This window comes from Lepisma saccharinum, chromosome 9 (assembly GCF_977018435.1).
Source record: "Lepisma saccharinum chromosome 9, izLepSacc3.1, whole genome shotgun sequence".
Taxonomy (NCBI): domain Eukaryota; kingdom Metazoa; phylum Arthropoda; class Insecta; order Zygentoma; family Lepismatidae; genus Lepisma; species Lepisma saccharinum.
Genome location: NC_139237.1, coordinates 73,512,382 through 73,641,416, shown reverse-complemented (window position 1 = coordinate 73,641,416; position 129,035 = coordinate 73,512,382). Strand labels below are relative to the sequence as shown.

The 129,035-nt window shown below is 37.0% G+C and overlaps 2 protein-coding genes across 3 annotated transcripts in view; one reads left to right on the top strand and one right to left on the bottom strand.

Annotated features, from left to right (window-relative positions):
- The first annotated feature begins 7,438 nt into the window (after positions 1–7,438).
- On the top strand, positions 7,439–92,261 carry LOC145992472 (polycystin-1-like protein 2). Its single transcript, XM_083128855.1, has 24 exons — positions 7,439–7,492; positions 9,117–9,231; positions 12,197–12,324; positions 14,916–15,106; positions 17,242–17,377; positions 21,368–21,493; positions 22,527–22,628; positions 25,020–25,325; positions 28,190–28,384; positions 35,729–35,812; positions 38,562–38,789; positions 56,564–56,704; positions 59,461–59,600; positions 62,395–62,610; positions 64,950–65,059; positions 68,002–68,113; positions 70,313–70,615; positions 72,857–73,040; positions 75,276–75,422; positions 78,567–78,778; positions 80,325–80,476; positions 83,488–83,682; positions 89,705–89,931; positions 91,224–92,261. Exons 1-24 carry the CDS (start codon positions 7,439–7,441, stop codon positions 92,259–92,261), a joined length of 4,842 nt encoding a protein of 1,613 aa, XP_082984981.1.
- Positions 92,262–111,443: 19,182 nt separating this feature from the next.
- Positions 111,444–129,035, bottom strand: part of LOC145992142 (multicopper oxidase 3-like) — a 53,009-nt gene continuing 35,417 nt past the window's right edge. For both annotated transcript variants that reach the window (XM_083128409.1, XM_083128411.1), the window contains exons 3-11: positions 126,479–126,599; positions 122,682–122,892; positions 121,747–121,967; positions 120,090–120,294; positions 117,813–118,000; positions 117,252–117,474; positions 115,256–115,477; positions 113,926–114,144; positions 111,444–112,601 (exon numbers count right to left, since the gene is read on the bottom strand). In XM_083128409.1, the coding sequence (XP_082984535.1) occupies positions 112,450–112,601; positions 113,926–114,144; positions 115,256–115,477; positions 117,252–117,474; positions 117,813–118,000; positions 120,090–120,294; positions 121,747–121,967; positions 122,682–122,892; positions 126,479–126,599 (1,762 nt within the window). In that variant the 3' untranslated portion in view covers positions 111,444–112,449. The remainder of the gene's footprint in view (positions 112,602–113,925; positions 114,145–115,255; positions 115,478–117,251; positions 117,475–117,812; positions 118,001–120,089; positions 120,295–121,746; positions 121,968–122,681; positions 122,893–126,478; positions 126,600–129,035) is intronic.

Here is a 129,035-nt window from a genome sequence, read left to right as displayed (position 1 = left end):
ATGCATTTGGTTCAGTGACTTTAGGATGTAAATTACATAGTTTCTTACATATTTGCTGTTTTTTATAGAAAGCATATTTTACGCTAATTCTAAAAATTAAAGAAAATATTTGGATCTTTCTAATTCAATTTGTGTTGGAATTATTCCTGGGTGAAATTGTATATTTCCTCTACTCCCTAATGGGTTGTTGCACCATGGATGATTATATGCTACTACACATAATTACATGTGCAGTCCCCCGTGGCAGAGTGGTTAGCACATTGCGCTACGATGTCAGGGGTCCTGGGTTCGAATCCCGGCCTGGGCTTAGATATTTGCGAGTGTCCATTCATCAATTTCATCATGTCGTCACTCATCCCCATCTTTGTAAATTAGTCAAAAACTGGCACAAAAAGCAAAGTAAAATCAAGCAAATCAATCAATCAACTTAATTACGTGTGTATCTGTTGAACTGTTTTGGTTCTATATAACATTGTGAATGCGCTCTTCAGTGTGGCAACCCTGTATTTCTATAACTTCATGCTCCCTTTATTTCATTTTAGGATGTACTTGAATTCAAGTTAGCACTTTCTCTTTTAGGCCTTATTGGACTACTATGAAAGAGAGTAGATATACACATGTCTTGTGTAGGCAATTCATGGTTGTTTACATTGCATACAAGGGGAGGCTGATAAGTATTGAGCCTAACCCAGAAAAAATTGAGCTAGATGGCTAAAATCTGCAGGATGTATTGGTCAGTTCTTCTATATGTAATGTTGAAAAATCGATGGTGATTGATTTTAACTTCCCTTTGTTTTCAGGTCCAAAGTGAAAATGGCACCACCTCCAGAAAAGTTGCATGACAATGCCTCGCCACACACTGCACTTGCCCCATCCACCATATTCACCTGACCTGGCTCCATCTACATCTGTTTCCCCTCTGAAAAAACACCTGAAGGACAACGATTTTTGGTAGTGTTCAGGAGGCAACTAATGCTGCAAATGAGTGGTTACACCAGCAGTCTGAAGAATTTTAATTGCAGGGACTTGAGAAGCTGCAGGACAGATGTCCTGATGTGACTTCCTGGGGGAATATGTAGAATAGTGTGGCAGTTACAGCTTCCTAGCTCAATTTTTTCTGGTTAAGGCTCAATACTTATCAGCCTCCCCTCGTATATGATAGATGCAACAAATCGAAAGCTAAACTGGAATGTTATAATTATAATCGCACTTGTTTTCAGGTGTATTTCCAACTGTGGGTCGATAGTGAGTTCGAATCTGGTACTTCACTTACAATCAGTTTGTGATAACTGTCTTACGGATGGGATTACTGTCGAATACGAATGGGAAGTATCACCAAAGATACCAAGCAGTGATACAGAATTTGGATTTTACCAAAGTGATCTCCTGATTAAAGCCAAGTCATTGGAAGCAGGGCGGTTCTACATATTTATAGTAAAAGGTGTGTGTGTATTTTCATTCTCTATATTATTTGATGGATTAATAAGCAGGAAGCAGTGGCATGTTCAAAGAAAAAGGGAACTATCAAATTTGAGGTCTGCCCCCCAAATATAATTTTGAAAAACATAGGAATTGTTATTCATAATTGGATGGCAATTTCGTGTGAACACAGATCCGTCTTGTATTTGTACTTTTTGTCATTTAGTGTTGTTTTTCTGCTACTTTTGGCTAATTGATATGATGAGGGTGGTATGATGATTAGATATTCAAGGGACACTTGCAAAGAACAATCATTATAGGTCGTTGGGCCACAATAAAGAGAACCTACATGGAATTACATGTCCTGTGCATTGTGCTGGTGCATGGAGGAAGGGGGTAGAGTGAAGCAGGCTTCCCTGCTGCTGAGCTGAATCAATGAAGGGGAAGATGCAGGAAGGCTTCTGGCCGAAGGTTCTTTTGTTTGTGGTCTCACTATAGCATGCACAAAGCACTTTGGTGGTGAGGTGAGATTGTAACTCGACCACTTAATTTACTTGGCCAATGAATCAGCACAAATCATTCATTGGGGGGTATAACCCCTAAGAAGAAATTGTTTTTCAAACCAACACTTGTTTGACCTTGAACTTCACCTTACTGAAAAAACTTACATCTGTGTTTGGTAGGGCCATGACAATAGTGTAGTGGTTGCCTATGAATCAAGGGGTTTAGGGTTGATCCCTGGTAGAGGCACATGGCACAGAGGTTCAAATCCCACTTTGGACTGTAGGTTCAGTTCCGATTAGCCTATCAGTGCATAAAGTGGACTGAATCTTGTTTGGTGACCCCTGTACTTGTATAGTGCTGCACAGTTCACTATAGAAAGGGTGAGTTTAATAATTATAAGTTCATGAGGATCTGTAGTAGAGTTGGAAGAGGTCGAAAATACCCGGCTTTTTTGGAAAAAAACCTGAGTTTTTTCCGCGACTTTTTTGGTTGGGCTTTTTTCGGCTTTTTTCACAAAAATGTCTCAAATCAATGAAAATACAGGAGTTGTCAGTATATTTCCTGTTCCATGGTTTTAGTTTATCTCCCTACTGTAAAATAGACATTCATTTCTAAATATAAAATACAATTTACAATATGAAATTCGTAGCTAGACATAAACAGTGTTTTCAAGAAAGCTGGCTTTTTTGAATGGGCGGTTCTTTCCGAGTGTAATCTTCATATTTCAGTAGGCTTATGTAGTATAAACAGATTCACGTAACTAGAGTAGTTTTGTATGTGTTTTTAATAGAACCTAATAGTATGATATGATTTTCAATGTTTGAATTTTGTTATACGAACATGTACATGAAGCAAAAAAGAAAATACTGCTCTACCTTTTGAAAATCTAGTATCAAATCTCTTTATATTAAATTTTGTGTTCAGCAAAATATATATTTGTATTCTGGCTTTCCAGTACATCATGTATAATTTGGTTAAATGGCTGCTAAACCTGGTCACGGAGTAACCAGTGATGTATTTTGGCTGCTTGTTGCAGTGGTTCTCGACCTTTGTGGCACCACAGCCCAGTAAATTTATTTCTTACATGTCGATGCCCTGATCCCAACAATTTCACTCATAAATACATTTCTGATCTTTAAAGCTTATATGGAAATTAATATGCAACCTTAATTAATATTAATATATCAAGTATGGGATTATCATAGTTCAATTATGCTGCTGTCAAATATAAAATTAGATTTAAGAAAATAGTCGTCAACCCCTGGGTGCAACGGATCGCTTGCGACGCGGCGGTTGAAAATCACTGGCACTAAAACTGAAGTAAATAAGATGGCGCAAATGGCGAAAAATAATCTATTAAAGATATGTGGACTGGACTCGCAGTTTGAAATGAGATCCGAAGCACTCTGCCTCCACTGAGGATTGAACCTCCGACCTCTTCTTATTACAAGGCAACAGCATTACTTTATTCCAGTCCAGGGGGTTATTCATGATTACAGAAGGAACCTTTTATCAAAAAGCCAGCCTTTTTCCATCAACAGTACTTGCAATTTGTTCTCTTGTGATTTTCAGGCTAAATTAGATCTTAATCTCTGATGAAGTAGCTAACAATCTTGTTAAGTATAGCGAACATTCAGAACGAAGCAACACATGACAGTGGAGGGTGTCACATTGAAGTGACAAGGGCCTCTTCAGTCTAAGCAAACAAGACCGAGGCTACATGATCCATTCCAATGAAGGAGCTTTCAGACTGAAGTTACAGATAACAAGCGACACAGTCTCCTTCAGTATAAAGAAAAACATTCACTGTGCATGCAAGAATAACAGACCAAAGTGGCACAATACACACCATTGAGAAAACAGTATAGTCCGAGCAACATGCAAGTGACATGTTTAGCTTGTTGTCGTGCTTCAGTTGAAAAGCTTGAATGGATCACTGAGGGTCTGCTTCCAAGTGACACATGTCACTTGTTGCTTCGGTCTGAAAATTCCCTGAAAAAACGGTACAGGCCAAGTGACAAGCGACACTTGTGCAGCTTATGTTGCTTCGGTTCGAAAGGTTGCACTTACTTCTAAGGTTACTTTCCAAGAGCCACATGTTGCTTCCGTCTCAAAGCTCTGTTAAACAGGATATATACACAAATTTACGTAATATGTATGCTTCTGCATATGTGTTGTGAACAGTAAAGATTTTTAATTGTACCGAAACATCGAATATTTTGATATTAATATTTGTTTCATATTTTATGACAAACATTTATATTGAGACACATACATGTAAAAGCTTGTTTTAAGTCCATTTCATGGTCAGATATGCTCATCAGGACTACATGTTTAGTTTTAACCCTAGCTTGCCCATGCCATACGAGAAACTTACATACCAGGGGGCAGCTCATAGGTCCACACTTTTTTTTATCACTAAAATTCAAGAAAACATTTTATTATTGAATCACTGCTTCCTTTCCTGTTTATTTATTTGCAGTTATTTATTAATTATAATACAAAAATTACTATCATTAATAAAAAATAATAACAAATTATTGCATGAGTGTCTCACATATATTTTATCATTCACTAAAACTCACAAGATCCATAATATTTTTTATTAATGCTTTCTAGTTTGCAGAAGTGTGGTTGTTTATTAAATATATTAATTACAATAATTACCATCATTACCAACCAAGTGTATACTGTCACTGGCATGAGTGTCTCGAATGAGACACATTCAAAGATGGCACCTGATATGCGCACCAAGTGCATTTTGCCTCCTAATTACATTACATTCATTTTTAGGAACAAAAATAATAAAGAAATATTGGGAACACCCTTGGAAACAATGTAGTTTTATTTTTAAACAGTTGAAAAATCTAGAAAATTGAGGTGGTGGGCCTGAAACCCCCCCCCCCCTCCCTTGCCCTCGGTAAACTACCTGAACCATTATGCAATATGTCTCTCCTGGGATTAGCCAATATCTCTCTCTTAGGTGCTACATCATATCATTTTTTTTTAGCTAGTTGTAAAATATGTCACAACAAACCTGTAAACTCATAACAGTAACTTCAAGTGAAATAGGTTAGCTGTAATTGGTAAAAAGCCAAAAAATCCATTTTTTTCTGAAAAAACAAAACAAAAAAAACTGTCCATTCAAAAGCCGGCTTTTTTGCAACTTTAATCTGTAGGAACAATTGATGTGGAATGTTGGTCTCGATTGTGGACATGCAGACATCAAATAAACATAATTTTACAGAGACCTTCCAAAAAGAAAGATTTTCACAAGCTTGTGTTGATAAAGTAAATCTCAAATTATATACCAGAATAATAAGTGTTATCTTACTAGCAGGAAATTTACTGTCCTTATTAAAATATTTCAAGTACTGACAAACATGATCAGTTCGAATGTTACTAATTAAAGAAATTACATATATATATGCCAGAAGTGTTATAAACATAGTTGTACACAAAAATTGTTTTCTGTACTGGCTGTTCTTTGACACTATTAAGATTTTTTCCCCTACAGATAAGAAACAGATTTTTGGAAAAGTAATGTGCAAAGTTGCTCCAAACCTTGCAAAAGGAGACTGCATCATAAGCCAAAAAAATAGCAGTACAACATTGGATGACATTAAGAGCTTGACATATGTTACCATAAAATGCCAGTACATTTTCACTAAATTTGATGAAATCTACGAGCCAATGAATTATGAGTTTTATCAGAAGACAGATGGTAAAGGTAACATTCTTTTGTGTCTATATCTTGGTGTGTGTGTGTGTTCTTTAGAGTAGGGAGGGAGGAGAGACATGTGAGGTGTGGCTAGAAAAAAACTGGACTGTTGCTACAAAATCTTTCATTGGTTATTTTGTACAATATGAACATTATCCCCTTCAAAGTAACTCCCCCCCCCATCCCCTTGCACTACGGATACACTGCTCCATACGAATCTTCCATTGCTGGAGACAGTGCTGGAAATCATTTTCCGAAACCATGTTCATGACCTCCGTCGCTTTTGTATTCACAGATTTTACGGTCTTAAATCTGGTTCCTTTCAGTGCTCATTTGATCTTTGGGAATAAAAAAAAAAAGTCGCACAGAGTGAGGTCCGGTGAATAGGATGGATGTTCTAACACTGGGATCCCATACTTGACTGACAATGCCGTGTGGGCAGAAACATTGTCCTGATGAAGAATCCATGACTTGCTTTTCCACAAATCAGGTCTTCGTCGTCTTACTCGCCCACGAAGTATCTTCAGCATCGTAATGAAATATTGTTGGTTGACAGTTTGACCTTCAGGTACACAATTCGAATCAATTCACCGACATTTGCAATGTTTGATTCCGTTTTTGACATGCAAGACCGTCCAGGATGCTTGTTGACCGCAATCACTTCTCGTCCCTCTCTAAACCTTTGAAACCACTCAAACACATGAGTGTGTGATAAACACACATCTCCGTACACTTCCTTTAACAAACCATAAGTTTCTGTGGTGGATTTTCCGAGTTTGATAAGAAACTTCAGATTGATACGCGGTTCCACTTTCACACTTAATTTTTTCCCGACTGAGCACAGGTGTACGATTCACTTCGTCCACAAGCTACAGAAGAACTGAGTGCCACGCACCGTAGGCAATCACACAGCCCATAGGCAAGATATCACATTATACACCCATGCACCGCTTATCCTTGACGTGCTTGCCGTTTGTCGATAGCAACATCAATCCGTTTTTTTTTTCCAGCCACACCTTGTACATACACACACAAGAAGTTATGTTACAGAATAACATTGATGTACAAATGGAATAATTCACCCCTACTGAGTTAATTTTCTACTTCAGTTTTATCTCAAAGTATCCATGGCCGTGCAGGCTAAGGTGCAACATTTGGGCTCTGGCTAGAAGACATGTACAGGTTTGAGTCTCCTGGGAATCTAGGTACTGGCCCCTCACAAGCTGTTTTACCATTGGTTATTATTAGAGGGTGGATTTTAAAATGAAGTCCTTTTTTTATTTTTCAACACTGGTCATGGAATAAATAACAACGGCGTTGATAATTATCTTCCACTAAGATTACATGGTTTTGACTTCCCTTTCCCCCCCCCCCCTTTTCAGCCCACATTCCCCTTTTTTCCTTTTTTTAAACTTTTTCCATTCTGATCCCTTTATTGACTAGTTTTTCAGCCTACATTCTTCCCCCAATCTCTTTTTTAAGAAACATCTTCGTTGGTCCCTTTATTGACAAGATATCAAATATTTTGTATGACTGTTTTTTGCCTGAACAAAACATTCAACAATTGTCTATTTAGTGCAGCTTAGAGGACAGAAAGAACAAGCACCTTACCTTACTTCCCTCCATGAGTGTTGGGAGTATTTTGCAGCGATTGTTGAAACATGCAATCTGGGCTTACGCAGCTACAAACGCATTGTAAGCCGCACACCTGTTGAGTTGAACATGTACTTATCTTCTAATTTAGTCTTTTATTGTGAAATTTTTTGGAATAGTTTTTGTCACTGTGTGACAGGGATGACAGTATTGAGTGTCAGTGAAATGGTAAAGCCAGGTACAAGTGGCAGCAAGGTATGGAATGTGGTAAGCTGTGCAAGGAAGATTTAATTGAAACTAATGGTAACATTATACATTGTACTTTATCTTCAAAATAGTTTATTTTTTGCACTCCACTAAAAATATTATTTTAAATGAAAACACAATATATACCATTTATATATAAAAACGGATACATTAATAAGAAACGTTAATAAGAAATTTAATGTATCCCTTTTTATATATGCTTTCATTTAAAATAGTATTTTTAGTGGAGTGCAAACAAACTATTGTCCTTTTTAGAGGAAAATTTTTCCCTTTAAAATCTGGTCTCTAGTTATTATGCAGTAGATTTGCACCTAATTTGGTTTGTGTCTAATTTGGTCTGCCATGTCTTTTTAAAATCATAACGTACCACAATGCACATCACCTGACGAGCTAAGTTAATAATAAATTTCAACCTTGATCAGGAAAATATATTTTCATAGATAAGGAATCTATATATTCTCATATATTATTTTTCTTGATATTAGATATCTATTTGGGTGCCAATGAATTTGCAGAATTGAAGGATGCTGTCTTGTCAGAAGGGAAGGAGTCAACCTATGACACCTCAGTATGTGTTGTTGCTTCAGACAGTATGGGCAGAACAAGTGAAACATGCATTAACTGCAAGGTACAATGTAGTTCATGTTGATTAGGAATGGGGCAATTAATTGATGATATATTGGTAGGAATTTCTGTATAAAGACTCCGGGATCAAAAGTGGTTTATAAAATTACATTTTGGTGTTAAAATAAGGCTTAGCCAGTATTTGCCAAAATCTGTTCTAGCTTCCCGGTGGAGACGCATAGTGGTTCGGATCCCACTTTAATCTGTAGGTCCAGTCCCGATTAGCCTTACTGTGCATAAAGTGGACTTAAAACTCCAACTCAATCAATCAAATCAACCAACCTGTTCTAGCTTCAGTTCGAAAATATGCATATATAATTTTAAAAAATTAATAGTTTTATGTTGCGAGAGTGTTCCAGATTCTGCTGGTGTTTTCAAATCTCTTTTTAAACAATGATTCACAAACTAAAATAAAGTAATGAAACTCTATATATTTAGAACATGGCCATGAAGATTTTAAAATATAGTGGGAAGTTTGGATGCACGTTTGACAGATACCTACATAGATTCATTTAACTAGATATTCGAGCATTATTAAATTTATTCCTGAGTAAAGATATCAATTTTTCCTTCCTAAATTTTGCAGCAGAATTAATCACGGTTCCAGGATTTTACATATCCCGCAAGATAATACAGATTGTGGAGAGTGTTGTCAGTACATCAGTGCATTATGTTTTAGGTTGTTTGAATTTCATGTCATTTCGTAACAGTGTACTTTACACCTTTCAAAACATGAAAAATGTTTTCAGTATGCAATTTAGTTTCTCTGTCAAAAACAAAATATGCATGCTCAATTGGTAGCCAAAATACACATATCAAAGAATCCCAATATTTCCACAAATAACCTGTAATTAAGTGCATAATTCTGCCATTTTGTTATTGTTTTTTACAAATATAAAGGTATAATTTGTGTTACCAGTAAAAATGTCTTATAACATTTTTGAAACAATTGATGAAATATTTGTTTTTCCTTCTTTCCTTTTCGTAGGTTTTGCCACCAAGTGAATCTAAATCAATTGGTGATCTTCTTGAAGTGCTAGATCATATGGCTCGTGATGAAGATTCAGAATTAAACGTTGGCTTAAAAATAGGAAATCAGGAAGGTTGGTTGACAAATAAAGAAGTATATTTCACATACGTTCCAAGTTCTAAATTACTGTTAAATACTGTGCATGCAGTGTGACATGATTTTACATTTTCTTTACTTTTCTGATCCCAGTGAAGCAAAATGTTATACATTTTTTCCAGATTGCACATTTGCCTGCATTTTATGTTCTGTAGTCAGTCCCATGTAAAATACATAGTTGAGGTTCCTCTGTATTTAATTAAGGGATGGGGTAGGATAGATTAATTGGTACTTTATCGATATCAGCTGATATTGGTTAATTGGTAAAATTACCGATTATTTTACCGATCCTATATATCTATTTATATCTTATAATTTAGTGCAAAATTCTACCATTTTGTTATTATTTTTATCGATAATCTCATGCCCTACTTTTTAAAAAAATAATGTCTAAATATGCAACTACTTTTGCACTACAGTCATCTTGAAACACACATTTATTAAGGAGCTCAATGATCCATTCAGGTTCTTCAAGGATGATTTGGAATTTATATCGGTTATCAGTATCGGTAAACTTTATATCGATACTTTATCGGTATTGGCCAAAATTTCATATCGACTCATCCCTAATTTTCTTATTTATGTATTAAAGATAAAATAGGCAATTTTTCTTGTTCATACGTATTGCTTTCATTGTAGAATTATTATTCTTGTAGTTTACAGTTGTTACAAGCATTTAAACACACTTTTTTATGTAAAATTTCAGAACACGCGCTTCCTTCATGAGACATTTATTACATCAGACATTACACTTTCGAATCTTGTTTAGATGATGATGATAGTGTTTTTTGATGACTGTTTCTTTTATGTTGAAATTTCTGTTCCATCTAAAATTCTATCAATCCCCCCCCCCTCTTTTTTCTCCACTAAAATACATTCAGCATTTGAAGTCTTTTTGTTATTTCATATAACAAAAAGAGTGATTCATAGAGGCACATATTTTTTGTAAATAAAAAAGCAAAATTTCGGTACAAAAACTGAGTCAATTTCAGGTTCAAAAGCGGTAAATAAAATAAAATATTGGTGTTATAGTGGTGAAAAATTGGATGAAAAGTGGTACATAAAATGACATTTTGGTTTTAAAATTGTGAATATAATCCTAAATTTGATTTAAAAACTACACTTATTCCAGTGAATTAACATTTCACTTCTAATAGCACATTTATGTAGTTATCAGAGTATTAAGTTTATTTCTGTGTAACGGAGTCCATTTTTGCTTCTCGAATATTAACAGCAGAATTAATCAATTTTCCAGGAATTGCATAACTCTCAGGATAATTCAGACTTCAGAAGGCCTCGGTGAATAAACCCTGAATTTCGTGTTTAAGAGTTAATTTCGCTTTTTGCAGTTCACCTTGCATTATTTCGTGTCAAAACTTGGTCACAAAATGCATCTCACACCTTTCAAAAACATGAAAAATTAACACTACAATGTGTTTTTTCACATTGCCCCTAGTGATTCATGATGGATGTGGCAAACGCGGTTTAAAAATTACTTATGTGAATTTTGATGCGGAAATACGAAATTTCAAAATTCCACGGAAGAAAAAGAGTGATGTTCTCTCTAAGAAACCAAGAGCTTTCTCTATAACTTTTAAATTTTAGTACTGTTTCCTATGTATGTCTATCAAAGTAAAACAGTCACACCCCTCAACGAAATGGACTGTACCCATGATCTTGAGGCACAGCCACCAAGCCGTCATTTGACTCAGTATAGAGGGATTGTGTGTACTACAAACATGTACTTGGTTGCATAATGTGTGTTTATTGTTCATTAATACTGGCAAACTAGTTCCATTAAACAATGTCAAAGTGCATTTTGGAAGACATACGGTGAAGGAACTGTACCACGAATGCTGTATTCGCAAATTAGAGATAGTGGGAAATGTCGTTGTTACCCATTTTTATATATATTTAATGAATGTTGTAACAGAGTAGGCGACTGTGGCCGTACCGTCGACCTAGGCGAAAATCCAAGATAGCCAAGTGGGGGGCTACCATAGGAAACGTGGGATTATTCTATATAGGGATAATATGTTCCATGTTCCGAATCTCATAATCTTGCCTGTTCGCCCATGACTGCTTCAAACTCTACAATCTGCCTCCCCAAATCACAACGCGCGTTTCGAAATTTCAAGATGGCGGTCCCACGTGGGCGCCGGAGGCGCCTAATCCGGTACGACGATTTCCCATGGTGACCCGCGAACCGCATGGTGACGTCATCACCTCAACCTGCAATCTATATATCAAAACGACCTGAGCGCCTCGCGGTGGACACTGGAGCAACCAAAAAAATTTCTCCATGCAGGGGACATGTTGGCCAACATTTGCCACCGAAATCCGACTTTGCTCTCGAAACGGTAACCTAAAAAAATAAAAAATGGTTGAAATTTCGATGCGCCCCAATTTCCACCTTTTTTAGTTTGGCCTCCATTTTCAAATTTTGTGTGCATTCACACGTTCAGTCAATGGTACAAACAAAAATAACCGCCATTTTACAAAAACCAACCAAAGGGGGCGCTGTTGGCGTTAAAATGTGCGAAAGTTACATAAGAAATAATATACTGTATTTGATGAGAAAGTCGAAGTACATGGATTCAATTTTATAAGTATGAATCTCCCTGCATTAGTTATTTAATATATAATAGAAAGTCACATAGACATGAATTAATAAAAGAGTGTTTGATGCTGGAGCGGGCCACTGGGCACACTTGTTTTGTAACGTACAAAGTAAGTACATGTCAATTTTTGTAGAGAACCGTACAAAAACTTGAGTTATCTGGGTTTCCTACTGAATCAACCTGAAGCTCTTAACTGTATATGTTGCCTGGTTAGTGTGTGAAGCCAGCTTAATGTGGATGAAAAGTATTTGAAACTAGTTTAACAATTTAATATATTGACTAAGCAATTAAATATTGATATTATTCATTCCTTTATTCCAGGTACTCTACAGTTCATTGCTGCAGTCAGCACAGCCTTAGCAGAAGGTATAAAGAACTTAACAGATAATAGCTCCTTGTGGGAGAATGTTGAAGAAATTCAACATGCACTAGTTAATGTGATTAACCAGGTTAGTGTTCTCTTCAGATATTGTTAACATTTATTTAAATGTATAGTTTTATGTAAATTATTATAATTTTCCACCACAACCATGTTGTCTTCACGGTCTCGCGATAAAAATGTTGGAAGATCAATTTATTGCCACTTCTAGGGAACATTTAACAAATATAAATGTTGACACACAGCATGTTGTTAAAGCTACACTCTGTAAAGAAAAAGTAGCTTCACTGTATTCTTATTACGAATGTTAAAATGTTTTGGATTCACTTCTATTATCTTTCCTGTACAGGTTTGCTACACATCTGGAAAACAGGTAAATGTAAGGGAATTTGGCTTGTCAGGGAAAAATTTGGGAAATTTCACGGAATTTTGCAGATCATCTGGAATTTACGTGCATTTTGGAGTCTGCAAGAGAAAAAGTTGCAAAATGAACAAGCAGTTCAGTTCCACTTCTGGATTCGGTTCTTGTGATTCCACTCCCAAAAAAGATTCAGTTTAGAAACTTGTTTGTTTCGTTCTTATGATTCTCAGACTTCTGCAAAATTATTGTTCCTTCGAATTTGTGTAATAAATTTTTACTTTTATATTACTAGATATTAGAAAGAATATCAAAGTAAAACTTGCAGTCCAGATATCTGATTGATAACTAAAGTATATTGACAATATGATCATAATTATCGAGAAAGTTGGGGAAGATGGGGTTGTCGTCTATTATTTTATAGATCTTAGTCTTGTTGGCATTTCCTATGGAATTCCTATATGCAACAAAAGTTTCTTCGGATGCTGTGTAAGCAAAAGAGAAGAATTTTCTACAATACTATAAATCCGCCAGAAAATGAAAAATTGTGTTTGGCTTATAAACTTTTTCTGTTGTTTTTATATTGTGCAGATCTGTTATGGTGAAACAATGTACGTCTGTTACCTTAGCCTGAAGGGTAGATGCACGTGATAGTAGCACCCAATACATTTTATGCCGATTGTAATTTTACATTTTATTCTTCGAATTTTCATGTTCTTGCGTGTGTAGAATGATATTTGCTAAAAAAAAAAGTTGTTAAAGTGAATATTCATTAATAATTAACAGATTATATATTAATTGAAAAAACGCAAGGTTCAAAAGCAAAAATCATGATGATAAACGTGTCTGGACAAAATTCATTTTTGGACTGGAAAACCTGGAAATGTCACGGAATTTCATAATCAAAAAATCATAGCAACCCTGGTGGAGCTCTCCCTTCACCTTAGCCCCCCTTGTATTTTCGTTATTTGGCATTGCTGTTTTCCAACTTTTAGCAAATCGCGACAAGCAGGATAAGTGATAATTAGATGAAGTTGATGAAGGAACATTCACAAAACACCAAAACCTAGGCCGGGACTCGAAACCGGAACACAAAAGACAGAAGGGAAGAGAATAAGAATAAATAGATAATTCCCCTTCTCGCTTGAACGTAGATAAAACAAAGCTAATTTCACAGTGACCTTCATCCCTCTTTTCCAAGAACTCTGCAACTACCTGACTCGGCATTAGTGCGGTGGGTGGTTTAAAAACATCCACCTATCTTATGACCGCGAGCTTCAAGCAAGAATTGGCAATTAATTGTTTATTTTCCACAGCATTAACTAAGCAGTTTCATGCCTTCATGGTCACGTTTGGGTTCAGGTTTCACTTACCCCTGCCTTTGATCTATCTTGCCATCTGCTTCCCAGGAAGGTGGGGTTTTATCCACTGTTTCTAGAAAAATCTGTGGAACTTCCTGTGCTGGTCTCCCAATCTGTCAGAAGGAAGGATAAATTAACTTTTAAAAAGGACAAATGTTGAGGTGAGCTGTTGCCTTTGCCAGCTTTTCTAGCCATTGAAAATCTTTGGTATCATATGGTATCTGTAAAATATAATCAGCTGATACTCACCGATGCTGATAATACCGCAACTTAATAATAAATATATATTGAATATATATGGTATTTTATTTAACAGTTAGAAAAATAAAACATCAGGTTGAATATAATCAATAAAACAACTGAAAATGTAAGAGTGAAATGCCAAAAACTAAAAATAATGAAATAATGCTATTTTTTTCTTTACAAAGTGTAATTGCTTTAACAATTACATTTAAAGACAAAAATAACAATTTAAAGACATTTCCTGGCTTTAATCCCACAAAGAAATGGAAGATAATAAAATATGATTTGAGTTTATAGTAATTTAATGTGGGTAAATTCAACTGTAGCAATGTAATGCAGATAGCATTAGAATCCATGTGTCCAGGGGCGTACCAATAGCAATGAGAAGTTGCATGTATGCCAGGAATGGACACTATGAACTTGTACAAGATCCAAGTACTATATTGTTCATATGCCAGGGGTTGATTTGCTAATTCAGTGATAGTGTATTGGCATTGAAAAGAACTTGGTTCAGCCTCTGATTGAGCTATTTTCACATAATTTTTCAGTACGTTACAAATTAATCATAATTTCAAGAAAATGTTTTAGAAAATTGGAAGATGTACCAGTCAGAACAGGCCGTTAGAATACATTTTGAATATGCACTCGTGCTGATGGATTAATTTGTAATGCTAATAGATACGTAATTTCATATTCTAGGTCCCTCTTTCCGACTTCAACACCGTGAAACAGGCTGCATCTTCACTACATAATGTACTTCGTGTCAAGAAGAAAATGGAGGATGACACAATGATGCTTGTTGCTACTGCAGCAAGGAAACTGGCCGAGAGCTTGAGCAATAATCAAAATAAGAAAGATGCAGGGTACAGGGCAGTTGTTGAAGTGTCCAGGCAAGTGTCGTTTATAAATTGAGTTGTATCATTTGTATTTGTCATCAAAGGTCAATAGAACTATCACATAGGGTGTTTCGGTGACCTTGAATCAAACTGGCAGGTTTGATGGAGACTGACCCGAGTACTAATATGAATTTAAGAACCCCAGTCCGGAAGTGCGTCATTAAAAAGTTATAAGCCAAAACTAGTTGGAGCTGTCTTATGACAGTGAGATAAGACAACTGAAAGATGTGACTTGTAGATTTAAGAGAGACATTACTACAGTGATCTCCTCCTGGCCAGAATCCTTGCTGCCTGTGGTATCATCAGAACGATTTCAGCAATATTAGAGCGGATGCGATAGAGCTTCTTGCGATGCTGTCATGCCTGCATCGACACTGCGGGCTGTCATTTTGAACAGCTGTATCGTTTTTATCATACAGTGCTACGATACACTGTAGTAATGTCCGTATTAAATCTACAAGCCACATCTTTCAGTTGTCTCATTTCACTGTCATAGGCAGCCCCAACTAGTTTTGGCTTGTAACATTTTAGTGACACGTTTCCGAACCAGGGTTCCTTATCTCATATTGGTACTTGCGTCAGTCGCCATACACACTGCCAGTTTGATTCAAGGTCACGGAAACACCCTGTATGAGTGTAAATCACTATATTTATTGAAAAATAATTCATGTTCCTTTGGTGACATGGACAAGGTGCCACTCTTCGTTTACCACATACCTGTGCACAGCACCTGTCTTTAAACTATCAGCTGGAAGTTGTCCAAAGGAGCACACACTGCACTGAAGTGGACCGATACATACAATTTTGAACCGATTCTCAAACCGATGTTGATACTCTTTCTGATTTCCACCAATACTGATGCTTGAAGAATTTAACATTTAAAAGTTGTTCAAAATATTAATTAATATTAGTGGGTGAGCAGTCCACTCCAGTTATAAGCATCAATATACCAGAGTTTTGTTTCAAAATATTCAAGAATTACATCAGAATATTAAAATACCTGTTACGTAATCACAAAATACAGTTTTTCACACAATAGTGATGCAAAATAAATGGGAATTTTGCATAATTTTCAGGATAATTAGACTGTATCAGCCGGTATCGGTACATAAAATTAAAATTGAATGGCTTATTGCAGAAAGGGACCTGAGTCACATTTTTGAGGTATCGGAGTCACAAATTTTTCATCTCCTCTGTCTCTAGCAGCATACTGCAGGAGGGCGCATTGAGGGTTGCAAAATTAACTATTCATTATGCTAAAAATTTGAGCCAACAACAGCACATTTCTTTCTTACACTCTCAATATTATACGATTTTTCTTGTTTTTCTCAGAATTGTGCAAAAGTGACTCAGGTCCCTTTCTGCAATAAGCTATTCAATTATATTATCCAATACTGATGCATTGGTAAAGAACCATTGTCACTAACTTTAAAAGAATATAATATGCAATAAATTTTGCCTTAGAAAAATAAATTGCCTATTTAAAAATATTTACGAAACCAGAGTACATGGAACATGCCTTTATATTAATTGAAACTAAACTTCATTGCACCAGAGCTCTTTGAGACCGAAGACTGTCAATCCATTGTTATCTGGCTTCGCTAGAATAGAGGGAAACCTCAATTTTACGTTTTTCAGGGGACCCAATTTAAAAGAACTTAAAATGTGGGAGAATATAAAATCCATGAAAATTGTTACATTTTGTTCTACTGAAATCATCAGAATTGAATGTATAATGTGAGAAAATGTAAATTCGGAGTTAAACTGGATTACCATTGCTTTCAAATAGCTTACCAATTGCCCACCCAATGCTCGGCTAATTTCAAAATTTTGGAGCACCCATGAGGAATCAAACCCGGGACCACTTGCACCACAGGTGATAGCTTTCACCGAAAACTTGCTCATTAATAGATTTTAAAAATGGCAGAACTTTGCACAAAATTATAGGCTAGTTAATGAAATAATGGATAATTGAAATTTGCTGATAAACCAATGCAGTGATATATCTATGAGTATATCAGCAGAAACTGATAGAGCAGTGAGCAATCAGCCCATTACTATAGTGTGTGTTTGATTTGATGATATGTTGTTAAAAAATAGTATTTTAATGTTTTTCTCTATTAGAATAGGTCTCTCACAGACATAATTTCATCTGTATTCAGCAACATGTCACCCAAGCGTGAGCCATTGTCACCTGAGGAAGCTGAGTACCAGGATGAAATAACGAACTATGTTGATCTTGAGTGGAACAATAGGCAAGACAATGTATGTTTTATGTTCGCTAGTTGGTCAAATATTTAGTTGTAATAAGCACTATTTAGGCTTTTTCAAAGGGATTAGGAGACAGGTGAGTGGAGAAGGTTACATAATTTAGAAGTACATAGTTTGTATTCATGTCCAGATATTATTACAATGATTAAATCAAGAAGACTTAGGTGGGCAGGCAATGTGGCACGAATGGGAGAGGAAAGAAGAGTTTACAGGATTCTTGTTGGGAAACCTGATGGTAAGAGACCAGTAGGAAGACAAAGATGAAGATGGAGGGATAATGTTGAGATGAACCTAAAGGAAATTGGTCTTTATTCTTTATTCTTGGGCGAGGTTCAGCAAATGCTGATATATTCTGGAAAATAGTATATAGATCTTGCTCAGGAGAGGGACAGATGGAAGGCCTGTATTGCTGCAGCCATGAACCTTCGGGTTCAAGAAGGCTAGAGAGTTAATTTAGTTAGTTAATATTTAGACTTTTTAGATGTTACTATTCAGATTTTTGCAGCACTGTTAAATGCTGTTTTATTAGCAACCATGTATTGGGGTGATAATTTCAATAGCTTTTCTATACGTGCTAAAGGAATTTTTGATGCAAACTTGTAGAGTTATATAAAAATGGATATTTCTGCAACTTTTTGTGGTTGATATGATCACAAGTTGAGATGGCACCCATACTAATGATAGATGTCCTGCAAGACATTTGTCAATCATTTTAATATCTTCATCAGGATTCCCACTATCGTGAAACATCCTTTCAAAGTCATCGACCTAGGAGTAAAAAGTCAGGGAACTTCTTAAATATGTCACGAAAAATAGGGGGCTTTTTTTTTCTTTTTAGAATGAGATGCTGCAAATATCCATAAGAAATTTGCCAATGTGAATAACCAATATTTTTACCAGCCTGATATTTTCGAGGTGACTGCAATTTGTTTTGCCTTGGAAGAAGAAGGCATGCATGTAGACATTTACTTTAATCAAGACGTGTGGAATACATATAGGTTTATGTTCATAAATATAATGACAAAATTGCAACAAATTTGCGCTATAATTTTATCCATTAACTGATATGCATATATTGACCATTACTCCCATCCATACTAAAAAAAAATATCTCTTCCAACTGATTTCATGTAAGAATGTTCTTTAATTTTATTTTTATTCATTTATTTTCAACAATGCTGAAAGCATTTATTTCATTTGTGTGTAGCTTACAATGTTCAAAACTTAACACTTGCCTATTGATTAGTATGTTAATGGGTTGTATTACACTGGTCTACATATGAAAAAAAAATTTCTGCTGACTTAGATATTTTAACTGATCCTATATAATTTGAGGTCGCTGATTCCAAATATGTAGTCAGAAAATGTGTATCACGTCACAATTTTTCACAAATCACATTTGAAAATTTTCACAATATTATAATACTGGGCTAAACTCCAGCAATTTTCCATATAGATATCTGTACATAATGAAATTATAGGACTATACATAGGTGTCGGAGCTGATAACAGGTATTAAGTTGCATTGTTTGACAAGTCACATTTCAAAATTTTCAGAAAATTAAATCCGGCTACATTCCAAGAGCACTTGCAAAGAGAATGCGACGTAGTCAGATGTCCATGCAGAGTATCACGTCACGCTGTTTAACAAACATACGTTTCTATTTTCTCAATAGGGAGTTCTTAATGGACAAAAAGTTTAGGCAATTCCGGCAAATTGATAAATTTGTTTGACGAGCACATACAGTCAACACCTGATGCCTGTACTAACGCTAAACTTAACATACACCACAGAATAGCACAACATGCATACCTACTTAGGAAAAAAATTTCATTTCTTTGATTTTCTGGAGTAGGTGGCCTCAGGAACGTCACGCTGCAAGCACCAGCAATAATCGGCCATCATGTTTTCATTCCATCTCCCCTGATATCGGTGCTCCATGATTTTTATGTCTTGGTGGAAGCGTTCGCCCTGTTCTTCACTTACGGCACCAAGATTGGACGGAAATACATCTAAGTGGCTGTGCAGGAAGTGAAGCTTGACACTCATATTCACTCCTAACTTTTGAAACGTCACCAACAAATTTTCAACTAGAACCTCGTAGTTGTGCGCCCTGAAGGTTCCAAGAAAGTTTGTATTGACATCAGAAAAGGCACACCATGCATCTTTCTCTGTGCGGTTCATTGTTTGTAAGAATTCTTCATCTTTCATTAGCATCCTTATCTGAGGACCATCAAAAATACCTGCTTTTACTTTCTCATGCGTCAATGCAGGAATTTTGAGCAAATGTATTTAAAGCAAGCCCCATTCTTATCCAGAGCTTTTACATACTGCTTCATTTAATTCAACTTAAAGTGCAGTGGAGGAAGTAACACTTTCTTAGGATCAACAAGCGGCTTGTTCTGGATGTTTGTCGCTCCGACTTCAAAGCTTTTCCTGGCAGGCCACAGTCTTCGTACCCAATGTTCATTCCTTGCTCGACTGTCCCATAAACACAAAAAGCATGGATATTTCGTGAAACCTGCTTGTTGACCAAGTAACATTGAAATGACCTTGAGATCTCCGCACACAAGCCAACTGTCATTTGCATACTTTTTGTTTCGAAGCAGTTCTTTCATCGTTTCGTAGCTTTCCTTCAAATGTACGGAGTGGCCAACAGGAATGGATGCTAACTTATTGCCATTATGCAGCAACACACGCTTCAAAGTCCTCTTCGAGCTATCAATAAAAAGCCTCCATTCTTCTTCATTATACGTACATCCCATAGCTTCAATTAGTCCCTTCACATCTGTACAATAGACAAGTTCTTCGTCGCTTTGAAAATATCTTAAATAGATGCCTCTCTCTGTCCCGATACATGCTCCAGACGCTAACATATTTCTTTCCTTTAGTCTACACAGGTCCTGCATACTTTATGAGGTGCCCAGGATTTATCTTGGTCACCCAATTTAATTCCGAAATATGCACTATATGCTTTCCTTACAAAGTCAGTAATATTTGTCCTTTGTTTTGGGGTTAACAATGTTCGAAAAACTGATTGAAATAATATTCATTATAATATTCCATGTGCTGCCATCTTGTGACCTCTTTACGGACTACGTTGTTTCATTGCTCTAAATATACATCCCTAATATTAGATAATTTTCTATTTTCCTCCGAAACCTGACGTGATAGAAAAAAACGGATTTCGGTTTTGGATTTACCACCCTCGAATTACTATAGAACAACCATCAGCCTCCAGTCAGCAAAGTGGACGTAGACCAGTGTTATGCACTGTACAGAACTTGAACCATTTTTCTAACGTTAAGAGCACACGGTGTTACAATTCATTTGATAATACATTGATACCCTGATTTTATATTATCTTGCATTATACATTCAATCTTGATGTTCCCACCATAGAAAAATGTTATAAAATTTTCCTCAATTTTACATTTTCCTGCATTTTAAGTTTTTTTCAGCCTGAAAAACATAAAACCAAGGTTCGCCTGTACATTATTATTTATTTTTTTTTTTAACTTGAAAATATATGTAATTTACCTAGTCTGGGTATCTGGCTTCTATGCAAGATTCCTAGGTTGGGTGATCTAAAGGTTAGGAATTTTTCCGACCTTGTCTTTGCTCTGGGGTTCACTCAACCGCTAATAACTGATTATCTGGGTGCAACCGTAGGGGCTTAACATGGCTGGAGCATGGTGCTAATCACATTAACTCCACAAATGGCCAAGATCATGAATATTTGGGACTCTACCTCCACATTGCCTTAATGTGCCTTCATGACACACTACAATAAGTACAGGGGGAGAGGGTTGGAATAATTTTACCTTGCCTGGTAAACCTGAAAAGTGGAATTAGGTTTCTCAAATGAATGGGAACTCTGTGCATGTATATAAGCATTGTTTTTATCTCCATGTTCTAACTGTGATATCGTACTCGTTTCTCTTTTATTGTTTATTTGAAAGGTTGTATCTTTCATATTTCAGCACAAGCTAATGATGACCTTCATCAGTAAAGCTACTGACATAATCAAAGACAGTGTCTCTTCGGTTATCACTTATGGACAGACACAAACTGAATTTACAGCTGATGATATGAAAATATGGGTGAAGGTAAGGGTATTTTTCTCTTACTTACGTACTTCTTCCCTTTCGTGCTGTTAGGCGTTGGGGTCCTTCAGCCATGTGCTAAAACTCTTCCTTTCTTGAGCCATTCTCATAACTTCCAGTAATGTCTTCCCTCTTTTAGTAACCATCACAGATAATGTTCCCATTCTATCCAATGTTTTCCTCTTCTCCCATTCTCACGACATGACCACACCAGCCCATCGTTCTTTCTATTACCTCTTCAGTTGATTGTACTTGAAGCTGTTCCCTAATTTTAGTGTTCCTCATTCTATCTCATCTGGTTTTTCCTACAACTCTTCTGAGGTATTTCATCTCTTTTGCTATTAATCTACTTTTATGCTTATTTTGGAGTGCTAAGCTTTCTATGCCACGGAACATTGTTGGTGTATAGTTTTATAAATCGTTAATTCGGTATTTTCTTGTACCTCCTTTTTTTCCGACTATTGTATTACTTATTTGGTAATATGTTTTATTTGTTATTTTCCTGTAGTTTACAGTTATTACAAGCATAAGAAAACAGTTTTCGTTGTGACGTTTCAGGAGAACACATGCTCCCTTCATTAGACATTTATTTTCATTTTGACTAAAGATACAGTTATAACAATGGTTAGCATAGAACTGTTTTCTTATCCTTGTTATAACCGTAAACTACAGAAAAATAATTCTACAATGCAAGCAATGCGTACATACAAAAAAAAAGTTTTATTTGTTTTTAGAACTCCTGTTATTTATTTATTCTACTTTTCCATCGCCTGTTATTATTGTTCCCAAATATTCATATCTATTCACTTGTTCTAGCTGTTCACCTTGCCATTTTATTTCGAATCTCTCTTCATTTCCTTACTTTCATATATGCATTACTTTTTCCTAACCATTTCAAATTTGTTCCCAAAGTGTCCGCGAGTGTGTTGAATACTTGACTCTCAATGTTCTGGTTGGATGTAATGTATAAATTTACATGTTGTTATATATTAACTTTCACCTAAGTAAATATGCTAAATTTCCTGTTTCTCAATAGAAGGATGTATTGGACAGATTGTCAGAAGAATTTGAAGTCCACAATGCTTGTTCTCTACAAATTTTTCCATCAGGCAATAAATCAGAAGTAGCAAGTATGGAGGTAAGTAGACTGTAATGTCAGTAAAACATCTTTCTTTCCTATTGTATTTGTAATGTGCACACATATTAGTAACATTGACACATGTTCTCTTTAAATAACTACAGTACATCATTTTCAAATCCACAACTGCACTAATGTTGGTCTTACTTCTTTACTATAATTGGGAAAAGTAACATCAGGTTGTTCATTCATAATTGAGAAAAGAGATGCGGTAGTTAATAAATATGGAGAAACTAGTACTTACTTTAACCATGAAACTGTTGTATCTTCTTTGTTCTATTAATTTCAGTGGCCACTGCCACTATCCTCGTTAGAACAAAGGTTGTTCATAATGGAATTATGGCTAGAGGCATGCATATTTAGTTTTTTACGAAAACATGAAATGTGAAATTACACATTGGTAATGTTAATTTTTCATGTTTCTGAAAGGTGTAAGATGCATTTTTCTAACCTGTTTTGTCACAAAATAATGCGAAATGAACTGCAAAATGCAAAATAGACTCTTAAACACGAAATTTAGAGTTTATTTACAGACACAACACTTTCTCATGTCAGAATTATCCTGAGAGTTATGCAATTCACGGAAAATTGATTAATTCTGCTATAAATATTTGAGAAGCAAAAATGGACAGGAATAATCTTAATATTCTGGAAACGACATAAATGTGCTATCAGAAGGGATATGTTTATTTTGTGTAGCAAGAGCAGTTTTTAAATCAAATTTGGGATTATATTCACATTTTTGAAACTAAAATGTATAATTTTATATACCGCTATAACAGCAAATTTTATTTTATTTTCCACTTTTGAACCTGAAATTGAATCAGTTTTTATACCAAAATTTTGCTTTTTTTATTTACCAAAAATATGTGCCTCTAATTATGGCATTTATACCGGGTGACCCTAATTAGAGATTGCGCTGAAACTTGGTATAGGCTATGGAGGCCATGGAGAAGCGAATGTTGATGAAAAAAATAGTTCAAATTTTCACCACCAGATTGAAATATTGTTCTAAAATCTTGTGCATGGTGAACATCATCATGGTTAACACTTCGTGTACCCATTGATCACACTGTGTTAAGCTTCCTGAGGGTCGCCTTGACAGGGTGCATATTGACCACTGGTGTACCAACAAAAACTCAAATTACTGGTGGTTGTTACTTGAGCGCCACTTTTCAACCTGGTGGTGAAAATTTGAACTACTTTTTTTTCATCAACATTCGCTACCTCATGATCTCCATAGCGTCTATACCCAGTTTCAGCACAATGTGTTGCTTCGAAAGGGCTCCAGAGAACTCTTGAGTAGGGGGGAGACATTGAAGGAATTACAAAAATGAAAAGAATGGGTAATTTCTGTTTGGAATAAATGTCAGTTCATATGAGAGATAAGCATATCAGCAGGGACTGTCTGTTTTATCTATGTTGAGTGCTCAACTCATGTCATCACCATTACGTATTGCTTCTTGCCTGAGTTCTGATATTCAAGTTCCTAGAAAACTCCCATAGACTCCTTAAAACAGAGGTGACTTCTCAACATGATTTAAGCTCTCTTTGAGTCATTAAATGATCCTTCAGGCTACAATCTCTCCAAATGTTCACTACATTGCGCATCAAGCAGCTGAAGAGTTCATAATGCTTGTTTTGTAATTGTTGTTATTGTTCCTATATTTGTACATTCATATTTTGCATTTTTTATTTCTTTATTTTTATTTGTTGATATCCTGTAATAAAATGGATTCTTTCTGTATTCAAAAATTATCAAATAGAAAATCCCCAACCATATATTCTTTTAAGCGAGCTAATACCCAAACTGATGCCAATACTCATACCAATTCCCATAGACATCGATACCAATACTTGAAATTTTTATAATTAAATTTTTTTTTAAAATAATGATTTTTTAATGGGAAATCATTATGACGAGTTCTTTTGATTGATGCTGACATTGGTCACCAAAATTTATCGAAGAAATAAACAGGTACGCAGATATGTAAGCACGGTTTATGTACATGTTAACATCCTGCCATGTCTGATGTCCCGCAACATGATTAATGATTAGTTTGTAAGTATTCTATTCCACTTATATGCATCAATTTAACAAGAGTTTTGCTTTAAAACGTACAAGAAATTGCGTCAGAATATTATAATACGTGTTTTTCACACAAAACTGGTACAACATTAATATGAACTTCGAATTTTGCATAATTTCCAGGATAATTAAACCCCCCCCCAAAAAAAATTATTGTGCTTCATTTTTTGGTATCAGTAAATTCTCACCGATACTTTTTGGTACCAATGATACAATTGGCTGATGCATCGGCTTGGTCCTTGTAGTTTTATAATGATGTATGCTGTTCTACCATGCTCCTTTAACTCTGTTTTAACTTTCAGGTATCGTTAGTGAAAAGTAATCCAATGTGGTGGAACGAAGATTACCAATACATAAATGCACCTGTTGTGATGGTAAATTTGATCGGAGAAACCCCATCAAGGAGCGAGGCAAACACAGGCATCAATTCAATTAATCTACGTTTCAAAGTAGATCAAAAAAGTGGAAGTACCATACATGGAACTCTGAGGGTTGAGCCTTTTGAGAACTTAACTGAAAGCTCATTGACCACACACAGAGTTGAAGTACCAGTAGGTTCTCGATTGTTGATTAATTTCAACCAGTTACCAGATGATGTGAAACTTATGGTAAGGGGAAGAAATAGTTGCACTATATTTCACAGGTTTGTTATGTTTCTATAAATCTTAACATGTTTGTAAAGGATAAGAGAAAGCAAGAGGTTCAAATAAAGATATAATAATAGATAAGAAGTGTTTTTGACACCTAACTCTAGAAGTTGCTCATCATTGTTCATCTTCATTGTTAAAAGTGGTCTACAGAAGCAGAAAATACAAACTGTACTGCTGTACCGAGCAAAGAAAAATTCTGGTAATGTAGTAACTTTTCAAATCTACATGTGCGACGGAGAGGGTGTGATACAATCAGCTGCTTGTATTGTAACCCTTCCCATGTGTTGCCAAAATATGCTACATTCTCAAATGCTCATTGCCTTCACCTTTATCCAGTGTTAAGTGTTTGTACCATTGTGAAGTGGAAAACTGAACACAGCAAAACGTAGAGAAGTATAGTGGAACCACAAGCAAAAAAGCCTGCGCAGACCTGCAACTCCTGTGCACCGTACTCCCACGTGGAGGGGAGGGGCAAAGTGGAGCATGCTTCCTTATGGCCTGAGCTGAATGGAAGAAGAGAGAGGTACGAGGTTAACAATCTTAATTTTTTCTGAGAACAAAGCAAAAGACGAAAGTAATAAATATCTTATGGATCAAGCTACAAAGCATGCAGCAGGTGGAGGGCAAAAATCAGAAAGTTTTGTTAGGAAAATCCGAAAGGAGGGTAAGAATGTTAACGAATTTTTAACAACTGGTGAATACAGATATGCTGAAAAACAGTGACTCTCTCTATACAACTTTTGTAGTGTAGGTGCGTAATTAGAATTATTGCTAATTTCTATACAGATGAATGTGAGGTGGCAACATTGAGTCAGATTTAGGCTGCTCACCTCTGTAAATATATGTATAAGCAAATAAAGTACACGTTTGTTACAATTCTGTGCAAAACCTGGGGCAATATCTCATTCCTTACTACATTTGAGTGCAATGAATGTGGCAACACATGAATGAAGGTGAAATGAGAGACGAAAACAAATGACTTCACTTTAGTTCACAAGTTTGTCACGGTGTTTCTCTTCCTCATACAACTGTAAACTCCATGGTGCAACGTTCCTTTGAGGATCAAGGCTTTTTCAGGGTCTTATCATTGGGCAATGTGTCATCGGCACACTAAGTCCTTTTACGGATGTTTTGTGGGAGTTCACTGCTAGTACTGCTTTCAAGCAGCTACCCAATTATCTTGATCATATTGCCTCAAAACTGAAATTTTGAAGTTCCCATTCAAGATCTAATCTTGTACCACTGGCACCAAACACTAGACGCTAAACATTCTGCCATGTGAGAGCTCACAAACATAAACAGCACATTCTAAAACTGACCACAAATATTTTACAAACAAAAATCACCATCAACCATCCTGTATGTATCTCTTCGCAAGACATAGTTTCACTTACTGGCTTCTTCTGGCTTGTTAAGTCCACTTTGTGCACAGATATGCCGATCGGGACTAGCCTACAGTTTTAAAGTGGGAGTCTAACCTTTTTGTGCCTCCACCAGGAATCGAACCTGGGATCTCTTGATTTCAAGGCAACAGCATTACCAGTACACGTCTTACTATGCCAATAATAAATGTTTTGTTATTTGTAATAGAATTTGTTGTTTGTGTTTGTGAATAATAAACACAAATAAAAAAAATGCATTGTTCAACACAAGACATTGTGTATTTAGTATCAAATTATTTATATCATTGCACCAATGCCAAAACCTCGAAAGTTCAAATTTTGACTTTTCATCTAGTACAGTTTCTCACCAGTTTTTGTTGATAGATTTGTATGCTAACTTATATGACCTAATAAGCGAGGCCGAGAGATCTGGAGAAGTGTGGCAGGCAGCGCTAGCAGAGATGCAGACATTTTCGACCAGTAATGTCCCGTTTATTTGTACGGACATTTCTTTAGCATGCAGATATTTATATTAATAATGCAAAACAAGCACTAACCTGTGTTATAAGAGTTGTTCAAAGTGATGTCCACCTACATTCACACATTCCTGGCATCGTTTGATGAACTTTTGATTCACACGCAATCAGTCGTTTTTGCTTAGGGGTTCTAAAATTTAACGATCCAGTTTCTTGTAATGTAAGGGCAAGATGTCTAACCGTCTCTCTACGCCAGGGAATTTCTGTGCAAAGTGCCTACACACATCTCGACACGAGTCTGTTTTCATGTAAGTGTCATAGATAAAAATTCTTTGTTCTAACGTGAACTTTGCGGCTGGCATTTCAATCTCCTCACTTACACACAACACACATACTGCAATTACACAAAAAATTAGCATGGCAAGTTACCAAAATACAAACTCTTTCACACATACAAAATTAACACGCTCTTGATTTAAGGTCTGTTCCTCACTCCATTCACATCTCTGTCCAGGGCACCTGCGAAGGAAAGAACAACTCAAGCTTGGAGCTCTCCGATTGCAAACAATGCTCACGAGAACCATTAACTTTTAACGGTTTAGTCTGCAATATAATCTTGATACAGTGTTGCACATTCGAAACCTCCAAACGATTCCGAGCGAAGCAAAACTTAAGCGGGACGTTACTGGTCGAAAATGTCGACACCTCCGATAGTGCAGCCCACCACACTTCTCCCGATCTCTCAGCCTTGCAAGGAATTGGATGCATGGTATATAGTCATAAGTAGGTACATAATTGACCAATGGCAACATTTATCCAAATATAAAACCTGTTCTTTTCTGGGACCTTGAATATTAAACTGCGTTATCTCAATATTAAGATTAGCACATTTGTGGTTTTGTCACTGGTGCAACAATATGTTAACTGTGAACAATTTCTCTCAGCATTCATCGTGTTCCTGTAGGTTCATGCCAGTGATGCTCGACCTGAAATTAGTGATTTCTGGGTAAACGGAGAAGCAATCACCATACCCCAGAAGAGTAAGACTGAATACCAGAACATGATACTAGCAGATGCAGTCTCTACACCATATTGGAAGTTCTTTTACATAGGAATATTACCTCACAATGAAACTATGAAGGAGTATATGAACAGAGAGGTATGAGATTGTAATTACTGATTTTTTAGTAGATTGATTCATTTGGCATTGTTATCTCTTTGTGCATTTTGGTTTACCAGATGGTAGAAGATGGAAAGACAGGGGAAAGGAAATGGAAGAAGTCCTTCGTTACAGATACCATTCTGTCTTGACCTCATTTTTCTGTTTCTTCCTTTATTTACCTTGTACCCTCAGTGCTCATCTTGGTCAAATCATTTCATTTTATCATGCTCCTCCTATCCACTGTTCTATTTCTGCCTCCTCTGAAGTAAAGAAAAATATTTATTTGATTTTCTGTAATTGACGCAATTATGTTCTTTCTCTTCATGCACAAATACAGTGGAACTAGGAATGAGCTGATACCGATGTTGATATATCGGTATCAGAAAGTATCGATTGATTTTGTGTGCCGATACTATCCAATATTTTCCTGGCATATTAATTCGTATTTTCAATAAATTAAAAATACAAAACTTTGTTACTTACGTGAAATGAGTATCTATTTTGTGCAACGACGTTTCGGGAACAACTGTTCCCTTCTTCAGGTTTATCTCCTCCTCGGCTATCCGAAATATGCCATAGCCTCGTCAAATCATATCATTCGTCAGGAAAAAGGAATTAATTTATTGAAAATACGAATTAATATATATAAAGTGAGTAAGTCGCACATATCGTGAATTATGAATATTTTCCTGGCATGTTGGTCACATGACACTTTTGCAGAGTGTAATTATCCTGTAAATTATGCATAATTCAAAGTTTCTATTTATTTTGCACTAGAGTGCTGCAGTGAAAGGATTTCACTTGAGTGCCAAATAGTTTGCACAGACGATGCTAGATAGCGTACGGCACTGGTTCCCAAAGGACACCATGGCTGGCTTACAGGGATGCTGCGAAATCTTCCAATATTTTCAGTGAAATGATATGATTGTTCCAAATATGTGCTTATCTAGTACTTTTTACACACAAAATGTTTCTAAATTTGAAATATTTGTTTATTTTTTAACTTAAGGCAAGCAACCTAACCACACTAACTGAGCATTGCAAGTGTTAGATAGGCCTACATTCTTACTTGGGCACCACGGACATTTCTTGAAACACTAAGGATGCCGTGAAAGAAAAACGTTTGAGAACCCCTGGGATATGGAATTGACACTTTCTTTGCTCGAGCGAATAACGCTCGAACAGGCAAAAAGAGCAGTATACGCTCGAAGCCCACTAGTACATGTATGACTGTAATTTGTCTGTGATAGTGGGCTCTTAAATATGAACCATGAAGTGAAGACACAGTGAAATTGAAACTTAAGCAAACATAGTCATTATCTCCATGTGAAAATGCAGCTTAGTCTATTTTACCAAATTCAGTGATATATGAAATGAAATGGATGATTGTGGGCTGAAACTGCCAGACCGGATATTTTACATATGTGTTTCTAGGATTATCATCACATTAAAATGATATTCCATTGTAAATGCTCGAACATAGCCATGGCCATCTTTATTGAGGGATGCTGGAATCCTGAAATTTGGCAATGTTGTTTCGCAGGCTTAATAATCAAGCTACAAACCATGGGTGTGAATAGCAAAATTGATGGTGACTTTTAAAGAAACATGGGAATCTGCATAAAATCTTTTTGTTTTGCAAAATCTGAACAGAACATTGATATTATGAGGTAAGTGGATAACATACAGGAACAATAGAGTCATATTGGTTGGCCCATAAGTCCTGGCGTTTTTTTTTAGTGAAAATTTTGCGTGAAAAATAAAATGTGTTGGCAATGCATTTTATGTTATTCGATAGAGAATTATGTGCTCTACAAAATAGTGTGTTTAGTTTTTTTATGCTGATATACCTTTTGTTCTTTTCAGGTCATTAAAATGGAGGGTCAAGTCGACAAAAAGAAAAGCATTTTCGACCCTTCTGCTTTTTGCGTTTAATCAAGGTGCCAAAGCCACAGAAGCTGCTCGAGAGATTTGTGAAGTGTATGGCGAAGAAGCGATGCCTCGCCAGTAACAATTCTGAGAGGAATCGCTGCTTGTGTCCATGAGTTGACCAGTGACGGGCAAGCAAACAGGCGGAGATAGTGGCTCATTGATTTTTGTTGTTGTCGTTCAAAGCATGCGCGGAACCCATGCGCCCAACTTTTGAACCTTTCCCATCGAGTGAAGGTGACGCTCTATGGTATTGTGGGAGCATTCCATTATCTCTGCCAATTCCCTCGTCGTTTGGAATGGATCTTTGTGAATAAGCTGATTCAGTCGCTCCTCATCGAACTGAATGGAGCGTCCGGTGTGATGCATGTCTTTGAGTTCGAAATTGCCATCTTTGAATCGCTTAAACCAATTTTGAGCCATCCTAAGAGGCATCGCTTCTTCGCCATACACTTCACAAATCTCTCGAGCAGCTTCTGTGGCTTTGGCACTTCGATTAAACGCAAACAGCAGAAGGTGTCGAAAATGCTCTTTTTTTGTCGACTTGACACTCCATTTTAATGAACTGAAAAGAACAAAAAGTATATCAGCATAAAAAAACTACACACTATTTTGTAGAGCACATAATTCTCTATCGAATAACATAAAACGCATTGCCAACACATTTTATTTTTCATGCAAAATTTTCACTTAAAAAAAAACGCCAGGACTTATGGGACAACCCAATAAATTTTCCATTAAATAACTGGAAATTAGCAGAAAACGCAAGGCTAACTTTACATACAGCATGGAACTTTCCTATAATGTGTAGTTTGCCCTTGTTTTCTTTGGTAGCATTACGGAATGACGTTCGAATCTAAATATTTAAATGATGAAAGATCTAACACACTGGCTTTAAAGTACTAATAGTAAGGCGTATAAAGTAGTTGTGGATAATGTAAACCACCATGGGCGAGTTATTACAGTCAGTGTAAAATAAATTGTGTGTGCATATTTCTGTATGTCTTCCTTTTAGTAGTCCATGACATAATTTGCCAAGATTTTGGTCAACAGACAATGCATTGAATTACGATGTGCTTATGTACAAATGTTTGGTTTGTGTTCATATATATGTCAACATCATCATTATCATCATCCTTCGCAGATTCCTGCCTCTGGCTGGGTAGGCATAGAAGTCAAGCCTCTCAATTTTTGACTGGTCTTCCACCACTCCTCTCTTTCCATGGTGTTCCAATCTTGTCCTCTTCTCCTAACACTCTGCGCTATCTGCTCTTTCCACCAACATCTTGGCCTCCCCCTTGGCCTTATTCCCACTCCTTAGCCTTATTCCCACTCCTTGTTTTTTTTTCCAAAATTTTGCTCCCAAAAACTGTGGTGCATATTATGCACGGAATAATTCAGACGGCCAACATGAAACCGTACAGGGTCATTCCATGATTTTGGGACACTTGCATTGATTTTTCCTGTTTACGGAACCCTATCATGTTATATATCGTTGTAAAGCTTAAATCCTGCAGTTTCTGAATATGGCATCAGTAGAGGCACATATTTTTGGTAAATAAAAAGCAAAGTTTCGGTACAAAAACAGAGTCGATTTTGGGTTCAAAAGCGGTAAATAAAATAAAATTTCGGTGTTATAGCGGTGAATAATCACATCAAAAGTGCTATATAAAATGACATTTTGGTTTTAAAATTGTGAATATAATCCTAAATTTGATATAAAAACTGCAGTTAATACACAAAATAAACTTACTCCTTTTAATAGCACATTTATGTAGTTACCAGAGTATTAAGTTTATTCCTGTGTAAAGCGGTCGATTTTTGCTTCTCAAATATTTACAGCAGAATTAATAAATTTTCCGTGAATTGCATAACTCACAGGATACTTCAGACTTCAGAAAGTGTCGCGTCGGTATATAAACGGTAAATATCGTGTTTAAGAGTATATTTCGCATTTTGTAGTTCATTTCGCATTATTTCGTGACAAAACAGGGTAGAAAAGTGCGCCTCACACCTTTCAGAATCATAAAAAATGAACATTACAGCATGTTATTTCATATTTTGTGTTTTTGTCAAAAACGAAATTTGCATGCCTCTAGGCATCAGTATTCCATTCAAGGTAATGACACTAATGTGAAATGCGGTTGAAATAAGTTCACAAAACGAAGGAACATAAGGAAAAAAAAGAAAAGATTAAAATGTATTACTGGCCAAACAATATTATATATATGGAGTGTGCAAATTCCTTAATGGAAGAAATCTTGTGCTGCTAACTGCTAGATTGAAGGTCCTGCATGTGCCTCATATAAATGTTACATTAGTCACTGAAGAAGTATATATTTTGAAGTTGTTTTAGAAAAAGTAAAGAAGGAATGAGCAAAACCACGTATAAAAGTTTGAAGGCCATTTCACACTATTTTTCACTTTGTAATGTAATGTTCTGTGACACCAAGAAAAGCAGTGCAACTCTGGCAGAGTTCGAGCATGCACCTTATGTCACATGGGATGCGTATCAGCTGTATTTGTTGGGTGAGAAAATAGAAAATAACTTCCTGAGCACTGCAAATCCATAATGTATTTTTGATCTTGCTTTCTACTATTACAGATTAAATAAGGTGGTTAAAGAGTGAAAGCTTTGGGATGCTAAACACAGTGGAGGGAGAAGGGGGAGGTGGCATGGGTTGGAGACTTATTGTTTACACAAGAGGATATTCTCCTCTTGGTCCACATAGGAACAGGTGACTCATTGCATAGGTATGATGTCACTAGCTTTTGATCGGCATAGCAACAGCTTTACGACCTACAACTAAGGAAACCATTTCTTGAAACTAAATTGTACTGCGCATTATATATGAGATATAATTTTTTGTAACTTTTACCCATCAAAAACTAGTGTGCGGATTATACAAGCACGCGCACTATACAAGCGTAAATACGGTATATATTACCTTCTTGCATTTCATAGGTACATCCCTGATCCATATTAATCTTCGAACACTTTGATAGAGTTCACCACCCATTTGTCCTCTTCTGTTTACCTCATCTATTCTTCCACTTCTCTCAATTATGCTTCCTAGATATTTGAAGCTCTCCACTACCCTCAACTCTTCTGTGTCAATCTTTATTCTTAGTTCATATATATGTACAAGGCTAAAATAACAGTGTGTTGGTGTCTATGCGAGAAAGTGGATAATTTTGCATGGTTAAGAAATTAGAAGATTTTACATTTCCGTTGTTTTTCTCTTGCGGAGATATGTTGCAGTTAAGGTATGACTGATTTTGTATTCTACTGTTTTTGTTAGGTTAGACCTGTTAAGTTTTATGCTCTTAGAGGTTTGTTTGAGTGTGTATTGCTTTTTGTGTGAGTGTTGTAGTTTCACCTTGTATTAAATATGAGTAACTTTGAAGCTTAGGGTGTGGTGTCTCATTCACACAACGTTTTTCAGCGTGGAATTTGCTTTTTGCGTAAACATATTTTAAATTAGTCCGCCTCTACGTCATGGTTATAGCTCTTCAACGTTGCTGATTTATTTTGTATATGATAATTAAAAATCTAAATGACATCAATATTGGATATTTATTATATTTGACGATTCACCACATGTGAAAAGTAGCCTACGTAAAGCTCTGTGAAATGCTGGTATGCAGCTCAGAAAATCCAATCTATATTTTTTAACAACTTAAAACATGCTGCTTTACTGTACTTATGAAATAAAACATTGAGTATACTAGTGAATACAATTTAAGCGAATGAAGTGATTATGGGATGAATAGGTTTCAGAAAATAATTACTTTTCTAAGTATGTATGTTCATTCTTTAATGTTTCTTCTGAGTAACATCGGCCGGCTGATGTAACATTTTGCAGGGTTGCCAAACTAGAGACTCCGGCCTCCCTTGGAATAAAGATGGCCATGGCATAGCACGCTCGAGGGTGGGAGACTTGAACGAGAATAAGCGAGTAAAAATGGACCCATGCAGTACTTTATTTTGCACCATTTGAAAATTTAGTTTTTTTTTTTTAATGTGTACTGTAATATTGATTAATCTGTCCTGTCTTACTAAATATTATTGCTAGAAGTTTTTGTAAATATACTGAACATACAGTGGAATGCCAATTTAATTTTTTTTCTACAAATTGTCCTACTCTCAATACAGCAAAGTATAATAATTATTCTCCAGTTTTTGCATATTCCTTTGTGTTTCTAGTTTTTTAAATATTCACTTACACAAGTTTACTCTGAAACCTGAGTTCTAATTTCTCAAAAATTCAAAGACTTGTGGTATCTTCTGGAGAGAATAAACAGGCAAATCATATTTTGGAAAAATGCATATTAAAATACAAGGGTTATTTTTTAAGTAAGGTCCGTTTTGCAATAAAAATGAAGTAAGTAAATGTTGTTTTAAAAAAAGCATTTATTTTCTGAATTTACATACACTTCTCTATTTTTCTACATAATTTCCTTGCCGGTTTAAACATTTATCATAATGAACTATGAGTTTTTGGATACCCTCCTCATAGAACTCTGCCGCCTGTGATGATAGCCAGTTACTCACGGTCGTTTTCACTTCTTCATCAGTGTCTAAACGCTTGCTGCCCAGGAAGGTCTTCAGATGGCGGAAGAGGTGGTAGTCGCTAGGTGCAAGGTCTGGACTGTATGGTGGATGGTCAACATATCATCGCCGGTCAAAGTGAAAGCAAAACACACTTTAAAAGTGTAAGATCATAGCAACTGTGTTTTGGGACAGGCAGGGTGTTTTGTTAGTGGACTTTTTGCCTCAAGGAACAACAATTACCTCAGCTTCCTACTGAGACCCTAAGAGAACTTCGTCGAGCAATCCAGAACAAACAGCGTGGAATGGAATGCTGTCAGCCGGTGTCGTACTGATTCATGACAATGCAAGGGCACATGCTGCGGCTCAAACTCAAGATCTGATCAAATCTTTTGGCTGGGAGATATTCGATCATACATCATACAATCCAGACCTTGCACCTAGCGACTACCACCTCTTCCACCATCTGAGGACCTTCCTGGGTGGCAAGCGTTTAGACACTGATGAAGAAGTGAAAAGTACCGTGAGTAACTGGCTATCATCACAGACGGCAGAGTTCTATGAGGAGGGTATCCAAAAACTCATAGTTCGTTACGATAAATGTTTAAACCGGCAAGGAAATTATGTAGAAAAATAGAGAAGTGTATGTAAATTCAGAAAAAAAAATGTTTTTTTTAACAATATTTACTTACTTCAACTTTATTGCAAAATGGAACTTATTTAAAAAATAAGCCTCGTATATAAAATGTGAGGATTCTGCTTCTGTATTGACAACCAGTGATATGAAATATGTGTATTTGTTACATAGTCAAACACACACACAATAATCTTACAGAAATTTTATTTCATCTATATTTCAGATAGAGTATTCCTTTGATGTTTACAGTGTAAGATGCTTGACTTGGAATGACACATTTGGACAGTGGGGTAATGAAAACTGCAAGGTAATTATGTGTCTGGATTTTAAATTCTCTTCTCTCACCTTCCCCCTCCTCATCTTACCCAGAGCTTTACTTGTTGTTTACAATTGTTGTCTTCTTGTAATTCAAGGGACCTGGGTTCGTTCCCTGGTGGAGGCACAATTGCACAGTGGTTCAGATCCTACTTGTAACTGTAGGTCCATTCCTCATAGCCTATCAAAAGGAACTGTGCCAATCCTGATGGCATTGGAAGATACCAATGATAGATTTTGACCTTTTTTTTTCTTTATGGAGTGTGTACATCTTGCGGAATCCAAATATCCTGGAAATTTTATAAACTTTACAATTTACATTCTTTGTACACTTTTTTTTTTCTTTTTGGTGAAATTAATGAGTTTGTGATTATATAATAACTATTTTAATTAGAGGTGGGCTGATATGATATTTTGACCAATACCGATAAAGTACCAATAAAAAATTTACCGATAACCGATATTCTACTGATCTGATATAAAATTCCAAATTTCCAACCTGGATGGTTCATTGACCTTTATAAATGTGTTTCTAGGTGACTGCAGTGCAAAAGAAGTTGCATATTCAGACATTTACTTTTTAAAAAAAACGTAGGGCATGGAGATTATCCATACACATTACAACAAAATGGCAGAATTTTGCACTCAATTGTAAGGTATTTATATAGATATATTGGATCGGTAAAATAATCGGTAATTTTACTGATAAACCGATACACCAATAAGCCTATATACTGATAGAGTACAGATTAATATGTCCCATCCCTAATTTCAATAGTCTCTTTATCTCGTGTGTGAACTTATGAATAGTTTAAAGTAAAATAAAATTCTTGAGGATTGGTATGATGTATTGGGTTGATGCATAAGTTTGTTGCATTTTTTTCACTGTGGCAAAATTATTTTTATCTGATACTAATTTGAGATGAACAAAAGACAAATTAATCAGTAATATATTTTCTTTTATTGTCTATGACTGTCTACCAATGCTGGGGCAATTTTTCAATTCAATGCCTGAAGAAATCAGCTGATTCAGGGTTAAAAGCATCGTCAAGCCAAGTTTGAAGAGCATTTTCATCACCAAAGGAGATTGATGGATTGAGAGCTGAAAAGGTAGCAATCTGATGGGCACAAGGATGGGGGGATTAAAGAGGATGTGCAATAACTACCCAACCAAGCTCCTGGACAGCAGCTTTTGTCATGTTAGCAGAGTGTGGGTGTGCATTATCATGTCGCAGCACTTGATGCTGTCTTCCTGGCTGATTTGGTTGTTTTCATTTAAAGCATGCGGTATCCTGAACCTTACCCATGGTATGCAAATGCCGCACAATGGTTCAATGGTCACAGTTCATCATATTTGCTAATTCTCGAGTTGACTGATGTGGATCCTCGTGGATTAAAGCGTTTAAACTGTCTTCATTAAAGCTAGATGGTCTTCCTGAACATGGAGAAATGCTTAGTCAAAAATGCAAAACCATTTTCTTGCCTGTTGACATTCTCCCTGTACAAGGGGCAAATGTTTCTAGACACCTCCGCTGGCTTTGACCCTACGTTAAACTCGGACAGAAGAATATGTTGGAAATGTCCCCCCCCCCCCCCACTGGACACTTATTGTTCTTTAGCCCATAGAACTTATTGTTCTTCAAATCTGTAAAATTCAATATGTATTCACAAGCACAACAATGCCACTCCAATTGATGAACATTAAACGATAAACAAACTCCTAACACCGCAGTGTTGCCATACCAAACACAAATGCTACGAACTTATGCATCAACCCAATAATTCCAATGGGACATTTGCTAACTTTTATTAGGGATGGACTGATATGAGTTTTTTGCTGATATTGAGAAATTATCATTTTTAAATTTGCTGATACTGATATCCAATATTCTACTGATCCTACATAAAATTCCAAATGTCCCTTGAAGAAAATTAATGGTTAATTAACATTATTAATTAATGCATATAACTAGGTGACTGCAATGAATTTTCCCTTTGAAAAAAACAACAACTTGCAATACCATGAGTTATATGTGTTTTTGTAACAACATTTTAGGGCTTTGCCAGTGGTGTAGTGGTAATGTTGTCACCTTGTAATCGAGGGATTCTGGGTTGGATGTTCATTGCAGGCACATGGTTGTTTACTACTTTAAAGTGTAAGTCCAGTCCCAATTAGCCTATCTGTGAATAAAAGTTGATTTAAAACAAACAAACAACAAAATTGCATAGTTTTGCACTAAATTACAGGTTAATTATAAATATAGCAGATTGGTAAAATCATCAGTAATTTTACCAATAAATGTATACACTGATCTGCCTATATAGCCATTACAGATAAACTGATACATTGATGTGCCTGTAACGGTGAGTACTGATGAGTACCATCTAATCGTCTCATTCCTAACATTTATGAATATTCCAAACAATTTATAGTGGAACCCAGATTGTACATTTTTGCACATTATACATTATCTTGATAGTCCCAACATACCCAAGTATCACAAAATTTTCCTCGGATTTTACATTCCCACCATTATAAGTTCGGCCCACCGAGAAACGTGAAACTGTATATTGATAAAATGGTCAAAAATCAGTATTGATGGTAATTTGTGAGATTATATGCATTTGTATTGGTTGAAAATATTATTTGCCCAATGTTCCTCTCTAACAAGTAGCATTTTACATATACTACAGTAGTATTTATATTGCATCATTGATATTTTTTTCTCCCACTTTTTCAGGTATCCGCTACAACTCCTACAGAACTTCATTGCCACTGCAAGCATTTATCCCTCTTCTCTTGTTCAGTGTGTGTGGCTCGAAATAAAGTTGATCCTATGCAAGATATATATCTTTTCCTTCAAGTGCACCACAACCCTTTGATTGTATGCATGGTGTCAGTACTTCTGTTGTTGTATTTTTGTGTCTTTTGGTGGGCTTGGCAAGCTGATAAAGAGGACAAGAAAAGGGTAAGAAATGTATACTATATTCATTTTGTTAAATTAATGAAGAAATATGACAAGAGATGTTTAAAGGTTTGAATACTAAAGAAAAGGCCATCAGTGTATTCTAGAGTATGTACGAGGTGTGGCTAGAAAAAAACCGTATTGATGTTGCTGTCGACAAACGGCAAGCACGTCTAGGATAAGCGGTACATGGGAGTATAACGTGATATCTTGCCTACCAGCTGTGTGATTGCCCAGGGTGCACAGCGCTCAGTTCTTCTGTAGTTTGTGGACGAAGTGAACCGTACATCTGTGCTCCGTCAGAAAAGAAATTAAGAGTGAAAGTGGAACAGCGTATCAATCTGAAGTTTCTTATCAAACTCGGAAAATCCGCCACAGAAACTTATGGTTTGTCGAAGGAAGTGTACGGAGATGTGTGTTTATCATGCACTCAAGTATTTGAGTGGTTTCAAAGGTTTAGAGGGGGATGAGAAGTGATTGCGAACGACAAGCATCCTGGACGGTCTTGCACGTCAAAAACTGAATCTAACATTGCAAATGTCGGTGAATTGATTCGAATTGTGTACCCGAAGGTCAAACTGTCAACCAACAATATTTCATTTCGATACTGAAGATACTTCGTGGGCGAGTAAGACGACAAAGACCTGATTTGTGGAAAAGCAAGTCATGGATTCTTCATCAGGACAATGTTTCTGCCCACACGGCATTGTCAGTCAAGGCTTTATTGGCCAAGTATGGGATCGCAGTGTTAGAACATCCACCCTATTTGCTGGTTCTCGCTCCGTGCGACTTTTTTTTATTCCCAAAGGTCAAATCAGAACTGAAAGGAACCAGATTTAAGACCGTAGAATGTGTGAAAACAAAAGCAACGGAGGTCATGAACATGGTTTCGGAAAATGATTTCCAGTACTGTCTCCAGCAATGGAAGATTCGTATGGAGCGGTGTATTGATAGTGCAGGGGAGTACTTTGAAGGGGATAATGTTCATATTGTACAAAATAACCAATAAAAGATTTTGTAGCAACAGTCCGGTTTTTTTCTAGCCACACCTCGTATTTCTCATGTGGCAGTTGCAAGCAGCTGTTTATATGTTGATTTTTAAGCTAGCTTACTGGCTATTAAAAGCAACAAATATGTTTAAGACTCCTGGACAATGAAAACATTCCCTCTTTAACTGAGCACTTTCACTATTAGTGGGGAGGCAAATGGTAATATATTTGCCTTCCGTGGGATTTTTGTGGTACAATAATGGGAGTTAGTTTTTCTGAAAGGTATTGACACGAGGAAAACGAATATGGATGTTGCCAGTCCCAAAAATTGTGCAGGGGGGTGGGAGGGGGGATTCAAAATGGCCGACAACTTGTTTCACCGAAACAGCAATATCTTCATCATTTATACGACTACAACAGATTTTCAAAGCTTTAAATACTTCTTGATGCAGTTTATACAATTACTAAAATATTGCGAATAATATAAATGAACCTGTTAGCCTCTTACGGATTGCTTAATATAGCTCTTCTGGTTTCCGTTGAAGGGTTACTTTCTGTTACAGAGTATAAAAAATATTTTGGAATGAAACAAAATATTCATTGTGTAACTTTCATTATTTCATTTTATTTAATTACGCCATCATCATAAATTTTAGATACAAGGACAGAAAAACTCCATGGCATCATCATATTGATGTATTTGTTTGTTACCGAAAACGCAATGATATGAATCGAATATTATAATAATCTGTTTCAGAAGATCATTACTACAAAGCGTTTGAAAACAGGAGGTCATCCAAATAAAAATAATGTAAAATAATAATTACACTTATTAATCAGTTTCACTGTCTTCATATGAACTATTATCCCCATTCCGGTTAAAACCGTTATTTACATCATTGTCAGGTCCACACATTCACACATGTCAGTGCATGGAAAGGCATGACGTCTGCATTTACATACAAGTGTTGAACATCTACTCTTTTTGCATGAACATTTCACTAGCTCCAGAATGGCCTGTGGGGCGGGTTGCATCGTGGTCATCTGGGGTAGGTCTTTCCCACCCATAACCAGCATCTGGCTGTGGAATCTTCAGATTTGCAACATCATTTCGCCATACCATGGCTTGATAATGTGCTCTCAATATAGCATAGCGAAGAGCTGACTGTGTTGGTGGCATTTTCTCTGATTCGGCAATTTTCTTTTCAAACAAGGTAAACTGGACAGCTCCAACATCCGATTTTGCAGAGTTTGGCATGTAAAGTTTACAAACAAAACGTTCTAACGCATCAAAAATACCATTAGATGGTGTTGCATCGAATCCCAAGTTTGTAAAAGCTTACAAAATACGACTGACACTATTAATGTCTTCTTCACCAGCAATATCTTCTGTTGCAGCATGTAATATCTTTGCTATGAGCCATGACTTTATTTCCTTAACACGTAGATTGTCTTTCATTGATGAAAAATTAGTATATGTTGGAGATTTTGGGGTTGGTTTTGTTGAAATACTGCATTATTTCAATTATGTCACGCTGTCTGGAATTTCTGTTAGGGCTCTATTGTTTGATGATTTGACCAAGTGTATAGCTGGTGAATTATCATCTGATTCATTCTGTTGATAAATGGCAAGTGCAGTTGCATGTATGGTATTCTTCATATCTAGTATATCCTCCATGAAATCCACGTTGTCCACTGCGAAGAAAATATATCTGTCCTTGATGATATCTGCCGGCACATACACTCCCTGGTTATTTCTGATATCATCTATTATCGTCTCAGCTATTTGTGTTTCACATCGTCGAAGTCGATCGTATCCAATTGACAGACCATAGCCATGTAAAAGCTCAATGACCTTCTTGTTCCTTACAGATTGGTGAACTGATATCCTACAGCTACTTGCTGGGGCATTACACGTGTAGACTGAATATTTGTAGTTGTTGTACATTTCACTTGTCTCTCATTATATGTCATGGATATTGCAGTTTTTGATATGCTCATGACAGCCTTGTTAACACTTGATTGCTTATGTTCTAAAGACATATGTCCAACAGTACGACAAATAAGCCATCTGAAAAAAGAATACACTTCTCGTGGCACATGTTCTTCTGTTGCTTCTAATGATCCTGTGAATTCCCACTTCTTAGTGTTCATTATAGACTTACGAAGATAACTAGCAGCATCATACAAACTCCTCATAGTCAAGTCCAAAGCTTCATCATCATTCTGTGATGTCATAGCAATATCTCGTGCATGCTTCATACTAACATTTCGGGTTGATTTCTTTGTGATGGACGGTGAAATTCAATATCTGTAACATTTTTCTGCAGCAATTTCTTAATTTTTTTTCCTTGTTATAGATGGATAAGCGACATTATTCATAACACGAATGTTTTCATAAGTGGTTTGCACATCAACCTTACTCAAGGAACCAGTCTTTAAACACCTTGAATCATATAGATGAATTCAATCTCTGATGCAGCTTCAGGGGCTGTAGAGATATTGGGTGCACTGATATCAGGACATCGTAGTACATGTGTCACATTATTTGCCCAGCACGGCAAATTGTATCTAATGTCGATAGCGTTACCATCTTCAGGGTTGATTGCTGTATTGAGCTTTATCTGGAGGGCTTCATTTCCACTTTTGGCAATAGCATCACTCAGGCTTGTTTGAGCATGATCAACCGACAGTTACCTGAGGGAATTTGAACGTGTCTGACCACCATTACAGAAGAAGAATTCATCTTTGTTGAATGGAATGCAATGCGAACGTGTTAGTCTTGGTGTGCTGCTTTCCGTCACAGTTGGTGTTTGCTGGTTTTAGCTTTCGTAGCGCTTTTTCATACGCTCCAATTTTCCCTTGTGAGTGACATCTTGATAACAACTTCGGTGCCATGATGCCCTGTTGTCTGCCAGCATGGCAGCAGTCATTCCACATAGACGAATATTAGATGATACATACTTCACGTTTTCGTATTCAGCATTCTCTTGCACACTTTGTAAAACCTTTTCATGTGTGGTGGGGTTTGTGATTAGTCCTTCGGTTAATTTCTGTTGACATATTATACACAGTGCATAGTTGATTTCCATTTTTAGCCTCGTTTCTGGTTCACTGAGATCCATCTGAAAAAGAAAGTTTTTTTTTTTGTATTTAATTATGCATAACATGAGCTTGTTAAAGCTTTTTTAAAATAAATATGTAGCGTTACCGCTAGTTTTTACACAATTCACATTTTTCCTAATAATCGTAGAAACTGCATCAAGTAGTATTTAAAGCTTTGAAAATTTGTTGTAGTCGCATAAATGATGAAGATATTGCTGTGTCGGTGAAACGAGTTGTCGGCCATTTTGAATCCTCCCTCCCACCCCCCTGCACACTTTTTGGGACTGGCAACATCCATATTCGTTTTCCCTGTGCCAATACCTTTCAGAAAAACTCCCATTATTGTACCACAAAAATCCCACGGGAAACTACATGCTCCCCCACTATATTCAAAACCATGTTTTTTATATTTCTGGTCCGATGCTATTTATTTTCAGTTCCTTTCTGTTTACATGCTTTGTGCAGTTCTATTAAGTAACATCTTCCTAGAGTAAATAAGAAAGTAATACTTCTTTAAGTGTCCACATAAAATTCTGACAACACCAGGGCACACAGATGTTCCTGTTGTTTGTCTCTTTGTGGTCCATAAGGAAACTGCACTTCTTGTCCTTAAGGTGAAGTGACAATTTTTCACCAGGTGTACATTTATTTCACTATCGTCGGAATGGGCACTGCTACTTACAAAAACTCTGACTATATAAGAGAGTGTGAATTTCTCCCCGTGTTGCAAGTGAAAGTGTTTTTTTTTTCAGTTGATTATCAAGCAAGACATGATGTTTCAAAAATATGATAAACAAGAATTTACAGAATCCTATGCATTCCTTTGGAGCAAAAAAAAGAAAAACACAACTACTTCAAGTTACAGATAATGAAAAGGTAGTTTCGACTTTCCTATGACAACTGAAATCTTCTACGTGTCCTCTTTCATTCGTGTATTTTTCAATGCCATTGAAAGTTCAGAATTCCTGACAGAACAAGTAAAATAATATTTCACAAGTGCACTGCTAAGTTTTCTTTCTCACCTACAACCATCCAGTGCACAGACCTCTTTTTCCAGCTCATCACAGGGAAAGGTCAGCGAGGGAGGTGCTGCTCTGAACCTTAGTGTGGTTGCACATTGAAACTGTTCTTCATGTCCTTAAGGAAGCATTGAGATTTTTCTTAGGTTTTGTTGATGGTTGGAAGTAACAGGATTTTGAAATGTGAAATGGTTTTCAGACCTAAGTGCTACAATGTCTCTTGAAAACCAACCTTCGGAAATAAATGGAACCGAAACCAGATGAAACGTTGCACTTGTTGTTTGTGCGTCACTCAGACTGGGCTGCTTTCTGAATGGTGTGCATCGTGTTGCTTCAGTCTGTTAACGTATGCATGGTGAATGCTTTCTTATTGACTGATGTGACCACTGTAACTTGTCATTTCAGTGTGAAACACCTGAGTCAATTGTCGCTTTGATGTGAAGTCTCCCTTACAGTGTAAATATTACATTCAGTCTGTAAACAACAGAAAAAGACTGCAGTTTGCTCCAAAATATTAATATTTTTTGGTTAAATTAGTGCAATATTGAACTAAAATTACAATTTTTGAAAGAAGATAAATATTATAACACAATTTGCCATGTACTTTAATCATTGTAAGCTACACATTGTACATTGCAACATACCTTGAAGCCATATGAGGGCACAGTGGATGTATGTCTCCACACATTCTTGGCAATTTGTGAAGGTGATCAGTACCAGGTACATGTTCATTAGAGGCTGAGTGACACCCCCAGCGCTGGTCCATGTAGGGACATTGCATGGTAAACTCCCACCTGAAACAACATACTGTGGGAGTTGAACCCAGATCTCCTTTGTGGCTGTCGGATGACCTACTGATTGGACCACCGCAGCGCTCTGTACATTGTACAGGCATGTTGCATATCTTACAAGTTTGCTGATTTATAAATTTGTGGAAAATCACCAGTCATTAATTTCAGTTTCTCTCTTTTGTCATGAGCTGGCCCCCGTGGCGGAGTGGTTAGCACATTGTGCTACGATGCTAGGGGTCTCGGGTTCGAATCCTGGCTCAGACATGGATGTTTGTGAGTGTCCATTCATCAATTTAATCTCATCACTCATCCCCATCTTCGCAAATTAGCCAGAGTGGCACAAAAACTGAAGTAAAATAAAGCAAATCAATCTTTGTGTCATGGGTTTTTCCAATGTACCTCGCAGTGGAAGGATTAAATATTATATGCTGCATTTTAAATAATAAGTATGCAAACTCCAGAACTGAATTAGATTGTTCAGCCACAACTTAAACGTACATTATAATTAGTATGACTTGTTACCCCTGCAGAATCATCATCATTTATGTGTGTGTGTGAATTTCGTACTCTAAAAAAGATCCTGTGTATAATCGATAGAGGCACATATTTTTGATAAATAAAAAAGCAAAATTTTGGTACAAAAAGAGTCAATTTCAGGTTCAAAAGCAGTAAATAAAATAAAATTTCTGTGAAAAATTGGATCAAAAGTGGTATATAAATGACATTTTGATTTTAAAATTTGTGAATATAATTCTGTGTAAAGACTGAGGAGTTGTAAAGACTGTACAGTAGAGTACGTAACATGACAGCTGCTACAAGAAAATCTGGTGCAGTTCGTGTTCCATAATTTAAATTATTTTTACACAGTTAGTATAAAATAAATCAATATGTAGGCGTACGTCTTGGATAAATCAGCCAAAAGTGCAATATGTTGTATTGGTATTACTACTGAAAATAAATATGTGAAATGTGCGAATCATTGTTGATTTTTAAACCTTTCCGGGTTCGGTACACGAGATATCTTCTTCAAAGTTTTGTAAACATTTTATTTTCCTGTAAATTGATATCGAAAGCTTTAGATCGCATAATCCTATTATATGGTTCTACGGGCTTTAAGATGTATTTCGAAACATTACTTTTGCCTATGTGAAATTTAGGTTTTTCTTTTGCCCAGTTTCATAATCCAGTCAAATTAACTAATCGTGTAACCCCCAGCAACATACTATATGTTCTTTTTTTGTTTTTTGTAATTATTTGAGAGAGCCATTGAAACTATCCACCTATTCTACTCACTGTAGAAATTTCTTGCAATTTTTTAATTTTTTGACAGGTATTAAATCGAACTTCGTAATCTTACAACCAACACACACACATAAATATCACCTAGAAGGTACCATTTGTGAGATCAAATATATTTGCTGATAAATTTTGAGACATGTCACAAACATCTCTATCAGCCAGCAGTAGCTATAAAGAAAGGTGTTTGGGTTAATTCCTTGGTGGAAAACACATGGAACATTTGGTACCACTGACTCTTCTCCTTTGCCCCTAATGGATGATTATTAAACTATAAGTTTTGAGTGGGTTAGGGTCATTGGTGGTCATAGATCTGGTAGGGGTGGGTTTGTCCGTGGACTGGTTGTTTCCCAAGGTGCGATGTGTGGGAGTGCAGTTTTGGTTTTCAGGGGGGTGTTTGTGGTGGTGTGGGAGGGGTCGGGAAATAGTGGGCATGTTGGTGTGGGACTGAAGTTGGGCAGCAGTGGGAGGGGGAGGATGCAGCCAGTCTGAAAAGCTTGACGGCGGAGATTGGAGAGTTTTTGGAGGTGTTTAGTGTTAAGGTCACTGGCAATGGAATGGAATTTGTGTGTGTGTGTGTGGGTGTGTGTGTTTATATTGTGTAGTAGTTGTGGTGTGTGTGTGTTTATATTGTGTTATAGTTGTGATGTGTTTGTGTGTGTCTTGTGTAGTAGTTATGCTGTCGAATGTGTTTGTGTTCGTCTTGTGTAGTAATTGTGCTGTCTAATATGTTTGTGTTTGTCTTGTGTAGTAGTTCCTCCATTCATATTGGGGGTTAGGCGTAGAGCTGACAACTCTGCACTGTAAAAAGACATGTCAAGAAACAGAAATATAAGGCCATGGATGTTCCCAAGGTAAAATATTCCGGAGGTAAAATAGTCCCCCGTTCGGATCTCCGGGTGGGGACTACTTTGGGAGGTCCCTGGACTAAGGATAAGATCTACGTTAGGAATAAGGATATTAAATTAGGCACCTGGAATGTTCTGAGCCTTTACCGGCCTGGGGCATTTCAGTGTACAGTTAATGAGATAGTTAAGTATAAATTAGATGTAGTAGCTGTTCAGGAAGTTAGGTGGCCAGGAGAAGGGAATTGTAAAACTAAAAATTATACTTTTTTCTATGGTGGTACTGAAAATCATAATTTTGGAACAGGCTTTTTCATAAATAATAGAATTATCTCGGCTCTTGAAACAGTAGAATTTATTAATGATAGGATATCATATGCAGTTTTACAGGGTAGGTGGTGTAAAATTATTTTAATAAACATACATGCACCAACGGAAGATAAAGATGATAATACTAAAGATGATTTTTATACAGAGTTAGAACAGGTCTTTGATAAATTTTCTCAGTATGATATGAAAATTCTGCTAGGTGACTGTAATGCACAGATTGGCAAAGAAGAGACATTTAAACCCACAATTGGTAAAGAAAGTCTTCATGAATTAAGTAATGATAATGGTATAAGATTGATTATTTTGCAACCTCAAAGAATTTAATTGTGAAAAGTACCACTTTTAAACATAAAGATATCCATAAATATACCTGGTCTTCTCCAGATGGTAAAACTCATAATCAGATAGATCATATTCTCATTGATAAGAGAAGGCATACTAGTATAATTGACGTTCGTACACATAGAGGTGCTGATTGTGCAAGTGACCATTATTTAGTAATTGCTAAATTAAGAGAAAGACTCTCAGTGATAAATCATAAGCAACAAAATCTAAAAGTTCTAAAATTTGATACAGGAAAGTTTACTGATGAAAGAATTAAGAAAGATTACCAAATTAAACTGTCAAATAGATTTGATGTTTTGCAGGATTTAAATGATGATGAAAATATAAATGAAACAGACGTAAATAAGAATTGGGAGCACATACGTAATGCAATAGAATCAGCAGCTAAAGAAAGTATAGGATACAATAAACCAAGAAAAAGTAAGCCATGGTTTGATAATGAATGTCATAATCTAATAGAAATAAGAAATCAGGCTAGACTTAGGTGGTTAAATAACTCGGATGATACAAATCTAAGCAATTATAATAGAATAAAGCGAGAAGTTAACCGCACGTTTAGAAGTAAAAAAAGAGATTACTTGAAAAGCAAAATTAACGAAATTGAAACAAACAGCAAAAATAAAAATATCAGAGATTTATATAAAGGTGTAAATGAATTTAGAAAGGGGTGGCAACCTAAAGTAAACTTGATAAAATTTATTTTATTTATTTATTTATTTCGTCTTCTTTTACATGGCGAAGTTAAGGCTGTGGAGCCTTTTCTTCCACTTGACCATGTTTACAAAAAAAAAATGAATATGAAAATAATTAACATATTGAGAAAAAAAAAAAAAAAAAAAAGGAAGAAAAAAATATAAAAAATTACAGAGAAATAAAAAAAATACAAGGATTAATTACATATAAGAAAGGTAATCTAACCTATAGATACGGACACACACACTCACACTCACACATACATATTTTTGCCCTTACACACGTACAAGCAAATACTTAACACAACACTTACTTAAGCACAGTCCAATACTTCACATACTTAAAACACAGTCCAAAACGGTATACTTTGACGATAATTCATCTTAACTATTACTCTAATTCATTTTAGTGCCTTACGTCCTTCTATCATTCTCTGCACCCGCCATATTATTAGGGAAATCAAACATTTAATTTTCATTGTATAATATGTGTAACTTTAACAATTTTTTGAACGTCACAATTGAGGAAGAGACATGAATTTCAGGTGGCAACTTGTTCCAAAGGCCTGCTGAGGTAACAGTAAAAGAATTTGCATAAAAGTTGGATTTGTGGAGTGGAATGGACAGCAGAGACCTTTCGCGCGATCTGGTGTTGTGGCTGTGAAAGTCGGAAAGATGTTGAAATCGGTTATAGAGATATTGCGGGTCTTTTATTTGGAGGATTTTGTACAGTAAAATTAACTTATGGAAATTACGTTTATCGCTTAATTTAAGCCACTCGACCTTCGCAAGGTACGATGTCAAATGGTCTGAATATTTTAGATCGAAAACGAAACGAATGCAGGCATTTTGAATTCGCTGCAGTCGTTTAGCTTGCTCGTGATTGACATCCAAGAAAGCTATGTCGCAATAGTCAACAATGGGAAATACAAGAGACTGGACCAGTTTAATTTTTATGCGTTCAGGGAGGAAGTTTTTGAGCCGATAGAGTGAATGCAATGCACCGAAAGCTCTTCTAGATACAGAGTTTACTTGCTCTGCCCAGGTGAGATGTTGGTTGAGTATCACACCCAGATTCTTAACAGTAGTGGAGAAGGGCAGATGAATATCATTTACGTTGAGTCTAGGGAGGCTAGATTTATCTATTTTGCTCAAAATTCTAGGGGAACCTACAAGAATACACTGGGTTTTAGTCGGGTTTAGATGTAAGCCATGGTGTGCAGACCAAGTACTTATTTGTTTAAGGTCATTGTTCACAATTTCTATTGCATGCAGTATTTCTTGCGGGGGGAAAGAGAAATATAACTGAAAATCGTCGGCATAGATATGGTATTTACAGCCGTTAAGCACCGTCGGGAGGTCGTTTATATACAGAGCAAATAAGAGGGGGCCGAGTACGGTGCCTTGATGGACACCACATGGAATGTTTTTCCACGACGATTTTCCATATAGGTCAACGACACATTGTCGACGTTCTTGTAGATAGGAGCAGAACCAATTAACCGCGGAGTCGGAAAAATTGAAAATCGATGATAATTTAGCGAGTAGAATTTCATGATCAATTGTCTGAAAAGCTTTTGTAAAGTCTAGAAGTACCAGAATCGTAAGTTGTTTATTGTCCATGGCTAGCCTCATGTCATCGGTTACGTTGACAAGAGCCGTGCAAGTGCTGTGGTTACTTCGAAAGCCAGACTGAAGAGGATCTATTAAATTATTTCGCGTTAGAAAGTCCCGGGTTTGATCGCTAACGAGATGCTCTAGGGCTTTAGACAAGGCTGGGAGGATGCTGATTGGTCGGTAATCGTTGACGTTTATTATGTTGTTTGTTTTAGGTATAGGGCGTACCAGGGCGAGTTTCCAAGACGAGGGAAATGCGCCGGTAATTAAAGAAAAATTAAAAATATGAGTGATAGGAGCAAGTACGTGGTAGATAATTTTTTTAATCATGAGGATAGAAATTTCATCTACTCCTACGGCCGATGACTTTATCTTCTGTAACGATTTTCTGACCTGTTCCGGCGAAAAATAAGAAAAACAAAATTTTAGAGCAGTTGTGGAGCGTGTTTCAATGTTACGAATCGTTTCGTGTTTCACATTATCATCGACGATCGGAAGATCACAAAAGTGATCGTTCAATACTTCCGGTGGAAATTTATTCACGGATTCGTGGTTTCTCCGTTTCCCAACTCCCAGTATTTTCAATTTTTTCCAGAGGACGTCAGGTTTGCTTTCGTATGTTAGTAGTTCAGACGCGAATCGACGCTTTGATTTTCGTACTTCCTGGGTGCAACGGTTCCTCAGAATTCTGTAATTTTCAAAGATGGATGTGTTATAATCACCGACCTTGATCGCCTTCCTATATTTGGTGTACGCTTTGTCACGCATCGCCATAAGCCGGTGCAACTCGTCCGTCAGCCAGGGAGCAGGGGGACGCGAAACACGCTTCTTCCTGACTGGAGCATGTTTATTGTACAATTGGAGGATAAAGGTATTTAACAATAAGACTTGCTCATCCACTGTAGGTAACGTACTGATTAAATGCCATGGTACAAGGGCAGCGTCTTCATTTAGGCGGGCTTCGTTAATGTTTTTGAAGTCTCTATATGAAACTTGTTTTGCTTTGTATTTAGGAATGCGAAGATAATAGGACACGTAAATTAAATCGTGGTAGGAAATTCCAGGCACTGGTATTTGGCCATGGCGCATTACACGATTTTCGTCAGAAACCAAGATGACGTCAAGCCACGAGTCGGAAGTGGCCGTGTGGTGGGTTGGATTTAAATGGCAAATGGAAAGATTTAAAGCAGAGAACGTATCACGGAATTCTATAACCTTTTCTTTTTTGCTACATAGGTCAGTATTCATATCTCCCAGAACTATCGTGTGTGAATATTTTGGTAGAAAGTTTGCAACGTCGTTCTCGAAGTTATCAAGGCGAGTGCAAGGTGGACGATACACTACCGCCAGGAGGAGTTTTTGTTGACAGATACTGATTTCGAGGATTATATATTCCGACGAACCTTCATAGGCATCGGGCGACTTTGAGAGAATTTTGGCAGGGACGTCCTCGCGTAAATAAATTGCCACTCCCCCTCCCCTCTTTCCGATTCTGTCTTTCCTAAATAAACGAAATCCCGGAAGATGCACCAGATCGTCCGAAAGACTCTCCTTCAACCATGTTTCCGAGACCAGTAAGGCATGTACATCTTTGTTTATTTGAATTATATTTTCTACTTCTAGGAAATGAGCGAGAATACTTTGCGCGTTGATATGAATTGCGTTAAAGCTGCCAGGTGTAAGATTCAGCTGCGGCCCAGAATATGGATAAACCGTTTCCGTTTGTAGCCCTGCAGTTGAGTAGGAAAGGCCATTGTTGCTGTTTGTTGGAGAGGTACAAATGTTGCAAAGTTGGTTGAAAAAGTTTGACGTCGGCGTTGCCGAATTTACAGTACACAAATCGTCTCTATCAGCCATAATATTGCTTACGGTTTTTAGAAGTGCTGACAAATGGATTGAAAGCACTCATTTTAAACGAGATTACATATATAATTAGTTTAAAAAAGATTTGACTTACCATAAAAGTAGCGTTGATGAAAGGCAGGTGCAGTGAACACAGAAATAACACACTTCCATTAGATTTAAATTTAAAGACACTCAAATGGACGGAACGTATGCACAAGGAAGAAAAATTGATACGCAAAGAAAAAATAGTTTCATAAAGACGGTGATTTTCTAGCTGACCCAAACGATATTCTAAATAGATGGAAGAACTACTTTAATGACCTTTTAAATGTTCATGTAGGAGATAAATCAGAAGTAAATGAAGTACACACAGCAGAACCTTTAGTTCCAGAACCTAACTTGACTGAAGTTAAAGATGCTATTAAAAGGCTAAAGAATTACAAAGCACCTGGCATTGATTTAATACCAGCTGAGTTAATTAAATATGGTGGAAATTCATTAATCTGTCAAATTCATAAATTAATTTGTTTAATATGGAATAAAGAAGAAATCCCTCAACAGTGGAAAGAATCCATAATTGTTCCTGTGTTTAAAAAAGGTGATAAAATGAACTGCAGTAATTACCGTGGAATATCTCTACTCTCAACAACATACAAAATATTGTCTAACATTCTTTTAACAAGACTAACCCCATATGCTAATGAAATTATAGGTGATTATCAATGTGGATTTAAACGTAACAGATCAACTACAGATCAAATTTTTCACATCAGACAGACACTTGAAAAAAAGTGGGAATATAATCAAAATGTCCATCAGCTATTCATTGATTTCAAAAAAGCATATGATTCGGTCAAAAGAGATAAATTATATAATATATTAGTAGAGTTTGGAATACCTAAGAAGCTTGTTAGTATGATAAAAATATGCACCAGTGAAACAGAAAGTAAAATTCGTGTGGGTAATAATATGTCTGACAAATTTACAATTCATGATGGGTTAAAACAAGGAGATGCATTATCTCCATTGCTCTTTAATTTTGCCTTAGAATATGCTGTAAGGAAGGTAAAAGAAACTAAAGAAGGACTAAAATTAAATGGTGTGACTCAGTTGTTAGCATATGCAGATGATGTAGACTTACTGGGGGATGATGTGAATACAATTAAGAATAATGCTAAAATATTTTTCAAAACTGCTAAAGAGATAGGTTTGGAAGTTAACAAAGAGAAAACTAAATATATGCTTACAGGCCGAAACCAAGTGTTAGGTAATAATCAAAATCTAATTATTGATAACAACTCGTTTGAACCAGTTTCCAAATTCAAATACTTAGGAGTAATATTAACAAGTGAAAATTATATTAAAGAGGAAATAAAAAGTAGGCTTAATTCAGGAAATGCATGTTACTTCTCTCTTCATAAACTTTTGTCTTCTCGTTTAATATCTAAGAAACTAAAAGTTAAAATATACAAAACAGTAATTTGCCTGTAGTATTATATGGGTGTGAAACTTGGTCCCTTACATTGAAAGAGGAACATAAATTGAGAGTATTTGAAAATAAGATCCTTAGGAAAATCTTTGGACCTAAAAGGGATGAGGAGACAGGTGAGTGGAGAAGGTTACATAATTTAGAACTAGATAATTTGTATTCATGTCCAGATATTATTAGAATAATTAAATCAAGAAGACTTAGGTGGGCAGGCCACGTGGCACGAATGGGAGAGGAAAGAGGAGTTTACAGGATTCTTGTTGGGAAACCTGATGGTAAGAGACCTGTAGGAAGGCCAAGACGAAGATGGAGGGACAACGTTGAGATGGACCTAAAGGAAATCGGTAGGGATGGAAAAGAGTATATAGATCTTGCTCAAGATAGGGAAAGATGGAAGGCCTGTGTTGCTGCAGCCATGAACCTTCGGGTTTAAGAAGGCTAGAGAGTTAGTTAGTTAGTTAGTTAGTGAATATAATTCTAAATTTGATTTAAAAACTGCACTTATTACACAAAATAAACGTCCCTTCTAATAGCACATTTATGTCGTTACCAGAGTATGAAGCTTATTCCTGCATAAATGGGTCCATTTTTGCTTCTCAAATATTTACAGCAGAATTAATCAATTTTCCGTGAATTGCATAACTCTTAGGATAATTCCAACTGAAGAAAGTGTCGTGTTGGTATTTATACTCTAAATTTTGTGCTTAAGAGCCTATTTCACATTTTGAAGATCATTTCGTGACAAAGCGGGGTATGAAAATGCACCTCACAATAAACATTACAATGTGTTATTTCACATTTCTCTCTCTCTCTCTCTCTCTCTCTCTCTCTCTCTCTCTCTCTCTCTCTCTCTCTCTCTCTCTCTCTCTCTCTCTCTCTCTCTCTCTCTCTCTCTCGTAATCACTCACCCGAGAGGGGCGCTGCTGGTATCCGGTAGGTAGTACATCTACACATGCACCCCGAGGTGCGCGCCAGTTGGAGACAAGAGCTTGGCTGGGAAAGACGCATCGAAACATATCTGGTGAAGTGTTGTTGTCGAAGTGGTAAAGTGGTGTTGTGGAAGTGCAGAAATGGAGCAAAGGGTGAACATCAAATTCTGCTTCAAACTGGGCAAAAGTGCGACAGAAACACATGCAATGTTGAAGCAAGTGTATGGTGAACAAGCATTATCCTGTTCCCGAACATTTGAATGGTATGGACGTTTTCGGGATGGGCGCGAAAGTGTTGAAGATGACGCCCACACCGGAAGGCCGATTTCCGTGCGTACGCCTGAAATAATTGAGAAAGTGCGCGAGCTTGTAACATCGGATCGGCGACTGACTATTCGACGACTGGCCAGTGAACTGAACATCGACAAAGAGGTGGTTCGCCAAATTCTGATGCAAGACCTAGGGAAATGCAAGGTGTGTTCCAGATTTGTTCCGCACTGTTTATCGGACGAACAAAAACAACACAGAATGGACACATGTGGTGAACACATTGACAACGCTGACGCTGACCCTGCTTTCCTGGATTCTATAGTAACGGGTGACGAATCGTGGTGCTACCAATACGACTCTGAAACCAAGAGACAGAGCGCAGAATGGCGGTCTCCCAGCTCCCCTAAACAGAAAAAGTTTCGATTTCAAAACTCAAAGGTCAAAGTCATGTTAATCGCTTTCTTCGATAGTGAAGGACTGATTCATCATGAATTTGTTCCACCTGGCACTACTGTTACAGGACAGTATTACGCAGAAGTTCTTGCCCGACTCCGACAAAGAATTCGCAGAGTACGTCCCCGTTTTCGACAGAATGGGAGTTGTTGTCTGTTGCACAACAACGCCTGCCCCCACATTGCATTGCCAGTGAAGCGGTTTTTGGCCAAGCATGAAGTCGTAGAGCTGCATCATCTGCCATACTCTCCTGACTTGGCTCCCGCAGCCTTCTTTTTGTTCCCAAAACTCAAAACTGTGCTGAAAGGTACACGGTTTGTGGATGTTGAAGACATCAAGAAGCACGTGACGTCGACATTGAAGAGCCTTCCGAAAGAGGACTTTAAAAGTTGTTTCCGCAACTTATACAGCCGTGCACAGAAGTGTATTACGGCAGGTGGGGATTACTTCGAAACATATTAAAACGGTAAGTTTTTCACATCATCTGTTCTGGTGTTATTAGAGCAGTCCTGGAAATTAATAGCCACACCTTGTATATGCCTGTAATAATCGCTTATTGTTGACACCATGTAAAATTGAGATTGTAATTAAAGAATGAATAATTCTCTAATATCATATTTGTGGTCTGGGAAATTCTTATTAAACAGAAAAGTTTACAAGGATTGGTACTTTTGCCTAACGTTTGAATTGTTTTTGCTGGTAAATAATGATCACAATTCCCTCACATAGAAAAGTCAGAAAACTCTGATTATGATTTAAACGTTTGTAATTACTTTCAAAGCCTGAAAAAGTTATACCTTTTCCAGGAATTGGAGAATCAAAGCACCATTTTATTTTTCCTGTTATTTCTTCTAATATGAAAATGTTTATATATTTCATTTCAGCCCTCTCATTTTCAATAGTGCTGAGTAAACTTATATATTTAATAATAAAGATTCCATAGCTTTTTTTAATGCTAATGTATTTAACAATACAGTGAGCCTCGATTTTGTTTTTCAGGGGTCTAAGCTGAAAAATTAAAATAATGCAGGAAAATGTAAAATTGAGGAAATTTTTACATTTGCTGCATTGTGACCATCAAGATTGAATGTATAATGTGAGAAAATGTAAAATCGGGGTTCTAATGTACCTGAAAAACCTAGAGAATTAATGAAGAACTTCAAAAAAGATCTAAGATCAATTACTTACGTGTGTGAGTATGATTGGTCGGTCAAAACAACGTTTCAGAGGTCTAAACTGCTTTTCTTCAGGTTAATGCATATTTCTTAAGCACCAAACATGGTGTCACGTTAAAAAAGTGTTAGTTGAGGATACCGGTTAAAGGTTATGGTAAAAAACACTTACTGAAGAACCGCATTGTCCACACACAAATCTAAAACCACGCATATCACAATCTAAAACCTCATAAAAGAAATGTCCGAAGCGGCTGTTATGAGCCACCCGGCCAGTGCTTGGTAGAAGCGAGTGTGCAGCGTATGCTCAACACGGAGAAGTTTAGACCTGTGAAACATTTTGACTGACCAATCGTAGTCACGCACGTAAGTAATTGATCTTAAACCTTTTATAAAGTTCTTCATTATTTAGCTGTGAGTAATACGCACATCACAATATGTTATTCTAGAGAATTAATTTTGATAAATTGAATGGGACCATGTACTTGTGATGTCATGATTTGTTTTCTTGTACTATGTAACCATAGTTACTTGATTGCATCCTAAACTGTAAATCTGTGTGTATTTAATTATTTTCACATTACTTTCAGGTCAACATTACATTATTAGAAGATAACAACCCACTACATCACTACCTGTATATGATTACAGTGTTTACAGGACACAAAGCTGGTGCAGGAACATCTTCAAATGTTGCTATTCAACTCGAGGGTGAATTTGGAAAGAGCCAGGTAGGTTTAGGGGCGAAAACCCAAAACAAATATATGTGTTCACATAAAATGCACAACTTGACTTTTTTCACAACACTTTTCTGCCTCCCTTGCGATAATGAGGATGAATGTTAAACTAAATATGACAGAACATCACACATCATTTACTTTAACTGTTCAGAGTAACATAAATTGTATGGAGTTATCTTTCCTGCTGTAGGAAAGTTGTGTTAGGAATGAGCTGATGTGATACCTTTGCTAGCCTCCATGATGTAGTGACCAGGGTAACATGTTATGAAGCTAGAAATCTTAGGTTTGAACCCTGGCCAGGACGTGGATGTACCATTGTTAGAGCGACATATTTATGGTGAATAAAATATCAAGATTTCAGTACAAAGTTGGAAACATTTCGGGATCAAAAGCAGTATATAAAATGGCATTTTGGTGTTAAAATGGTGAACATAACCATAGATTTGATTTTAAAAACTATATTTATTGCACAAAATAAAGATTTCCCTTCTATTAGTACATTTATCAGAGTTTTAACCTTTTGCCACCCAAGCGTCTCGAACGAGATACCCAAATGTAACCCTCACTGTCCCAAGCATCTCGATCGAGATGCTGTGTCAAGGTCGTAGTTTTTACGTTATAACTTTTCTATTTTTGGCTAGAATTTTGATTTTATTTTTTTATATTGTTCCTAACACATGTATTTAACAGAAATGTTTTTTTGAATTTTTTTTTTGTCTTCATGAAAATGGAGGGGAAAAGGCGGGAAAAGGGACTTCTCTTTTGCGGCTCTTTTCAACGTCAAATTTTTGCCGATAAAGGAAGATGGGCTTTGTTGTTCTAAAGCAATGCTTTTCACTCCCGTCTGTTAACTGCATTCGAAGGAAACTTGTTTATCAGTATCCGATGTCAAAATGTAAGTTTTCCGTGAGGGTGCATGCAGGGGGTGCGGGGTGGGAGAGGGGGAAGACTGGTTGTTGAATCTGCGTTGTGAGAATGGAATTTCGAAGCACGCTGAAGGAAACCTTTGTTTTTTTAGCACAAGTGTCCACAAGTTGCGACAGGGGTTACCCTGCATTGTCTAAAAATAGAATTTCAAGCAGCCGCAAGAATTGCCGCTCATTTTTCACTGCGTTCTAGCTTTTCGTCTGTGAATGTTGTGCGTAGGTGTCGTTTTGTGCCCAAGTGCGAGGACATTTTTTGGGTGAAGTGACAATTTTTTAAAATAATTTTTGGGGGTTTTCTCCCTTCCCCCTCCATATATACGCCAAATTTGCATAAATTTTGCATTTTGTGCATTTTGACCTTTTTTTAAAAGAAAAAGTATTTTCAGGGGATTTCCCCCCTTTCCCCCTCCATATATACGCCGAATGTGCATAAATTATATATCGTCTGAATCTGTGATTCATTCTGCGTACAACGGTATATCGTTCATATCTCCAGGGCAAATAGTCTCTGAGCTAAAGTCATTTCAAGGTACCGCTGCATTTTGAAGCTTGAATCAGTGGCGTGTCGACCATTCCTTTTGGGGGTACAACTAAAGTTACATTGGTCATATGATAATAATGCAAATATTTTTGTGTTCCTTACATGTCAGCGATCATTTCCATGTGCATGTCGACACTGTCATGTACTTTTTTCTTGGGGGGAGGGTGGGGGAACCAAATTTTTTTTCCCGAAATTTTGGAATTTTGAGAGTTAGCCCCCTCTCCCCCGCCACATATACGCCGAATTTGCGTAAATTTCATATAGTCTGAATCTCTGGTTCATTCCACGTACAACGGTATATCACTCATCTCTCTAGGGCAATTAGTCTCCGATCTACACTCATTTAATTGAAACTCTGCATTTTGCTCAAAATCGGCTCGGTACCGAGAGGCTTACATGTAAAAATGGCCTTGGGCGACAAGAGGTTAAGTTGATTTCTGTGTAAAGGAGTCCATTTTTACTTTTCAAATATTTGCAGCAGGATTTGCAGTGAATTGCATACTCACAGGATAATTCAGACTTCAGAAAGTGTCGCATTGGTAAATAAACTAAATTTCATATTTAGGAAGTTTATTTTGCATTATGCTGTTCATTTCGCATCATTTCCTGACAAAGTATAGCAGGAAAACACACCTCATACCTTTCCAAAACATGAAAATTAACATTATGTTGTGTTATTTCACATTTCGAGTTTCCGTCAAAAACAAAATGTCGTGGAACGTCTGTCGGTGCTGGTATGAGTCTTGCAACTCAAAGATGATGAAAAAGAAATTTTCATAGGTCAACATAAGGTCACCGCCAGGTGAATGTGGCGCAATTGTGAAATACGCACAGCACAAGAAGAGACGGCAGTGATCAGAAAAGGCCAGATCACTTTGAGAGGATAGTGGGAGGTTTTGAGAGAGAGAGAGAGGGAGAAGTTTGAGACTCTTCGTGCCCAAACAGGGTAAGCACCATCTTCCCTTGTGTCTGCCATTCTCAATCATAATGGTTATGTGTCTATAAACACATTTTGTTCTGTTATTTAATCTGGACAGGTTTGTACCTCAAGCGCAATCTTTTAGGGGGACATGAACACGTAAGTGCCGAGTCATTAGGGCTTTGATAGGATGCCTCTAATCATTGTGTTTGACGCATCATTCATTTCAATGTTTCATTCTCATCTTTACATTACAATTAATCCAATTTGTTAGAAAAGCAGCATGATAGAGTACCAATTAATTTGTTTCATTCCTGTATTATATGATTTTCATTATATTGTTGTATATTCTATATTCCAGGTGCATATTTTGAAAGACAGTACCAAATCTGTTCATGAGAAAGGCACAGACAGTACTTTCATAATGGCAGTTGTATCGAATCTGGGTGACATCAAGTATCTTCATATTTGGCATGATTGTTCTGGGTCGTGCAACAGTTGGTAAGCATGCAAAAATGTAGTAACAGTTCATGATTTATCATAGAGGGTGACCCAGAGATACCCATTTTGGAATGAACATTACACAGTTAATTGTACACCAAACTCTATTATTTTTGTTGTATAATGTGTGCGATATATTGCCATTTATTTTACATTTATTTATTTATTGCAGTCACCATGGAGTCGTCGTCGGTGGAGCATTGCCTGTTCACGTATGATACCTATGTGAGAAACAGCTACTCAGTGGTTGCAGCTCCGAGGTTATTCCACCTGCACTTCCACATAAAGCGGCATGGATCAGTTCCAACATGCAAAACAATCTTAAAATGAGTTAAGCAGTTTCGAACCACAGGCACTGTAACTCCAAAAACACCAGCAGGTGCTGAACCTCTGAGCTGCAACATAGGGATCATACATGAACACGTGATGTTCCACCGACCACGACTCCATGGTAACTGCAATAAATAAATAAATGTAAAATGAATGGCAATATATCACACACATTATACAACAAAAATAATAGTTTGGTGTACAATTAACTGTGTAATGTTCATTCCAAAATGGGTATACATCTCCGGGTCACCCGATACAATGTACGAGTATATATACTTAAATACGAGGGACAGTCAATAAATATGTTGCACTTACCCATGATATTTTTTTCTGAAATATAATCATTTTAAATTAATGTGGTTGGCAACACTGTTCACAGTTTCCTTGAAAAGGCAGAGTAACGGTTGCACTGTGGCTGTTGAGACTGGACATTGTCAGTGACACACCAGGCGATGGTAAAATGGTATTAATGCAGATATTGAAGATAATTACCAGCAAGGAAGGTTGTCAACTGCAATGATGAGTGACAATGTTGAACATGTTAATGAACTGATTCATAGTTCAGACCTCGCATGATATTTTCATGTCTTTGGGCTTCTGAAAGAAGAACTTGCGAAGCGGTGATATCATTCTGATGAGAAAGTTAAAACTGCTATGCAAGAATGATTACTGAAAGTTGAACGTGAATTCTTTAAACAAGGTATAGGGAAACTCATGTCATGCCATTACATATATTTGAACAGACTTGGTGATTATGTAGAAAAGTAGTTTTGGTGTGTACTTTTATGTAAATACAAGAACTGTCCTCCATATTCCATACGCTATTTCTTTCATACTAGTGCAACTAACTTTTTGACTGACCCGAAAATTATACATCATGATAACAGGCTGAATGCAATGGGTATTGGGTGTCATTCTTTTCATCACATAATTGGTTCCATGTAAAGATGTAAATCAAAAGTATGAAGAAAATAAATGAATGCACACTGAAAAAGCTATACAAAATACCTCTTACATCACACAGACTTTGAGAAAATTACTTGTTGAAATGGGGATTTTGTGACTCAACCATGAATCATATTTATAATTTTGGCTATTTTCATAGCTTTACTGCCTCTCCCAATATTACATTTTAAGTTTATTCCCCGGAAAAACATAAAATCGAGGTTCCACTGAAAAATGACAACGTTTTTCAATATATTTTGTTATATATACTAATACTTATCATACTGTTTTTATTCCAATATCAATTTTACCTTTAATGTGTGCAACAAAATTATGAAATGTAACATGTTAATAATATAGAACTGAAAGTATATGAAAAAATATTTATGTAAACAACACATTGCTAAAGCTTGATAGCTGGTTTCAAGGAAATAATTTAATTCTAAATACAAGCAAAACAAATTACATAAATTTTACTGCCTCTCAAACTAAGAAACACTTAAATATTAATGTTAAGTCCCAAAATACAGACTTAATGCACGCAAAAGAATCTACATTTTTGGGTATTGTTTTAGATGAACACTTGAAATTTTCAAACCACATCGACATGCTTCAACAAAAATTAAGTAAAGTCTGCTTTGCACTGCGTGTAATGGTAAATATTACCAGCTTTTGGTCTGTCAGAAGTCTGTATGTAGCAAACTTTGAATCAGTAATAAGGTATGGAATCATGAGCTGGGGAAACAAGGCACATAGCTCCATACTCTTTAAATTACAAAAAAGAGCACTTCGAATTGTGGCAGGGGTCAATGGGAAATATTCATGCAGAAATCTCTTCCGTAACTTCCGCTTACTGACATTACCCTGTTTGTATATTTATGAATGTCTGGTATACATCAAACAAAATATTAGTACTTTCAAAACCAATGAAGATATCCATAGCCTGAACACGAGAAATAAAGATAAAATTCGAATGAAGACATTCCGTCTTACTCTCTACAAGAAGGGACCTAAAAACTCAGCAGTTGCCCTGTATAACAAGTTGCCCAGAGAGTTAAGACACGAACCCAAAGTGGAAAAGTTTAAAAACAAAATCAAAACCATGCTAATTAAACATTCATTTTACAGCATACAAGAATATACAGAGGCAACACTCATCTTTTGAAGGTCTTGTGTATCTGTAACCAGAATAAATTTTAAAAGGTATGGTTAGGTTAGTTACCATATGTGCAGAGCTTGTTGTTGCACATCAAACTGAAATTGTATAGTATAATATCTTGATATGCAAGGGTTATAATACACCAATATATATTCGTGTATCTTATGTTAAAATTACCAAATGTTATTATCATGTACTTCTACTTGACATGTCCTATACTACAGATGTACCTATTTGTACAAAATTGTAGTCCTTGGATGCAAATAAATCATATCATATCATATCAAATAGCATGAAATGTAACATGTTAATAATATAGAACTGAAAGTATATGAAAAAATATTTATTCTCTTGTAGGTTTTGTGATAAAATTGTTGTCCGTGATATGCAAAGGAGACGGACATGGTATTTTTTATTAAATCGATGGTTCTCTTTTGTTTTCGGAAATGGTTCAATATCTGGTTCTTTTGGTCCAGCCACTAAAGAAGAATTAGAGTCATGGAAACTGACTTTTAATTCTAAAGTTCACTCAGACTTAAAGGAACAACACATCTGGTTCAGTATCTTTGCCAGGTATTGTGAAATTTTTTTGCACTAACATATGTTGTTACATATTTGTCTCTATTTCTGATTCTTAGTTGTTCTTGTAGATATGATTAATCATAGGAAAATATTTACAAATTTGCATATTAAAAGTAATGAGAGATGGTTTTTGTTCTGAAAATGTATGAAGTTGATGTAGTATTGATTGAAGTCAGTCATGCAGGGGCTTCGGGGTGCAGTAAGAATGATAAATTAAGAAAAAACGATAATTCACAAAAAAATTATTTGTGTTAAAATTTATTTTCAATTAAACATAATTTGCTTTTATGCCCTTGCAACTTCAAACAGAAAATTTAAATCACTAGAAAAGGAGAAATTGAATTATCAGATTAGAAGAAAACCTTCATTAGCTGAATAGATCAAGTCATCGATTATGTCACCAAATGGTAGACAACATGCAAGAAAATGCACTTTTCTACCGTGCTTTAGATATTCTAGTAAATCAAGTAAGTAAAGAATAGATTTCACAGTATGAGACAAATCTAAGAAAGCTTGACCACCCTAACGGAACACACCGACAGACAGTTAGTGGAATCCGCTTTTAATTTCTGGAAGAAATATGAAGAAAATATATCTTGCACTGTAGCTACGGAAATCGTTTGTTTTCGGAATGTAGTGTTGATGAAAATCAAAAGAAGAAACATGTCGAACATAAGCAAAGTATCAGAATTCCTGATGATAGAAAACACAATTCTGGGTAGTAGCATTCCTGACCTATGTACTGTTTATACCCTGTATTTGACCCTTCCTGTGACGTCTTTATCAGCTGAGAGGTCGTTTTTCCAAGGTAAATTACTTGAAGAGCACAATGACAAGAGTGAGATTGAGTCAACTGATGCTGTTTAGCATTGGAAGCGATCGAACTCTAACTCTAACTCGAAAACTAGACTTGACTAAAGTAGCAAAAGAGTTTGCTTCCATCAAAAAAACACAGAGGACTGGCAATGGAGATTTAGCAATATCATATTTTTTGTAGTAACAGTGTATTTTCATATGGAACTATAATATATATTTTTTACAGTTTCTGTTGTCTTAACCTTCCATACCAGTTTTTACATTGATTCAAATTACATGTATATATTTTCATATTTGTATGTATCTAATGGTATTTTTTATTAAATTGATGGTTTATATTGCCCACGGTGGCTCAGTCGGTAACGCGTCTGACTACCATGCTAAAGGTCCTGGGTTCGATCCCCGGCCGGTTCAAATCCGGGAACTTTTCTAACGTTGGAAGCAGCCCCGGCACCCACCCAGCATCGAATGACATGGGTACCTGGGGGAAACCCTGGGGGGGGGGGGGGGGGGAAGGCAGTCAGGGGCATGATGCTGATTACATCATCCCCACTCATGACCGGATCAAGAAAGTGTGGGGCGTTACCCCCACACCCCCTATACGCCTTCATGGCGTGGTGCTAAGCACAGGGGAGCGCTTTATCTTCTTTACCTTTACGTATTTTTTGTAGTAACAGTGTATTTGCATATGGAACTATAATACATATTTTTTTAGTTTCTGTTGTCTTAAGCATTTTGTAGGTATGTGAGTATGTTGTTCCTGTTTTCCTTTCTTTATAACTACGTTTCGGTTACTAACTATTTGTGATGCGATAGTGAGGGGGAAATTAGAAAATGAAGGGGAGAGGAAAGTGTTCATGGAAGAGTGAACTTCACATAGATTAGGAAAAACAGGTGAGCAGGAAGAGCCGAACCTGCAAGTTGTACATAGTGATACATTCAGTTTTTTAGTCTTTTAACATTCTTAACATGGGAATAGGGTAATTGTGCACGTTTTTAGAGAACAACTAGTTTTTTAAATACGTCTAGAGAGGGGGATATAATATCTTAATGTATCCACACCAACCCTTGTCCACTATCCTTTTATTACATTTCGACGTGGTACTATGTTAAGTACCTAGTTTTTTATACAAACCTGAAGAAGGTGATAGTTAGTCCCCGAAACGTAGTTCTAAAGAAAGGAAAATAGGAACAACATACTCGCATACGTAAGTACAGTTTTTAACGTTATTTTTTTTATCGTCTTTTTTATTCTGTTGTCTTAATCTTTCTTATCAGTTTTTACATTGATTCGAATTACATGTATATATTTTCATATTTTGATGTATCTAATATAAATGTATGTGTGAATTAATAATAATAACAATAAAAAACTAGTAGGGGCGCACAACTGCAAGTTGTGTGGGGGGGGGGGGCAGGGCATGTTAGTTATGCTACTGCAGTCATGTACAGTCAACAACAAAGGAAAGTAGTCACTTTTTATTGCATAAGAAAGTTGAACACCTCTCTTCTAGAGACCCTCGCAGCAATTTCACAAGGTGTCAAAGGTTGTCCGTGGCAGTGTGTATCTTACTCTGTGGCTGGTTTTCGAACATGATGTTCTATGGGATTCCAAAAAGTGATGGTATGTGCAAAGTATTAATATTTATAAAAATATACAGGCTGGACCAAAAGTCACAATACATAGGAAAAATAAAATATGTTGTGATAAGAAACAAAGTATTCATATAATATGCTCTACGTGCAATATGTTTCTCCCACTCTTGATGAACATGCATTAGAAAAGAACACGTTTAAAAAAAATAAATGTGCAAACTTAAAATCATTTTTTTTCCTATGTATTGCGACTTTTGGTCCACCCTGTATACAAATAGAAAATTTATTTATGTAGTAGTCCAATATAGAAATTATCCGTTACCTGTATAAAATGTATGCAGTGGAACCTTGATTTTATGTTTTTCAGGGAATCAAGCTGAAAAATCTTAAAAGAGGAAAATGTGAATTTGAGGAAAATTTCATAAAATTTTGCTATGTTGGGAGCATCAAAATTGAATGTATAATGTATAAAATACAAAATGGCTACAATGAACCTGATTGGTTCATTCATGCCATTAACACATTCGGGATTGGCTTCATAATACAGCATTTTTACCTCTGGTCTGCGGTTTTTGGTTGTTTTTCAAAAAATCATAGAAATTTTTTTTTAAATTTGTTTTTATTTACCACACATTTATTAAATCTACAAAACTTCCTCTTTTCAATGAACAAAAATTTGTTAAATTTTCTTTTAATTTTCAGACATTTTTGAATATTTTTTCAGCAATGTTTTGTGAAAGAAAAGTACAACATTGTAACAAATGTTAATATAGAGATATTTTAAGTTCGTAATCTGGAAATTTCAATAATTAACTACATAAACTATCAATACATCTTTTGAATCTTGCATAAGAATACTTCTTATGTGCACATAACAAAAAATAATTACAAATTATAGGTAATTAGCTTTTGTATGAAAAAGTGGCTGCAGGACAGGACCAGACCATGTATCGGTTGGTTCTGCGTCATCAGTAAAAATTAAACAAATAAATAAATAAAATAAATTTTCATTTGACATACACTATACAAAATAATAAATGGAAAAACTAAAAATACATCGCTGCATGTAGGAGAATCAAGCAAGAGGAAAGATGAATAGACCCAAAAAAATTACCTCTTCTCACTTCATTCATAAAATACTAAGAGTTTGCAACACTGTTTATATTGTCAACAATTAATTATTACGAATATAACCTACCTTCCAAATCTTCAAATTCATCTGTATCATCAAAATCGTCGCTAACTTCAAACTCTGAGGCAGAATCCTCATCCAGAATTTCCGCTATGCAGTCTGGATCAAACGACGCCATTCTAAACAATGCAACATACATAAACCCGACAACAAACAGTCACAGGTGTGAGATAAAAATAGCACATGAGTCGCCTAGAGGTCGGAATTTCAACAGAGGGGCTTGAATGAACACGCGCATGAGACGAAGTACGAACATAGCCCGTTGTTCAATCGGCAAAGGATTGCATACCGCAGGATGGGTCGTCGTTCGTCCACATTGACTTTAAGTGCACTGCGGGCTATGCCCATCGTGAGACCCCAATGTGTTAATTAATATACGTAAACAGTTTGTTGAAATGAATTTTGCTTCAGTGCAAAAATAAATGTCTAGTTAGACATTTATTTTATAAGAACAGGGGGCATGACTTACACCTTGTATTTCTAAAACAAAACAAAAAAAAAAAAAAGATTTGTGCACTCGACTATAGATTCTAAAGAAATATGGGATTGGTTGAGCTAATATTGATAGTGACTAAATGAAGGACTCTGGTGTAAAACATAGTAAGTGACAGTTTGGTCATTTCTGTGTTTTTTTGTTTTGTGCTTACCAGTTTTAGAAGGCTTCACTAAGTCCAATGCAAATGCAATGACATGGAAATTTCACTCAAAAATTGAAGGATGGCACATTTTACTTTGTAACTCAAAACATGACCAAGTCACTTACCATGTTTTACACCTGAACCCTTCAAATAATTCCATTCCTTATACAGGGTGTTTCCGGGCTGATGATACAAACTTTCAGGGATGATGGAGAAGGGCACATGTATTAATTTAAGATATGGAACACTGGTACGGAAACAACTTAGTCGAAAGTTATAAGCGAAAATCGGTGTATGAAGATGTAATACTTTTATTACCTGCACAAGTTTCACTAGCTGTTCCGTGGCCAGCTCAGTCACCTGATCTGACCCCACTTGATTTCTTCTTGTGGGGTCATGTGAAAAGTCTTGTGTACGAGACACCTGTAGTACACTGAAGAGGATTTCCTGGCAAGATTTCACGCTGCCTGTGACATTGTTCTAACGACCCCGGGGTTGTTCCAACGGGTACGTCAGAACTTTGTGCGACGATGTCATGCCTGCAGCGAAGCTAGGGGACGCCACTTTGAACAACTGTTGTGAATGTAGCAGCTTGTAAAACTTGTGCAGGTAATAAAAGTATTACATCTTCATACGCCGATTTTCGCTTATAACTTTCGACTAAGTCGTTTCCGGACCAGGGTTCCTTATCTCAAATTGATACATGTGCCCTTCTCCATCATCCCTGAAAGTTTGTATCATCAGCCCGGAAACACCCTGTATTTGTTAAATGCATTACAGTAATGCGATATTGTTCTTCTCACTTAATATGAAAACATATCTTTCATCTACTTGAATTGGATTTAATACAATTATGAGTTAGAGTTCTAAAAATCTTTGTTATATATGCTACCACAGTACTTATGCTATGAACTTTGGTCTCTTTAAATACAATCCTGCTGCGGTATGCTTTAATGTATTCTTGATGTTTTGTATAACCAGTGTAGCTCTTGTTAGAAATGTGTGTTTCAATCATTGAAACATTGAGAATTTATTAAAGTGTAAACCAGTAGGAATGTTGTTTGTTTAAACAATCATTGCTTATAAAAAGAGTTCAAGTTTTTTATGTATGCGTTTTGTGATTATTTTATTCTATTTAAGCCTACATGTTTGAAGTTGGGTCATTTCATCTTGATGGAGAGCAAATACTGATTGGGATAGAGAGTTCTCTACTATGCATTCCTATTAACATGCTTATTGTGACACTTTTCAGGTAAATTATATTTTTTGTAAATTAAACTATTTTTTAATTAAACATTGTGGAGGCATGCATTCCACTATTACTCAGGACCTCCCCGATGGCGCAGCGGTAGCATCGTTGTCTTGTGATCAAGGGGTCCCAGGTTCGATACCCGGTGGAGGCTCATAGTGGTTCGGATCCCACTGTAAACTGTAGGTCCAGTCCTGATTAGCCTTATTGTGCATAAAGTGGACTTAAAAAAACAAATCAAACAAACACTATTAATCACTCATCATTTAGAGAATTATTGTGGCTGGGTTGGTTTTACTTGAAAATACTAATGTTTGTAAGTTTGCTAGTAAAACCTTAGTGAGCCTCCCTGATGATGTAATGATAACATTGTCACTTTGTAATCAAGGGGTCCTGAGTGGGGCCCTGTGGATGCACATTGATAATTCGGATCCCACTTTAAAACTGTGGGTCCAGTCTCAATTAGCCTCTCTGTGCATAAAGTAGACTTAAAACAACAATTCAAACAAACAACCTATATTTCATGATGGTTGCGATAAACGCATTTTAAAATTACTTACTTGAAATTTAGAAAATTTCGTACTTCCGCATTGCACAATTTAATGGTTAAATCCTATTAATTTCGAAGATCCACTGTCTTCATTCACAAAAGGGTACGTCGTTTGAAGCAGAGATGTTACAGTGTCACTGCATTGTTTGTTCCCGGGCGGCGGTAGTTGCAATTTCTCCCATTCGGGGGTGCTGGCGAGTGCATCTTGGTTTGCGTCGTCTGCTTCCTGTTGTCAGGTGGCGTTGCCAGTTGGCGGTTGGGGGCTGAGCCGTGCTGCTCGTCAATGTGCCGTTCCTGTTCCCCACGTGGCTGGAGGGGAGTCGAGTATGTGCACCGCATCTTTTCTTTTTCAGGTCGGGGATCTTTCTGAGGACAGGGTGCCAAGTTGGGTGTGCCTGTCCATTGTCCAGGTTCAGTGCTGGTTTCTGTTGGATGATAGCATGGGTTTCTTTCATGGTGTTTTCTATGACAGAGCCGGTTGGGTGAAGTATGGATATGGAGGAGATGGTGTGGTTAGTGGAGTGGAGGTGTTAGGAGAGGCCTCTCCCAATACCTCCATAACAGAACCATCCACACCATCCAAGAACGGATTAACGAACACGTAAAAGATGCCGAAAACGACACACCAAAATCAGCCCTCTCCCAACACCTCCACTCCACTAACCACACCATCTCCTCCATATCCATACTTCACCCAACCGGCTATGTCATAGAAAACACCATGAAAGAAACCCATGCTATTACCCAACAGAAACCAGCACTGAACCTGGACAATGGACAGGCACACCCAACTTGGCACCCTGTCCTCAGAAAGATCCCCGACCTGAAAAAGAAATGATGCGGTGCACATACTCGACTCCCCTCCAGCCACGTGGGGAACAGGAACGGCACATTGCCGAGCAGCATGGCCCAGCCCCCAACCCCCAACTGGCAACGCCACCTGACAACAGGAAGCAGACGACACAAACCAAGATGTGCGCGCCAGCACCGCTGAACGGGAGAAATCGCAACTACCGCCGCTCGGGAACAAACAATGCAGTGACACGGTACCATCTCCACTTCAAACGCCTTACCCTTTTGTGAATGAAGACAGTGGATCTTCGAAATTAATAGGATTTAACCATTAAATTGTGCAACGCTGAAGTGCGAAATTTTCTAAATTTCACGTAAGTAAACAACCTATATTTATGATGAATGAAAGCTCAAGATTTTGGTACAAAATCTAAGGTACATTTCAGGATCAAAAACATATATAAAGTGGCATTTCTGTGTTAAAATGGTGAATATAATCCTAAATTTGATTTAAAAACCACACTTATTACACAAAATAAAAATTTCCCTTTCAAAGACATGAAAAATGAACATTACAGTGTATTATTTCACATTTCGTATTTTTGTCAAAAATTAAATATGCATGCCATGTGAGTGTCCCTTCATCAATTTCATAACTCATCGCTATATTTGCGATTACTCAAAAGTTACAGAAAGTGAAGTAAAATAAACAAAATCAATCAATAAATTACTGAGCTGAAATTTTAACTTAATTTCTTGTTATTCTGTCCACAATGATAAACGTTTAAGTATGGAGCAGACAATATCATGTTGAAGTTGATAATTTTGAAAATAATATTTCTCTCTCTCAATCATTGTAGGAAATCTCAACCTAAACCCAAGCCATCTCCCATTGTGCTGGCTACAGAGGCAGAGGCTGTGGCAGATGCTTCTCCGACTACGAGCGTTGGATCTGTTGTCTCGAGCACAATGTTCAAATTCCTGATGCTAGACATGGACCCATGGGAGCACCCAGCACAAGAAAATGAGAATATTTACGATTTTAGCCAGCCAAGCATGGTGCAAACGGAAAGCATATTGGAGGCCGTGGAAGAAACTTCTGCTAAAGTGCCAGAGGAGAATGAAAAACCTAGTCTGCCATACTGGTGCATATACATAGGATGGTAAGAATTCATTTTTCGCTGATTTGGTTTATTTTACTTCGCATTTCTGCTACTTTTGGCTAATCGCAACGATGAGGGTGAGTGACAATATGATGGAATTGATGAAGGGACATTCACGAAGAACATCCATGCCCAGGCTGGGATTTGAACCTGGAATCACCTGCGTCATAGTGCACTGTGCCACGGAGGCTGGCAAGAATTTTTCAGATAAGATATTGATTTTCTGGGAAAAGCCAGCCTCTCGTTCATGTAGCATACCCTGGAACTGCATGCTTGCAGTGTAACAAGGTTCTGGCAGCTGGATCCATCCAGTAGAATCTTCTGTGGGATTGTGTGCTGCCCTGTATCGTCTTGTTCATTGTTCCGAGTACCCCATATGCAGCCCGAACTTTAACCCGTAGTAGGACGTGTTTTCAGTGGCAAATTTAGACCTCCATCATGCTTTTAAATATTTTTTTTTGTATGTCTGGAACTAAGAACGCTAGAGTTTAATCATGGTCGCTACATTCCAGGAATTATGCGTGAATTATCGGCTCCGGGAATTATGCGTGAATTTTCCTCCATAGATGTGAAAAATTGCAACTTTCATTATTCCAAATCCCACTGAATGTCTTACGGCATGTTTTTCACAGTATATATCTTTTTTTTTATCGAAGAAGGTAATGAAAGCAGGATGGAAAATAAAACAGAATTTTCTCAGTCAGTTTACCTTGCTAGATCCTTTGCAGAACAATCTATCTGACAGATGGAAGATTATTGCAAGATATCTTGAAGTTGATTAGGTACATTTGAATTTGGAATTCTTGTACAATTAACAATTTTCCGTAGATTAATATATCCCGTAACATTTGTGACTTGTGTTTGTATATTTCAAGTCTGAGTATGTGAAATGGCAAATGTATACTCTGCAATTTAAATTAAATATTATATACACACATTGTTTAATTGAATTGGAATTTTTTGATAAATTTATATTGTCAATACATTTGTGTGTGGTGGGGGTGGGGGGGAGGCAGTAATACGTAAGGTTGAAATTGAGAAAACATCTTCTTGTATCCTTGAATTTTTAGAAAGTTCGCCTTGATTTTTCATGAAATTTGAAATTCATTGATCCCCCATGCAGACAACGCCTGGACAAAAGGTGCATGATGGTATCTCCCAGCCCATTGGCACTCTTGTGTGAATAGGAAAGCCAAAAAGGACCTTTCAGTGTGATTTCCCTTTGTAAAAGTGTTTCCAAACACAGAAGTGAGAAATGAGCAATGGTGTCAAAATCAATTTAAAAAAGAAAAGAAATAATTGCACATAATTTTCAGGACATCACCGCCTCCCCCGAAATTAGCAAAAATGAAATTACACTTCACTAATTGCTATTTACATGCCTCAACACTCGTGCAGAACCCAAAATTATATATCCAACCATTATCCAAGTCACAGTATGTCCTAAAAGTCACAAACCACGAGGCAAAGCTCCTTGTTCCATTATGAAGCAAGCCATAGTTAACGGAAATACCTGTGATAACATCATGGAAAAAGTCGTAGTTTAAGTGTTAAACTAGGTATGGAGATTTAGTCATCAGATTTGCTTTTTAGCTGTTAATAAGCTGATTCTGTAGCAGTTTTTGTGAATGAATTTTAAAAGCATGTACTTATGTAACCTTGTCCATCTGTTAAGGGTCTTGTCCTCATATTGTCTGCAGATCCATAGCTGTGGGGAAGCAGGGTATTGGGAGGCAGTTGCGCCAGACTCCAAGGCAGATGGGGCACCAAATAAATGAGCAAGAAGATAAAAAAATGCCCTGGGAAAGTATTGGGGGTCTATTAAAATATTTTCAGTTTGCAAAGAATGGCTATAAAAATTTTCATGCTAACTTCACTCAAAATACTAGACTACTATTTCTGTAAGAGCCACATATACATGTATATATAGTCACTCTTATTGAATGGAAGAAGTTATAATATTCTAGTTATACATATTTAGTACAAATAAAATAATGCATACCATGATTTGAAAACATAACAGCTGTCTCAGTGGCTGATTGAGTTAAAATTTCCAGGTTTGAGTCTCGGCCTGAGGTTTGTATCTAATATCCATTCGTCAATTTCATATAATGTATCAGTGAGCTTAAATAGGCAGAAATATCAACATATATAAGGAAAATACAGATACAATTCAAAACATTAATAGCTATTGGATTAAAATTTCTGATAAAGCTACAAAGTCTATATTTTTTTTTCCAGGGTACTGTGTTTATCAACAATATTTGTGGATTCGTTTGTATTGATGTTGTATGGCCTTTCCTTTGGACCAGTGAAATCTCGAAAATGGTTAATATCTGTCCTAACATCCTTTGTCCAAACCGTGCTCATTCAACAACCATTGAAGATAATTGCCCTTGCGTTGTTCTTTAGTTTGGTAATGAAGGTAAATATATTACATAAGTGATTGAAGAATGTACGAGGGGAGTTCAACAATTATTGTCCCTGACATATAATTTGTCATTTTTCCACATAGTCCCCCATCACTGTAATGCACTTTTCCCACTTATGTTCTAGGGCACGAATACCAGTTTCAAAAAATTGTGATGGCTGTGCTAGAAGACATTCTTCTACAGCATGCATAACATGAGCATCGCTGGCAAAGGTGATCCCCCGCAGGTGCTGCTTCAGCCTTGGGAACAAGTGAAAGTCACTCGGCAAGATCTGGAGAGTAGAGAGGGTGCTCGATTAGTTCAAATCCAGCAGCAGCAACAGCGGCGGCTGTAAGATGACTTCTGTGGGCTGGAGCATTGTCCTACAGCTGCAGCACTTTCCTGTGGCACATCCCTCTGCGTTTCTCCTTGATTGCATCCCTCATTTTTGGAATCAATTGCGAATAATAGTCACCTGTGATCGTCTTTTGGTGCTGGAGGTAGTCAATGAACAATACTCCCTTGGCATCCCAAAAAATGGTGGCCATAAGCTTGCCAGCTAATGACATTGTCTTGAATTTCTTGGGGTTTGGAGAATCATGGTGCCGCCACTGCATGCTCTGTTGTTTTGATTCAGGGTCGTAATGGTGTACCCCGGTTTCATCTACTGTCACACATCTACCAAGAAAGTTACCCGGGTTTCTCTTAAACAAGGCCAAATTTGTCTCTGAACAGCGGACTCGGTCACGCTTTTGATCACTGGATTACATTCTCAGTACCTATTATGCAGATACCTTGCATGTTGGTGTAAAATGGTTTCAATTGAACCGATTGACAAGCCAGTAACCTCAGCTAACCTCCAAACTGTCAATCGTCTGTCAGCCATTATGAGGTCGTGAACCATGTTGATGTTTTCAGGTGTGCACACTGTTATGGGTGGTCCTGCACCTGATGCATGTTCAGAGCTCTCTCTGTTGCACCAAAAGTCACGTGAAAAATTCTTGACAGTTTGGTATGACTGAGCACCATCATCCAACACATTCACAATGTCATCATGAATCTCCTTCGGTGTTAACTCCATCTTCTGGAGGTACTTAATGACGGTTCTCAATTCCAATTTTTTCCATTTTCTCAGTCAGGGCTCACCTTGTCCTGAAAAACATAACATAACATCGACATTATAGACTCTACATGGCTGAAATTTTGTGTGTAATCGTTCAAAGAGTTATACATGACACACAAAAATTTTCAGTTGTTTGGGATCATTCCTTCTATGTTAGGGACAATAATTGTTGAACTCCCCTTGTACTAGTATATGTATAGGCACATATTTTAATTTCATCATTGAAACTCAATTGCAAAATAAATACATTTGTATTGAGTAACATTGAGGCCATACTAATGCCAATATTGACAAATTTATGCAAATTCTAACACAGATATTTCAATCCAAAATTAAAATTTGATAATATTTTCAGTTGAGTTTTGTTTTGACCTTTTTCATTCCACTTTATGCACAGATGCGTTAATCAGGACTGGACATACAGTTTGTGGGATTTGAACCACTATGTGCCTCCACCAGGTATCGGAACTAGGACCCCTTGTTTACAAGGCAACATTACCACTACGCCATCAGGGAGGCCGTAAGATTTTCAGTTGGAAAATGGATGATCATTTCACAGTTAATTCAGTGTTAGGTTCCAACACTGTAACATTATTGACAAGATTGAGTGCATAATGTTTTTTGTTGAATTTATCCTATTGTTATAACTTCACATTGGTCAAACTACATATAAATTTCTGGTGAAGCGTATATTCTGAAACATTAAATCATGAACATATTTAAGTGCATATGATAACTGTTAACTATAAGAAAATTCCGATTCAATATCAACTCAGTGAAATATTGGTTATCAGTGTTGGTAAATAATGGAAATTAGTACACTTTATTCATAGATATATCAGATTGGTATAATTATCAGTAATTTTATCAATTTCTTGATAGGCTTATATTGGCCAATACCAATTAATCTGTCCCTGTTCCTACTTTGAAATATTCATAATAATTTAATCACAAAAGTTCATTTCTCCCCACAACGCTGTTTCAAAATGTTATGAAAATGCAGCATGGCACTTCTACGGTCTCCACGAGACTCCAGAAAAGTATCAGCCAGCATTGGCTCAGTCCTGATGTTGATGAATTATTGCAACTTTTGTTGATTTGTAATGGGTGTTATTTCTTCTTTCAGAAGTCCCAAGCAGAACAAGCAGATCCAGTTGATATCCAGAAAGGAGAAGGTGGATTACAAGAGGGATACTATTATCAAAGGATAAAGGAACTGGAGTCACAGAGGGCGCAAGGCATGTACTTACCAATGCCAGAAGCTATTAAACAGGTCAATCCACATTATGTTCTATCCATTCAATGTTAAAGTGGATGGTTTCATTGATTGAATTAGGTTTTACATCGCTTTTGTGCCACTTTTGGCTAATCACAATGATGAGGATGAGTGATGATACAATTAAATTGATGAACACCGATACCCAGGTTGGAATTCAAACCCAGGACTCCTGACATCGTAGCATGCTGCCATGGAAGTCTCCTTAAAGTGGATCCATAGAGGGGACAATACTGAAATGGGATGTCTAAAACTTATTTACCATGAAATCTGAAGCTGTCTACGAACTAGGAATGGGACTGATTTATCGGTACTCTATTGGTATCAGCCGATATATAGGCATATCAGTTTATTGGTAAAATTACAGATTATTTTACCGATCTATATATCGATAAATATCTTATAATATAGTGCAAAATTGTGCCATTTTGTTGTAATTTTTATGTATAATCTCCATACCCTACTTTCTAAAAAAGTAAATGTCTAAATATTCAACTTATTTTGCACACATTTATTAAGGAGATCAATGAACATTTCAGGTTCTTCAAGGATCCTTTCTAATTTTATATCGGTACTGTATCGGTATTGAACAAAATTTCATATTGGCCAATCTCTACTAAGAATATTTCTTAACATGAACCAAAAAGAAATCTAGATTAGATTTATTCTTTCATGTGCGAGCCATAAGCTGTACACACTACATAACTTTGGATTTTTTCTACAATACATACATACATATATATAGTTTGCATTTAGTTTATCTTATATGCAGTCTCTTAGTTTGTCTCCTATATACACATTCTTTCCCCTCCCCTAACAGCTCATTCACTCCACTGGTTCTTCCTTCTTCCTTGCCTCACTTCTCTTTTCCTTCACTTTCATCAAAAACACTCCCACTTTCTATAACTTTTCCACACTAGCTGCACTCTGTTCTAGGGATGGCCAAATGGATCCCGAAATACGTGTTTTTTGTTTCAGCTAAAAAACTGTTTTAGGGGACAAACCCCCTCAAATGTCAAAATGAGGACCAATTGAAGTGGGCATTTGACCCCTGTGTCCCCCTCCGATTTCCATGAAATTTGGCAGGTGTATAGAGGGGCCCTATGCCCCCTGTTTCTTCCTATGCCATATTTACGTGGTTTCGGTTTCAGCTCCCCACTTCAATTTCTCATCTTGACATTTGATCGGGGGGGGGGGGGGTTGCCCCCTAAAACCGTTTTTTAGCTGAAACACAAAAACACGTACTTCTTCCGTTGGGCAGAAAATAAAATGGGATTTTCATTAAAAAAGAAACTAAGTTTGTGTTGAAAATCGTACTTCGTATAGTGTCCACTAATTTCATGAGTCCCTCTCAAACCTGTATATCTGCGAAAGCAGTTTTTCAATATTTTTTGTTGTTCACGAAATATTTCAGGTCGCAATGTTAGATGAGACACCCTGTTTATATATGTATATTAGCAGGTAACAATATGTTATAAACACATTCTTACTTTCCAAAGAACCGCTCATGTGGGATGGCCAAACGGATCCGGATCCAATAGTTCTGGATTCGGATCCGGATCTGACAGTTCTGGATGCAGATCCTGATCCGAAAAATTTTAGGAACCGTTTCCGGAAAATTTTAGGATCTGGATCTTAAGGTGGATACAGATCTGGCCATCCCTACTCTGTTCCACAACTAATTTGAGTGTTTCTTCTTTACCCACACGCTCCAGCCATTTGTCCTGCAGGGCACGCATTCCCAGGCATGCAAACAGATGATCCATCCCGTCATTCCCCTTACATATTATACATTCATATACCACCATCTCTTTTCAGCACACTGTGTCTCCACCCCTCAGTCTCAGCCATACTAATCCCTCTCTTGCTTCCTTGCTTACTTTATTTATATAATTTGCTTGTCCCCATTCCCGAATGTCTCTTGTCTGGAGGTCTAGTGATATTTTAGTTGCAGTTTCATCATTATTTCTTGCAGATCTATATCTTCTAGTCTCTGTTTAACGAGTTCAGGTTTTCCTTGGTCTGCGTACTCTCTTCCCATACCCATCCCAACCCGATTTCGAATAGTTTACCTTTAACTTCTTTTGCCCACGAGCCCATTTCCACTCCCCTTACTTGTTGTATGAGAGCCTTCCCTTTGATAGTGTCTCCCCCTGCTATTATAAGAATTGCCCAATATTAACCCTTCTCCACGTTAGTCTGGTGCTCTCCCTCGCTAGCCCAAGTTCCCGTAGTACCCCGCTGTTTGCGGTGCCTGTTTCGACATGCAAGGCTTTTTTGAAGTAGCTGCACTGTGGTTAATTATGTTTTCCCCCTTTGCCCCCCAGATTTCGCACCCATACCCAACTGAAGATATTAATAAGGCTCAATATAGCTTATCAACGAAGCTCATTTCATAGTTTTGCAGTTTTCTTGTTATTCCCATTATTGTGTCCCTTACAGCTCGCGCATTCCCCTCACTGTTTGTAAGTGTCTCGCCCATGTTCCTGTCATAGTGTTTGTTAGACCCAAGTACTTTATTCGTTTAACCCTTTCTAGAAAACACACAGACCTCTCCAACAACTTAGTGGACAACACTGTTGCCTTTTGATCAAGGTGCTCTGGGTTCAAATCCAGTGCAATGGTTTGAATTCCACTTCAACCTATATGTCCAGTCCGTATTAGCCTGTCTTGAGCATGAAGTGGACTTAAACTCTGCCTAAAAGAACTCTAGACAACAGAAAATAATATAACAAAATAATAAACAAATTAATACAAATAACGGTTTCTTTGCATTCATTAGTGCAATTTTCATGTTCAGATTTGTCAATACCAATTAAATGTTGTTATGATATTTTGTGTTATTAAACTTGAATTTTTTGAAAATTGTTGTTCAAAACTTGGAATTATACTTGATTTTATCTGGTTTTATTTTAATGTAGCCACTGTGTTGCCTACCATCTGTTCGGTGACCGAGTAGACTACTTTCAGTCTCACCATTAAAGTTCCAGGTCTGTCCTGGACGTGGGTGTTCTTTGTGAGTGCCCTTTCATTGATTTCATTGTATGGTCACTCATCCTCATCTTCGTGATTAGCCAAGACTGACAGAAGAGCAATGGAAAATAATGAAAAGTACAAAATATTTTTGTCGTTTATGTCTAGGTCCTAGAAAGACGAGGAAAGACCGAGAAAATGATTATCCAGCTCTTGACCGATATGCTCATATACGTTATATTCATAACTGCTCTAATGTATATAGTGCATGGGCATAGAGAATCATCTGTACTCTCTACATTGAATATCTTAAAGGATATCACATTTGAAGGTCGATGTGGTGATGGTGAAGCTTTTGAAGATGTCAATTCAAAGGATAGGTATGCTTAGTATGTAAGTCTCTCTCTCTTCTCTCTCTGTGACTGGGGGAAAGGGGTGGGGGGGATAGCAGGTGTACTTAATGTTCTAAAGCAGTAATTCTATTAGTTTCTTTGCCACAGACCCCATTGAAATCTCTTCGGTGGTTGCAGTTTCCCAGGACGTAACGAAGTCTTAAGGAGATTTCGCATTAAAGTGACACGTGACACATGTCACTTGAGAATGAACCAACCAGCATCAAGTAGCAAAAGGCATAAGTAACCTGTGGCACAACAGCTTTTATGGGACCAAGGCCTAACTGTCAACTGCTGGTCTCACCCCCACATGCCTCAGCAGAGGGGTATCATCCACCCAGTTAAGGGGTGATGTGTGCTCAGCATGATGAACCCCCAGTCATTGTTGTAGATTTCCCTGACCGGGTTACGCTACTCATTCGTAGCTCCCCAATTTCCTCACGATGGTGGGTGGCCACCAGTCCCATGCACAGGCCAAAATCTCGAGACAAAAGTTCTTACGCTTCCCCCAGGAGACTCGAAGCTGCGCACATCCTGTACTCGGAGCACAAAGCATGATGCCTTAGACCATACGGCCATGGTGTGAGATATAGTGGATTGGATTGGTGAAATCCTTAAGTATAAGGCAACATGTGTTACTTGTTGCTTTGGTGTGAAATCTCCCTTAAATTGCATCAAATTATTTAAAGTTTCTTATCCAAGAGAGCTGCATTACACTTGTAAAATTTAATTTAATACATTACTTATATTTTTTACTGTAATAATAATAGTAATAATGAACAGTGAGTATAGGTCTAATGTTATTTCAATAAGAAAGCCAGTGCTGCATTACTTAAAAGTCTCCTTAAATCAGACTTAATAGCTAAAACTTGTTTTGAAATCTGGACCTGCGATTTCCAAATTGTTAATGGAGAGGCAAAAATGATTTTTCACACAGTATGTCCTAACGAAAGGCATGAGTCTGTGCCTTCAGTGCCGTCCAGAAATTGAGTAGGAACTTTTCCTTGAACAACAGTTTCACAACACCATCTGTGGATATGTCCCCCTCCCCTCTCTCTCTCTTTTTTTTTTTTTTTGCGGGTGTGCAAGTGCATTGCACATGAAAGTACATAGGATATACAAAGTTTGGGCTTCACTCATTCTGGTTCTCAATGATAGTGCAGGTGATGTGATCAATAATATGCTGTGGCTGCCTTGACCACAACAGGTTGCCCCCAGGGACTCACTGATAAGAGGCCTGGCAAACCTCAGAATCTCTTATGCAGGGACATCCACGCAAGAATTCCCACCCTGATAATGGAGCCCATTTCTCCCACTTGACAATCTGATATTATACTAACTATACCAGTGTAGATTATGTGAGGTAGCAATGAATAAGGTCCCCCACCATTGCCATGATGGATATTGGGAATTAACACATTAAATGAAGTGTTCTTGTTCTTTTTTTTAATTAATGGAAGACAGGCATTTTATCAAATGGTGTTGCATATTAATATCGACATATTGCTTTAAACCAATGCATTATTTCTTCCAGCATGTATTTATACTTGGAACAAACTCTGATGCCCTCCATATACAAGAAGGAATGGTACAATGGTGACAAATTAAAGAAAACCGGCTGGATATGTGACATGAATAATTATCTCGTAGGAATACCAAGGATTAAACAGTCAAGAGTAAAACCAGGTATTTTATTTTATTTATTATTATTATTTTTTTAATTTTGGTAAATTTAAAATCAAATAAAGATGATAATGAATCACTTTTAAAATTAACCCTGCATTGGTCATGCACGGTCTCTAGTTAGAGGTGTGTTTTAATGTTGCCATTTATCAGTCTAGCTGAGTTTCTGAACTTCCTCTTTTACACCACAATTTTGTTTCCTGTGTTAGTCAGATCTTGGAACCAGTAGGGAAGGTTTGTTGAAGCTGCTGGAATTATATTATGAAATGTATTGAAATTGAAAATTTGAACATAAGTAAATACATAATTTTTGTCTTTTTAAGGTATTTTTTTTTTCCTTTTTTTGGCCATTTTTTGTTCATGTGAATCTGCCTCGCGCAATAACTTTATTTTATTTAGTCAAGCACAATAGACAACCCTTGCAACAAGTCACTGGATAGACATGTGTGGTTGCACATATAATTGAGCATATAATTATGTTCTTATGGTAAGGAGTTGTCGTCATTTAACAAACTTTATTGATTTATTCCATCTGCAGTGTTGAAAATATAGTGCCATGCCAAAAGGCACATTGAGGCATTTTCCCTGTGTTGTAGAGCAGGTTCAGTTTTCGGAGTATTCCAATGTTAGCACAGTGCATTCTAAGATCTCTAAGGAAATTGATGTTTTATCAGAGCAACCACCCTGTGACTGACCCAAAGATGTTCATTTATTTCATTTACGTATTATTTATTGTATAATTTTGTGTTTAATATGCATGGTAATATATCCATATTGTTATGAATTTCTATTTTGTTATATTTCGCGAAAATGTTATGTTGATTTAATGTAATGTATAACTAATTACGATCAGTGGCGGCCACTCATAAGGACAACATGGACGCCGCACTGCCGTTTGTAACCACAAATGAACAGACATTACATTTGAATGGCTTATTGCAGAAAGGGACCTGAGTCACATTTTTGAGGTATCGGAGTCACAACTTTTTCATCTCCTCTGTCTCTAGCAGCATACTGCAGGAGGGCGCATTGAGGGTTGCAAAATTAACTATTCATTATGCTAAAAATTTGAGCCAACAACAGCACATTTCTTTCTTACACTCTCAATATTATACGATTTTTCTTGTTTTTCTCAGAATTGTGCAAAAGTGACTCAGGTCCCTTTCTGCAATAAGCCATTCATTTACATCTACATAGTTTCCACATTAACTGCATTGCAAATATTTTGGTCCTCACAGATCGTTGGGTAGTTGGTTTTGTATTTTTTTATCCCGCGATAGTTGTGGAGTTTGCAAGATGCTGTGTGGGAATACGAGACTTGGCTCTTGCACCGAGAAAAATCTGGTGGGATGCCGCACTCCACGTGCATGCGCTTTACGTCCCTGTCGACATTCTCTGGCGAGGGTGGACGAGGAGCTAAGCAAGGCAGCTGGGAAGAATAATCTGCGTAGGAGGAAGACTGTTTTCATCGTTCCAAATCCCAGCTCCTAGCCGAAGCTGCTCTCTCTTCCTGGAGAAATGTAAACAATGAAGAGTTGCCAGAAGCAAGGATATTAGCATAAAGAACAAAAATTCAACTGTTTGAAAAAAAAATCTTATTCCATAAACTTATTCACTTTTAACATTAGCGTGGAGTAATATACAAGGTAATTTTCAACAAGGAAGAAATAAGCTATCAGTAACTGAAAAAATAGATTTATTTGATTTTTGTTATTTAGTGTCGCTTTTCTACCACTTTTGGCTAATCACGACGACAAGGATGTGTCATAATATGATGAAATTGATGAAAGGACATTGACAAAGAAAACCCACGTCGAGACCAGGATTCAAACCCAGGACCCCTGGCGTCATAGGACGTTGTTCAACCACTCTGCCACTGAAGTTGGCAACTGCAATCACACATGTGTGTTGTTTTTATTTTTATATGTGTTCAGTGGAAAGTGCATTTGGGTTACGGTGATGTAGATCTAAAATATATATTTTGATTAGCACATTACTAAAAATTCCTGAAAATGTGGTAAAGTTGTCTGGTAACTTTCCTTTTGTATTTCTTTTCCTCTGTTAGTTAAGTTAGAAAATGTTATGGCTACTACTTCTTCCATCTTTCATGATGCTTTTAATATTGTAAAATGAAAAGTGCTGCTAAGGTGTAAAACATTACATTTGGTACAAAACGAATATCACAATTTATCACGTTGGCTGTTAAATAAATTAGAAATTCATCATTGCTTGTCGATGGAATTTCACCCCTCCAGTTTGGTTCACCACGAGCCGCCATTGATTATGATCACATTATTGATAATGTAAATTAACGCTGTATAAATTTCTATATACATTTGAGTATAGCAACAGAAAACAGTATAAGTGAAAAATATATGAAAATTTTAAATAGTGACGTCAGAGTTTTCATTGGATTTATCAATTTGTAAGCAGATTTGGATAAAGAAAAATATTAGGATGTTTCGTTGAAGTGTGAGCGAAAGGGCTTGCTTCAACCTCCAAAGAAATATCTGTGCATATTTTAGTTTTCTTCATATTTGAGATAGTAATTTTCAGCTGTGACTTTTCTCCATACATTATGTCTGTTGCCACTCAGGCTGAAGAGTCTGCTGATGCTAACAAATTTTCAATTCATATGTGGCAACACTTGCAGGGAGGAACGACCCTTGGCAGGATAAAACCCTGTTGAAAACTGCCTCAAGAAACAGCACCACCGACAGAACTCAAAGCGCTCTGTCCCTAGGGTGACGTCCACTTTAGGGATCAGATTTTTTAGGTAAACACATATTTTTTCTATATGTATGAGCTTGCAACAGGGTTACAAATTCTGATCATGGTAACTAGAATACCATGTAAATACCATTTTTTTAAAAAATACGTAGAAATATATTCGTAACCAGCACTTTTTAACTCAATAACCCTGTGAAACCAGCCAATGGTGATACATCATTTCAAAGTCCTGTTTTAGATAACATTTGATTGTGAAATTGTATGTTTTACTGTGTTTATTTCAGAAACGTGCTGGCAACAGTTGCTGCGAGGAAATGGGACATGTTCTGGTGAATATAACTTCTTTAGTGCAGACAAAGATAAATATTCCCCCATTTGGACTGACTATGATTCACTACATAGTGGAAATGATGACTCGAAGCTTTTTTCTCCTTGGGAGTATCGAACTGCTTCACAATTGCTGGAGTTAAGTGTTACAGGTATTTATTTATTTTATTTATTTATTTATTTGCCTTTTGCAGAGAAAGTGTATCTCCAATTACAGAGGCATTAATATATGTTTCTTACTTGCTCAGGCCTTTATTTTAAATCTTATTCCATATCAGAATTTACATATATGCTCACAGTGAGGGTACCCAAGAAAATGAGAGGGGGAGGTAAATGCATATTTGGTCTAAAGGAACATTATTTGTGTAGTTTTTTCATGTTTTTTTGTGACAGTTTGGCCTACTGGGAGAAGAGCACCAAGCTCCTGTCTGGCACCATCCTTGTATACACATACAGTGAAACTCCAATTGATGTTACAGATTTTGTATTTTCCCGCATCAACATTCATCGTTCATGTCCCAAAAAAGCAGCACGTTTTATATTTTAACACATTTAAAATCATGTTGGTCCCCAGAAAAATGTAAATTCGAAGTTCCACTACATTAAGCCTCAGTTATCTAGTCGGTAGGATATCTGGCTTTCATGCGGGAGACCCGGGCTGGTGATCTAAGGTCGGAATTTTTCTAGCCTTGTTCCTGCATAAAGCAGCTCTGGGGCTCACCCAGCCTCAAATCAATGTGTACCTGGGGACAATCTTGGGTTGTAAAGGCAGTTGGAGCATGGTGCTGATCACATCCTCCAAACAGGCTAAGATCGAGAATCTGTGGGTCCTACCCCCCACATCCCCTAAAATGTGCCTTCATGGCATGGTTCTATATGCCCGTGGAACCACAGATAAGGGTATACAAGCAGATCTGGAACTAAGGCAGGAAAACTGGTTGACAATCGCCATTCGCAAGAAGTTTTGTAATAATCTGCTGAGAGGCACCGCTCGCACTCTTACTTCCACTTATTCTGCCAAAAGGAATAATAAGAGATGGCGCTGCTGAATTTTATTGCTGTCGAGGTGAAAAACGTACGTCACCACACCCTTCCTCCCCACAGGGATGGGGTTTCCCAAGAAAACAGCCCCCTGCGATTCTACGAAGCCTCAGTGCTTCGGTGGCTTTGCTATTGAAAATTGACGTGAAGGTGTAACTTTTACTAGTGGTTAGGAAACAATAAAATGATGTACATTGTAATGATCCTGAGAGATCATACTCATTAGTAACACTAATGTTTATTTACCCGGTGTATATGTAACCATTGTTATTATGTTCAAAGTTATTTTATTTACTTGTTCAATGTTAGCGGAAAACCTTCAAGGTGTAAATATACGATTATATGTTAAATGCAGTACCTCAAAATAACCAAATTATCGAAAAGGATTCATTTATCTTAAATCGTTACGTAGAGATAGGCACCATCTGAAAGCAATTCAGAAGTAGCTAGCTTTTTAGTTTACCGTGGAAATGGGGCCTCTCCAACAGCGTAATTGCTAATTCTGTCACGTTATAATTGAGGGGTTCATATAATAGCATTTAATACAGCAATTAAATGCTGTGTGTGGGTGGGGGTGGGAAACAAGTTCTCGAAACAATATTGAAAAGCAAGCAATTCGCTTACCCTTAAGATTTTCACAGCAAAATTTAGTGTAAGCGAAGCGAGGAAAAAAAATTGGATCTACATATTTCTTTATAAACTGGCAATAATATAAATTTAATAGTACGCCCATACTGTAAAAGGATGCTGGGACGTTGACATTTTTAGCATTTTTTGTAGGTTTGTTTGGCACCCAGAGTGACCTCGTCTTCCTCTCTAACAGCCACGGTTCTGCACCTGAGTGCACTCTTGAAATTTGATTTCTGCTCTGACTTTGTTTTTTGTTATTTAACGTAGCTTTTCTCCCAATTTTGACAAATTATGAGAATGAGTCATATGATGAAATTGATGAAGGGGCACTGACAAAGAATATCCACACCCAGGCCAGGATCCAAACTCCAGGTGTCATAACACACTATGCTAAACACTACACAATGTAGGTCGGCACACTTGCAAGAAATCATGTTTTATGACTAACATATATTTATATTTACGATTATGAAGTAATGAATTTTTCAATTTTCCAAGAGTGTCAAGTGTCATTCCTTTTGATCCCCTACGAACACGCATGCCTAGGCTCATCTACATGGAAGAACTGCTACCTACCATCACATGTGCTTAGCCTGTCTTTAAGGTTGACACAATAATCCATTCTTGATTTACTACATTCGACAGGAATAGAGTGAGACCAGTTAGGAAATAAATTATTGATATGTATCGTACATCAGAAGTCAAGATTTGGTTCTTGAGACTGGATAATTTCCCTATTTCTCACAGATTAGGGGTTAAAAGAAATGGGGTAAAGAAACGGGATATTTTCTTCAGAACACAGATTGATTTTTGGCCTTGTTCTGACATTGTTTCAAGGATTTTTGTGCATTTGTATAAATGCATTCCAGTGTTATTCCATGAGCGGACAAAGAAAGTTAGTTTTCTGCATTGTATCAGGTGTATTTTATTAGAAGAACGAACTAAGATGGAAAATTTACGACTTACACATTTTTCAAGGTGCAAGTGAAGTCCACTTTATGTTCAGGTAGGCTAATTTGGACTGCTACAACTTCAAATAGGATCAGAATCACAGAACGAGCTGGAATCGACAAGGAACAAGGTGACAGCGTTACCACTAAACTATTAGGAAGGCCCTACAAGTATTTCATACTCTAACCTTAGGGTCATATGGGACTACCACTCCCCCAGCTTCAATATTTTAAACAGCGGCGTATACTCTGGGTCACCTAGGTAATCGGAGATGACCCGACTATAATTTTTTAAAAAAGTTGTTTTTTATTTCTTCCAAATATTCTTCCGAACCAATCTTTGATTCGCATATTTCTTTACTTCCAGCGCGCGAATGTTTTTCAAACGTTTGCCGCTGAATGTCCGAGCGGCTTTCAGCCACTTTCTCCAGCTGGTGGAATCTGGTGACGTCAGGGTGAGATTCCACCGGCTCCCTTTAAATCCCTTGACGGGAGGGGAAGGAAACACTGCTTCTCAGCCGCGGTTATTCCGTGGCAAGGGTAAGCTCCTTCTGGAGAGAGTCCATCGGTCGCACTCTCCACCCCAGAGCCTTTGCCGTTCCCTCTTCTGCCATTCTTCCCCGGTGGCCTTTGTATCGTAGGAGCTGTGTTGTTTACGACAGGGACATTTCTCAGGAAACAGAATTCTGGGTTCGCAAATTACGTACTGAAAAGGAAAGTAGAGAAAATACATCTGAAAGTGTTCGAGAAACAGGGAAATGTGAACAACATTTCGAACCAATTCTATGTTAATTCTCAATTTACATTTGCTTCTGTCTTCCTGATATCTGCTATTTCAACAGATATTGTCATAGGAAAAAAAAAGCTTTAATATTGAAGATGGCGGTAATTAAATAAATTAAAATTTTAACTAGAAATTCAAGAAATTACACCGACCTCTCTGGCGGAGTGGTTGCCACAGCTCCCTACGACGTCAGAGCTCCAGGGTTCGAATACCGGGCTGGGCATGGGTGCTCTTTGTAAATGTCCGTTCATTAATTTCATGTCATCACTCGTAGTGATTAGCCAAAAGTGGCAGAAAAGCGACGTCAAATAACAATTTAATAAATCGATTAATGAAGTAATTAAACTATTTATATGCTTACTTTTATTCATTTTTGTATTTTAAAATGCGTGATTACTTTCTTTGTAGCCTTCAAAACCAGTGAGAGTATTTCTTTCACAGAAATGAATATTTTTTTAAAAGGGAAAGCTATCGGAAATAAATTATATATATACGTACACATATATTAGGTAATTTAAGTTGCTTCTCCCCCTCTCTAGATTAATAATGATCATAATGATAAAAGATGTTTGAATGTAAAATATATAAACAAAAAACGCAATGATTCCAACTTATAGAACCTCGCGCATCGCAGGGAATATGAAGTCTGTGTCAAGCAGTAAGGAACCACAATAGAAGATTGGCGCAGGGAATTGAATGCGTGTTGTAGCGATTCGAGAATTTAATATTTGTTTAGCTGTTAGTGGTTTAGTATTCGTGCTAGTGCTGTGTTTAAAGTTAAAGGCAATGGATATAATATAATATTTTCGTGTGAAAATATTTGGAACGGGATCTTTTCCGGAGAAATTGCAAATAGTTAATGTAGGTAGGCCAGTAGAATCTCTTGTACTGTTGTACTGTACCACAGGTCTTGAACTCAAACTTCCGTGTATAAAAACAAAAATCAGGAATGAACGAGTAACTGGGTACTGGGGTAACTTGAATTTTACACTTCAATTAATATTGAGGGTTTTTATTTCACTACCGAATTCCTTTCATATTCTTTGTTACAGGTTTTTTCTTATAGATTTATTATATTATCTTGTTTTATTGTTTGAAATTCTAAACGTAGATTAACTGCAAGTGCAATCACAACAATTATTCGACAGTGGTCGCAACAATAAGGTAACATTTTTCACACATACATTCGTAAATCCTGTATGAATGTTGAGGTAAATTTGCAGGGAGACTTCAGGAGTGGGTGGATGAATCAAGTGTCTGAGATTACCCACTAGTTAAAACCAGCATACGCCACTGATTTTAAATGCACATGCAGGATAAATCCTAGATGCATACATAAGGCTCCATACGGCAGTGATCGGAAAAGGGTCAGATTGCTTTGAGAGGAGAGCTGGAGGTCTTGAGAGAGGGGGGTGGGGGGTGGGCACGAGACTCATACCTACACCAACAGACATTCCAGTCATTTTTTGGAGATATGCAGTGTCCCATAACTGTATCCAGTGATTTATCAACACCACCACCATATTTCCTCAATGGCCCTCTACCACATGGGTCAGTTTACGATCATTTAGACACTAAATTTACCCTAACACCTGCATAAAAAGAAAGTTTATTTAAATCCCTACCTCTTTCCATTGGAGATATCTCGATAAATCCCTGACTTTAGCTTGGCCTTGAATGCTGACCGAAGTTACTGTACCTCACTCAAAAATAATTGAGAAATTTTATTTCTTCGCCATGCAGTTTCCCAAAAAGGGTATAAAGGTTGCCTTCCAGAGATACGTATTATTGCGATTATTAAATTCACTTGGTAACTTCACTTTTGTATGTATTGAGGTGGTATTTATGTAGAAGATGAAATAAACTCAAGATAAATAAAACCACATATAAACGATTTATCTGTAGTAAATTGCTGAAGTGTTCCTTGAAAAAAGTGCAAGATATTATTACGTTATTTCTTCAGTAACTGAGAAATGAGGATAATGCCCAGGTATTCTCCAGAATCTGGTCTTTACATAGATGTACATCATTTTATTGTTTCCTAACCACTAGTAAAAGTCACGCCAATTTTCAATAGCAAAGCCACCGAAGCACTGAGGCTTTGTAGAATCGTAGGGGGCCATTTTCTCAGGAACCCCCATCCCTCCGGGGAGGGGGAGAGTGTGGTGATGTTTTTTTTTTTAACTCGACACCGGTGAAATTCATCAGTGCCATGAAACACTAGATATGCGTAGTTTAACAGATTCTTTCCAAAAACCGGGTCTCCCCGATGGCGCAGGGGTAGCATCTTCACCTTCTAATCAAGGGGTCCCGGGTTCAATACCTGGTGGAGGCACATAGTGGTTCGGATCCCACTTTAAACTGTAGGTCCAGTCTAAATTAGCCTTACTGTGCATAAAGTGGACTTAAACACCAAATCAATCTTTTCAAAAACCAAACGTTAAGACCCGTTGCCAGATCCTTCCTCAAGGTTGTCAAAAGACATCACATTACAATCATAAAAGCAGAATAAAAAAATAGTTAAAATGATAAAAGTCTCAGGATTTTAAAACTACATCGTGGCCACCACTCTGCGTAGAAGATGCATGTCACTATCTACCACTGCTTTCAGATGCATGCTTGTTTCTTCCTACTGGTAATATGTTCCCAGTTTGATTGCTGATTTCAGTCAAATTGATTCAAATGTTGTCATTCATCCTGTCACATAGGGTGCAATTACAGCACATAATTTAAGAAGTAACCTTCTGATTCATTATTTCAATCTTGCAGGATTTATTGCACACTATGCAGGAGGTGGCTACGTGGCACCATTAGGAAAAACATCTTCATTGACGGAGAAAATTTTGCAATACTTGTCTGCCAAAAAGTGGATCGATGAAAGGACTCGAGCACTCTTCATGCAGTTCATAGTGTACAATGCAAACGTGAATTATTTTATTGAACTGTCTCTTCAGTGGGAATGGTCAGCAACTGGCTATACAGCCATAGATGCTACTGTAAGTATATTTAATTGAGATATATAAATCTATGAAATACAAGAGCATTATATAAAGTAAGGGAATTCATATACTGTACACCTGATATTCAGATTATCTGGATTATTCAAATGTGCAAATAGTTTGTAATTCAATTTCCATAAATCCAAGGTATGTCATTCATCAATCCGTCATCTGAATGGTCTGTTTGTCCTTTCATGTATTCTCTGCATACCCTTTACCATGTCATCTATATTTCTGCTGCAGGATAATAGATTTGTTATTAAGAATTCATACGGCATAAACATGGATAAAGGAAATGTGCAGAGAATATAAATAGGAATAACAAACAGAGCAGCAGAAATACAGATGTCACATGTAAGGGATATGTAGAGAATTCATAAAATGACTAAACAGATGGGTTATTTATTTAAATGGTGGAGTTTTTGAGATTCTTTATGTTTGATTGATTAATTTGTTCCATTTTATTTTGCTTTTTTTATTTTGATGAGATGAAATGGAAGGGACAATCACAGATTCATCCTGTCGCATTATACTGGCTGTGAGTACAGATGCTACAGCCTCATTATTGTGCAAAATGCAATCCAGGATGCACTTATATGGAAGAGAGTTTGACATTTGGGTGTCTCACCCAGAGATTCATTACAGATGAAGGATAAAGAATGTGTAAAACATAACTGGAAAGTTCAGATGATGGATTTTTAATAAATAACCATCATCCTGATTTTGTGGCCTCTCATGAAAAAAAAATATTTTTTTACCCCTGCACATTCTCATGATTGTGAATGTTCTTGGCCTCCATGGTCATGTAAATTGGTGGGTCTAATGGATCATATTGTTCAAATTTGTAATACTTTTTAATTGTAAGTAGAGTAGCAGTTATTATTCCTAATAGGGATGGGGCAAATTAATTTATACTCTATCGGTATCAGCCAGTATTGGCATATCAGGGCATTGATTTATCAGTAAAATTACCAGTATGATATATCTATAAATATCCACTAATTTAGTGCAAAATTCTGAAATTTTGTTGTTATTTTTATGAATATTAACATATAATTCATATTCTCTGCAGCTACTTTTTCAAAGGCAAAAACTGTTGCAATCGCGTGAATACATTCATTAATTAAGACTATTAATCAACCATTCACATTTTTCAAGGAACATTTGCATTTTTATCTGTAGAACATTAGTTATTGGTGTTGGTAAATTCCATATCAGTGCTTTATTAATATCAGCAAAAATTTATATCAGTCCATCCTTAATTACAATGAACATTTTTTTCTTTGTAGTTTCGGATGTTGAAATTGGAATCAAGAAAGGCTGACAATGTTTATACAGCTGCGTGTGTCTTCTTTGTGATGATTCTATGCTTATATATTTTCAACGAGTACAGAAAGATGAGATACTTGAAGCTCCGAAAATATTTCAGCACTCTTTGGAACATTCTTGATGTTATATTAATTATGGTAACCATAGTAATTATCATATTGTACATCAGTAATCTATTTGAAATGCATAGATTAATGGATCATATTGGTGAACGCGAGGGATTTCACTATGTAAGTTTTTCCAGAGCTTTGCACTCAGAGTATCAACTGAACACTTTGACGTCTGTGTTACTGTGTCTTGCAACAGTGAAAGTTGTCAAGATGTTTAGTCTTCATTTTGACTTTAGGAAATTCACACATTCGATATTCCTTGTGGAAATTTCAATGACGACTGTTGTGTTTCCATTTATAATTACATTGCTAGCGTTTGGCAGCTTTGCCTATTTTGAATTCCACCACGAAATCTATGAGTTCCGTGGATTGTATGAGAGTATTGTAACTCTTTTGGTTCTTTTGATACAGGGAGAAATAGAGTTTCAGACTGTGATAGAAGCTGTCCACTTTTTTGGGCCTCTGTTTTTCGTGGTGTTTACTTTCATTGTTGTGGTCTACTGGGTGACGCTATTTGAGATTCTATCTGTCGAGAGTCTTCACGAAACTGAACAGGATCCGTCGGTTAAAAAAGACAGCTTTGATATTATTAAATTTGTTACAGAAAATTTTATGTATAAAGTTGTCAGAAAGAAACCTGCAGAAGATTTGGACGTTGAGCTCGAGGAAGGACTCTCACGGCCAGAGAAGGAATCTCTGTATGGTGTGTACAGATTAAGGATGGAAGCAATGGACTTTGTGGTGATGGACCTTTTGAAGAAAACTACAGATCGTAAGGCAAGTACGTTATTGTCAAATGAAAAGGTACTTGGTATGTGCTGCTTAACTCTATCTTACCAAGGGAAGAAGGATTTGCTTACTAAAGCAAATGTTAAAATGTTAGAATAAAATTGAAAGAAATGTTTGCATAAATATCGTTAATAAAAGTATTGTAATATCTGCCAGTTTTTCTGTGTGCAAAAGTATTTGTCTGTTGTTGTAGCATACACTGGCCAAGGATTTTCGAGGGGAGAAGGGACTGTTATGTATACTTTTTTAGTTGCCAGCGATCTGTTCCTGCCTTTGGCATTTTTTGTTTTTGGAATACTGTGCTAAAGAGGAATTATGGCCCCCACCAACACCCCTTACACCCCCCTTCCCCGTGGGCACACCACTGATAGCATACCACTTTTATTGCAGAGAAAGATTGCCATGAATTGCAGAGTAGAAACTGCCCACAAAAACTACCATTTCCAAGCTATGGTTCCAAATCTGGATACCAAAATTTCAGTTCTGGATCCAGATACCTGATTCTTGGTTCCAGATCCAGATACCAAATTCTTGGTTTGGTTCTAGGCACCAACATTTATTAGTAGTTCATGTTGAGATTTTTAACACACTCAAGTATTAATGCATTAATTATTGCTCAATATTTAAATGCCAAGGTTTTAGAAAGATTTAATTTTTTTACAGCTCAGGAACAAGTCTACAATTTCTTTTCCATTTGTGTAATGACCTCATGCGTAGTTGTTGGCTGCATCTTCCTTTCTTGTGATCAGCTGCTCAGGGTGAAATAGTTGCCTGTATGTGCCACTTCGTACTTCAACAACAACTGTGGGTTCAAGATCTACGAATACTGTTCGTGGGACGTGTTTTCCAGCACCAGTTTCAGTGAAGAAAGTGCTTAAGCTGTCATCTCCTCATAGTCTTGTCAGAGGACATCGGGTTGAATAGACGTTCCTTTGGACATTGTCTAAGCACAAGGAATATGACCTGTCAAGGTTATGAACTTTTCTAGCTGTATGTTACACAGTCATACATGAACAGTTCTTCACAAGGATATAGCACAGTGTATATTGTAGTGCAGCAATGAAAATCAAGTGTTGCTTATGAGTTTTTGGCTTTTCATGCCAATAACATTCACATCTCTCTGCGAACAAACAATTTCAGTGCATGAAATTAGCCTACTATTCACATGTATGTATAAATAAATCACCAGCGATTGGAAATCGTGTGCAAACAACATGCACACACACTTCCAGTGAAAGTTTGGGAACATCAACGAATGGAAGATTTAATTAAACAGTTTCAAAAGCATAAACTATTTATGCGAATGCTTTGATTAAAACACCTTTTCTTTCATCTTGTACCAGTGAAGCAGCTAAACAAACAAGCACGATAAACATTACGTTGGTGTAACAAGCTTTCTTTTACACGTAGAAGGCAACAAACACCAAACGGTGATTTTTTTATCTACATTTGTAACACATCAGTGCTATGTGCTACATACATTTTTACACATGCAACACCTACTGTTATGTTCCTGTGTCGTGGTGAAATAACACATTAGTTTTCTCGGTTACAGCAACCCTCTTCAAATATAACCATCCTGTGTGTGTAGTCATATGCTGACCTATATCGCCGGCCATTTTATGTTTACATTTGGCGAACTACACCCTGGGTGTAAGTAACAGTTTCGTTCATACGAAACGCTGTTCATTTGTGGGCATGCGTCGCTTAGTTGAAGCACCTTGAGCCAAGCAGGATTACTTACGTGTGTGATATGAGGCGTCAGCCATCTTGGGGCTCGTGATGAACTGTTTGGCAGTTGTTTTTTTTTTCATGTGTTCCCACCGGTGAGGTTCAGGAAGACGAAGAAGAAAGGTTTTTGTGTCTCTTTGACATGAACAACAGAAGACTGAATGCAAGGACAATTCAGCTGGTATATCGCGTGTGTTCCGAGACAACGCATAATGCTGACCTCATCTCGCTTTTCTTTTGTTGTGCGGGCCTCCCCGATGGTGCAGTGGTATCGTAGTCACCTTGTAATCAAGGGTTTCCGGGTTCGATACCCGGTGGAGGCACATAGTGGTTCGGATCCCACTTTAAACTGTAGGTCCAGTCCCGATTAGCCTTACTGTGCATAAAGTGGACTTAAAACACCAAATCAATCAATCAATCTTTTGTTGTGTGTTTTGTGCAAGTGAGGCTAGCATTGACATTGAAGTTTACGTAATACGTTACAAAAATAGTACTCAGCATTTCATGACACTTACACAATAAAAATGAACTCTTGCAATTACGAGTCATGCAATACTGTACATAATATATTATTCAATCTCGAGACATGCACCTTGTTGAAATATGTGCCAAAGAACTTACATTTATGTTAAATTTTTTCTCTCATGTTTTCAATTTTATGGTTTGTGTCAATTAATTTTAATAAGGCTTTAGGCAACAGGAATACTTTGGTTAGGGCAAAAGAAAATTTAGTGGTCTTTATTTATTTTTCCTTTTTCGTTTTTTATATATTTTTGTGTTTATCTTTTTATAAATAAACTAACCATAGAACTTGTATCATCGTCATGGAGCTTTTGAACTGAATTTCTAAATTTTCAACATGGAAAATTTTTCCTGGAGCAGCGGGACTTATCAATCCATAGGATTATTCTTTATTTTTATTTTAACTTTCTTTAGAAGCTTCAATTCACCAAGGTCGATTCACTTGTTTACTGTAACTGTCCACTCCTCTCAGGTATTTGAATTATGCACAGTCGAGTGTTAAGCAGACTTCCACTTCCTGATATATTGAGGCTACAAGGTTTACAACAGGTAAACAAGTAGTAAGCTGTTTACAATAATAGGAAGGTAAAAACTCTCATATCAGTATATAGGAAGTCTCCTCTGACGGGTTTAGAGGAGCGGACATACTGGCAGAGGACTGACTTATCGAATTGATTGGAAACCGGGAAGAGGTTTTGGAGAGTTGGGAAGGAGAGCAGTCACCCTGACTGAGCTGAACTAGCTAAGAAGCCTGGAGAAAGGATAGTTTCATTTTACTCTTCGATATTAACTTCATCATCATTCTTCTAAGTCTAAACAGAAATAGAAACTCATCACCATTAAATTAAATATTTTAATTATATTACATATATCGTTTAATTGAATTGTAAGGCCTTGTAATCAAGGGGTCCCAGGTTCGATATCAGGTGGAGGCATATAGTGGTTCGAATCACACTTTAAGCTGTAGGTCCAGTCCCGATTAGCTGTACTGTCCGTAAAGTGGACTTAAACACCAAATCAATCAGTCAATCAATTGAATTATAATTTTTGGATGTTGGAATCACATAGACACTGCCTCTGTCCCATAATTATAGTCTGTTATGCCAAAATGGTAGTACAGGAATGACAGATGAAGAGGCAGATGGAAAGCACAATTTGTACTGATCCTTGAGTAATAAAGTTGTATGACTCATTCCCGTGTTTGGTATTGTTCTTCTGTATACACAAATGTCACAGTTTGAATATCGGCCAATTATTATGACAACAAACAAACATGTACCGGACAATAATTATAGGACAGAGGGAGTATTAAGATATTTTGTGTATGGAGAGGCGGTAATACGTAAGGTTGAAATAGAGAAAACATCTGCTTGAATTTTTGGAAAGTTCGTCTTGAAAACAGGGAATTATACTTGAATTTTATCATTGTCCTAGAGAGGCCACCCTGAATATGTACTGGAATCAGTTTTTTGAAAAGACAAAATTACCTGTAGATCCTAAATACCCACTAGTTACGAAGGTAGTGAAAGCTACACTGTCATCATCACATGGTAGTGGAGACATAGAAACAGGGCTAGCATATGTCAGAGAACTTTGAATTCCCACCTGCTAGTCGAAGAAACTTTTTATCATGTATATGAGAACAAGTCGTACCTTGTAAATATCACACAGGAGATTTTGCAGATGGCAAGAGCAGCTCATGTTCATTATAAGCAATATTGTGACAAGGAGCAAAGAGAAAAAGAAATCAATGATAGAGAGAAAGCAGAACAGTTAGAAAAGTTGATGAGAATGAACAATGAAAAATGTTAGTATACAAGAGAAGGAAACAAAATTGCAAAAGCTGAGAGCGGAAGAAAGAAAACTAAATAATGAAAAATTGTTTTATCTTGAATAAAAAGGCTATGGGGATGGTGGAGGCCAGATGATGATGATAATATTATTATTATTTGTGATACTACACTTCTACTTGTAGGATGGCAATTTATTGACATAGTGTAAATAAACTGGTCAGTATTTGGTAAGTTTTTTTAAAATTTTGGTTACTTAAATCAGTAATTTGACCACTTGACTAGTTTCTACCCCTGCTTTGCAGCACAAATTTTGGTTATCCATTGTCTTCCTAACAAAAAATTAAGCAAATTTTATATTTCAATTTTACATTAAAATTAATGTCAGGAAAGCCTTGTGCATTACCTAGAGGAGCCGGTTCACAATTGTAAGTCCATATTTTGATGAAAATAAAATTCCGTTTCCTCATCTTTACATTACAAATAGTCCGGAAAGTTGTTCAAAAATGTGTGGACAATTAGGAATTTTTTTGGTAAAATTGATGAACTTTACGTTCATATTTCGTTCATGAAATTTTCATCATCGTGGAGGAATTGACACACTACAAGAAATGTGAAGCTGTTTGATTCCATCCGACCACTACAACATTGTTCAGTTTGCCGGCACTTTTCGCTGTTAAACTCTTGGAAATAGAAGTAGAGTTGCACAATCAGCTGAAGATGTAGGGATTTTATTAACTATGCTGCGAGGAAGGAAGCGGAGAAAAAATTGCAAAAGCAGTGCTATTTGCGAATGGCATAATCACAAGGGAAGAAAAGGGAGGAGAGAGGCGGATCATTTGGAATTGGGGAGAGAGTGAAATTGAAAAATGAGGAATGAAATTTGTGCTTCATTCTTTCACGTGCCAGCCATGGTTAACCCAGGGTAGAAGTGATCAGCATTAATGAAACCAATAATTGTCAGCTCACGTCATTGCAGTCTTGTGATTTTCCACATTGTTTTTGTTGCAGTTTATTTTTTTTGACTGTGGTAGGGAGACGTGGGGCAAGATAAGGTACTTAATGTCAAATTCATATGATAACATGTAGGAAAATGACAACTATGGAACCTTTTGCACATGGCCGGTGTGCTTTCACAGCACTAACTGTCTACAAATAACTCTTCTCCTCCGTGGATTCTCCTCCAATTTGTCGTTAAGAAGTTTGAAAAGAAAAAGGAGCTGATGTATGGTTCTTCTGTTTGCAAGGGAGGTAATGTGTATTTTAATTATTAATTCGTTATAAGGTGTCATCTTTGGATATGCACCATCTATCCTAAAAACTATATAGCGAGTGAATTTATTTTGAACTTTTTCAATAAGATGTATTTGTTTACTGGTTTGTGAACTCCACACTATACATGCATACTCTAATTTGGGCCTAACATATAGGTTAAATAATGATAACAGCGATTTATTTTCATTGAATTCTTTTGCAGTTCTCATAATGAATCCCAGTTTTCTATGCACATTATTAAAAGTCTTTGTGATATATAATTTATCATCGAACACTACACCAATATCTGTTATTGAGTTTGCCCTGTCGATCTGTGTGTGTGCTATTTCGTAGCTATAGTGTATTGGGGATTTCAATCGGGTAAATGTTATGCCCTGCATTTCTTATCGTTTAGATTAACTTTATTTGCTTTACACCATGCGTTGAGATTTTCTATATGCTCTTGTAATTTAATAGAATTGTGAATGCTCCTATAGAATTTTAAATCCTCAGCGAATAAGTGTTTCTCGGAATTTCTAAGCTGTTTTGGCAGGTCATTAATTAATATTAAATACAACAAGGGACCAAGATTAGAACCTTGAGGTATGCCTGAGCTAGCTACAAAATCATGGGAGCAGCAACCTTGATAATTTACATATTGTTTTCTGTTTTTGAGCACATTAAATCTATGAGGGAAGAGGAGAAGTTATAAAATGCTAATTTTTTCAAGAGAAGATCATGGTTTACAGTGTCGAACGCTTTGCAGAAATCTGTGTATATAACGTCTACCTGGCCTCTGTTGTCAAGTTCAGTGGAAATGAAGTTTGTAATTTCTACGAGGTTCGTCGCGACAGATCTCTTTGGTACGAATCCGTGCTGGTGCGAGGAGAGAATTGGTTTTACGTGAGCAAAGAAGTGTTTATAAAGAATCTGTTCTAATAGTTTAGCTGGCGCAGAGAGTATCGCAATTGGTCTGTAGTTTGAAATTTGAGATTTATCTGATATTTTTGGTATGGGACAAATTTATGACATTTATCTGGAAATCTCGGTTTGTATTACAAGGATGAAGAGTATATGTAGCGGATATTTTAGACTTTCACCACACCCCTTGATTACATAGGGGGGGGGGATAAGATCAGGCCCTGCCATTTTTTTAGGTTTAAGGTTCTTTATTGCTTCTTCTACTTCAGCGATTGATATAACCTGAAAATTTATATAATCTAGAAGGGTGTTAGTTTCAGACAGAGAGGTTGGTGGTTCGTAACAAGATGGTTCCTGTACGTAAACAGAGTGAAAGTGTTTCGCAAACGCTTCGGCAATTGAGTTGTTGCTGTCGCGTTCTTGATTTTCATTACAGATAAGTTGTGCGTATGATGGTAGTTTCTTATTTCTTATGAAGGACCAGAATTGCTTCATTTCCCCTGTTTCACTAGCTTCAATGCTTTTCAAGTTTTTTGAGTACGCATCCAAAATAATATTTTTTAGTCTGGTTCGTATATATTTTTGAATTTTGCTGCATGCATTTGAGTATTCCCTAAGTTATGCTTCATTTTACGATGATGTTCTGCTTTGGATGCCAGATCCCTTATAATCTGTCGCGTGAACCAACAAGGGTAGTGGCGGGAGGAGGGGGTTGAAAGAGGAATTCAATCATCGAACACATACGTGCCGATCTGATAAAATTTTTCAACAGCAATATTAACGTCTGAGCACAATTTTAATTCTTCCCAATCTATCGAAGTAAATTTTTTATACATACTGTTAAAATCCACTTTCCTAAAATTGTAGCATTTCTCGTTTCGTTCTGGAATTTTTGTTTTACAACATACATGACTTACTTCCAAATATAAAGTACGGTGATGATTATCCTCAGGAACGGACAGAGGTTCTTCTCTGGACAATTTTATGTGGTTCAGATTTGTTAGTACTAGGTCAAGCATTTTTCCATAATTATTCCTATTATTATTTTTGTTTTGTAGACCAGTTAGTTGGAGAAAGTTACATAATGATTGAGAGGTTTTATTGTTGTTTAATGCTTTGCAATCGGTATCGCAAATCTCCGGAATGTTAAAATCACCAATTATCAGAATCTGACTCCCTGGTAATCAATGTATAGTTATACAGTTGAAAAGAGCATCATACAGTGCAGTATCAGAATTAGGAGGTATATATGTACAAAGGCTCTCGCAGAGAAGGTGAGACTGATTTTTTCCTGGCTTGGCAACACTGCCTATGGTTTCGGCTCTAGTCGCATCGTGTAGGATGACTCATTCTGTTTCCGTAGCAAGTTGTCATATGTTGCAAAACCACATTAGTGAGCAGCTGTGTTGATTTACGTGGAATGTGTTTCGTTTACCTCTCTAGGTTTTTGTGTATAACATTGCTTTTCGCGATGAGTATTCAAGATGAACAGCGACATGCCAACAGAAGAGCACAGGTAAGGTGATGCTAATCGCATTTTGGGATCGAAGAGGCATGGTGTACCAACACACTGTCCCTCCTGGGCAAACGGTGAATGCAGAGTATTACCAACGAGTCATTGAGACTCTGCGCCAGCACGTAGCAAAAAAGAGGCTGCATTTGAAGAACTCCTTCATATTTTGCACCACGATAACGCACGCCCGCATACCGCACGGGCTTTTCAGGATTACGCGACGAAAAGAGAAATAGAAATTTTCCTGCATCCAGCATACAGCCTGGACCTTGCACCCTGCGACTTTTGGCTATTTCAACTTTTAAAGGCTGCTTTACGTGTTCGTCATTTCATGACGAACAAAGAAGTGATCACCACAGGGCAAGTTTTCTTCAGTTTGCTACCTGACGACGAATTTTCAAAGACATTCACAAAGTGGCAGGAGTGGATGGATGCTTGCTTAGCTGTCAATGGTGCCCATTTGGAAGAAGATGTACGTCTACTCGATATGGCTGATTCTGAATAAAAATTTTGTGGTTTGTAATTTTTATGTTTCATTTTAATGATTCTTGTAGGGGTCCATGTACATGCTTGTCTTTTAACTGCTACGCAGTCACGACTTTTTGACCTATTGTGCTCATTTTGGTCTCAATCGGCAGCTAGTGAACCAAATTTTCACCCTAGTACATTTGCTAGCCAATGGAGGTCGCTGTTTTCCTATACAGGAATTAGTCTCACCTTCTCTGCAACAGCCTTTGTAAATTGCACATATATATACATAACTACCAGGAATGGTTCAAACTTTAACTATTAAAATGTCAATATTTGGATCATCTATTAAACATTCTACTTGAATCACAATAAGTTCCCTTTTGATTCCAATCATTACACCCCCTCCCAGGTTTTTGTTAGTTTGCAACGATTTACGATCGGCTCTGAGTACATATTACCGGTCATCAAAAAGTTCAGAACTGTTGTGTGTTGAATTCACCCATGTTTCGGTGCAAATGATTGCATCATAGTTATTGGCGTTTATAGCCACATAAAAATCTTTAATTTTAGTACGTAAGCCACGGACGTTCTGGTAGACAATATCCAATAAGTGTTTTGCACGACGTGTGTCATTATTCTGCCAGTCTACAGGGTTTAGAGAATGTATATTTCTGTTCGGTTTATTTTTGACACAGGAGTTGAATCGAGGTTCTGAACTGTCACTCACTGATAATAACTTACCGGTTTTGACGTCCTGGGCATGGCTACATTGACCATCTCAGCAGGGGGAGGGGGGAAGTCTCCGAATTCTGCGAAGTTCCATGGTTCTGTAGGGTGTTCCATGGGGGAAGGGCGTTGAAAGCAGGCCGATGACTTTGTCATCGAATCCTCACAGAAAAGACCCCTTGGTTCTTGAGGGGGAGCAGGTGAATTGTCCTCCATATCACGTAAGGCGTACTTCTTGTTGTCCACTACTAAATGGAGAAAGCTCAGATGTGCCCTGTATCCTTGTCTCTGTGCATCATGCACGTCGTGCATGTACTGCACCTACTTTTCTCTTTCCCGCCGAACCGACGAAGAGTAATCATTGTCAATAAATATTTTAGTTCCTTTCAAGGCTGTACTATTTCTGATTATTTCCTCTTTCTTCTTGTATCGTAAAAAACTACACACTATGGGACAGGGACCACGTGATCGCTGAACATTCACACGATGCGTTCTCTGGATATCGTCATCATGGAGGTTCACTTTGAGTTTTTTCGACGATATCTTTCACCCTTTCGTTCCAAAGCGTTCCAGTCCTCTCCGGCATCTTCCTCCACACCAAAAAACACTAGGTTCTCTCTCTCCGTCCTCTGTTCTCCTGATCGTCGATTCTCTGTTCCAACCAGTTTGTGTAATCACTCAGGTCGTTCACACGCTTATCCAGAACATCTACACGGTTTTGCATGTTGTCCACCCTCAGCAATATTTTATTCAAAGTGTCCCAGAGTTGCCGAACTTCATTGCTCAAAGCCTTGTTTTTGAGCTCTCGTAGATCATCTCCAGGCCCTAGATTTTGCTCGACACCTCCCACATTGAGTAGGGTTAGCACCACAACACCATACGCAAGATACAGTTTTTGAAGACCGCAGTTCTGTTTTGCTTTCGACACTTTTGGGCACGCTCGGGTGAAATACATGCCTACAGGCAGGCACCACTGAACGGTACACACACCCATTGTTCCCGGACACTTCAACCAGCGGAGCTCAACAAAAACACGTCCATCCTCAATGGCTAACGTCAATGGTTTACAATAATGCACACTAATTTATTACTCACCCGTATGTTGCTGTGGCGGCGATGTCTCTTCACATTCCTTCAATGTAGTCTCCCTGCTTGGCAATGACCGAATCCCAACGTCAAGGAAGCTTCTGTATGCCATCCAATACACCATCTTTGTTCAGCTGTCGAATGGCTCGGGTAACGGCAGTAGAAAGCTCTTTCAGAGATGAAAAACGACGTTCATGCAAAGACAGTTTCAACTTGGGGAAGAGGACAAAGTCAGGGAGGGACTCATGTCTGGACTATTCACAGCTTGGGGTATCACATCCCAAACGTAATCGCCTAGTTTTCATTGACGACATGCCTAATATGCAGCCTAGCGTTGTCTTGAAGAATGAGTGGACCAGCCTTCGAGTAGCTGAGGGCATATTTTGTGCATTTTTCTTCACATATTTTGCAAGAAATCACGGTAATACACTGCTGTGACACATGTGCCAGATGGAACTCTGTCTGTGAGGATTACTTCCTGATGATCATAAGCAAAAATCATCATTTGTTTGAATTTTGATTGTGCACGCCAAATTGTTTTGGGTCATGGGGAAGATTGAGCTCTCCACTCTGACTGCATTTTCAGTTCCGGTTCATAGTCCCTGATCCACATTTCATCAATAGCAACAATCCGAAGCAAGAATGCCTCTCCTTCAACATTGAATCTTTGTTTCAGCACGGTTGCATTGTCCAGGCGTATCTTCTTCCGTGCAGCTGTCAAGAAGTGGGGGACCCAGTGCGCCGAAATTTTTCTCTTCCCTAAATCATTGATCAAAATGCAGTATACAGACTTCGGTGGGATCCCTGTGGCATCAGAACGTTCTTCACAAGTTGCACGATGATCTTCTTCTAGAGCTGCTGCCACGAGTTGCACATCATCAGTTGTTTTCGGCCTTCCTGTCTTGCATCATCCTGTATACTCACACGACCACTATGAAAATGATTTGACCAATGAGACACTGTACTATGGTTCAATGTTGACTCTCCGCACACTTCCAGTAATGCTCTGTGGATTTCTGTCGGGTTTTTGCCACGTAGAGTTTCAATTTTAATGTACGACTTCTGATCGTCAACTGTAATAGTACCCAAGACACCTGCAGCCTCCATTTCCACTCAGTCTCACAGTCACGCTATGTAGAGATCTCACAAACACACGGCTGGCTGTGTCATGCCCTCAATGTGAAATGATGCCAGTCTTACTTCGGTTGCATCATCCACTCTGCAGTGTTGCCACACTGTGCATTATTTATGAAATGGCCCATGTATATCTTGCACTCTTGTTTTACTTTTATTGAGAGAGAGAAGCATGCAACACAAACACACATACAGAGACTGACAATGTACAGTCAATGGCAAAGAAAATGGTATGCAAATTGTCCACCGCTAATTAAATTACTTTTTTATTCTACATCCTGTGTTGTTTTAAAAGAATGAAACTATGTTTGTTTGAAGCAGGCATTGTTCTCTGCTTATTGACATTATTTCAAATCATTTTCATCACAATGTGTAATACAAACCGAATTAAAATGGTGGACAATTTTGCCTACTGTTTCTTTCGCCGTTGGGTGTACTTCGTTCCTTTGTGCATGTTCCTTAATAAAGTATATTTGAGGTTAAATCTAATTGATTGTCTTAGTGGAGAGGTTCTCAACCTAAGATTCTGGATTAGAGTCCTGTTTCATCGTTCATCATTATTGACATTGTCACTATTAACCTTTGTTTATTGTGGCATGCATGTACTAGTGTTTATCATTATTGACGATTTTGTATCTGTGCGTGTGTTGATGAAAAATGTGATGGGTACCATCCTCTGGCTGCCTTTAGCTTTTAAATTCCAGTTGACAGGTTTAGCGAGATCCTCTGCTTGCAGTAACAAATGTGTTATTAAAAGTCAAATGCTAATTTTGTGCAATAAGTAATTTTAAAATCAAATTAGTGTTTTATTCACCATTTTAACCCCAATGTGCCACTTTATATACTGCTTTTTATCCAAAAATATGCCCACTTTTTGTACCAACCTCTTGATCTTTCAATTACCATAAACATGTGGCTTGAGCAATAACAAATTTTTTGTTTTGGATTGAATTGTAATTATTGACACTGAGGTTTAGGTGTTCATATTTTTTTCTTTTCTGACCTACCTGTAGCTGAATATTCACTCTCTCCAACCTCATTTTTTTTGTTGAAGTACAGTATGTGCCAAAATATACAGTACTGAAATTAAAAGCCGAACATTACATTGCTGTCATCTGTGAGTTTATTTATCCTGAAAGAAACATTACATACACACTATTAGCGAGTTATAACTTCCTTTTCACTACTGAGAACACGAGCGGCTGGAGCTATGCCCCATCGACAAACGCACATGTGCATTCGAGGTGCGCGAGTTTCAGTACTGTATATTTTGGTGCATACCGTATTAACTTAAGGATTGACGCTGTGACATTTGGTTACCAGCAGCATTAAATTAATGGAATGCTCCCTCTGGTGTTCAATTGTATTTGAATTGTACAAAACAAAATGAAACTTGCAAGAAAAAACAGACATAAAATCATTTTTCTTTACTTTTGCTCGTGAGATATTATGTACACTTTACACCCACTAATCTTCAGTCTACAAAACAATTATCCATTTTTCATACAAATATCACACAGCACAAACAGCCATTAGGCTTACGTTCAACATCTTTACAATCTATGGCATTTATTTTTTTTTCATATTTCAATCACAGCCCAGAAATATTTGTTCCAGGTTGGAAATTTATAATGAAAATAAAGATAACTGTAGCAAGTATAGAGAGATTTATAAAAGTTCTACAAATAAAAAAAAAGCAGATAGCAATCTGTATACTGATTCAGATCCTGTGTAGCACTGCTATGTTCTAGCGAGAGTGAAAACTGACATTTTAAAAATGAAAATATTATTTCTAAAATATGTAAAATGTCTTTATAATGGTTGCCAGTACAGCAAATGTTTGGTCAGTTCACCAGGACTCAACCTTCAATAGAAAATAATTAGGGGGTAAATAGTACTTAACTTGCAACATACGGTCAAATTCATAGATATATGGCTGGAAATTTTCACATCACCATTTTCCTTCATTCCCCTTTTATATCCTGTGAACTCACAAGGGGTGGTTTCACACTGGGGATGTTCACTGATATTTTTACGTCATTTTTTGAAATGCACATTGCCCACAGCAAATATAAATGACAATTCGGATACACACATCCATGGCAGAGTGATGATCACAGTATGCTATGATGCTAAGGGTCCTGGGTTGGAATCCCAGCCTGAGCATGGGTGTTCTTCTTTGAGAGTGTCCCTTCAATTTCATCATATCGTCACGATTATCCAAAAGGGACCTAAAATAACCTAATTCAATCAATCAACTATTTGGGTACATGTGTTTTCTAACTTAATTGCATCAGTTGTGACCAGTGTAGTTAATTTTGAACTTGGCATTAATGCAATTGAAAATATTTTAAATTAGAATTTGTAATTGGACGGAGAACCATCTTTCCGAGTGATGATGGTATGGGTTGCATTAGTCTGTAGACATTTGATTAGAAATTGTATGTTGCATTGAACAAGTTCTTGAATCACATTAGCTGGTCATTCCCATGATGATTTTTTCCATTGTTGGGTGCTTCCAAACAACACTGTGTGTCAGTCTTTTGAGAACACCCTCAGTGCATTATTACAAGACAATTAGGTCAGTTCAAATTGGGACCTGGAAACAGCAAACCAGTTCCTAGACCACACTTTGCATGTGAATGTTGTTCTCCTGTAATTTTTTTTTCTCACAGACTCTTCATCCACATGAATGGTAATTTACAGATTGTTGCGTTATTTTTAACATAAAGTATCAAACTGCTTCAAATTGTCAACTCAAATACTTGATCCTTTCCAAAACATTTTTTTTGTGCAGGTCTATGCCTAGATAGAGCATTGTTAAATTATTCATTGATTTGGACTCTTTATTTCCCTTTTCTGCCACTTTTGGCTAATTGCGAAAATGAATGATGATATAATGAAATTGAAGGGACACTCACAGAGTACAATCATGCAAAGGCCGGGATTCAAACCCAGGACCCCTGGTATCGCAGTATGCATGATACATATGCAGATGTCGGCAGCACTTAAAGAATGCAATGTCAGCATTACACAGGGTCTGAATATAATACATTGGTTTATTTGTAAATGAATGAACCAGTTTGCATGCTTAAAAGCATATAAAAATATACACTATGTTGCCATTCGTCACCGGACATCCCTCAAAAAGTTCTTCGGATCATCTGTACACGTCATACAACCTACAAAAGGCATTCCTGGTTGAGAATACACTCATACCAGCTACAACAGTCAATATGGACAGACGACGCAAACTGAGTGAGGCGGAAAGAGGGATGATCATTGGAGCCCACAGGTTTGAGCATTCGACCCGTGAGATTTCCAACAAATTTCAGATACCCCGGTCGACCGTGAGTGATGTTATCGTGAAGTGGAAGCGAGAGGGGGTCATGACATGCTGACCCAGACCCAGTAAACCGAAAATATTAACAGATCGTGACCGTCGATGCTTGAAACGTGTGGTGAAGTCAAACCAAGGCGGCGTTACAGATGGTGGCACAGGAGTTTCGATCGGCTTCCAGTAGTGCTGCAAGTGATCGTACTGTCCGCCAGGAGATTGTCGCACTTGGTTTTCATGCTCGCGCAGCAGTTCACAAGCTGCATATCACAGCCCGCAATGTGACCCGTCGATTACAGTGGTGCAAAGAACGCCGCCATTGGACTCTCGAACCATGGAAATCCGTCCTTTTGAGTGATGAATCACGCTACCAGATGTGGCGGTCCGATGGATGTGTGTGGGTGTGGCGTATGCCGATGCTGTTTACAGGACTGTATTGTACCCACAGTGAAATTCGGTGAAGGTGGCATCATGGTGTGGTCCTGCTCTTCGTGGTATGGCCTTGGTCCTCTTGTTTTAGTTCAGGGAAACATGAATGCCGATGCGTACCAAAAATTTCTGGACAATTCTGCGCTAACGACATTGTGGGAACAATTCGGTATTGGCCCATACCTGTTTTCATCATGACAGTGCTCCATGTCATATGGCAGGCATTATCAACACGTGGTTCGAGGACATAGGTCTGCTAAAACTTGATTGGCCAGCCCAAAGTCCAGATATCAACCCCATTGAACACCTTTGGGACGAGTAGGAGCACCACTTGAGAGCCAGGCCATGCCGCCCAAAAAGACCACTGAGCTGTTTGCTGCTTTGCAGGAGGAATGGGGCAAGATTCCCGTCGACACGTATCGCAAATTGGTGGAAAGTCTTCCTCGAAGGGTTGCAGACGTCATTGTGGCGAAAGCTGGCCCTACACGATACTGATGTGGTGCTGCCACCAGATTAACGTACTGGTATGGGGTGTCCGGTGACGAATGGCAACATAGTGCATTTAAGGACCATAACTAAATTTATTTTGTTCTAATATATATAAGCAATCATCTAAGTTAGTATGTGTACTTATTTGGTGTTATTCAAGCAGCTTCAAAATTAAGTGATGATTACGTGTTTTTTTTTATGCTTTTGTGTACAAAAAATGCTCCAAATGCAAGGCTGCTTATGTGATGCAGTATCTGGAAGATATCTGCAAGTTAACAATTTTTAAACATGCATAAACTAACAAAATTATTCACAATGAAGTAACCATCCAAATTAATTCCAGCAGCATTTAAAATGAGTAACTTGCAGTAAGCATTCAGGCATCACATCCAGTGTGAAATATGGTTAACAGTATTGCAAGTATGTTTTGTGTTATTTGAAAGAAGGACCTACAAAACATGTGTTCAATACATGTGGACAGCTACATCTAGATGTATCACAATTTGCAAAGCATGTTTTTGTCTTCTATTTGCATTATCATTGCGAATGTAATTAATAATAGTAAAAAAACAATACCTCTGTAAATGTTTACGCTTGCAATACAAACACTCTGACCAATTTCTACAATCAGAAATAACTTCTTTTAACGTACAGCTGAGCACATTCTGCATAAAAGCCCAAATACCCATTTCAATTTTACACAAATTCCAATTGCATCATGAATACAACATCAAATCGTTACGACTGTTTCAAGTCTAGTTTCTTTTGTTTATTTTTCTAAATCTTTACTAACTAGTGTATCTGTGAAGTGGCAATATTAAATGTACTTTTATGACATTAAAAATAAATTTTGCTGTAGCAACATTTCACATTATTTTGACTTAATAATACAAGATTATCTACATTCTAGTGATGTTTATCATCTATCACAAAAATCTATCAATAATTTATCTTGTTAATTTTATTCTCTTTCTAAACTTTGAGCCTTCAGATAGTGCAGTGGTGAAATAATGCAGAGCATAATTATATGTTCAACATACAAAATAAATAGTACAAATTACATGGTATTTACAAACAAAAATACATAAATAAAAATATATAAAAATGTAAATAATATTCACAATGAGTATTATTATGAGTTTAAAATACTGAAGAAGAGGTAGGAGAATTATTCTGGAAGCCAAATTGAAGAGTAAAATGTATCCAAACTACAGAATGCATTGTTTCAGCTTTCTAGACCAAGTTGTGCAGAGCATTAATGATCACTATTTCTTACTGTAGCACAGAATTCTTTGTAGACATAATAGCTCTGTTGGTCCTTGGAGAAAATTGCAAGATCAAAACTGAAATATAGGGTTTGCAGTCATCTTCAAAATATGCCTGCTCTGAATTTGAAAGTACAAAAACTGCAGGGGCAGGTTCTATTCTAGAATCTGAAAAATATTTATTTGTTCTATACAATTTTGTAATTTTATATTCAACGAGTAAAGTTTGTACCCGTGATCGAAATTCAATTGACTGCTGTCATTATATTTTGCCTACATTTCTTGATGAATGGGGTGGGGGGAGGTGTTACTTTTTGTCATTTTAAATTGAAGTAGGATCCATTCATACAGTTGTGAATTTTGTACTACAGGGCTTTTGAGAACATTCAGATACAAATTTTGAATAATGTTTCAAAGCCAGAATTTTTTTTTTTTTTTTAAAAAAAGGGTGATTCATAGAGGCATGTAAATTTCGTTTTTGACAAAAACACGAAATATGAAATAACATGCTGTAATGTTCATTTTTCATGTTTCTGAAAGGTGTAAAGTGCATTTTTCTACCCAGTTTTGTCACGAAATAAAGCGAAATGAACTGCAAAACGCGAAATAGACTCTTAAACACGAAATTTACAGTTTATATACCGACATGACACTTTCTGAAGTCTGAAGTATCCTGTGAGTTATGCAATTCACGGAAAATTGATTAATTCTGCTGTAAATATTTGAGAAGCAAAAATGGACCGCTTTACCCAGGAATAAATTTAATACTCTGGTAACTACATAAATGTGCTATTAGAAGGGGTAAGTTTATTTTGTGTAATAAGTGCAGTTTTTAAATCAAATTTAGGATTATATTCACAATTTTAAAACCAAAATGTCATTTTATATAGCACTTTTGATGTGATTATTCACCGCTATAACACCGAACATAACTTTACCGCTTTTGAACCTGAAATCGACTCTGTTTTTGTACCGAAATTTTGCTTCTTTATTTACCAAAAATATGTGCCTCTAGTGATTCATTACAGAGGTATGAATACAATGCATAGGTGTGCACACGGGGAAACAGTTACCCCTCCTAATAGTTTCACTTAGAAATTTAGTGTAGAGAAATCTTATTAGGTATTAAAGAAAATGTAAAATAAAGTTCTCCCCTGTGCTTTGCACCATGCCATGAAGGTGTATAGGGGTTGAGAAGTTAGGGCCCCACACTTTCTTGACAACAGTCGAAAATGAGGGTAATGTGATCAGCACCACACATCTGACCACCTTTACCCACCAGAGTTTCCTCCAGGTACCCACTTTAAACAACACTGGGTGGACACCGAAGTCACTTGAACAGGTGGGAAAAAAATCCTGGTTCAACCCCACCGAGGATCGAACCCAGGTCTCTCACATGGTAGTCAGACCCCCTAACTACCGCGACACTGCCTTACCGGTTACTGAACAATATTATTCTCTTTAGATAAAAAATAAAAGTAATTTCAGGCCGACGAAAGTTCCAAGCAGCTATGGCAGGTTTATTTCCTATGTAATTGGACTATGTCGCTTCGTTCTCCAGCACATTACTTGTTATTAAGACTCGCGCATTTTATTCGTTAGCCTAGTTGTTTTAAATATGCTGTACAAAATCATGCTTATATGTAAATTAGTCTGAACCACAGAGAAAGAAAATAAAGGGAGGGGAACAGAGAAGTTTTGTGCCACGGAAGCTGGAAATCTTCTAATAGAGTGATTTTCTTTTGGGCCGGACACACACTATATACACACCCCTGTTTAGTACCCATCAATACAATAAAACAGCAAGACGGAATGAGGTTTTTCTTTCTCCGACTGAACTTTCATCTAGGATTTTGCTCCCTTAATCAGAGAGTCTCCGCACGACGATAATACAATGAAAAATCAATAAAATGTGAGTACATAGGGTAAATTAAGGAACACCAATTAAAGAAGGAACTGGTTTTCAGGAAAATCCAGAGTCTGGCAAACTAAAACTATACAATCTTGAAAACTGAACTGATTGTATACACACACTCATAAACACTGTATTCTTTTTACTTACTTCATGGCATGATTCACTGCTGAACATGGATTTTTCTTAAGTCATTTTGGAAAAGAGATTGAGAGATATCTTGTGGCCCACTGGTCAATCATCTGACTGTCGTTGAGGAGATTCATGTTCGAGTCTCAGGGTGGGTGATTTTAAATTGGAAATTTTCAAGCAATCACCCTACATAGACTGCCCCTAGGGTTTCACCAAACCTCTAATAAATGGGTACCTGGAGGGGTAAAGGCAGTTGGAGTATGGTGCTGATCACATCACCTTCACAAATGCTTTCATGGCATGTTGCACAAGTTTATAATAATCCTGGCCATGCAACATCCTTCCAAATTTGCATCAAAAACTCTGAAGGCATTAATAATAATAATTTCAGTTAAATCATTGACTTCCATTGTAATGGTAAACTATAATTGACTGCTGCTTTCTACACAGAGTTTTGAACATATCAGTCTTATGCAATTCACTACTTGTTCATTTAAATGTCAATGTAACCACACACTGCAAATCAGCTTGAGAAATATTGGAATACCTAAGAAAATAACCATATGAAACAAATTTAAAACATCAAACTATAAAAACAAAATAAAATAAAAACCAAACAACTAAACACTTAAAAAATTCTAACAAAAGAGAACTTTGGCAAAAGATCAGTACAAAATATACAATATTAATAATTGTATGTATCCAAAAAATATTTGATACTATGATCTTGGATGAATATAAGGCTTGGTTATTGAACCTACACTTTTTGAGACTGTACTGTTGGTGTTTAGTTTGTCAATATTTGAGATTTTGAGAACTCCATAGTTGTAGATAGTGGCATGATATAGATTCAAAGCAGTCTTGCAGTTTGGTAACAGACTGATGTAAAGATATTGAGATGAATTTTGTGTTTCTCTGTCTTTTAGCATTGCTTTCTTGTCACTCTTCACTAATCAGGATGATGATGAATGGCGATTAGATGAAATTTATAATTTGATTCACAAAAGAGTCTCATACCGTTGCCATGCGATAAAGGCATCAGGCTTTGGACTCTTGAACCAGACTCCTAACAACTTTTCTTTTAAGATTTTGGGTAGTGTATCGGACCAGTAGTCACACACCACCCTGTAGTTGGTTGGATGATTGCCCACCTCTGCTGAGGCATGTGGGAGTGAGGTCAACAGTTTGTATGAGGCCATCAAGGGCTGTTACACCATGGGTCATCATCATTATTTTCAAGCATCCACTCCTAAGATGAGATTCAAAGCCAGAAGCTTCGATGAAGATACCATGAGTTGCCCAAGAGAAATATTTCACGATGGTCGTTTAAGAAATGTCGCCAACAGTAGTGCAAAATGCATTTTATTTACAGATTTTTAAATCATTATTTGGCACCTGCGCACACTCAATGTGTAGGATCAACAAACAGCTCTGTAGTATTGCAGATGTTGCTTTTTTCTTCAATTATATTAATAAAAACACTTGTCTTATAACAAAAATTAAGTCCCAACCAAAGAATCCTGCAACATAGAAAACAATATGGACCGTTTTGTCTCACTGTAGTTGGCACTGATGTTACAAAATATGCGTAGGCGGTCTCATGCTTCCACACTGCGGAAAGTCCCTTGGGGGTGGAGGCAGATCTCCTTGTTCACCGACACGTACCACAAATTCCATGCCAATTCCTGCCGCAGGAGATGAGGTTCTGGACTGGAATAACCAATAGCCTTCGAGAATTGAAGAAAAAGTTACAATTAGTCGCACATTGATATATTCAGCGAGAAATTTGATTAACTATACAAATTTTCTACAGCATGTTTGCACATATTTTTTTATTGCAGATTCATTAGTCCAAATAACTAGGTGGTAAAGGTTGGTGTAAAGGTACGTAGATATCCTGTTGTTTCACAATATAGTGGCTGTTCACGTGTCATCCCCTCTTTTATTTTGAAATAAATACCATGGTTTTCATTCCCAAAAACAAACAGGGAACCATGTTTTTGGACAAATGATAAAAAGTTGTGAGGAGGTTTTAGTCAGATGTTGAGATATCCCAACCATAAGAATACATTTGAGGAACAGTCAAAGAAGTTTTGTTCACAAGGTGGTCTTTGGTTAATAAAGGATGGAACCTGTACCTTAATGTCCATGTATACTAATAGCTATGTCCACCATTTTGAAACATGGCTCCCAGAGAAAAACATCCCAAAATTGGATTCCTCGATTTTACGTTCTTTTAGGGGACCAAGGTGAAGAAACTTAAAATGCGGGAAAATGTAAAATCGAGGAAAGTTTTCTAACATTTTGCTATGGTGGGACCAAGAAGATTGAACATTATAATGCAGGAAAATGTAAAATCGGGGTTCCACTGTATCGGCCCGAGAAAATCTTAAAATGTTATTGTTCGCCAACACACCCTGCACACAAATTTTTATGGATGTTTATTGTTGACCCAAGATAAATATGGCCATTATGCAATGAAGCAGGACATTGAGAAAATAAATTATTCTTGATTAAATGGATAGTGTTTTCAACTTAATGAATGTGCTATGCAATCTTGATTGTCATTTTATCCAATATTTATCTTTTTTCCCCACTGTTTTTATAATTCTAACTATTTCAGAGAGAGATCGTCTTAATTATGAACTATTATTTGTTGTTCATTTGCTATTGGATCTATGAATTACTACAGAGCCGGTGTGCAAACTCCATTGTAGCTCCCTCAGAATTCTATACTTAACGGAGTAAAACAAAAAAAAGAAAAAAAAATAGTATTAAATTCTGTACAATAGTGGTTAGTAAACTCAGTCAGTAGAAATTTGATCCTGAACATCTGCAATATGACCAAAAAAAAAAGTTCACCTGAAGAGATGCTCATTCTGGAAAAAGTGTTAGAATAGGTACAAATAGATAATGTCCAGTTAATAATTGAGACTAATGAAGAACCACTATCGCAACAATTAGTTACACCATTGCCACATGCATTTTGAAAATGGTTATGTTAAAACACATCCTCGAAGCATAAAATAAAGTTATTGAGAACTATCGTACCTGGGTTGTTGGCTGTGAACCTTATAATAATGTATCCTTTATTGGGCACTTTTATCGTATCTTTTCTGGGTGGTTTATCCAGGTTCCTGTTGAGTTCTCCTTTCTTATCCTTCTCCTGGATGTCTTTCAGTGTAACTGGGTGGGGAAACTGCCCCTGGCCAACCAGGTAAAAAGAGTAACCATGGAAATGGAAAGAGTGAGACGTCTCCCCACCATGTCCTGCAATAGAGATAACAAAATACAGCGACGGCACCAGAAAGAAATTAAAGGGAATGGCGGTAATACTTTCTGGAACAGTCACATTTAATATACCCCTAAATACAATACAAAAATTCATGTTTGGGCCAAAGAAACTTTTATTTAAAGGTTAGGTGAGTTGAGCTATGGAGTTTAGAAGTAGTCAAATTTTACACTTAGTTCCGCTAAACAATAGAACTTGGTGTGGTGCAAAGCACAGGAGAGCACTTTTTTTTTTCACTGTGGGATTTTGGCTTGCTGATATAGCTTTCACTGTAGTTTTTTGGGGAAGGAAATATTCAGAATTGCATAAATTTGTAAAAGAAAAAAATACAAGGATTCTAAAGTACTGATATGAATTCTTCCCCTATTGTTTGAAAAAGGGAGGCCTCCCCCATGGCCCAATGGTAGCATCGTCACCTTGTAATCAAGGGGTCCCAGGTTTGATACCCAGTGGAGGCACATAGTGGCTCAGATCCCATTTTAAACTGCAGGTCCAGTCCCGATTAGCATTACTGTGCATAAAGTGGACTTAAAACATCATCAACCAACCAATCTTTGAAAAAGGGCCATAGCTGGGAGTTACCCTTGGTGTTAAGACTTTCGTTGTTATTGAAATGGATACAGTGGCAAACCAAGGAATGGGGGTTGGTAGGGCTTAAAAAAATAAAATAAAAAGTATATGTACTCTGACCTCCTTTCAAAAATCTTCGGCACGCTACTGAACAGATATGTGATTCTTGTTGCCATTATTGTTTACATACACACGGCAGTACAAGTTTTTCATTTGTTCACAACCAAAGCAAGTTATTTCCTTCGAAAATAGTTGAAATGACAGAATAAATGGCAGCATAATGAGAAAATTCTCAGCGAAAGAGTTAAACAATAGAACTTATTTCTGATATAAATAACAGATCCATGTTGCATACAAAAAAAGAATAAATTTTATTTATCTGTTAATTTCAATGATTTCCTGTTATCTCTAAAGATCCAAACAAGCAAACTTTGTAAACTGATAGGCAAATAATATACTTTTTGCAAAAGTAATACAAATGTTAACCATATTTGTGTTATGAATATAAATGCAACTTACCTTCATCTATTAAAACCAACTCAACTGTTGAATTCATCGAAAGAGGGACCAGGTGAAGACATTCACAGAAATGCGATTCATATTTGCATATAGATGCTGGTTCGTCTTCTGTGCAGATTATTTTAGAGGGAACATCATCTGCCTGAGTCAACAGAGGGTAGGAAGGATACAAGAAAGAAACGTTTCTCACTTGAGGAATAAGCACTTGCTTCCTCCTGGATGCTGTGAAAAAGGAAATATTAAAATCACCAAAATTGTTTGCAACTGCATGTTACCATACTCCATCATTGCCAGTACAGTTAAGTATGTGTGTGTTGTATGGAGTGGCAACTCGTGATTTTAACTATCTTAAAGGTGTGAAATCAACTGAATTATATTGCACATGCATGCTAAATGTTCTATATTTCTCTTTCTTCCCAAATCAGCTGCAATTTCCGCTGCACTTTCTAAATGATGTAGTATTATCAAGTTAACGTCGGTCACATGCTTGGGAGACTGTTGTTCCCCACCTGCCTAAATATGAAACAACGGAAGCAGTGTCATGTTCACTTTCAGTCACGTGATCACTTTCATGATCACTTTTGTCACTAACACATACCTACGTGTCCTCCCCTTCCTCACTAACCAACTTCCGTATAACATCTGAATCTGCTGTGTGCTCTGTCACTCACTTGGATATTTTTCTTGTTACATATTTAGCTTTCCAAGCATGCGACCGGCGTTAACTTTATAATATTACATGGCATAGAAGTGCAAGAGAAGAACACAACTAAGCTTAGAACAAAGGCAATGAAAGAACGTTCAATTACACAAAAAAGTTCGGAAATTTGCATGCCACATATTTGCTTATCAATTTGACTATTCTGCAGTTCTTATTGTACAGGAGCATCCTCTGATTGTCTCCCTTTCTGGATATCTACATTCATTTTATTTTCCATGTAGCCCTACTACATCTCCATATAAACAATTCACATAGGATAAATTTGTATTCTATAGTAATTTGTTGACATGTGCATGCTGCAGCAAACTTCCATTACAAAGATGTTAGTGGGAAAATATTAATATGGAAAAGTTTTCTAACAATTTAACTTTATTACGTTCTTAACTGTTTACATAATCACTGATGTTTATGTTTATATATAAATAATGTGTGTGTGTGTGTATTAATTAAAAAGAGAGCATGTATAAAAATGTGCAGTGGATGAATTCTGATTGTTCTTTCCAATGTTTCCCGTTCTTTCTTCATTAACACATTGTCTGCAACGTTGGCCATAATTACCGAAACTGGCGCACACCAATCACACCATGTTGGTCATTATGACAGAAACATGTGGCTTGCGCTTTGTTTTCCTAGTGTGCCGTCGGTCATGAGTATAACAATGATGTGCATAAGGCATAACCGACAAGGTGTGTGGAGTCAATTGCACACAAAAGTGTTTTGGCTTCTATTTTTGTGAAATAAAGTCCAATAACCACTTTAGCGAAACCATCCAGGCAGGGAACATGTTATTAGTTGTTAAGAGGTTTACGAAGTGATTACGAATGGTTGGAAAAGAGAAACTACGATTATGATGGCAGGATTAAAGGTACGGGAGGCCTTGTTGACAGACCACGGTGATCTTTCTTTCTACTTTTACAACCATTATTAACCAATTGTTAAAAACCCTTTAACCAGTTTCACTGCCTTAATTCCTGGTTAGCATTCAAGATCAAAATGGTTCTGAAACAGTATAAAGAAGAATTAGAATTTAACTATGTACTTGTAAGCAAGCCCATTACAAGACTTATTGTCTTTTGCTTCATGGAGACCAGGAATGTAAAATGCATAAAGATCGAAAATGTAATATCCAGGAACGTAAACGCAGGGCTAAACTCTGTTTGTTAAGAAGGTATTTCCAAGTTAATTTTACTACAGAAGAGAGTCTAGATTAGTACATATTTCAGAGTTAACATATGTCTATAGATAAGCTACTGAATTAGTAACTACATTACTCACATAAGTAACTTGGGTGGTAAGTTTCATCGAAGAATGTTGCTTCAAATTCTACTTCGTTGTCAACATTTTCAAATATCGAGATATCAAAAGGCATGTAAATTTTAGCATCAACATCTCCCTTTAAGGAAAAATCCATATCTTCAACATCTTTGAGTTGTGAAATATAGATGGCACTGTCCTCTTTTTCCTCAGAATGAAGAGATTTTTTAACTGGATTCAGTATCTGAAACAATAAAACACAATCGTAAAGAAAAAAATATTTTTCTCATTAAATATTAGATTTGTTTCTCTAATTTTTGTGCATTCACAAAATAGGCTCCCCTTAGAATAGAAAAACATCTGAAAGGTATTTATATTTTTTGTAATTTTGTTTAAAAAAATGTAAATGAAGTGTTCTTTCAGATATTCTTCTACAAGTTCCAGAACTTATCTTTTTGAGCTTTAGCATGTATAATGAGGAGCCGAATTACATTTACTCATCAAAATAAGTCAATAAGAGATCAGAAAGAGTAAGAGCGCTAATTCTATTGCAAGTAGGTATTTATGGAAATTTTTAATTACCTCTCCTGGGCTGGTACTTGTGACAATATCAGGTGGAGGACTTTCTGGTTGTTTCAGGCTGCCGCCCTCGTATAACAAAATGGCATCCTGGTGAGCATTCCCTTTTTCACAAGCACCAAAGCCCTTAACTCTTATCCAATATGCAGAAATAGGCTTGTTGGCATTGAGGATAAAGTCATATCTTTCTCCTGAAATATTACAAAAGAAAATACATCTGCATATGCAGTCTTAAATTTTGCAATCTATCATAACAATTTATATACAATAAATTAATAAACGATTCGATATTAGCATAAGTTTTCAGGGTGCATTCATGACTACAAAATGTTCAATCTGAAGAAGTATGTATTTATGCAGTGCTCGAAAAATCTTCTTCAGAGCTAGGTGCATGCTCTGAAAATCAGGCGCCAGGAAACCACCTACTAGCAAATGTGCATACTATAAGAAGTTGAGCATCACCGTATTCAAAACATCGCTAAATCATGCGAGAAAGCAGGAAATGGGGGGTTGGGAGACAAGGAGTAAGAAATTGTTACATATTCCATGAAATGTTCTCAATGTTGATAAAAAAATCATTTGCTAACTTACGCTGTACTGAAATTTGAACATAGAATCTTCAAAATTTCGTACATGTTTACATTAAATAAAAAAACTGCAATATTACAGCAAAAGATCACAGTCGCCAGGCTGAAATTTTTAGTCGCCATGGTGACTGGGATTTTTCGAACCCTGTATTTATTTATGTTCTCATCAAAGAGATATAAACACTTTTTATTTCACAGGGAAAGTAAGAACACTTTTGTAGAAAGATGTGTAATAGTAAATTTAAGACCAATTTAAAATTTGAGTGGATTGGCAGAGGACAGTGGTGATAAATGTTTGCCCATTCAAAACTTGAAGGCAGTGTTCTTGTTTGTGTAAATTACAAATATAAATAATTTGTTGATTGTACACTAAGTAGGGAAGTGCTTAATTGGCTGTGGAAAACTTTCTGCATGTAATTGGACACTTTATATTTTTAGAGAGCTTCCAGACCAAAGTAAAAAGAGACTATGTTGCACGGAAGCGAACTCTCAGTAATCAACCTTTCAAACTGAAGCAAGGGGATAAGCTGCATATGCAACTTGTGTGTCGCTTGGACTGGGCTCAATACTGTGCATCATGTCACCTTGGTCTGTTGTCTGTGCATGCACAGTGAATGTTTGGCTTTAGACTGAAGGGGGCCATGTTGCATGTCGCTTCGGTCTGAAATCTCACTAAGTTTTTACCAATATTTTTGAACTAAAAAAAAAGAAACCAAAGACAATATGGGTTGACTATTATCATATTTCAGTAATGACAACATTAAATGCTGTTGCATTTAGTTATTTTTTATACAAATAATGAGTGTTCCTACCATAATTAACTCAATAAGATAGACAACCAACAACAAGTAGAGACACTTATTTCCGCATGCAGCAAAGGTAAATTAAAAAGCTATTCATTTGGTGGAGCTTATATTGAGATATGAGAAATTTAACCTACATGATTATATGAGCAAAAAAATTACTCTAACACATCAAAAAATCTATCAAAGGGACCACTCTCAATTTCTACAGGTCATCTAAGGCTACTTTCAGGCCAAATAACAAGCAACAGACACTTGAGAGTGAACCAATCAATTATAACCTTTCATGCTGTAGCAGAATGACACTTCGAATGCCTGCATTTCATTAGTGTGACTCATGTCACTTCTCTTGCCTAAGGCAATTATCTGTCCATGACTCAAACCCAGAACTTTTTGCAGTTAGATCATAAGCATACAAAACACACTTAAGTCAACAAGGTGGCACATGTTCCTTGTCATTTAAAACTTAAACTAGCAATAAATCTTCAATAAACACAGTGGGTGTCAGGTAAAAATAAGTTCCGTATAATCCCCAACATTCAACAAGGAAAGCTACTGCTAAGTTAAAACTTTGGCCTAGCTCAACAGCCTAATTAGGTTTCAAAAAACTATGAATTGAAACAACTATCTTTAGAATTTCTTTTAGAGAATTTAGTAGAATCTTTAAGGGGATTGTATTCACTCTTGCTCAATTCTTTGTAAAGTGTTTTTGCACCATACGCCCATTTCCTATTACAAGTATTTATTACCTCTTAAGAAGTGGAATTCTAATGTTTCAGAACTTAGAATACCAACATGGTTTTGACAGACGCAAAGTACAGCTAAGCCTTAACAGAATGTTGCACACTGTGTGTCATATTATTGATATATTAATTAGACTTCTCACCTACCTGGATAAATAAGAATACTTTTGACAGTGAGGGGCTCAACTGGGTTTCCATCCACTGCTAAAATACTCATTTCATGGTCCTGTATGGAAAGCATCATAGGACAGTCCAAGGAAGCTGCATTTATCGTCCGGAATCTGTACCGTTTACCTTGCGTCACATAAAAACTCTCCAGAGGAACTTTTGTTTCCATTCCAGATGAAGCATCCTGAACACAAAGAAATTTTATTAGCCCTTGGTTACAAAGAAACCATTTGTGTAAATAGTTATAACTAGAATCACCATCCTTTGGAGACATTTCTTGCAACAGTATCTGGTTACTAGTGTGGTTAGAAGAGCTTTCCGACCAAAGCCACAAGCGACAAACTGCATTTGTCACTTGGAAATGAACCTTCAGAAATAAATGCAACCTTTCATACCGAAGTGAAATGACAAGCTGCACAATGTCGCTTCTTGTTTGCATGTCACTCACACTGTGTAGTTTTCTCAGTACTGTGCATTGTGTCACCTCGGTCTGGTTGTGTGTGCAGTGGAAGAGGAAAGTACTGTTCCGTCTGAAAGCTTCCCAGATTTTCTGGTGGTGAATTACAGAGATATTCTCTTATATTATCAGAACTGGGTTGGTGAGTTATGGGACAAATTCTCAAGCTCTGAAACGAAGAAATTTCCAGAATACTTGGAAATTACTTCATAACTCTGTGCACTTTTTCCTTCATTTCAAAATGCTTACCTCCTTTTTCAAGATAAAGTTCATCGAAATCATCTGGTGACATTCACAGGTGAATAATTTGCATTTTTCTTATTGTACATCATTTTTATGTCTCTCTCAGCAACTACACAAATGAAAGTTTTCTTTCAAGTCCACTTTGTGGACAGATAGGCTCACCAGAACTGGGCCTACAGTTTAAAGTGGGATCTGACCCCTCCTCTGGGCATCGAACTTGTGTCCCCTTGATTAGGAGACGATGTTACCAAGGAGACTTCCTACACAAATGGTTGGAGCTCTCCTCTTTGGTGTAAGATCTCGAGTGGGTCTCAAAAGAATGTGTGTTAACCTAGCATTGTGAGAAAAATTGAGGAGCAGCTTTCATGAAACAGTAATGAACTTTGATCTAGAAAGCCAGAAAATCTAGTTGGCAGCCACTGGCCCTTAAAGGGCTGTTATGCCATGTTAGTTATTTTTCTACTTCTTTAGGCTAATCTCAACAAAAGTGATGAACACTGATTACATGAAATTGGTGTACAGATATATCTGTAATGGAATGTCCATTCTAGGAGTCTTGGGTGACAAGATCTTAAAACCACTCAACGTGCTTGATCGCTAAATTGGCAGAGGTAAATAAGTTATTCAAGTGTAGCAATGTTTACTATTTCATATTGTAAATTTTAGATCCTTATTATGTAACAATTTTGATACAGCTACTCAAGAAGTTATGTCATACAGTAATGTAACTGTTGTCAAAATTATTACTGAATTATTATTAACCACCTGGTGATTTGTTAAGACGTGCATTGAGAATTTACCCCATTATGTACAAGTTCTCTTAATTATTACTTCACTATAGAGGTCCAGGTTGGACATCAACTACCCCGAAGTTTACAAATAGATGCACACCAGTTGAATATTTATCCTAATTTACAAAACAGAATCTTGACTTACCTTGTATCTACCTCTTCCATTGATTAGAAGCGAGACTGGGATGACTTCATCTTGCACGTCACGTAGGTTCCCATATCCTTCTGTTAGAAGTGAATGCATCCAAGGCGACAGTAGAAGAACATGGTCTATCGTGTCAAAGTCATAAGATGTGTCCAAGCTCACATTTTTTCTGTGATGCCTTACTATCAATGCACCAAAGATTCCATCTGTTTGCTGAGTACCTTAAATGAAAATTATTAGTTATTTAATGCTTTTCGTTTTTGGAATAAAAAAATTTGATGCTTATGAAGTAGTATGAATTTCTGTTACCACTTTTTACTTGTCAGATATCTGTGAGACTATGCAATGAATGGGAAAATGGTTTCTATAAAAGTTTTTTTTTTTTGTAAGAATAAAAACATAAACTAAACATAAATTATGTTTTCATTTTGAAAATTTGAGTGACCTTCAAAATGACCACCTACTAAAACATACATAATGGGATTCTCTTTACCCCTTAAAGTAAATTAACTTTCATTTGATGCACTTCTTTGGAAAATTGCTTCATTTGTAAGATATTTCGAGTTATCAACTTAAATGGTTCACCCTGTATATATATACACACACACACACACACACACACTCTATCTAACTGTACATACACACTTACACACCCTCACTGGAACCCTTCACTCCACTAGGATTTTGTAAAATGCCATACAGCTTAAAAAGTAGTTCCAAGATAAAATTTTCACCTGCACAAGATGGATATTTGGCAGTCCCTACTTTCTACACTGTCTCCCCACCCCGTATATCAGTGTTGTAAGTCTCTAATAAAATATAATGGCAAAAGTTATTATTACTTTCAATTACTTTAAAAACCTACCCTACTTTTAAAACTTAACTTTATGAATCCAGTCTTAAATTTCTATGGATCTCTAGTACTTATGCTATACCTGAATGAGCATAATAGAAGTGAGTTCCTGGATTCGCTGCCTGGAACACATACTGGAACTGCGTGAAACTTGGTATTGGGCACTGCGTGATCATGGGAACACCATCCATATACGGCGTTTCCCTCTGGTGGAGGCCATGCCAATGTATGCTCACTTCCTGTCCAGGAATCTTGTTATGAATGTCTACTATAATCGTATCATTGACACACACCTAGGTGAAAGAGAAGTATGCACATATTAACACTTAGATGGAGAGCCAGGACTTGTGACCCTTTCTAGATATTTTACAAATAACAAGAATTATTGTAAAGGTTATGATCCACTAAGGTGCACCACTCCGCTAAGATATTTCCATTCCGCTCCTCAGAATGCACTCTCATGTCACATAAGCTGTCGTCATATAGTTCAGACATCCCTTGTAGAGGTAAATTCTGTAAATTTCCAAAAACAAGTGTCTAACATGGTGTGCTCTGAGTGAATGCTCTCCGAAAGATGAGCAAAATAAGCATGCAATGTTAATTGAACATCATCCATTGTCAAGTGCTTTAAGGGCATGCGATACAGTTTCCACAGAAGTCTTCCAAGCTCTTCCGTCCATGGCAGCATGCCAACTTAGCTCTCTTGGAGCCAGATCTAGCTATTTTGTGAACTCATTCAGCTGTGAACTGGGATGCCCACCCCGGTGCCCCACTATGATGCCATCACTGGTCCCGGCCCACATAGACCCACTTTTGTCATAATTATACATTTTGCACGTGACGTGATATTGTTATATTGGCTGCGTGCCCCACTCCCTCTTATCTCCCCAGCTACTTCTTTATAGCGCAATGTTTGATGTGAAATTGACATAATATTGTTATCACGAAATTCTTTATTTTCGATTTCATACGACCATCGGTGGGTTGTTGAGATGTGCGATGCCGCTGGATCTATATGTTGAAAACCAAGAATAAATTGTCATCAATTTAGAGTTAAAGATAATAGCACTGCCCCAATCCCTTTGACATCTAATATTACCCTAGGAGGCACTTTATCCAGCCTTCGTAAATCTAGCTCCATGAAAGTCAGTTTTAACTCCATTTAAGGTGAAATTTAGTTCTTTTTATGCGCATCAGGTTTGGCAACACTGCCAGGATGCAAGGAGAAAAGCATTGATCATATGGGAGTATGACTTGATTTGTTCTCTTGGGAATATAATACTTCCGATGGAATATAAAGAGATATCACAGGGAAGAGGGCAGTTTGAAGATAAATTTCACCAGCGGAAAAGTCGAAACTTCCATTTGATTAGCCATAACTTCATGTTGAAGTTAATTCCTCATAAGGAATACCAGTGGCGTAGCGTTATAATACGCCCATACGCCCGGCATTCTCTGATTTAAAATTTCAAAAATACGTAAATGCTGTAAATATAAAGTAAATCTTGACTAATTTAAAATATGTTTGATCTTCATGGCATTATAATAGCTATTTTTCGCGATCCGCTTGCAACGCTCCACTAACAACACTCGTTCCAGCATTTTCTTTCAATGCCTTTCCTGCCTGGACGCCAGGCAGGTTCGACGTAAAGAACTCTATATTCCTTGCTGCCTTTCTGGCGAGAAAGCTTGGATCTCTACAGCACGCGCGCAAATGCTCTCTCGTACGCCAGCGCATGGAGCAGAGGGCTACGTGATTGGTTCACGTGACCCTTCCTGCCTTCTGAAGCAGACGACAGCGGTAGAATTCCTACCCGGTTCTTCGCGCTCGTGCCACTCGTGCTATGTGATGCTACAATACGCAATATTGACTGACGTAACTTTACCAAACTCAAATATACCATTCTTAATGACCATTGCATTGTATAATTTATCGCACGAAAAGCGATGTGTATTAAAAACTAAAAGATCAACACAGTTTTTGTCAAATAAGTTGGTGAAGTCCTCGTGGTAGAAGTTCAGCCTGTATCTGCTCTACCACTTAACCCGCAAAACTATTCTTTTTTTATTAATATTATTGTTTTCGTTATTATGTAACTGCTTAATATTGTGTCAATGGAAATGTTTAGCATTCATTTGAAAACTCTTAACATCGAATGGTCTGTGGACAAAATTATTTTAAAATGTTTATCACCATTCCAAGATGCAATAAACAGTGGTCTGAATTACTAATCGGCACTGTTACGTCAGTAGAGTGTACGATAATTGGATCATCCACCCACCTCCGTGTCAGAGTGTTTTGCACAGCGCGCCAAGACGACAGAGGTCCCTGGTTCGAATCCTGGCGTTAGCACGAGTGTTCTTTGTGAGTGTCCCTTCATCAACTTCATAAATATCACTCATATTCATATTAGCGACTAACCAAAAGTGGTAGAAAAGCGAAGTAAAATAAACCAAATCAATCAGTAGTTGGATCGCCCACAACAATGACGTCTACTGTTGTTCAGAGGCGCTTGTGATTCAGGTAGGTTTTCTAATGACTTGCGTCATACCGAAAAGTATAAAACACCAGAGTTCATAACATTTGTGGCATAGTGAGGCATCTAATTGTCTAGCTAAAACATGCATGGATGATGTTTTATTGAAAACCCAGCTGACTTCAGGCAAATAAACAATACCTGTGGCGACTAATTCCATAAATAAGTTATTAATAAAAAAAGGGCCGACCCTTCCTTCGGACTTGGCGTTCCCACTCGAAATGCCCATATGCCACTGAGGAATACATGGAATTCCGAAAATTATTATTCATCATATTTTTCAAACACCGTGTCCAGCTTAATAATCAACATAAAAAAACGCTTCCACTTGCAACATGGAGAGAAATTCGTGCACTTGGGTTATTTTTAGTAGCAGTGCCCATTCGGGTGATATTGAAATCAATGCACAATTGGTGCGTAACTGTATCTCCTCCCCTTAAAGTAGATTTATTCTAACACTATTTTTCTATAAACCACTTCTCTCGTATTCAGGTGAAATTTATTTTGCCTGTGTGTGGGAATCGAACCAGTGATTTTTACTACAAATCCATTGCTCTAACCAACTTCTCGATGGTTAGAACTGAATGACATTCTAAGTTGGAATTTTGAATTTGGTAAGGAGACACTAAGGAGCAAACTATCCTATCAAACACTAAACCAGAGAACCCCATACAAGGCAGCAAAACTGCATGTATAACATATCATGTGAATGCATGCGAGCTTACCTAGGAGATGCATCCCCATCCACGTTAATTTGCACATGATGACTAGTCAAAATCCCAAGAAAAGTTTGATCATATGGCAATCACATCCTACATCTCCACTGGCAAACATCCTATGAGGACTTTACAATGTTTAGTCTTTAGATACATATTTACTGGTGCAGTAAATTGGACAAAATATAATTCTAGTCAAAGGGGCCGACCGACTTGGGGGGGGGGACACATTCTGCACCAAAAAGTTCTCAAAAAGGCCGTGTGTGTATAAAGTTATAAGTATATGTCCCAATTTATTTAGATTGGCGGAGTGGTTAGCACATCGTGTCACCAGGGGTCTGGAGTTCATGTCCCAGGATGGGCATGGCTGTTCTTTGTGTTCAGTTTCATTCTCATCTTCGCGATTAGCCACAAGAATCAGAAAAGCGAAGTAAGAGAAACCAAATCAATTAACCAAATTTATTTAAAATTGGCGCTACTTCTTTTGGTAATAAAAAGCACACACTTAATGTACAAATGACAATATCAGTAGATTTTAAACCTTAAGGTTATGTACAAATCATCAGAATTCATTTGTCATTTAGAGAAGTAACGATAACTCCGTTACGAGATGGCACTTTTCTTACCTGTATGGATGGGCCAGGGATCTGACGATTTATTGAGAGAACTGTCCTCGCCACTCCATCGGCAGAAATGCAGTTCTTCCTAAAGCAGTCTACGCTACTCTTCCCACAGCTTCCACATTCCCTAAAAAAAACAGAATAATTAATACATTATTACAATTTTAAGTTTCAGAATTGAAACTAATATATAAATCAGCATTTGTCTTTTATCGTGGCTTCCACCTGCAAACAATAATAATAACATGTGCGGCAGTGAAACGGGCGATTTGGCAACCCTGGAAATAGCAAGTTACGTAAGGAATCAGAAAACGGGAGTGGTGCCATCTGGACAACAAACCTTTGCCATTGACACTGATATCGGTGTTCAGTCGAAATGGCGTCGTGGACCCGTGAACAACGCGGTTTTGCCGTAAAGGCGTTTTACAAATACAACGACAGCTACGTCGCCGCGCAGCGTTTTTGTAAATGATATCAGTGTCAATGGCAAAGGTTTGTTGTCCAGATGGCACCACTCCCGTTTTCTGATTCCTTACGTAACTTGCTATTTCCAGGGTTGCCAAATCGCCAGTTTCACTGCCGCACCTGTTATAATAATAAAGCCTTAAAATGTTGCCGGGTATCTAATGACATGATTAATTGTTTTGTCTTATTTAACGTCGCATTTCTGCCAATCCTGACAATGATAACCTAAGATGAAATGGATGAAGATTTGATTTTTGTTACTTTGCGCCACTTTTCTGCCACTTTAGGCTAATCGCGATGACGACGATGAGTGTTGATATGATGAAAGCAAGTTAACCCATTCCAGGGTCAGGATTTAACCCTGGACAGCTGGTGTCGCAGCACGCTGTGCTAATCACTCTACTAAGGAGGTTGCCATGTTAAAGATGAAAAAAACAAACTGGACAAAGCCTTAAGAAAGTCAAAGGAGAAAGAGAAAACTAGCAAAGAACGGATGAAACGTGGAGGAAGAGAAGTGAGAGTTCTAAAAAGAAGGAATAAAGAAAAAGACATAAAACGGAAGAGATAAAAGTACAAAGAAAGTCAACAAGCAAGGCGAATATGGAAAAAAGTAGATACGGACAGAAGAAAGTAGAAGATAAGAGGTGAAAGAAGAATGTAAGGCGAGAAGAAAAAACAGCAAATAGAGACAAGAAAACTGTAGGAACAACATTATGTAAGATTTGAGCAGAAACTAACATTTCACACTGTGTAAAGGAGAAAATGCAACATGTTGTAGTCATTAGGAACATTCTTGTGGAAATCTTGCAAATATTCACTTAAGGCTGTACTAAAGGCAATTTTGTGATAACTTTTCGCTAACAAGTGGCAGCACCATTGTCACATTGCCATATCTGCGGGTAAATATAACGAAGGTAGATACATACAGGTTGGTCGATTAGGATACATACACTCAGAGGCGCACCAAGGGATTTTCTATGGGGGGAGGGAGTTCAGCCAAATGAAAGATAAGAGTCTGCCAGTTGGGTAGATCTTTGTGGTACTGGTTAACAATATTGCCCTGTCATTAATGGGTCCCAGGTCAGTGGCAGTAACTTTTAATTTTGAAAAAAATCATAATGTGTAATATAATATTTAAAAATCAACTAAAATCTTTTGTAACTAAGGTGCAGATTTTTATATAGCTGAAACATGTAAAAAAATTGTGCATACATAAGCAGAAAATTCATGGAAATATACAGCAAGCACTGTATTGAATGTAAAATGTGAAATATACCTCAAAATATGACAAATGAATGGCACAAGTGCAGCATTATATGTAAAAAAAATAACATATGTAATGCACCTCTAAATATGTAGCACGAAATTTCATACACATCATATATACGACATATCTTACACATCACATCTAACTTTGTAACTAGCTAGTATTTGTCATTTTTGTTCAGTTTCTTGCAAATGAATTAAATATGTGATTACATAAAAATCAGCGGTAACTATGATATTTGTGTGTTCTAATGAAATTAATACTAACTTTATACTGTAGAAAAAGAAAAAAAGAAATTGGAAATTTGTGTGCAAACATTTATTTTGACTATACACTGTAGAGATGGCCAAATTCATTTTTCTGTATGGAGTATATGATCGTAAAATAAGAAAGACGAAACTTTCTTAAATTCTACCCGAAAAATGGAAAAATTGTTAAACGTGTCTCTCTCTCCGAAATCCGGGTAGTAAAATTTCCGAATCGAGATTTTAAATTTTCCGGAATCCTGATGTTGACCATCCCTGCTGTGAAAGTAAGATATGTTAGGGAAAAGGTTCTGTCTAAGTAAGTATGTCTGTCACCCCGAGAACAAAAATCTTGATCAGTCTTGTGATTCGTAAGCATGTTAAACACAAAACAACATGAGGTACTTCGTGTTTTGTAAAGCAAGAACATTATTTTCCGAAATCAATATTTTAATTAAAATTTCAATCTCCGCGAAACGTCTCAAATTTGTTTATTTCTTTATTTTTCACATTCGTACTTACGTATTCTGCATTGCTAAGGATTCTTGAAGGTGGGATTTGGCTTTTTTCACGAAAACAATTTCAA

Coding starts and splice junctions, on each gene's coding strand:
- LOC145992472 (XM_083128855.1), top strand. CDS start 7,439: ATGACAGTATTGAGTGTCAGTGAAATGGTAAAGCCAGGTACAAGTGGC. Junction 21,494..22,526: donor ATATGAAAATATGGGTGAAG/GTAAGGGTATTT, acceptor GTTTCTCAATAG/AAGGATGTATTGGACAGATT. Junction 56,705..59,460: donor GTGAATTTGGAAAGAGCCAG/GTAGGTTTAGGG, acceptor TCTATATTCCAG/GTGCATATTTTGAAAGACAG.